General features: G+C 44.7%; 1 protein-coding gene across 6 annotated transcripts; it reads left to right on the plus strand.

Moving 5' to 3' along the window:
• The first annotated feature begins 3,261 nt into the window (after positions 1-3,261).
• Positions 3,262-55,852, plus strand: HNRNPR (heterogeneous nuclear ribonucleoprotein R). 6 transcript variants are annotated; one of them, XM_073317794.2, is made up of 11 exons: positions 3,264-3,442; positions 11,498-11,666; positions 14,004-14,122; positions 14,547-14,654; positions 17,343-17,456; positions 26,310-26,486; positions 33,800-33,935; positions 37,025-37,245; positions 44,126-44,275; positions 51,419-51,540; positions 51,720-55,852. In XM_073317794.2, the coding sequence occupies exons 1-11, from the start codon at positions 3,287-3,289 to the stop codon at positions 52,327-52,329; spliced, it is 2,082 nt and encodes a 693-aa protein (XP_073173895.1). In that variant the 5' UTR covers positions 3,264-3,286; the 3' UTR covers positions 52,330-55,852. The 6 variants fall into 6 exon arrangements, with proteins under 6 accessions (XP_073173900.1, XP_073173895.1, XP_073173897.1 ...); XM_073317796.2 differs by having other exon boundaries at positions 3,267-3,442; positions 37,040-37,245; XM_073317797.2 differs by having other exon boundaries at positions 3,269-3,442; positions 11,501-11,666; positions 37,040-37,245.
• Positions 55,853-144,179: the final 88,327 nt, after the last annotated feature.

Below are 144,179 nucleotides of genomic sequence, written 5' to 3' on the forward strand. Positions count from 1 at the left end.
AAATAGGTCTCCTCTTGCTTACATAACCCAATGTTTCAGTGTTTGTGTAACCCACACACCTGGTTACTTTGCATTTTGCATCCCCTCTAATGGCTGGTTAAAGAGAACAGCCGCCACTGCTTCTGCAAGCTAATGTAATGAGTCCTTTAGCTCAAGCAGTAGAGGCTTATGCTATAGTGGTAAAGGCGTAATCCTACCGTTGACCTATATGTGAGAAGTTGTTACAGTTGCACATGATAAAATGGGTTTTTCTTTAAAAATGAAGAAAAACCTAGAAAGTTACATATAAATTCCACTTGCATCCGACGAAGTGGGTATTCACCCACGAAAGCTTATACTCCAATACGTCTGTTAGTCTATAATGTGCCACAGGGCCCTTTGCCAATTATATTGAGAACTTTTAAAAATTGCAAAAGTCAAATACTCAGTAGTTAAAAATACTAGAATTAAGGTTTCCCATCCAATCCTAAATTTACACCCTTTGTATCTGTTATATAATCTTTAATTATTTGATAGTCCCCCACTGTGATGTCTATAAGGAGATAGCTTTCAGGTCTGAGTCACAGCCATGAACGATATAGAGAAACTAGTCACCTATGGTTATGGCAATACAAATTATCAACATGGGTTGAGACTGTTAATTGTTATAAAAACGTATTCATTGACTATTTGAAAAAAACACATTGATTAAGTTCTGCTTTTAAGAACCGGATTGGTTTTTAGTGTCCTAAAAACCCAAGAGGCTGGTCGGTGCTCACCTTGATTACTCTCAAGCCTCCCCAGGAAAGGGGGTGAAGGGACTTGGGGGGATATTTTGGGGAAACAGGAACTCCAAGTGGTCCTTTTCCTAAATCTTTGTCTAACTTACTTGGTGGGGGCAGCGATACCGTTCCAAGGACAAGGAAGAATTTGTGCTTTGGGGAAGTTTTTAAACTAAGCTGATGGAGATAAGCTTAGGGGGTCTTTCATGTGGGTCCCCACATCTGTACCCTAGAGCTCAGAGTGGGGAGGGAACCCTGACAGAGGTGGGTTAACTTCTGCAGAGGTGACCTCTTCACTAACTGCTGCAGCATTGCCCTGTAAGTGTAGCCAAGCCCTTAAAGTTCTTCCACAGACTTCAAAGCAGTTCTTAAATACTTGCTGCCCCTTTGCAGCCCAGCCAGATCAGCACCCAGTACAAGATGAACCTGACTTCTTCACAACTGCAGGCCAAAGGGCACTGCTAGTGACAAGCAAATATCTGAATGCGTCCCATGAAGTGAGCCATAGCTCACGAAACCTTAGGCTCAAATAAAAGGAGTACTTGTGGCACCTTAGAGACTAACCAATTTATTTGAGCATGAGCTTTCGTGAGCTACAGCTCACTTCATCGGATGCATACCGTGGAAACTGCAGCAGACTTTATATACACACAGAGATCATGAAACAATACCTCCTCCCACCCCACTGTCCTGCTGGTAATAGCTTATCTAAAGTGATCATCAAGTTGGGCCATTTCCAGCACAAATCCAGGTTTTCTCACCCTCCACCCCCCCACACAAATTCACTCTCCTGCTGGTGATAGCCCATCCAAAGTGACAACTCTCTACACAATGTGCATGATAATCAAGTTGGGCCATTTCCTGCACAAATCCAGGTTCTCTCACCCCCCTCCCAAAAACCACACACACAAACTCACTATCCTGCTGGTAATAGCTCATCCAAAGCGACCACTCTCCCTACAATGTGCATGATAATCAAGGTGGGCCATTTCCAGCACAAATCCAGGTTTTCTCAATTTTCCCACCTTGATTATCATGCACATTGTAGGGAGAGTGGTCGCTTTGGATGAGCTATTACCAGCAGGATAGTGAGTTTGTGTGTGTGGTTTTTGGGAGGGGGGTGAGAGAACCTGGATTTGTGCAGGAAATGGCCCAACTTGATTATCATGCACATTGTGTAGAGAGTTGTCACTTTGGATGGGCTATCACCAGCAGGAGAGTGAATTTGTGTGGGGGGGTGGAGGGTGAGAAAACCTGGATTTGTGCTGGAAATGGCCCAACTTGATGATCACTTTAGATAAGCTATTACCAGCAGGACAGTGGGGTGGGAGGAGGTATTGTTTCATGATCTCTGTGTGTATATAAAGTCTGCTGCAGTTTCCACGGTATGCATCCGATGAAGTGAGCTGTAGCTCACGAAAGCTCATGCTCAAATAAATTGGTTAGTCTCTAAGGTGCCACAAGTACTCCTTTTCTTTTTGTGAATACAGACTAACACGGCTGTTACTCTGAAACCTGTCACTAGGCTCAAATGAATGGGTTGGTCTCTAAGGCGCCACAAGTCCTCCTGTTCTTTCTGCGAATACAGACTAACACGGCGGCTCCTCTGAAGCAAATATCTGTTCGATATCCTCATCAATGATTGAGATAATGGCATAGAGAGTGCACACACAAAGTTTGTGGATGAGACCAAGCTGGGAGGATTGCAAGTGTTTTGGAGGATAGGATTAAAATACAAAATGATCTGGACAAACGGGAGAAATGGTTTGAAGTACACAGGACGCCATTCAATCCAGACAAATGCGACGTACTCCACTTCGGAAGCTGCTCGCAGACAGACTGGGCGTGCCTGCCTGGGACAGGGGGCTGTGGGAAGGGACCTGGGGGGTCATAGTGGCTCTCCAGCTAAACAGGAGTCAATCGGGCCCGGCTGTTGCCAAGGAGGCGCCCGTGACCCCGGGCCGCGTTAGCCGGCGTTTTGTTAGCAAGCCCGAGGCGCAAGTCTCCCGCGCGGACTAGGCCCCAGCGGCGCCCGGCTCCCCGCTGCAGGAAGGAGGTGGCGGAACTGGAGAAACCCAGCGAGGGGCAACGCAGGAGCGGGCAGCCCTGGAGACCCGACCGGCGGGCGAGGCTGGGGCCCGGGTGCGCTCAGCCGGGGGAACCGCCTGAGCAGGGCCAGGCCGCCCGGCCGCGAGGAGCGGGGCGCTAGCGCCTCCTCGGTGAGCCCGGAGCGCCGGGCGGGGAAAGGCCCCTCGGGGCGGCCTCGCCGGACCCCGGGCGGCCCCGCCCAGCTCTGGAGGCCGCCCGGCTCGCGGGGGCGGGGCGGGGCCCGGCTCGCGGGGGCGGGGCGGGGCCCGGCTCGCCTCCCTTTGTTTGGCCCGGCAGCGGGGGACCGCAGCTGCCGCGTTAAATCCCGCAGCTCTGCGCGGCAGGTCTGGCCGTTTCCTCCAATTGGCCGGAGGGAATACCGGTGTCCCGCCTCCCACCTCTCATAGGTTTCGAACGGTGCTCGTCTGACGCCCAATATGCTGATTGGCGAATGCCGGGATCCCTGGAAGCAGTTCCGGGAAACCCCGCGTGTTGCCGGGGTCGCGCCGCCGTCCATGAGGAGAGAGGAAGTGCGCGGGCGCCATTTGCAGTCGCTGCTCAGGCCTCAGCCGCGCCGCGCAGGCCGCGCTCCGGTGAGTGCCGGGGGGAGGCCGCCGCCGCGCGGGGGGAGAGCCGGGCTGCCGCGCTCTGAGGCGGCGAGTCCGCGGACGGGCCTGCGCCCCGCATCGGGAGCCCGGCGCGGTAGCGAGGCCCGGCGCGAGAGGAGGCGGGCCCAGGGCGACCGGGGCCTTGTGGAAGGCGGGGGCCGCAGGCCGCGCTCGCAGAGGCGCCTCCGGGCGCCTGGCCGGGAAGGGGGCGGCTGGGGAGGCCAGCCGCGCACGCGGCGTCGGCTTCGCTGGCGGGGCGCGGGGCCCGCCGTGGCGGGAGGGCGGCCGCTTCCCGGCGGCGTGGGGGGGCGGGGGGCGCTTTGCGTGGGGTCGGGCCTGGCGGCGCGGGTGGCGGGAGACTGGCCCGCTCCGCTCCACCACGTGGACTGGCTGCCGCCTGCGGGCGCCGAGAGGCGGGCGCTGGCTCCTGCTCCGTGCGAGGCTTCGCGCCGGCCGCGTTGCGTTCCAGCCGCTGTGGGCGAGGCGCAGCTGGCTCCCGGCGCAGCCCGGGCCGCTCGGGGAAGCTGCCTGCAGGCAGAGCCCCGTGGCTGCTGGCCCCGGGAGACCCCTGCCCTGCCCCGTGTGCGTGGGTTGGCTAGGAAACCTCTTGCCTAAATGCGGATTGATCTGTATTGCCATGAGGGTGGCGACGAGGACACATCTGTTCTCTGTAAAACCACCCGTAGGAAGTATTCTGCTAGTGTGGGTTTTAGTAAGCTAAATTTCACATTAAACCTATTTAAAATAATTCAAGTTACCACTTACCTATTTCCTTCTAGATGGTAAATCTTAGTGTGAGAGAGAGCTAAAATTCTCTAGGACCTGATCACTATGAAACTGCATTTTCTTTTGTAAACTTTACCAAACTTCTGTTCAGTACAATTTTGAATAAAAATACAGGGTTTTAAAGTGGATTTAGTTACTGTATGTTAGTGGCCTGGTTATCCATTACTCTGTGAATGTAGCCAGTTACCCTACTTGGCGTATGGTTCAACATAGGTTTATTTAGAGGAAGTTGCTTAGACTTTTCTTTGTATCTTTTTTTGTCTTCTCTCCCACTACTGAGCAAGAAGATTCCAGCAGCTTTGATACTTTTGTGCTGTGGAGAGCATTGTGAGGGCCACATAAACATTTTGGAGTCCTATTTGTGATGTATTACAGAACAATTACTGGTGTCATACACAGTATATTTTGTAGGAGTAAAAACGCTTCTGTAATTTTGAACTACAGTGCTTTTTTAATCCTTTCTGTGAAGTGACTGGCTTTTCTGTGTAAATTATAGGGTTTGCAGACTAGCAAAAATTCTACTTAACCTTTTTATTCTAAAAGCTGTGTTTCCTAAGAGTATTTAACATCCCTACTCAAGTGTCTGTCTAGGTAGTTATGATGTGAATCACAGTAATACTGGATTTATTCTGGCAGTATCACTGTGTGGTAGGTAAATGATTATTACCTCTGTTTTACAGATCGAGAACTGAAGTGTCCTTTTGGAAGATAAATTCATGGATGTTAGGGCATGTCTTCACTGCAGAGTTAATTTGAGTGATAACTCAAGTATTGTCCCTAACTTTAGTCCCATCCACACCCAAACCCTTAACTTGGTGTGCTCCTGTTTGTAACTTGAGTTGGCTGACCCTTTTGTGGGATGGAGTTGGGGGTTAGCACAATTTGTCAGCTGCTAGTACAATCACCGAAGCCTGATATATACTAGGAAATTAGGTCGGTATAACTGTCGCTCAGAGGTGTAAAAAAGTCCATACCCCTGAGCAATGTGATTAAACTGACCTAACCCCCAGTGCAAGGTCACTGGTAGAAACCCTCCAATTGACATAAGTAGTGTCTTGCAACTGGAGAGGTGTTAGGCTAATTTGACAGGGAGTTGACTCAAATGTAGATAATGTAATATGAGTTAATTCTGCAGTGAAGTTACAGCCTTCGGCATTCATACCATGATGACAGGTATTCATCTATATAGATACTCTTGAGCATAGCCTCTCAACCTGGGGTTGTAATGACCTCCCTCTAGATGTGGGGGAGGTGTCCCTATGCTTTCCCATATCATGAGGTCATTTTATGGGAAAGGTTAAGAATAGCTGGTCTGGAGGGGTGGATGTGTTAAATACTCACTGTAACAATTGTGTTTACTGTACTAGAAGTTAGACTTTAGGACCTTGGTAATCTGCAAAGCTCTTAATTTGCATGAAGGCAGTAACTTCAGAGCAAAAATGTAGTCCTGTAGCTTGTTCACTACTTTTACGCTAATTAATGTTTTGTAGTATATCTTATATAATTGAAACTGTCATAAATAACTACTCATTTGTATCACAAGTATTGCTTAAGGCAGTGGTTTTCAACCTTATTTTCATTTTGTGGACCCCCTACATTTCAGTTGAAGGTGTTGACCCATTTGGAAATCTTAGACATAATCTGCGGGCCCCTTGGGTCCTGGACCAAGGTTGAAAACCACTGACTTAAGGTAAACTGATGCATTATAGTTAGGTTTTTTTTGGTGTGTGTGGAACTTGCAAAACTTTCTTCTGGATTGCCAGTCGGAAGTGTGGGCTAGTGAGGTTCTTCAGTAATTCAAGTCACTGTTCAACTTCCATTATAAACCCTTGCATTCCCTCACATCTTTCTTAAATTCTTCTTTTGGATTTGAACTGTCCATGAGCTTAGAAAGAACAGGAGTACTTGTGGCACCTTAGAGACTAACAAATTTATTAGAGCATAAGCTTTTGTGGGCTACAGCCCACTTCATCAGATGCATAGAATGGAACATATAGTAAGAAAATATATATAATACACATACATACAGAGAAGGTGGAAGTTGCCATACAAACTGTAAGAGGTTAATTAATTAAGATGAGCTATTTTCAGCAGGAGGAAAAAATCTTTTGTAGTGAGAATCAGGATGGCCCATTTAGACAGTTGACAAGAAGGTGTGAGGATACTTAACATGGGGTAATAGATTCAATATGTGTAATGACCCAGCCACTGAGTGGCTGGGTCATTACACATATTGAATCTATTCACATATTGAATCTATTTCTCCTGCTGATAATAGCTCATCTTAATTAATTAGCCTCTTACCTTCTCTGTATGTGAATATATTATATATATCTTCTTACTACATGTTCCATTCTATGCATCCGATGAAGTGGGCTGTAGCCCACAAAAGCTTATGTTCTAATAAATTTGTTAGTCTGTATCCGCAAAAAGAACAGGAGTGTTTGTGGCACCTTAGAGATTAACACGGCTGCTACTCTGAAACATGATCTTAGACTGAAGGTAACTTTTTTTTGGGTGAAGGGAGGGATAAATCTGTTCTGCTGTGCTTCAGTAAAGCTACTGGGGTAGCACATAATTTTTCAGTTTCAGAAAAACCCTTTTTTGATACATTGAACATTTTGAAGTTCAGCCATTTTGATTTATCAATGTAATGTTTTTAAACCTCCAGTGAGGCACTAGTTGTCTAGTAGGTGGTGATGGCGGGGGGTGGGGAGATTAAAGTAAGTAATTTAGGGCAGGTCTACATTATGGGGCTAAATCAACCTAAATTATGCAACTCCAGCTTTGTGAATAACATAGCTGGAATCGACGTATCTTAGATCGACTTACTGTGGTGTCTACACCATGCTGGGTCGATGGGAGTTTCTCCCGTCGACTTACCTTATGCTTCTCATCCTGGTGGAGAACCAGAATCGACAGGACAGTGATCGGCAGTTGATTTAGTGGGTCTTCCCTAGACTCAATAAATCGATCCCTGGATTGAGCGCCACAGCATCGGTCCACCAGTAAGTGGAGACAAGCCCTTTGAAATGGCTTTGGTGCAGGCTCAGTGTAGAATATCCATAAGGTTTTTAGTTATGCCTGCTGTACTTTAAAGTTGATTATGTACAGCTTTGCTGCTTCATGGTAGCATAACTGTTGTAGCAAGCTGAATAGCAGTCCGGAACAAGTCCATGTTCTCAGCAGCTGTATCATCTTGTAGTGGGATTTATACTAAAAGAGAACTATTTTGGTGGGGAAAGTGCAGGTTTGACTACTTGAATTACTTGCGCATAACTCCTCCCCCACATCAGGTAACTAAATAACACCCAGAGTTCCAACTTTGCATGTGGCTAGACCTCAATGAGGATTAATTACTTTGACTTTGAGATATGGGTGGGCAAGTAACTCAACAAAAATTATACAGTGCTGTCGTTAGTTGCACAGTTGGCAGTGCCAATATGGAGTCTTTTACGTAAAACACCATTCTGCAACTTCAAAATGGTGCAGTTAGGTAATGGCCTGGACACCAATATGGATTCTACACAAAACATCCACACTTACAATCTGCAGTTGCTCCCAAACTTTATATACTGCTGCTTGCTTAATAGGCACATCTTTATACGTATGCACATCCTGAAGTCCACCTGTCTTTGCACATTCTACATATTTCACGCATAGCAAAGTAAATGATCCTTCTGGAAGTGTATCTATAATCTTTGCATACATCTGGGTTAAAGAATCTCCCTGTCCTCCCGAAACTTGGGTTGTACAATTTCTGTATGTGTACCTAATCAGGTTTATATGTGCATTTTGTGCTTTCACGTATGGCTCAAACTACCAACCAGCCATGTCATGGGCATGATCCATGTGCAAACTCCAACATCTCTACTCCTTTTTCAAACTTGCTTCACTTCAAAGTTCTTTTCTAGTCTGAATAATGAAAGTAAACATGTTACCTTCTTAATCAACTGATCTTATAGCATATTCAAGTAACTTTCTTTGGTGACAAAAATTGAACTGGTGTTTACTTCTGGTGTCTTTGCATAGCTGACACAGCTAAGAGGAAGAGAGCTGGATTACCTTCCTCTTTGTGCATCAGTATGACTCTTGAATTCCAGTTATACCTGTGCAGCCCCATTGAAGGCAATGGGGTCATAAGGGGTGTTGCAGGGGATATGATTTGGCTTGTGTGTTGGTGAAGCAAGGAGGAAAAATCACCATTTAACACTCAGATTCTGATCTGAGTTTGCAAAACTAGCTGATGGGGGGGAAAAAAAATCTCTGCTTGTGATTGGAATGGTGTGCATGTTCATCTGGAAATCACTGAGACACATTACTCCTACCGTAATACCTTCATGTTTCAGAGTAGAACCACACTTAAAGAAGAGTTTGCAGTTAGACACATGACAGGAAATGCATAGTTAAGGATGAATAATCTTAACTTAGCTGGTTTGTGCACATGCATTACAGTAGCCCTAAATTATGTGATCTCATACTAATTCTCAAGTTCTTTTTACAAAGATAAACATGTATAGCATGAAGAATACACTTGACTTACATGAAGTGAAGTAAAATAGGCTTAAAATTCATACTAAAAGTGCATTCTGCATTGGAGTAATACTGTAGCAAAAACTTACTGGATTGTACACTCCTATATAAATACTAAGCTGACAGTGACACTAAATATTTTGTACCATTAGGTTACAAAAGTAATACTTCATAGCTTATGAGAAGCTTTAGCTGTGGAACTGCAAATTCATTAAGTTTGCAGCTAAAAGTGTACAACCAATAATTCTCAGCACAAGTTTTAGGTAAGCTTGAGAACATGACTAAAGTCTTAACATCTTCCATCAGGAGAGAGTTGAATACTGTGTGAAAATGACATTTGAAGTGTTAATCCAGCTTTAAAAAAAGCCTCTTAAAGGGACATCAATTTAAACTACTCACTTAGGAACATTTTTACTGTTAGAGGTAAAACAATTACTGTAGTTGAGGCTATTTGTCTATTTCACTTTTTTACTTTGTGTAATCAGTTTCACACTTTCCCTGTATTTTCTTGTGCAAAACCCTACAAGTGAGAGAAAGTAAAGTAAAATGATTGTCAAGCTACAAAAACTGGCAAAGGAGTTGGGGTGATGGGGGAGAAGAGACAAGACTCAAAGGCTGATATGGTACCTGAAACAATTTTTTAAAACTATTTCAAGGTATGGGGGGGGGGGTGGCTTCTAAAGATACCTAAGGAGCAAATTTCTAGCCTTAATTTAGCATTTATTGACTTTTATGTAATTCACTGCACAAACTTAACATTGCAGTAATGTTTTGGGATTTAATATAATGTGAGTTTGGTGAATATTGTGTGTAGAGGTGAATAAGCATGGTTCTGTTGACATGTTTTGTACAGTAATACTGTCACTTTAAATCAGAGTGGATAAACAACTGTTTTAAAAAACCAGAAATCTGATTTTTTTAATTTAAATCAGATTTTTTTATGAAATGCTTTTAGAGGGAAAAAAACCTATCTAAAGAGAGTTTTAATTAAGACACATTATAGCTCATCATGGAATAGGGATTATAAATTCTAATTCTATAGTATGAGACAATATATTCATGAAATTTTTAAGAAACATTTTGTAAATGAGCTCCAGTAGTTCATGGATTTAGGGACCCAATCTTATAGGTTTCCAGGGGCTTCTGTATAGATTATTTAGGTTAATCTTTCTATCTACCCAATGGGACTCGGTCTAGAAGATAAAATCAGAGATGCTTAGTTGTGCAGTTCTCAAACTGTGGATTTGTGTCTCCAGAGATAACATGCTTGTTAATAGCAAAAATAATAATGGCATAATAGCAAAGTTAATAGCAACTTCTAAGTGCATACATGTATATCATGCAGCTGCAGAAGTTGGCTTCGTTATATAGCTTGCATGAGGGACTGTCACTTGAGTCTTGTCCCCTCCCAGTCACCACAGTTCTCTCAATCCATTGCAGAATCTCTTGTCTGTCTAATAAGAATGATTTGGCTCAAGCCAGCAAATTTGCCCTGGTGCATTTTCAGAGCAGTGCATAGGCTTTAGTTTAGAAGCTTTGGATATGTTGCTTGTCTGTCTTGGGTGAAGTTATTTAAGAGATTTGTTCTGTGGTAGCTGACTAGATATCTTGAGGCTTAAACATTAGAAAAGGTTTATTCTTGAACCATCTTCAAATCATGTATTCCAGTACATATTGCATTGCTCCTGTCATGTTGCATATGTCTGTGTAGTTACCGTTCCATCACTGATACATGCATCATCAACTTTTCTTTCATGTCTTATAAGGCCCAGCACTATTTGCATCTCTGCTGATCTTATACAGTTGACAATCCTAATTAAGTAGTTGGTTGCAATCTCAGCCATGAAAGCTGAGGTGAAAACATCTATTGGCCGGCTAATAGAGAAATTGAGACAAATTGTACAGTGAATTAGGCAAAGCCCATTAGAGTGGTCTAAGACAGTAGCTGTGCCTCTTTGAATGTACATCCTTGCGATCTCTATTGATTGTTGCATCAAGTCTTTTACTTACGAGAAATTCAGGATGCTGCAGTCATGGCTGCGTTTGAAACTAGTAAAATTCAAAATACCTTGTGCTACAATTTGCAGAATCTAAAACATTCTACCTGAAGTGGTTTTTCACTTTCAGATTTGTACCACTATGGATTGAAATTGGTAATATGTCGTAGTATGGCACTTTCCATGTTTGAGTTCTGAAGCATGCTGAGCAAAAGAGTATGGCCTCTCATGTAACATTAAGTTGGGTTTGAAAGAAGGCATGACAGCAAGCCAGGAAACTATGTGAAAGTTGGCAAACGTATTGACATTGATATGTTAAGATACCCTGCATAAGAAATAATCATTTTAAGATTAGAGGAATGGGAGATGAAAATAGCAGTAGTTTTGATGTGGCTTATGGTTCACCAATTGAAGGGTGTTATGTAATACACCAGTACACTCCAGCTGCTATGGTAACCAGATACCTTACTGACAATCAAAGTTGAGTTTAGATCTGATGTACATGAAGTACTTTAAAAATGTAAATTCTTCCATGTACATGTTCCACAATGTTACAGAACTGTACTTATTGAAACTTAAATCAGCTGCATCCCAAAAGCATTAAATACGATTTTGATACAGGTCGTTTGCAGCATGTATACCAATTAGTTTAGATAAATCATGCATTGTCCTACAAACTAGTTATTTCTGGCTTAATGTAATATAGCTCCTGAATTTTTTCCAGCAGCATAATAAAATGGCTAATCAGGTGAATGGTAATGCGGTACAGTTAAAAGAAGAGGAAGAACCAATGGATACTTCCAGTGTAACTCACACAGAACACTACAAGACACTGATAGAGGCAGGCCTCCCACAGAAGGTGGCAGAGAGACTTGATGAAATATTTCAGACAGGTATAATATACATTTCTTGTTTCTGATTGGTTATGAAAGTGAGGGCATACCATTTTCAAATTTTATAGATTAAGGTTTAAAAATTCTCACTGTGTTTGATCTGTGTAGCTCTGAATGTATTGCTACTTCCACTTCCCTGAAGGCAAATTGGGTTTGACACTGACTCTTTTTAATTATTGGAATCATCCTTAGTGTTGAATGACATCCTAGTTCCTTCAGGAGACAGTGCATCAGTTTGTCTTAGACTTTCACAAGTAAAGATGTATGTTCCAGCATACTAAACTGCACATTTTTCTTAATCCAAATAGTCATCACTTCGCTTTTACTTTTCTACTGTCAACTCCTCACAGTGACTCTTAGAACACTTAAGGGCTGAGTAGATGGCTCAGTAGGGAAAGCAACTAGCTTGTCTTGACTGGGACAACATTTGAACTCCAGTCTGCCTATGGATTTTATGTTCTGTCTAGTTCCAGCTGAACAGTTGAATCCATGTCAGTCATTACACTGAAGTTTTCACTCTAACTGCATTTTAACACAGTCCAGGAGTAAGCTATTCAGCAAATTGAATAATATAGTCTCTGGAAATCCTAGCAAGAACGGGTCCCTTTGCAGGAAGAGGGTTTTTTTTTTTTTTTTTTTTTGGGAGGATAATTTCCCTCCATTATTTTGGTCTTATAAATGGAAACTTCCTCTTCCTCTTTAGAGTGTTCTTTGAACAGATTTAGAGACATAAATGGAACTGCTTCATGCACTTACCTGAATATCTCAGTGACAGGATGCCAGTTTCTCCTTTTAAACAGTCTAAAAATTCCACAAACCAAGTGAAGGCAGTTCAAAATAATACCTTATCCATCTTCAGTATGTTGATATTCTGGCTTGTGTGGGCGATCTCTTTTGGAAGTCAGTCCAGTGAGTTTCTACCAGCTTTTATTTGCTTAGAGATGCCTTTCTCTAAGTGTGGGTTATGATAATATCCACATCATGGCTTGAGGATAGATGTAAATGGCTGGGCAAGGGACTTGTAGGACTCGAGTCTAGAAGGTGTTGCAATTGTGTTGTGAGGAGTTCTCAAGTAAGAGTATTTTAACCCAGAAATTGACTAGCTAGTATGACTTCATTGCATGGGTAACTTTTGAAAACACATTTGTTCAAATTTCCTTAATGCCAACTGAAGATGTTCTACACTATGCAGGGTTTTATCAGCTCTATTAGTTTCTTTTGATGCCACAGCCAAATTTGGGGATGTACTTTGGGATTTTTTTAATCTGCTCAGTCTTTTCACTTGTGAATGATACAGGTGCCTTCCAATATGCAGGATCATTTCTGAAATGCAGTCTTTGTGCTCTGTACTATTGTGTTTTTGAACTCCAGTGGAGATTAAGGAGTGTGCAGTAATTTAAATTCCAGAATGTTCAGTGTTGTGAGGAGTTCTCTATGTGGATTCACACTGAAGTCTGTTAAATATCAGCAGGTTTCTTGGAAAATGTAATCTTTGTCTGTAACTGGCAGCACTCCACAGCTTCCATAAAACCACTGATATTCCAAAGAGAGGAAAAACTTCCAAATAATTTGAAAATAACATGCGATTCAGAACTGGTCCACTGTCTTTGGGTCTGTACCTGTACAGCTGCTAATAGTGTACTTGGGGTACATAGCAGGGCTCGAAATGTCTTTCTGGATACTAAAAACTGTGGGTGGGTCAAAATGTTTTTTGTACTTTCCCAAGTGGAAAATCCACTGTAATCTCCACTCTTCCCACCTACTTCAAGAAGTCAACAAATTGTTCTATCTCTAATGCTTTTTGAGGTGAGGCGGGAGGTGGCTATAAGTGGCTCAGGTCCTCAGTCAGTTGGCTCCCTTTTCATTATGGATAGGGTACAGGCAAGTGAGTAAGATATAGGCAATGCTTCCCTGTCAGTGTATTTTAGAATGGCTCCATTCAAAGAAAGGAAACTTAAAGCTTTGGGTTCACAGATCTGTTGGAAATATGAGCCAGAGTTTTAATTATTTCAAACCCTGGTATGTAGCATTGTTTTTTTGCAGCAGATTGGATTTCCAAAGCTTCTGAAACTATTACTCTTGGTTTAATATTGCACTTAGTTTACTGTAGTGCCTAGGTATATACATTTTAATTTCTTAACTTTTTCATTCGTATACCCATATCCTTTCATATACTTGTGTAGGAGTATGTAGTTAATATTAAATAATGCATAATTCTATTTACTAATATGCAGTATAACTGTTGCTTGTTTTAAAAGCAAATAGCTTAGTTGTTAGCCATCTTGCTTTTGTATAATTAAACAGAAATCTGTAACTTTTCTATCTTTAACTTTTTAGGGTTGGTAGCTTATGTCGATCTTGATGAGAGAGCAATTGATGCTCTTAGGGAATTTAATGAAGAAGGCGCCCTCTCTGTATTACAGCAGTTTAAAGAAAGTGACCTGTCGCATGTACAGGTAAGGTGAGAGCTCCAGAAGTGTGAGCAGATAAGTGTAATGGTGTTTTGGCACTTCTGAGTTCCCGTAAAGCAAATACTTGATGTTGCAGTGTTCTAATGTTTCAAACCCAAATTGGAAGTTTGGCATATATCTTTGATATTTGTATTTTGAGTGCAAGGCAAAAGCCTCTAATGCTGGAATGAGCACTATATATTGAGTGAATGTGTGACCTGTTAGTGCTAGCTGGAGCCTTATTGTCTTTAGCAATCATCAGTTTGTTCTGATAATTTACATCAGCTGGGATGTTCTTAAGGATTCCTTTGGCATTTTGGTTATTACATTAACATGACACATTGGCTTTTGTGATGTGTAAGATCCAGTGGCTTTAGATGGCTTTTTATAATACGCTTCAATTGAATTACTTTATAAATTGTGTCTACAGAACAAAAGTGCATTTTTATGTGGAGTTATGAAGACCTACAGGCAGAGAGAGAAACAAGGAAGCAAAGTACAAGAGTCAACAAAGGGACCAGATGAAGCAAAGATTAAGGTAATGTATTTAGATACAAAAATTAAGCTGTAATGGAGGAGCAGGTATATTTGTCTCTAGAAAGAGACTGGGTAAATATGAGTGTGCTCATAAATCCTCCTCAATACACCGAAGTAGCATACAACACTGTTTGGAAGCTTTCCACTCTGATACGGTCAGGAAATGCACATTAGACAAATACTTAAGAGGCATGCTTCCACTAGTAAGCTAGCAGGTGTTTTAAATTAAATACTTGATTTGAAACTTTGGTTGCTGTACGTATGTAAATTTGAATGACTAGACTGAGGCCTGTCTGAAGAGAGCATGCCTGAGTGACTTTTTTCCATCAGATTTTGTGGTAATATAGATATTTTTTTTGGAAACTTGGAAATAAACATAGCACACATCTTAAGCAACTATTATGAATAGGGGTCTACTTAAATTGTGGAAAAATCACACTTTTTGCAGGTTGAGCAGGACGTAAAGCGCAAATTTTGTGGATATGTTCATACAGTTGTAAGTTCTATGCCATCTTTACTTCTGCGCTGCTGCTGATGGCGGCACCACCTTCAGAGCTGGGCAGTGGGAGAGTGGCAGCTGCTGGCAGAAGTAAGGGTGGCATGCAATATGCAACTATATTTGTTGTGCAAAAGTCAGCATGGTTTCTGTAAAGAGAGATCATGTCTTACTAATCTATTAGAGTTCTTCGAGGGGGTCAACAAACATGTGGACAAGAGGGATCCAGTGGACATAGTGTACTTAGATTTCCAGGAAGCCTTTGACAAGGTCCCTCACCAAAGGCTCTTACGTAAATTAAGTTGTCATGGGATAAGAGGGAAGATCCTTTCATGGATTGACAACTGGTTAAAAGACAGGGAACAAAGGGTAGGAATAAATTGTAAATTTTCAAAATGGAGAGGGGTAACTATTGGTGTTCCCCAAGGTTCAATCCTAGGATCAATCCTATTCAACTTTTTCATAAATGATCTGGAGAAAGGGGTAAACAGTGAGGTGCCAAAGTTTGCAGACGATACTAAACTGCTCAAGATAGTTAAGACCAAAGCAGACTGTGAAGAGCTTCAAAAAGATCTCACAAAACTAAGTGATTGGGCAACAAAATGGCAAATAAAATTTAATGTGGACAAATGTAAAGTAATGCACATTGGAAAAAATAACCCCGACTATACATACAATATGATGAGGCTAATTTAGCTACAACTAATCAGGAAAGAGAGCTTAGCGTCATCGTGGATAGTTCTCTGAAGACATCCACGCAGTGTGCAGCGGCAGTCAGAAAAGCAAACTGGATGTTAGGAATCATTAAAAAGGGGATGGAGAATAACTTATTGCCCTTATATAAATCCATGGTACACCCAAATCTTGAATACTGCATGCAGATGTGGTCTCATCTCAAAAAAGATATGCCCGCATTAGAAAAGATTCAGAGAAGGGGAACTAAAACGGTTAGGGGTTTGGAATGAGTCCTATATGAGGAAAGATTAAAGAGGCTAGGACTTTTCAGCTTGGAAAAGAGGAGACTAAAGGGGGATATGATGGAGGTCTATAAAATCATGAGTGGTGTGGAGAAAGTGAATAAGGAAAAGTTACTTACTTGTTCCTATAATATAAGAACTAGGGGCCACCAAATGAAATTAATGGGCAGCAGGTTTAAAACAAATAAAAGGAAGTTCTTCACTCAGTGCACAGTCAACCTGTAGAACTCCTTGCCTGAGGAGGTTGTGAAGGCTAGGACTATAACAGGGTTTAAAAAAGAACTGGATAAGTTCATGGAGGTTAAGTCCATGAATGGCTATTAGCCAGGATGGGTAAGGAATGGTGTCCCTAGTCTCTGTTTGTCAGAGGGTGGAGATGGATGGCAGGAGAGAGATCTCTTAATCATTACCTGTTAGATTCACTCCCTCTGGGGCACCTGGCATTGGCCACTGTCGGTAGACAGGATACTGGGCTGGATGGACCTTTGGACCCAGTATTGCCGTTCTTATGAACACAACTGTGAAATTTGCTCTTTATGCCCTGACCAACTTGTGAAAAAGTGTGGATCCACCCACACTCCCCCCCCCCCCCCATTTTAAGTAGACTTGTACGCATAACTGTTGCTTAAGATGTGCTCAGTGTTTTATCCCAGGTTTCCAGAAGTATCTATATTACCACAGAATTTTGATGGAAAAGAGTCATGCCAGGCATGGCCCTATAGTATAGGGTAAAAGTAAACAAAAGACAAGATTTCACGGTCCATGATGTGTTTTTTTCACAGCCATGAATTTGATAGACGACATCCCCCTCCCCCCCCCGGGGGGGCAAACTAGGCACCCAAAATTAAAAAAAAAAAAAAATGCAATCAACTTTTGGGAGGAATATGTAGTATGCTGTTCAATATGTCATACAGAATGCACTAAATACTGGAAATATGTTGCATGTTGCTTCTGGGACACCATGTCAGTGTGTTTGCTTAAAACAGAAGTGTGTTCAGGCTTCCTTTTCTGAAAAGCAAGCTGAACAGTTTTTTGCTGTAAACTTTTCTATATAACGTAACACTTCTGTGCCCACTGACAGTGGTCTGCACAGCCTCTTAAGGAGGCCTATAGCTTGCTGTATGGTACTGGCAAAGTGCAAATTAGGAAATGTCAATCCCAATTAACTGTCATATCATTATAACTATCTAATGTAACAACTTTTTACAATTTTCAGGCTTTGCTAGAGAGGACTGGTTATACTCTGGATGTGACCACTGGACAGAGGAAATATGGGGGCCCTCCTCCAGACACTGTCTATTCAGGCATTCAGCCTGGTATTGGAACAGAGGTTAGTATGTGCAGATTATTCTACTAGGCCTTTTTGTTATGCTTTTACTAAGAAATTCAGGAAATTAGAAGTAAACAATACAACAAGTAAAAGCTTAGAGTCTTGCAGATAAGGACACACTTCAGTATCCTATTGGCTTTCCGCAGTTACGTTCTGCTTCTGCAGAAGATAACCACAGATGGCAGAAGAAGCAGAGATGGTGTAGAGAATAAAACTAGTTGAACAAGCTTTTAAAATAGGATAAGATGACCAAACTGTCAGATGACTTACAAGTCTAGCCAAACAGATCTGATTGAAAAGAAACCATTTGACCTTTTTCTTGTACAATGTGACTGTAACTTGAGGGACACTAATTGGTTTTGTTAGAGACTACATGCAAAAAATGGGTTTTAGAGTAACAGCCGTGTTAGTCTGTATTCGCAAAAAGAAAAGGAGTATTTGTGGCCCAAAAAATGGGAAGATGCTTGCAAATGTAAGTAAAGTGTTCAGGTAGAGAGCTCTGAAGTGTATACTAAATGAGTATTTGTGGATGGGTTGCCTACATTTTGTGGATCGTTCACATACATTTTGTTTCAGTTACACAAGGATCCTGGAAACTTTCAGAGGACTACTATCAAAACTTCAGTTCTGTCAGTGAAATCTATTAACAAAATTATTGAAAAGGCAAATTTAATTAATTGAAGTACTTTTCGTTCAAATAGTCTTGAATCTACTGTAAACATATTGGCATCAGTAGCTGCCCCACAGCATCTTAATAGAATCTTCCTGTAAATTGCTGTAGGGAACCCATTGGTGTTATCTCTCTTCCAACGAGCTAAAACATTAGTTTTAAGGTGGTTGTCATTTCCTTTTAATATTAACCAAAATGACTGAAATATGTAAATAAACGTTGATTAGTTGAGTCCACTATCACTTGTCCACATCCAGCTGTTCTGCAATAAATTTGATATTTTGCTGCAAGTGAAAATAAGTCACTCTCAATTAAATGTGTATATATATAAAAAATAAATAAGAGGCAAGAGGACACAACACTTAGTAAAGGAAACTTTTATATATCTGTGTGAAAGGACCTCTTAATTATCCTGCATTGTGTGGCTCAGTCTGGTGTAGGTCCCCAGCTTTTAAGAGCCCTAAATTCACCCTGCAGTTGCAGTTCAACAAAGGAAAACTGAATGAAGTTGGATATTTTAGGGTTGGAGTGGCTTTGGTTTTTGTTCTGTCGATGCATTTATGATTGCTGTTACCAAATTCCCCCATCCTCCTCACAAACGTAAAATTTAACTGAATTTTACATCCACATCACACTCTGGTTAACAGTTTGTATGCCAAATTTTAGCCTAGATTGACATTGTTTGCCTAAATTGAAGACCCTGTGCAATGTGGATGTACAGCTGAAACTGCTAAACTGCTCCTATAGCTATTTACAGAAATAGAGTTTATGTATCCATTTTATGACACTTAATTTCAAATTGTATATGTTGGTATGTAAATCAGGAGCCTATTATTATCCTTTACATTGAGAAGCTATTGATGTTATATAAGTGGTGGTCTGGCTGCTCACCTCCTTTTCTTAGCTCCTCCATAGTAGCCATATACAATGGCTGGTATTGCAGACTTCCTTTCTACCTAGTGTAGCAGAATGGTTGGGAGTAGTACAGTGATTGGTAACCCCTGTGAATCTACATTGTATAGTTGAGAGGGTTTAAGAACAGGCAACCTGATGGGCACTAATTTCCATCTTTTATATACATGGAGAGGAACTCTTTTATCTCCTTCTCCGGGGATGGAGTTTGAATTAGGCATTAACACAACTGACTTGTATACTAAATGCATGAAATGGCACTGTGAAACAAAAGTCAAGAAACACTAAAGTTAAGATTGAACTCACAATCTTATGCATATGCAAAAGGATACAACTTGGGTCTTGAATTCCATATAATCAGGCCTCAATGATTTGTGTATAGAAATAGTAATATTCATAATGGTAAATTGCCTAGAAATGGAAAGGAGATGGTTATTTTTAAGGCTGGATCGTCCATCTTTTCAGTATTTATAGGTATTATAGTGATGCTAAAACTTATACTGAGATTGGGGCCCTGTTGTGTTAGGCATTGTACACTCACTTAAACAGGCAAGGCAAAGCATGGGAGGGGAAATGGAAGCACAGAGGTGAATGAGTTCATTGTGTGGTGCTGCTGATGTGATTACATGACATAGTATGAATGACAAATATCCATTTATTCCTTAGGACAGCATAGAGTAGTGTTAAATAGCAGTATTGTGACTCCTACCTGAAGGCACTCAGTTGGAGTCCCCCAAGACTCAATCACCCTTGTTCATGAATCCACTAGGGACACAATGTCATGTTGGTGTAATCAGCTCTGTCTTTCTGTTGCTGTTTACCTCTTCTGATACCTTCTGTATATTGGGGCCTGGATGAAAACCAACTTGTTGAGGCTCCTTTAAAATAAGGAGATAATGCTGATTTGAAGACTTTGCAAAATCTACAGTCAGTTAGTCTGGAGGTCTTGTTAAATTTGTTTTTAGACCCCCAGATTGCTTTTTTTGGCCAGAAATACCCTTTTTGTCAATGGATGCTGACAGTTACATCCCCTTGCCTCCTGCAATCCCCTTTTCTCCGTTTACAGTTTTCTATAGTTTTGTTACCTTTTAGTCTTGACTGTTGGGATGGACTATACATCAGGCCTAATGAGAGTTCATCAGAAGCTCCACCTTCTGAATAGGGTAGGCTGGCAAGAACATATTGAGCTTGATTGCTTCTAGAGATACAAGACAAATATCTAGTGTAAGCTTTACACTGCATGAAATGCTAAATTCTTAGCCGACAGCCAAACTTCTGGCTGTAGGGCAGAGGTGGGCAAACTACAGCCCCTGGGCCACATCTGGCCCATGAGATTGTCCTGCCCAGTCCCTGAGCTCCAGCTGGGAAGGCTTGCCCCCGGCCCCTCTCCCGCAGCCTGAGCGCACTGTGCCACCAGCGCTCTGGCCCGCTGCTCTTGCCAGATAGCGTGGTGGCGTGGCTGGCTCCAGCATAAGGGGGTGGGGAGCAGGGGGTCCTGGGTCAGCAGTCAGGGGACAGGGAGCAGGAGGTGGTTGGATGGGTTCGGGGGGAGGGGAGGGCAGCAGGGGGCAGTTGGATGGGTCAGGGGTTCTGGCCGGGGTGGGGGGGGGGAGACAGGGAGCAGGGAGTGTTTGGATGGGTCAGGGGTTCGGGGAGGGGGGTCAGGGGATGCAGATCAGGGGGGTTGGATAGGGCGTGGGAGTCCCAGGGGGCCTGTCAGGTGTGTGGATAGGGGTTGGGGCAGTCAGGGGACAGGGAGAAGGGGGGGGTTGGATGGGGGTGGGGTCCCAGGAGGGGGCGGTCAGGGGACAGGGAGAAGGGGGGGTTGGATGGGTCAGGGATTCTGAGGGGGCAGTCGGGGTGGGAAGTGGGAGGGAGCAGTTGGCGGTGGGGGCCAGGCTGTTTGGGGAGGCACAGCCTTCCCTACCCGACCCTCCATATAGTTTTGCAACCCCGATATGGCCCTCGGGCCAAAAAGTTTGCCCACCCCTGCAGTAGGGGGAGTGTGGTATATCTACTCCTATTGGGAAATTGATCTTACAGTAGCCTATGACACAATTTCACAGACTGGTGTGCACTACACAAAGTCAAGAATTCTTCATAGATTGTACTGGTAGCTAGCTGGGGCTGTGAGGTAGATGTTTAAGTGGCTCTGTAACTGGTGATTCTAGAAAAACAGACTTCTGCAAGGCACAGTGCTGATACCAATTTTATTTAATGTAGTCACCAGTGACCTACTGAATACTTCAAGGCAGTTCATGTACACCAGTATTTGTTTGTCCACAAGGGACTGACTTCAAAAGACTGAAGAGAACCTGAACAGTGAGATGGCTGCAATAGGTGACTATTGACTGAAATCAAGAATATTACTTAATTTGCCAATAAGTTCTCACTTTATATTAATGCTCTTATGGGCTTTCCTCTACATCTTAAAATATGAACACATAGAAAACTTGTAATTGCTAGTTCTAAAACATTGGATGCTTGGCATCTAAGCCTATGATTGCAAAGTCTATGATGTTGTTTGCACAAGGGGCAGCTAAAGATGTACATCAACCTTTAACTCTTGCATTTCCTAACTTCTTAGTGCTTATTGTGAAGCCTTTTGGATTTTTTTTGGTTTAATTTCCTAGGTATATCTAAAGGAAAAGTGCCCAGTTCTATGTCAGTCACAAATTCACTTGTGTAAAATAGTTTTAGGCTAAGTGTGCAGCTAATATCTCACTGTATTATTTGGATTGAGGATATAACATCTGCCATTGCCCTGTTGTGCTGATTGTGCAAAACTCTTGCACTGTGTGCAGCTAGCACCACAACCATGTGCACCTAACAAGCTGACAAGTTCTGTTGACAAAGCTTTCTTCATAGCCAATCAACTTGTCCTGCTTCTGAAGCTCATTAGGAAGATGGAGCTTAGTTAACTACTGCGCACACATGTATACCGTATACATAAGTGTTTAACTAGTGGCTTAATGGAATTGTCTACTGAACGTGTTTAGTTCTACACTTTCAAACTCTGCATGAAATTTAAGCCGAACTTCATTAAACTTGGCAAAGCACTTACTGCTCCTCAAATCCTGTTTATAAGTCCAGTTTGACATTACATAATGAAGATGTTTGTGTTATCCCTGAGTGGGAAAAGTGGCAGCTGCTTTATGATGAGGAAAATGCTTTTTATGCTCTCAATTCTAAAAGAAAGGGGTTCTGCTGAAACTTTTAAAAAATCATCTTTTGGCAGAGGCCAAACATAGAGCAGTGCTTGAGAATAGAGCTTGTAGTGGAAACTTGTTAAATATACTAATCTGCTATTAAGTGACTGCTATATCTCTCTTCCAAATGGGAAGAACTCTTAAAACTTAAGTCTGGATTTTTAAAGATACATGTGAAAACTACTGTTTTACCTATTAAGTAACTCAGATAAAGTGTGAAGAACATTTGGTATGTTTAACTTGGTTTTCTTCCGAGTTACCAAACCCCATGTTTTGTTTGTGTGCCATTAAGTGCATGATACTCTTAAACTGTGTTGGAACCCAACTTCAGGTGTTGCTTGTGGGTCCTGTGGCTCAGAATTAGGGTACTTGGTATCATGTCCAGCTCTGTTTGGATGGAAATTTAAATTCAATTAAAAATGCACAAACATTTTATTTTTTTATTAAATAAAACTACCTTAAGTGCACTGGATAACTTTTTTTTTTAATGTGTCAAAACATGTTTGCATTTAAACCTGATTTTAAGAACGTTTATCTGTAATTTATGTATTGAACTGTTTCTGGCCACCACGTCCTTCAATATTTTACAACTAGTAGGTCTTATAATTTAACACCTAATTTCCATTCATACATTGGATGCAAAAAAACAAACATTCCTGCTTTTTCAGATCCAGGGTTTCTTAACTTTGAATGAACTAATTAAATAAACTGAAATGGAAAAAATATTCTCCCTGCATCTTCAGAATAGGCCACTGCTGTCAAAGCTCTTTTAGCACTTCAGTAAACCCTGGTTGAAGGCGCTTAGCCAGTGACTTCCACCAGTTCGTTGGGTTGACTGTCTTTTTTTTTTTTTTTTTAAAGTTGGCTGCAAACTTAATACTTTTTGTATTTCATTTAAATTATTTTAATATATTAGTGAGTTTAGGCTGTAGACCCCTGCAGGTCCCCAGCTGCCCTGCAGCTCCCGGTGGCTGCAGAGGGACCCTGAAGCTGCTCAGTGGCTGTGGGGGGAGGAGAGTGCCGGACCCTCCTCCCTCCCCATTTTGTCAGGGATGGTTTTTAGTAAAAGTCATAGACTTCTGTGACTTCTTTTTTTATTGCCCATGATCTGTTCCTAACTTTTACTAAAAATATCCATGAGTCCTGTATTTTCAGGAACATGGGCCAGTACAGAAAGCTGCAAGTGGGGACTTTCTTTCCAGACCAGAAGATTAAAGTGGGGGATGTTGAAATGCCCTTAATGATCCTGGGAGTCGCGGCATGCTACTTAATGCCATGGCTCAGTAAGTGCTTCAAAAATCCCTAAGCCGGACCCCACCAACAGTAGGGTCGGCCCTCCCTTGCTGCGTACGCACCGTCCTCTCCAGCGCTCTAAATATTAGTGGGTTTAGTACCCTGAGCATGCGTGTTGGGGAAAATGCTTTCTCAAATTAACTTAAATAACCTCTGTGCTCTTTTAACACATTCTCCTAGGTACTGATGAACTGGCTAGTGCCACAGCTGATCAGGGCTTTGCATAAGAAGCAGTATTCAAATCACACTATCTCTAATACATCGTGGTAAAAAATTTTGTTACTCTCTCTATGGCAGAGGAGTATTTTAATCATCCTGGGGCTCCTTCTTGTTTGAGAGTATTAAGCAAATAATTGTTGTCTTGGTTTTGTTAAAGGGAAGTGGTCTGCTTGAAAATCGCCTATTGAATCTTCTACCTTCTGTTGAAAGAATCCCCCCTGAACCCGAAAGCTGAGGGAGATTAGAGGAAACCGTTCTCTTCTTTCACAGTCTAGTAGATTTCACAGTCTTGTTAGTCATTCACTTTTTATCCTAGCATATGTCTAGCCAACAGCTAGGAGGTGTGATTGCTAGTGCAGGTAGATGTGCACGTACTAGCTCTGCTTAATCCAGAGCAGGGATTCTCACGGCAAATTTTTTGGTGGTTTCAGATCTTGCTGGTGGCCTTGCTGACAATTTTTCCTAAAATACTTAACTTTCGGAAAAACAAATATGCACATATACATGTCCAAATCATTGTAATTTATGTAGGATTTTTTCACTCAGTAACAAATAATTGTCTGTCCTTTACTGTACCGAAGCAGAATAGAAACACACACAAATAAGGTGCTTTGCATGTTCTTGTCTTTGTTGTATCTTTGCTTTTTTGGTTTCACTTTTTTTCTCCCTAAGACTTGCTAGCTGATAAGTCTTCTGCTGTGAAAAGAGATACTTGTATGATTACGGGGGCGGGGGGGGGGGGGGGCGGGCGGCTGCCAGCCCACCCTAGTTCCAAGCCCCCACCAGCTAGCTCTGTCCACTGACAAAGCAGGTGGCTGCCAAATAACATTCTAAGGGAGTATTGTGTAACTTTAAATGAGCATGTTCCCTAATTGATCAGCAATGTAACAACGAAACAATGTTAACCAGGACGACTGTAGTGGTATGGTCACTGCAGCAATGCTGCTATAGTCAAGATGGTAACTCTGGCAGAGCTAGTGTGCATATGTCTACCTGGGCTGGGAATCACCTCCCTGCTGTGGTGTAGACGTACCCTGGGATAAAACATATAACGTTAGCTAGCTCATTCTGACTAACAAAGTTTAATGTAGACAAGGTGCGCGCTGCCTCTAATGTGCTGAGATGATAGAGTTTAAGCCTTGCCTTTAATTACATGGACTTAGTATGTGTTTAATTGTACACTGCCTTGGCTAACAGCAGGTTGTCCACCCTAGACTTAACGTGATGCAGGATATCTTTTTTTAATCTTGGTCTAGATAAAGGCCATGAGAATATGTATACCTGTGATGAGAGTATTTGGTGTTCTTGAGTCTGCTCATAAACCCTTGTACTTCTTTTAAAACTGCTTTAAAAAAATTCAAGACATGAGACTTTGCTTTCTTAGAAAACTGCATTATTTAAAAAAAAAAAATAAATTGTTTGAAAAAGAAATTGGGTGGACACGTGTCTGTAAATTGGTGGTAAAATCTCGATACCTCTCCGCTTAGGCATACATTGTGTGCATCTTCAAAACTGTTCTTATAATACTTGTGTTCGGATGCTCAGAGCTCTCAATAACATTCAACTGTGAGTACTGAATTTCTGTTTGATATGCGTCCAAAAGTGACTCTGAGAAATTCGACCAATTTTTGAAAACTGACTTAATTTTTCTTCTTCCTAAACTAAGTTTTAAAATTAAGGGTGTCTACCATTCACTACATTTAGCAAAAATTTGCCAAGTTAGTTTCCATCCTGCACCATTTAAACGTACTATTTAGAAAACATCATGAGTATATCTTTACAACTTGACTTAACAACAACAAAAAATCCACCAACCAACAAGTACAGCAAGGGTGAGAACTTGTTTCTTTTTGACAGAAGTTACTACAGTTTAGACTCGGGGAAATGGAGAAGTTCAGACGTGAATAGCTATATCACCTCAGTTGTGTTTAATATATTAAACCTCTAGTGTTTTCTGCTCTTCCTTATTAATTACGTATTTAAATCTGTCTGTTTTTGTGTGATACATTTTTAGGTTTGGAATGGGCATGTTACTTATGAATGGCAAAGCCAGACAGACCAAAAATAGAATATCTTGAATGAATGGCTGGGAAAACTTAAGGATAGGTCCACTCTAAAAAGTTAAGGTGACCCAGCTATGTCTTTCATTGGTGTGAAAAATCCATACCCCTGGTTGCCATAGTTAAGTTGACCTGTCCCCCAGTGTAGACGGTGCTAGGTCGACGGAAGAATTTCTTCCATCAACCTAGCTACCCTCTCTAGGAGAGGTGGATTAACTGCATTACTACAGGGATGGGAGAACTGCTTCAGTTTAGCCACTCACTACAGCTGCAGCTGTGCCGCTGCAGTGGTTTAAGTGTAGACATATCCTAATTGTGAAATGAGTCTATAATGGATAGATAGTATTACAGCCGTAACTAGGGGTTTCTTCTATAGTTGTTCATAAATTTATTGTTCATGCAGTTTTTGTTCCCAGAGAACTTCATTTAAAGTGCCAATTCCAGGTCAGAATCTGCAAAGGCTTTTAAAGAGGTTTTGTTTTCTCTCCAGGTTTTTGTTGGCAAGATTCCCAGAGACTTGTATGAGGATGAATTGGTGCCACTCTTTGAGAAGGCTGGTCCAATTTGGGATCTGCGCCTCATGATGGATCCTCTGTCTGGTCAGAACAGAGGTTATGCTTTTATTACCTTCTGTGGCAAAGACTCAGCACAAGAAGCAGTCAAACTGGTGAGTTAATTCATTCTAGACACAGCAGGTTAATAGTATTACTCCACCAAGTTTAACATACCTTCTTCAAAATCCCTCCTCAAAGCTCAGCTCTGCTATAGTTCATGCAGTGAATTGCCATGTGACTGTGGCTGTGTGGTTGATCTGTGATTATTGCTGCTGATTGGTTTCAAATTGTGTGCACCTCCAGTCTGTGGTAAAACATACTGTGTTACTCCTTCTGCAGCCCCAACACCTTATGTACAGATGCAAACATGCTTTTTCTTCCACCTGTTATATCTTTGGTTTGGGGCTCTGCACCTAGGGACAGTCCTGGTACAGTGAGGCTTCAGCCTGCTTGGGCCTCTAAATTGAATCACAATATAAGAGTTGTAGGAAAAATAAAGTATGACGTACTAGGTTTCACCTGTGAGCAGTGACTTTCACTACCTGTTATGTCAGCACAGTTCCCCACAGTACAAAGAATCCAAACTCTTACTGTGGTTTTTTTAAGGAAGTATTAGCTCAGATTTTCTCCCTGGACTTGGCCGTTTCTAGGGTTCTACTGTTAAGGCTGCTAAGCCCCAATCTAGACCGGTAGTGTTAAGAAAACTTCAGTTTGATTCTGTATTAAAAAATGAACTTAGTTCTGGGGTGCAGGCAACAGCCAGAACAGAGTAAGAGAACTGAGACCTCAGGAGAAATGGCAGACTCAGTGCCCCAATCTCCCTTTCTTCTGGAAGCTGGAGAAGGTGTCATCTAATCCTCCTCAGTCTATGGCCATCTGAAGAGACAACCTCATAAGATCACAGGGCAACTTCATGTGACATCGCTGCTGTTTTGCAATCAAGTTTCACTATGACATTGAAATATTTGAATCTGCCTTCTCACTACAGAGGGGCGGATGGGAACACTGTGTCTCCTACTGCTTCCTTTGCAGTCCCAGGAGAGCTCTACTCAGCTGCTTTACCTTTTCCTGCTGAGGTACAGCAGCTCTTCCTCTAGATTCCTGACATCAGGGAGAGCAGGATAGATACTTGATAGGCTCAGGCTGAGTCAAGAGGAACTCCTAGTAAGGGATTACTCCCTTCCCTCACAAAAACATGAGGGATAGCCCAAGAGAGGGAAAGGGTGAAGACTGCTAGTTGACAGCTGTCCCCAAAAGACCATATGCCAGCTGTGGAGAACTAGAATGGAAGCTGTACACTTACGTATGACCTGTCCCTCCACAGCCCAATAATATCCTCTGTGCTGGGGCTGCAGGATGAGAATCACAGGAACTGAATACTTTGGTTCTATTCGCTCTTGGGTAAATCCTTAACAGGTGACTTGCAGGTGCCTTCTGTTCTCCTTGTATTGCCTAAGTAGTCCAAATGGAGCAGAGCGGGCCAGAGAATTCATCCCACTTGGCGGGGCGGGGTGGGGAGTGATTGGCTCTCAGGCTGAAAAGGTGGAATACTACTGCTGCTATGTAGCCTCTCTCCAGGTTCATCGAAACCCACTTAACCCTTTCCTGGTAGGATCAACACCTGTTAACAGGGTGAGGTTTCAAGCAAACACTTGCCGCCTATTAGCCTCACTGGAAAGAACTCAGCAGTCATCATCTAAGAACTTTGAACAAACATATGATTGTATAAGATTATCTTGGGCTCTTCCAGGACTCAAATTCCTAGCAGGACATGCATAATTCATCTTTTCCAATAATATGGAGCTGAAATTCATAGCCCTAAGAGGTCATGAAAAGTCAAGCTTTGAAGTTAACACTTCCAAAAACCATTGTAAGATACTGGAAAAAATCAGTCTTAGAGCTTGGTGTTCATTATTTTTAGCAAAGATTTGAGTTTCCATTCAGTTTGAATTAAGATCATTGCACTTCAAGTAGTATGGGACAATGTTGAATTGTGTAGGCTTCACTCATAGGGTATGATTCTGCTTTTGTTAACATCAGTGACAAAATCTTTAATGACTTAAATGGGAGTGGGATCAGGTTTGATTAAAAAAAAACAAACAAAAAAACCACAAAAAACCATAATCAACACTTTGTTGAAAAGCAGATTCTGAGTTCACTTACAATAGTTAATAGAAAATTAGAAGTTTATTATGAATCACTCTATTTGTATTGAAAGCAAATTTTCAAATGAATTTGGATCAGATATTAATCTGTCCCTTCAATAAACTGCTCTTTGAGTGCTTGCTCATTGTGATTCCATTCTAGGTGTGCGCGTGCCCATGTGCGCGGTCGTCAGAGATTTTTGCCTTAGTGGCATCTGGAAGGCTGTCTGTGGCACCCCCTTGAGTTCCGCATCCATGCGTGGATATATCGGGCGCCGCCGGCCTTGTGCCCTCTTGGTTCCTTCTTACTGCCCGTGGTGGTCAATCAGAGCGCCTTTCCTTGCTTGACAAGGACGAGCGGTTTTTCTCCCTTTGACTTTGTGCCTTAAGGCCTTGTATGTAGTTAAGTACCCATTAATACCTTAATTGTTAAGGTTCCAGCAGGTTCCCCTGGTGGGGCATGCCCCGGTCTCTGGGTTTCAAGCCCTGAACAGACTGTAACAGGCCTATACCTGTTAGTGACCCTCACGGCAGTTGTCCCAAGTACTGTATCTGTAAGAACTTTTGGCCCCCCACACAAAAAGAGTGGGACATTCAGCTCCAGGCTCTCCTGATGGAGTCCATCTGCAATCCAGGTCTCCTCGGCATGAGTCACCAAGCACCTCAGCATCGATAAAAAGTACACCGGCACTGGGCTCCTCCCGGCACCGCTCTCTGTTACCAGTACAGAAAAAGAAGGCGTGGAAGCACAGCTCCTCAGCATCAGTGAAGAAAAGCAAGGGGACAGCAGTGAAAGGACCATGCACTCACCCTAGAGCCCCGCCGTCAGCTTTCTCCAGCTGTTAGCCCAGCAAAAGGTCCTCCCCTGACTACTGCGAGCAGTACTAGACTATCTTCCTTGCCGGCACCAATGCCAACACATGCTCCCACGCATTGAAAGAGCACAGGTTTCTGCCCGCACAGCTAGCGCAGCAGGTGCTGCAAGCTTTGGCGAAGGCTCCCCAAGAGGGCAAGTGAGTGTTGGAGCGCCACAGATCCCCCGAGATGATGGTGTGCTCTCCACCACTGTGCCAATGCACGTCAGAGCCTCTGTCCAGGCTGCCAGATGCTTGCCGTTGGTCGCTGGCACTGTGGCCTCTGTCACCTTCACCCAAACAGTTTCCCAAGAGGAACTTGCTGGTCCCCCTACTACTGGCACCAATTGCCATCATGCAGGTTGTTGTCTTGTTGCCGATCACTGATGCCGTGGCAACGTTCTCCTTCCTGTCTCTGGTCCCCCTGGCACCGACACGGGTCTCCATGGTGTGGGTACTGGCCCCCCTATGCAGGGCACTGGTCACCATTATCAGTGAGCTCAAGGCAGACTCTGGCATCTACAGCCCCTCTGTAGTCTCTGGAAGGAGGTTCCTCTGGAACCGAGGGTCGCTTCAACTTGTCACATGGACTCCCAGAGGCGGGACTGTGTTACTGAGCCGGCATAGACAGTATAGGGGCAATGGCGGCAGGGACAGTGGCCGGTGCAGTGGCCTTGTTGAAACGCATGGGTTGTTCCAGTCATGGCTATGACCCTTCATTGGTAGCTCCCTCGGAGTGATAACCACCAGCACCAATGGCACTGAGCCTGGAACCAGAGACACCCAGAAGCTGAGACTTGGTAGGTGGTCCCCACCACTAAACCACCCTCCCCGATGGAGGAGGACGACAACCAGGGTCCCCCTCTGGTGGGACAGTTGACATTTGCATCCCTGGATGAGGCAGTTGCAGGACCCTTCACAGCCAGCATGCCCAATGATTTTTTTTATTATAGCCCACCAGGCCTTGGGTGGCCAAGAACTTGGGCCTCAAGGTGAAGGAGATGGCTGAACAGACGGACACTTTATTCAGTGTCCTGTCGGCCTCCACCCTGATTTTTGTGGTGCATGCAGAGGTCTTCAAAATTGCCAGGGCCATCTGGCAAACACTCTTCTCCATCCCCCCTTACCTCAAAACAGGCCGAAAATAAGTACTTAGTCCTGCCCAAAAGTGTTTGAGTATCTTTATACCCACCTTCCCCTTGGCTCGCTAGTGCTCTCCTTGACCAATGAAAAGGAAAAGCAGGGGCTGTTACCTTTCTTTAACCGCCTCCTCCCCTACGTGCGGCCTAGCTGTGGGTCACATTGGACTGCTGGGTTCTTGACGTAATATCTTGGGGCTATCCCCTGCAGTTTTTGGCTACCTCTCTTTCCCCTCCCCAACAAGGTTTCTCCTCCCTGTACTTCCTAATGCCGGAGGCAAAAGGGGGCCTCAGACCCATCCTGGACCTGTGTCACTTCTTCAAGTCTCTCAAGAAGCTGAAGTTTCACATGGTTTCCCTGACCTCCATCATACCTCCCTGGATCCAGGAGACTGGTAGGCTGCTCTCAACTTAAAGGACACTTACTTCCACATTTCTGCATTCCTGGGCCACAGGTGTTTCTTCCAGTTTATGGCAGGAGGGTGCCATTTCCAGTTCACTGCACTACCCTTTGGCCCTGAGGGTGTTCACAAAACGTGTGGCGCCAGAAGCAGCTTACCTCAGACGTTGAGGAATCTATCTGTTTCAATACTCAATGACTGGCTTATCAAGGGCAGGTCTCCAGAATAGGTACGGAGAAGCCTCGACCTAGTGCGTTCTACCTCCTGCAACCTGGGCCTGTTGATAAACACGGAAAAGTCCACTTTTAATGCCTGTCAAACGCATTAAGTTCATCAGAGTAGTTCTTGACTCCAGGCGAGCCAGGGCCTTCCTTCTGGAAGAATGCTTTCAGGCCTTGTCAGAATTGATCTGTCTGAGGGACCACCCACTCACTACAGCCCACATCTGCCTATGCCTGATGGGTCACATGGCCGCTTGCACATATGCAGTTCCCCACACTTGGCTAGACCTATAGCCTCTCCAAGCGTGGCTGGCCTTGGTCTTTACCCCAAGCAAACACGCTCTGGACCGGGTGGTCATGGTACCGAACCAAGTCCTACTATCTCTGCGCTGGTGGTTGGATCCCCGGTCGATGCTCCAAGGGGTCCCCTTCGCAACTCTGTCCCTATCTCTAACCCTGATCTCTGATGTGTTGGATCTGGGCTCAGGCGCTCACCTGGGCAAGCTTTGGACATAGGGCTGTGGGCTGAAGGACAACTTAGCCCACCATATTAATGCAAGGGAGCTCAGGGCAGTCCTCCACCTGGCCTGCCAGGCATTCTTTCCCCACCTGAGAGGCAAGATGGTGCAGGTCCTGACTGACAATACAACTGTGATGTAATATAGCAACAGGCAGGGAGGTGCCAGGTCCTTGACCCTTTGTCAGGAGGTGCTCAGCCTTTGGGACTTCTGCGCATGGCATGCTGTCCGTCTGTTCGTGGCCCACCTACCTGGCTCCAGCAACGTCCTGGCAGATCATAGAATATCAAGGTTGGAAGGGACCTCAGGAGGTCATCTAGTCCAACCCCCTGCTCAAAGCAGGACCAATCCCCAATTTTTGCCCCAGATCCCTAAATGGCCCCCTCAAGGATTGAACTCTCAACCCTGGGTTTAGCAAGCCAATGCTCAAACTACTGAGCTATCCCTCCCCCTGTAGGAATTTCTCAATTGTGACAGCTCACTCAACTAGGGCAAAGGCGCTGTCAGCAGCCTTCTTGACACAGTGCTATTCCAGGAAATCTGTCAGGCTACGACCTGGTTGTCCGTCCACAGGTTCACATCGCATAATGTGCTGACCCAGGAAGCTCAAGATAATGTTGGCTTTGGCAGAGCAGTGCTTCAGACTGCAAGATGGTAAACTCCAAGCCTACCTCTGAGGATTTTGCTTGAGTCACCTAGAATGGAATAGACATGAGCAAGCACTCGAAGAAAAAATGGTTACCCACCTTTTGTAACTGTTTTTCGAGGTGTTGCTTCTGTCCATTCTATTACCTGCCCTCCTCCTACTCTGTCGGAGTTGTTGGCAAGAAGCAACTGAAAGGGTGTGAGGGCGGCGGCACTTGATATTCCAACACATGGGCGCGGCACTCAAGGGGGTGCCACAGCTAGCCCTATGGATACAGCTAAGGCAAAAATCTCTGACTGTGCATGTGGGCAAATGCACACCTAGAATGGAATGGACATGAGCAACACATCTCGAAGAACACCAATTACAAAAAGGTGGGTAACTGGTTTTTTTTCCATTTGAAGAATTACACTACTGGTGAATAAAGAGAGAAACCTTTCTTTTGAACTTCTCTGAGTAACCTACTTCTTATTATGAGGGCATTTTATCAAACATCTGTTTTCCTGAGCTGCTGTTAGTATCTTAAAGTAGGTAAACTGCTTTGAAAATTCCAATTTAAGGAAGTTGGATGGGATTTCTGCCTGAAGATGTTTTTGAAAGTCCTACCTGCTAAGTTTTTATTTTTTGTTTAGGATCCTCTGAAAATCCTAGACTAAAGTCATAAAGGAATTCTGGATAAACTGAGGAGAATTGCAAAAAGAGGAAGAAGGCTCTTTCCTATAAATGTTTCATCATCTTGCCACCATCACCCGTAGAGTAATCTGGCTTTGACTAAAACTGGGACTAATGTGGGTTAGCTGATAGGAACTAAAAAACCAAACAAAACATTTCCTAGAAAGCTTTAAAATGTTAAGTGAGTTTTTAACTAGAAAAGCTTTGTCTGGCACTTCACAAAAGGAAAAAATATTCTCATCACTCTGGGCCACTATAATGAGCATGAAACTTAAATGAATTGTGAAATTAAGGAAAGTGCTCTTTAGGGAAATGAGGAAATACAAATGAGGATTCATAGATACCATGTTTTGTTAAACTGCTGAGAAAAACCACCAACCTTATGTTGTGATTGCATGTTCAAGAACGTGAGAAATACAAATCAAACTGTTTCATACTTTTAATTGATTTGATTCTGTTTCATATCAGGCTAATAATATCACTGTTTGTATTCTGGTAGCAGCCACAATATTCAGGATACTCTTCAGATGCAGGAAGAATTTTCTTTTGGCCTAAGAAGAAAAGCAGCATATGAAGGGTGGCAAGAGAGAGAAGCTATCAAAATGTGTTTTTTGTTGTCTATATTATGTGGCTTTTGAGAAAGCTAAAAATCAACAATCTCTAATTCTGGCCAGTATAGCATGATTTCTATTACAGTATATAATCTTTACTATATATATCTAAATTCACATCTCTATTAGGAATTTTAATTTTTTTACTATCCTTTTGATCCATATTGAATTAAGGAGTTAAAACTGAAATATACTAGTGGCATCTCTTAATATTCCCTAGTGTGACAACTATGAAATCCGTCCTGGGAAACACCTTGGAGTGTGCATCTCTGTGGCGAACAACAGACTGTTTGTTGGATCAATTCCAAAGAACAAGACCAAGGAAAACATATTGGAAGAGTTCAGTAAAGTCACAGGTAAAGAGCTTCCGCTTAACAAAGAGTTTGTATGGTAAAAGATTAGTGCCAGGAATTAACTCATAGCAAGGTAGCAACTGATAGTAAATTTTAAATGCCAGTTGTAATGAAAGATTATTTCCAAATGGGAGTTCCAGGTTCATTGCTGGTGGGAAGTACCATAAGCTGTATGAATTTCCAGATTGATAGCCCGTATAAAAGATTCATGTTTCTTTTGCATTCACACACGTGAATTATATATGTGACTGCTAACAAAACTTTTTATATGGGGGAAACTGAGCATCAGAAACTAACTTTTAAAAGGCTGATCTCACTTTCTTGAACTTTTTTGTTTTAAAAAGAAGAAAAAAGTGGGTGGGGAGGAGCAAGGTTGGTTAGAGTTGATCTACCATTAAATGAAACTTATTTTTATTCTGGGTGGCTTTGAGTGGTTAAACTCGGATCTTCTAATAGAGGGAGAGGCTCTGGAGCAGCCTCTAAATATAGACCATCTGGTGAAGAATGTCATGGAAGCAGCACCTAGAGCCAATTGAGAGGTTGGAGGGAATGATCAACTTTTGGCCCAAAAAATATGGAGTTGATGATGAAGGGTGGGAGGAGCCAGATCAGGTACCAGTGCAGACCCTGTTTTGTTTTCTTCCCCCTCCTCCCCCCATCATAAGCAGTGGGTGTGAGGAAAAGATTCAGGGAGAGTTGGTGCAGAATTATTGATCTCTTATGCAATTCTCCTACAGGAAGGGAATGTCCCATTGCTTCCTTAATAGGGTAGCAAGTTATAAGAACTGCATGGAGCAGAGAGGAAAAGAGTTGGTCTGCCCCGTCCATCCTCTGTCCTTTTCAGAGGGATATGGTGAAAGGATCCCTTGAATTCTGTTCTAGGATAGACGGGATTGAAGTGTTAAATATTCTTCAGAAATGAAGAAAGTATAAAACAAAAGGTATAAACTAAAATTGATATTGTATTAGGAGTGTTTCATGTGTGTTTGGTGCACCTTGGATTGATACACAGAATACGTAGGCTTCAGAAGTAGCATGATTAAGTATTTTGAGAGAGGCTTCTGCACAATACTATTTAGTGTAGGGGAAGCCTCCTTGACCTGGAAACCATGAACCTCTATCAGCTGCTGTTTTGTATTTCTATGCATGTCCCCACCCTTGTTACTGACCTGAATTGAGACCCAAACCGTATCAGCCAGTCAAATATGTACCCTATCACGCTCTAATGCAGTGGTGGGCAAGCTGCGGCGCATCAAGGTATTCCACTGGCAGGCTGTGAGACAGTTCCTTTATGTTGACCGTTTGCAGGCACGGCTGCCTGCAGCTCCCAGTGGCCGCGGTTTGCTGTTCCCAGCTGATGGAAGCTGCAGGCGGCCGTGCCTGCGGATGGTCAATGTAAACAAACTGTCTCTGGCCTGCCAGCGGATTACGCTGACGGACTGCAGGTTGCCCACCCCTGCTCTAATGCAAAACCTTAATGGTGACCGTAGTAGTAATAAGGCAATTAACAGACTGCATAGATGTGGTGTCGTACTCGTGCATCAACATAATTCTGTGTTAGAATACAGGTTAGAAGCTGGGATATACGTTGTTTTTCAGTATCTGCTGGGGAATGGAAATGAAAGTCCTGTGGACTCCTGGATTGTCTGACCAACTGTGCTGTAACACAGCATGGAAGTGTCAAGGAATTCAGTAGACTCTTCCTTTAAGGCTGAGTGGGTTAGATGTGTCATGTTGCAACCTTAACTGTCACTAAATGTTTTGGTTAATAATTTCTAAGTCAGTGCTGAAATGGAATAGGCTGTACATCACATGCCCCATCCTCCTATGCACTTATGACAATTAATAGGTCTGGTGTGCAGAATTCAGGAAGGTGGATCTGGGGTAGGGGAATGGTGGGGTTTTTTTTGTTGGAGAGTTCCAATTCCTGAGAACCTGGCTCTTTTTGGGGGTGGGGGGTCCTCTGGGGGGGGTAAATTGTGTGCGTGTGTCTGACGGAGGTACTTGGATGCACTTAGTTCAGTGTTCAGCTTCTGAGTCTGCAGAGACTGGATGGAAGCATGTTGAGAGGTGGCTTGTTCACTTTACGGGTACTTAATCACGGAAAAGATATGTGATACTGTAGAGCTTTTTAATGTTGTGGATGGAGGCATACTATGATCACATGCCTGGAATATGAACATGCACAAATTCAACCCTGAAATGCTGTGTTTCCTAGTAGTTTCCTAGTAGTCCAGGTGACCAAATAGTGGATCAGTTTACCCAATAAGGTGGTGGACCCTTAATGTGTGCAGGTTTTGAGATTAGACAAGATTAGAGAATTTCTTGAAATACATGTTCTAATCCAGTTTATGGGAGAGGTTTTGTGGCCTGTGTGCTGGAGTTGGGCTGGATAGGCATGGTGGTTTTACCTGACTGTGGAATCTCTGAATCTATTAATTGCTCTCTTCATCCCCTCTCCTTGTGGGTTTTGGTAGAGAATGAGACTGGCTGCATTTCCCTCAAAATCCTCATAACTGTTGTAGCTCTGTATTCTGGTGTCTGTATAAGCTGATCTCATGTCTCAGCTGGCTGCCTGCAGAGGTCAGGAAGGATTTTTTTTTATCCCCCAATACACAGTTGTAATACGGATTTTTCTCTCCTTCTGAAGCATCAGATCTGCCATGGGTAGAGATGGGCGGGGTGGGCCTGTGCTCTTGAGATATAGAAAATCCTGTCTTAGATGCTTGTTTGGTGTCTTGCTTCCATGGTCAGGATCTAATTGATTGCCAGTTTTTTGGTTGGGAAGGAATATTGGTGGGTTTTTTTGTCTTCCCCTGAAGCATGGATCTTCTGCTAGGATTACTTTCGCATACCTCACCTAATAAACTCCCTGTCATTGCAGGAGGCTCAAGCATTGGTCGCCCCTCAGTTTCTCCTGTTTTATACCTGTGGCACATGCCAATTTAGTATCCCAAGGAATAAAATGCTTTGGTTTTAACTGAAGTTGCTGGGCTTAGTGTAGGTGTATTTGGGTGGAATTTGTCTGAAATATACAAGAGGTCAGACCTAGATGTTCCTTCTGGCCTTAAATTTTATGAAACTATGTCCAGCTGTTGGTTTTACAGAGGGTTTGGTGGATGTAATCCTTTATCATCAACCTGATGATAAGAAAAAGAACCGGGGATTCTGCTTCCTGGAATATGAAGATCACAAGTCTGCAGCACAAGCTCGACGTCGGTTGATGAGTGGGAAAGTAAAAGTCTGGGGAAATGTTGTGACTGTGGAATGGGCTGACCCTGTAGAGGAACCTGATCCAGAAGTCATGGCAAAGGTAGGGATGGCAGAACTACTCTGCATTCTGTGGTGATTTTATTTACACCTTGGTGGCAGCAGGTTTGGTGCTGCCTCTAAATGATGTCACTCTTCAGTTGGTTGGGGAGTTAGATGGACTAATGTCTCTGAGTTCAGTGCACTTTCTCCCAATACTCCCGCCCCTAGAGTGGAAATAACTAGCACTAGAAATCAAACTTGCCTGTCCAGTATGGCAGTACAGGGCACTTCTACTAGAGAGGCCATTCCCATTAGTTTAGAGTTAGATAGGATTGTCATGCTGCATTGGACTAATGGTCTATCTCTTTTAGCATTCTGCCTCTGGCAGTGCCAGATACTGGATGCTTTAGAGGAAGATGAATCCACCCATAACTCATTGACCCCAGGGCATGTGGCTTATGTCAGCACTATAAACTCTGTAGTGTTCTATTGCTTAATAAAAAAAAAACCTTCCACAGATATTGAGGGCTGGATTTTCTGCTTTATGCAGTTTCCTCTGGGCACATTGAATATGAGGGAGATGTGATTTGGACCACAGTTTTGAGAATCTCACTCCAGCCGTCCCCCCTCCCCGTACTGGAGGGAGCAAGCATAAGAGCCAGCTCTGTTCCATTGGCAATCTCTAGCAAGGGATTTGAGACAAGTTTTCCTTCGAGTGCTTGCTCATGTCCATTCCATTGAAGGTGTATGTGCTTGCCACATGCACCGGTGCCAGAAGTTTTTCCCTCAGTGGTATCCATAGTGAAAGAGCTCTGGCGCCCTCTGAAGGGGTGTGCATATGCCCCAGTATAAGGGGTGCTGCCGGCTCCCCCCCACCCTCAGTTCCCTCTTACCATCGGTGATGGTGCTGGAACATCTCCTTGCCTCAGAAAGCTTACTCTTCACAACTAGGCACATTTGAGAACTTCCTGTATATAGTTGTTAGAAATTTGTTAGTTTTATAGTTCCCTTAGTGTAGACTAGGTGTTAATTTGTTAGTCCCGAATAGGATGTAGCCCAGGTCCCTGGGCGTCAAATCTTGACTGTTGCAAGAAACCCATGCCAGTCCGAGATCCCCAGAGAAGCTGTTTGAAGTGCTTAAGGGAAACCCATGTTAGCCACAAGTGTCACATTTGCAAGAGCTTCAGACTGTGGACCAAAAAGGAGCGGGACAGTCGTCTCAGAGCACTCCTTATGGCGTTGTCCCTTATACTTTCCTCAGAGCCGACCAGATCGGACTCTGCTCCCAGCCAGTGCTGCTTCAGTGCAGAGTGAGCTGCCATCACCGGTACCGATCCCCATCCCTGGTACCAGCTAAAAAGCAAAGAGAGGCTGGGAGGGGATGTTCTCCTACATCCCGTAAAGGGGAGGAGAGGGCCAGAGGAGAGCAAAGATCTGTGAGGCACAGCTCTTCCCCCTCCGGATGGAGGTCAGGCTCTGACCCCCACTGAGCACTCGAGCCCACTCCAAAACCCACCTGCCACCCTGGGGAATGGCAGAGGCATTCAGCACCTGGTGGTGCTGTCGACACTGGAGGCTTTTCAGGCCACAAGGAACATTCTGTCCCTGTTGGTGCTGCCCACGCTGGTCACGGAGGTGCCCCGTTTGAGGAGTAAACTTGCCTTGGGATCCTTTCAGTGGTCCCCATCAGTGCCACACTGCTTCTCACTTCAGGGGGTGCCCCGTCAGCGCTCACTTGAGCTGTGCCACCAGCCACCGGAAGTGGGTCGGCTTGCCTGCCAGAGTTCCCGGCATCTGTCCCCAGACTCCAGGCCGCACTCCTCAGGCTCAAGGTGGTGATCACTAGAAGGCTAGCACAGACCTGTAGAGGCGCGGCACCTGTCCCCAGAGCCCTGGTGCTGGGAGCTATGGAGAGTCAAGACGTTAGTCCCTGGAACCCCGTCACCGATCACTGGACTGCTGGTGTGGTTCACTGCAAGCGCATTGACGGTCTCCAACACGCTGGTCTACTCATTCACATTTCCCCTTGACGGAGTGGCATTGCTTGCTAACCATAAGGCGTCGATCGCTGGGTACCATTGCCGATCCGTCGAATGTCGTCGCTGGGATCATGGCACCAAGAGCCATCGCCCTCGTAAGGTCCTCAGCGGAGGGCCAGAGCCAACGGGATCGGTGTAGACAGGCAGTCACAGCACAGTCGTGCCCCCCCAGACATGTCCCTTTTCTTGGGCTCTGACAGCGAGAAGGAGATCCTGCCTGCAGGCCAGGGTCACCCATTGAGGGCACTGGCATTCCCTGCTTGGCCACCAGTGGCAGCATGGCCCCAGGGCCAGTGGCCTGCCCCCTGGCAACTCTGAAACTTTTGGGGATTTCCCCAACCATCACAGGGACATAGGTCGGCCTTGGGGGCAACCGACAAATGGTCAGAAACAGTCTCCTGCCCATCCCCTGATTCAGATGCAGAGTCAGAGTAGGCTCTCCAGGATCAGCCAGCCTTGGCTGAGGCTCCCATGGCAGAAGCAACAGAATTGGCAGACTTGCCTGTACCTGCCTCTTCGTCGTCTTTGCCTTATGAGGTGATAGTGGGGGCCCTCTCACCCAGTTTCCCAGAACAGTGCCAAGGCTCACCAGGAGCTCCTGAAGAGGGTTGCCTCAAACCTGGGGCTAGAAGTCAAGGAGCTGGCAGAGCCCTCAGACTCCCTGTTTGATGTACTGAGTGTGGGAGCCCCCACCAAGGTGGCATTGCCGGTGCACAAGGGAGTGGTGAAAAATCACTAGACCCTGTGGTAGACGCCCTCCTCCTGCACCCACATCTCCAAGTGGGCAGAGAGAAAATACTACGTCCCCACTAAGGGGTATGAGTCTCTTTATACCCACCTTGGCCCAAGCTCACTGGTTGTGTCAGCGGCCAATGAGCATGACAGACAAGGCCAACCGGGGAAAAATGCCTAAGAACAAGGATGCAAGGAAGTTAGATCTTTTTGGTAGAAAAATTTATTCTACATCCAATATCCTGCTGAGAGTGGCCAACCATCAGGCCTTGCTTTGCTGTTATGACTTTAATATTTGGCAGTCAATTCTGAGATTTGCTGCCAGAGGAACCCAGGAAGGAATTCCTGGCTATCCTCGATGAGGGCTGGGTTGTGTCCAGGGCAGCCCTCCAAGCGGCCTCAGATACAGCAGACTGTGTGGCCCGAACCATGGCCTCAGCCATTTCAATGAGGTAGGTGTCCTGGTTGCAGTCATCAGGCCTTTCGATGGAGGTTCAACAGTCTATCCAGGACCTCACGTTCGATGGCCTGGCACTGTTTTACAAGCAAATAAACAATAAATTGCACGCCTGAAAGACTCGAGGGCTACCTTGTGCACTTTGGGCCTGTACATGTCGGGGCCGGCAAGGAAGCTGTTTAAGCCGCCACAGACCCATTGGTTCAGGAGCCAACCCTGATCAGAGCCCTTTTGTAAAAAGGGAAAGGGCTATGAGTGCTGGCAAGGCCACCAGCGGGCATCCTCTGCTCACTTGAGCTCCACCTCTAACCAACCGGGTAGGAAGCAGGCATTTTGCAGGTACACTCGAGGGTGACCTTCCAGTCTGTGTCCTGGATCCTGCTTTCCTGTTTTCCAACAGTCTGTCCCCCTTCCTCCCTGCCTGGGCCTCTATAACATCTGACCGATAGGTCCTCAGCACAGTAGCAGGGCAGTATACCCTCCAGTTTATTTCTATATTCTCTTCCCCCCCTCACCCCCGGTCCTCCTTCAGGGACTCTTCTCACAAGCATCTGCTCACTCAGGAGGTGCAGAGCCTTCTGTGGGTGGGAGCCATGGAGAAAGTCCCGCTGCATTTAAGGGGCAAGGGGTTTTACTCCCTTTTTTTTTTAGGCCAAAGGGGGCCTATGCGACCTGCAGAGCCTCAAGAAATTGAAGTTTCATGTGGTCTCCTTGGCCTTCATCATTCCTTCCCTGGATTTGGGAGACTGGTACGCTGCCCTCCATTTGAAAGACACTTACTTTCACATATCAATATTCCATGATCAGATGGTTCCTAAGTTTTGTTTTTGGGACTGCCCACTACCAATTTGCAGTGCTCCGTTTTGGCCTGGCAACAGCGCCAAGAGTGTTTATGAAATGCATGCTGGTGGTGGCGGCCTACCTTGGGCGTCGGGGTATCGAGATTTGTCCGTACCTTGACAACTGGCTCATCAAGGGCTGGTCCAGGTCCAGCGCAGCATTGAGATGGTGCAAGCTGCTTGTTGAGCTCTGGGCCTGCTGATAAACGAACAAAAATCAACATTAATCCCAATCCAATGGATAGAGTTTATTGGAGTGGCACTCGACTCTACCCGAGCCAGAGCATTTCTGCCAGAGGCCAGGTTCAGGGCAATGTCAGATCTGATTGCTAGCAGTCACTGCATATCCGCGCGCCATGGCCTGGGTCTGTCTGACTACGTGAGACTCGGGCTGTGTCCCTTTCAGATGTGGATGCTGTCAGTCTGCTCCCTGGCCAGACATCACCTAAACAAAGTCATCACAATCCCTCCTAGGGTACTTGCCTCTCTGTAGTGGTGGTCCGACCCAAGGTTGGTGTCGGAAGGAGTGCTGTTCGCAAGCTTGCAACCCATGGTCTAGATGTGTCTGACCTTGGCTTGGTGAGCACATCGGTTGGTCTGCTGCAGACTCAAAGATTATGGTCTCGAGAGGAGCTTGCGTTACATATAAATGTCGGGGAGCTCAGGCCAATTCTTCTAGCCTGCGGTGTCTTCTTTCCCTAGCTGTACGGTTGAGTAGTGCAGGTGTTTTGACAGACATGACCTCCATGTTCTATGTCAACAGGCGGGGGGTGTGTGTGTGTTCATCGGCTCTGTGGGACTTCTGTATACACGGTATTCTACAAAGACAAGATCCAGCTGCAGCCCCATCTGGCTTTCCTGCCTAAGATGGTGTCGCATTTCCATGTCAACCAAGATATCTTCCTCACGGTGCTCTGTCTGAATCCTTTCTCTACCAATGAGGAGAGGCGGCTGCATGCTCTGGATGTCCGACACGCCCTGCGTTCTATCTGGAGCACACGAAGCCCTTCTGCAGATCAACCCAGCTCTTTATCGTGACATCTGACAGAATGAAGGGCCTTCCGGTGTCCTCTCAGAGGATTTCAAATTGGATCACCACCTGCGTCCGTACTTGTAATGATTGGCACAGGCTGTGTCTCCACTGATAGTGAAGGCTTACTCGACTAGGGCTCAGGCGTCTTCGGCTGCCTTCCTGGCGCATGTCCCTATCCAGGACATCTGCAGGGCCATAACGTGGTCTTCAGTACACACATTCACGGCACATTACGCCATCACTCAGCAGGCCAGAGATGAAATCGACACATCCATAAACTCCTACACGTCTCCATGGTACTGCTTGGGAGTCACCTACAAGTGCTTGCTCATGTCCATTCCGTTGAAGGAAAAAAAGACTCTTATCGTTTGTAACTGTTCTTCGAGATGTATTGCTCATGTCTGTTCCGTGACCCGCCTTCCTTCCCACTGTCTGAGTTTCTAGCAAGAAGGAACTGGGGGTGAGGGGAGCCGGTGGCGCCCCTTATACTGGTGCATATGTACACCACTCCAGGGGGTGCCGGAGCTGGTTCCCTACGGATACCACTGAGAGGGAAAACTTCTGGCATTGGTGCATGTGACGAGCGCACACACCTACAACACAATGGACATGAGCAACATCTTGGAAAAAGAACAGTTATGAAAAAGTAACTGTCTTTTCTCTTGTGCCACCTTAATGTCATCAAAAAAACAATGGAGTGAAGAATGTGCACCCAGACTCTAGAGTTCCCAGTCAGAAACCCTGATGTTGCATGTGACACTGGTTGCCAGCAATGTTCCCTCTAATTTTTTCTATCCGTGTGGAATGAATTTTGTTATGTGCGCCAATATGCACACCAAAATGTGAGATGTGCGCCACCACTGGAAACAAAAAACCTACATATAATATATATTTTTAAAAAGTTACCATAGGGATAATTACTCCAGCCACCAGTACAGGTTGCATCTGATGAAGTGAGCTGTAGCTCCCGAAAGCTCATGCTCAAATAAATAGGTTAGTCTCTAAGGTGCCACAAGTCCTCCTTTTCTTTTTGCCAGTACAGGTTAGGCATTTTAGAAGTCGTTACTCAAGGAATTAAATTTTAAGCATAAGAGAGCAATAAAATTATGAAATGCGTAGACCAGTCAAAAAACTAAAATAACAGCACTTTGAAAGAATAAAGTTACAGAGAATATACATGCATTGCAGGAAGTACTAAAGTAACAACACAAGTATTTGTTGGGAGGTGAGTGTGACGAGACTGTGGGGGGAGGGTGTGCATGCACGCGCACACTGACTGCTGGGGAAGTATGAGACACTGCGCTGTCTCTTTAAGCAGAGAGGCACTCTCAAGCAGTTCTGTCCCACTCCTGAACTGCCCTATTCCCCTTCTCCCTCTCTGTAAAGATGGGGTACATGGGTGGGGGCCACCCCAGCTCTGCATAGCAAGCAGGAGGGGCCTGGGAGCAGCTGGCCACAAGCTCCAAGGCAGAGGGCAGGAGCAATGCAGCTGCAGAGCAGCAGGGGAGAGGATTGCCCTAACACAAGTCACTGGATGTGTGTGGCTCTACTAATCAAGTGCCCAGTACTTGGTTAACTCTTGGGCAGCCGTGCAACTTAGAAGGAAAACTGCCAGCAAGCAAAACAACTAAACTAAACTGAAAACCCCAAAGGATATGACCTGCTTTCTTTGAAAATAGTGACTGATTTTTCAAGACTCAACTGAAATATGTCATTAGGAAGTAGAGCATAATAGAGGAATGGGGTTTGTTTGCAGGAAGTCAGCTAATACTTTTGTTCCCTCTGATGTCTGATTAGTTCTGGAATTACTTACATCTTTGTCTGATACTTTTTTTCACTAGGTGAAAGTTTTGTTTGTGAGGAACTTAGCCACTACAGTGACAGAAGAAATCCTAGAAAAATCCTTTTCAGAGTTTGGAAAGCTGGAAAGAGTGAAGAAATTGAAGGATTATGCTTTTGTTCACTTTGAGGATAGAGGTGCGGCAGTAAAGGTAGGATTGTGGTTTTTATTTTTGTATGGCTAAACACTAACTGTAGCCTTTGGTGAAAAATATATAGAAAGTGTATGTTGGTAAGAGATTATTTTTCTCAACTTCATGGTACATTACGGTGTACATTTAATTCTATATAGTGTAGGGTCTGTTTGATATTGCTTCTGCTTCAGGAAAACTCCAGTGATTTATTCTAATCACTTTCTGTTGCAGAAATTCCTTTTTAAAAAGCATTTTTTACTCCTGGGGGAATTTTGCACCAAAAAATTAAAAAATCTGCACACAATATGTAAAAATTCTGCATATTTTGTTTGTCAAAATAACAATAGAATCACTCCAGTTTACATTATTTTGGTCATTTATTTCAAAACATCTGTCAACAAATATGTCCATGATACAAATGGGGGGTTGGGGGAGAAAATATTCCCCCAGAAGTAGAAAGGGAGAGAGACCTTTATGATGACCGAGTTCCAGTTGTGGGGCACCCCCTAAGCCCAGGCACTTGCACCCCATCCCTCCCAGAACCTTTACCTCCCCTCAGGTTTTTCACTGTCCCACCGGGAGATGTGGTGCAGTGCAGCCCTGCCCTTCCTCACTCTTTGCCAGAGCTGGGCCTCCCAGTCTGTCTTCCATCCCTGAGTGGATGAGGATCAAGCCAGAGCATGCAGAGCCTCTATCCCCACAGGGCTGGGTGTTCCGTGAGCTAGAGAGCTGGGCTCTGCAGAGTACAATGGTCCCTAATGGCTGCCAGCAGCTTTGCTACCCCAATTCTGCAAGGGAAACAGGAAATTTTGCACAGAACATTAATTCTGTGAAAATTTTGTATTGCGCAGGGGCGCAGAATTCCCCCAGAAGTAATTTTCTGGCTCTTGTTTGCTGCATGCTGTCCCATTGATGGGAGGTCGGAAGAAGCTTGCTGACTTATCCACTTGAGCCCTTGCTCTGCTTCCAATGTCTGGAGCAATGTGCATGGTGGCTGCAGATTCATTTCCTCATAAGTAGCTTTTGGCAATAGCCTGCTGAACAGGCACTCAGCTTTTTACTATTGAGCCAATGCCTGGGGATGAGGATACAGTGGAGTCGCATCTTACGCAGGGGTTAGGTTCTAAAAGTGAAAATGACGTATAGTCAAAATTACCCTTGAAAATCCCTTAAATCACCCATAAAGTACAGTATACTGTACATGGTTTTGTGTATACAACCCTGTACAATAATATGTATAAATGTATGTGTACAGTATGTAATAAAGCGTATATATGCCAAATATAATTTTACAGTACTGTATTTTTTTAATTACGGGGGTAATTACAGGGGGTTGTCAGGGCTTGATGTCGATCCAGGAGACAGAGGTGATGGAGAGCTTGGGTGACGGAGAGAGTTGTAGATGAAGTGGTTGGCTCTGGTTCAGCTCGAAGTTGATTGCGTAGGCTCATCTGCTGCTGGTTGTTTTTCCTTGAAAAACATGGTGATCGGCAACTGTCGCTATTGTCTCTTGAGCTGCTCAAACATTTCTTGATACGGTCTCAAATAGTCCGTAATACTACATGTGATTTTGAGGCTTTGTTCCATAGAGGGATCATATTCAGAAATTAAATCATTCAAGTGTTTCGCTGCTTGGAACGCTTGAGTAAATTTATGAAGATTCCAACTTGCTGGCTCTTCTTGTTCGTTGTTGTCATCTTCTGTAGACAATTTCATCGTTCCTCTAACTCTTCATTAGTCAGTTTTTCTCTATGGCTCTCAATTCTTCAGTTTTTCCTCAAGGATGTCGACGAAGCCATCACCACCCACTTGCCTGGCCACCTGAACAATGCGTTTCGCTTCTTTGTCAATGGTCGGGAAACCCTTAAAATCATCCACACGTTCTTTCCATAGGTTTCGCCAACATGCATTGACTGTTTCAGGCTTGATTGCGATCCATTGCCTGTTTAATATAAGTGAGGCAATTGGCAATGTTGAAGGACTTCCAGCACTCCATCACATTAAGGTTGGGATCAGCATCCATAGCACTACATATCCGTGAGAACGTAAACCTCATGTACGTGGCCTTGAAACAGCGAATCACACTTTGGTCGAGAGGATGGAGGTGGTATTGGTAGGGAGAAAGATGACTTCAACATCGTTATGCGCAAACCGGAGTGCTGCAGGGTGGCCAGGAACATTGTCTACGATCAGCAACACTTTAAAGTCTAGTCCTTTCTCTTCGAGGTACTGCTTGACCTCCAGAATGAAACACTCTGGAACCAATCCAGAAATAATGCTTCCGTCACCTAAGCCTTTTTATTTGATTGCAAGAATGCAGGCAGGAGATTTTTGTTCTTGCCTTCTATTGCACAGGGAATTGCAGTCCTGTAGAGCAAGTCCAGCTTTATTAAATGCCCAGCCACGTTGCTACAAAACAACACAGTCACATGGTGTTTAGCTGCTTTGAAGCCAGGGACTTGTCTTTCTGATTTCAAAATGTAAGTGCAATTGGGCATTTTTTTCCAGAAGAGCCCAGTCTCATCAGCATTAAAAACTTGTTCCGGAAGATAGCCCTCTTCTTCTATGATTTTTTTTAATTGTTCAGGGTAGGCTTTTGCTGCCTCTTCATTGGCAGATACAGCTTCACCAGTAGTCTGCATGTTTTTGAGGTTGAAGCGGTTCCTAAAACTGTTAAGCCAACCTTGGCTGGCTTTGAATTCCTTCTCATCAGAAGCCTGTCCCTCTTCGGCAGGAGGTTTGAACAGCGCATAGAAGCTAAGATCCTTTTCTCGCAACGTGTTGCCATCAATAGGCACACGTTTACGGTTCATGTCTTCCAGCCATAAGTTTAATGCCTTTTCAGTCTTCACTAAAGTCTTATCATGCACCTGGCTCGTCACCTTAGTAGTTATTGGAGCACTTGATGCCATGGCTTGACGAATTTCTCTTCGAATCTTGATGGCACGGATGCTAGATTCGTTGCAGCCATATTTACGTGCCATGTTGGAGACTGACATATGGTCTCTCAGTAAGTCCAACACAGTCAGTTTTTCCTCCAGCGTTGGAACAGATCGCTGTTTCTTCAGTTGAGCACCAGATGAAGTAGTTGGCTTGCATTTAGGGGCCATGTTGTATGAAAAATATGTATCTTTAAACACTAGAATCACACTCAGCGCGGCGGGATGCTCACACTATGAGAAGCATGTGGAAACTGAGACCGACTGAGGGAACAGCAGATTCACGTCTCCCCATCTCACGCTCACTCCAGGGCATACGCTCATTGAGTGGAATGGTGGGCGGAATCGCCCGCACTATTTACAGGTATCTTTTTTTTTTTTCTTTTGCAGAGCGTGTATAGTTGAATTCGCGTAAGTTAAATGCGCGTATGATGCGGCTCACCTGTACAGCTCCTTTCCATCAAAGCTCAGCATTTCTTAAATGTGGCCACTGTGGCTGCATGCCACCACCAGGGGTTTTTCCTTGAGGCCACAACAGCCTCCTGGGCATGAATGGGGGAGGGGGCAAAGCAGTGGCTCCTTGCCACAGCGCCCAGGGTCTCTGGAGAGGGCTTCAGCTCCCCTCCCCCGATTTCAGCTAGAGGCGGGCTTCTGGGCCCCCACCGCCCGGCTTCAGCTGTGGGACTCTGGGGAGGGGGCTTCAGTAGGGCCAGCCTTACCGGGTTCCCTGGCCAAGTGGCAAGGAGTGGGCTGAACGTGGGGTGCGAGGCTGTGGAAGGGAGCTCAGGACAATGGGGGAGGGAGGAGAGGAGCGGGGCCTGATGGGATGGTTTTATTATTGATTCTGGGAAAAAAAAAATCCCCATCACAAATAAATTACAATTAGGACATGTATATGTGCATATTTATTTGCTTTCTCTAAAGTTAATTAAGTATTTTAGGAAAATTTGTCAGAGCAGTCACCAGTGAGAGTTGGTGGCTGCACTCTGAGTCCACCAAAAATTTTGTTGTGAGAACACCTGTTTACCTCTATCCTGTAGTTGCTTATACATTAAGAGAGTCTGTTTTAATTAAGCAAAAGGGAGCTGTGTTTTATAGAAATTACTGCCCAGGAGAACTAGTCAAATGACATTAAATCAAGAATACAGTTTGAGCAAATGAGAACAGAAGAAATATTTAGTCAGATTTCAGTTGTTTTTTTATATGTCTACTTCAATTACTGAGATTTTCTTTCTCCAAAATGTTGGATTCCTCTTTCAAGTAAGGTTTAAGAGATCACAATAAACACTGTCCAAGATCCCCTTAAGTCCTCCCTTTCACAGGGATCCTTTTCCCACCCTCCAGCCACAACCCTGTGTGACTTCTGGAGGTTACAACTGGCTCACTTTTCTTTTTGGCTGTGGAGCATCCCTGACGGATTCCATGGGCAGCATTTGCCTGGGGATCTCTTAGCACAGGGGTGGCCAACCTGAGCCTGAGAAGGAGCCAGAATTTACCAGTGTACATTGCCAAAGAGCAACAGTAATATGTCAGCAGCCCACCATCAGCTCCCCCATTCCCAGCACCTCCCACCCACCGGCAGTCCCACCAATCAGCACCTCCCAGTCAGCTGTTTTGTGGTGTGCAGGAGGCTCTGGGGGGGATGGGGGAGGAGCAAGGGCATGGCAATCTTGGGGGAGGAGGTGGGAAGGGGTGGAGTGGGGGAAGGGCCTCTGGCAGAGCCAGGGGTTGAGCAGTGAGTATCCCCCGGCACATTAGAAAGTTGGCACCTGTAGCTCCATCCCCAGAGTCGATGCCCATACAAGGAGCTGCACGTTAACTTCTGAAGAGCCGCATGTGGCTCCAGACCCACGGGTTGGCCATTCCTGTCTTAGCAGAATGGCCTTCTGCTCGTCTTTTACCCTATACTTTTCAGAGAGAGGACCGATCTTTTAAGTGTAGTCAGTGTGCACATGTCTGGTAAAGCTGAAGACTACCTTTCTGTGTACAGATGCCTGATGTGGATGCAAATCAGGTTTTCATAGGTGTTTGTGGTTTTTTTGGTGGGCATGCTGTTCATATCTGTAGTCGAGAACTTGCTTCTGTGCATCTATCTGAAATATGAACAGGAGGACTTGTGGCACCTTAGAGACTAGCAAATTTATTTGAGCACAAGCTTTCGTGGGCTAAAACCCACTTCATCGAATGCATGCAGTGGAAAATACAGTAGGAAGAGACACACACAGAACATGAAACAGTGCGTGTTGTCATACACACTATAACGAGAGTGATCAGTTAAGGTGAGCTATTACCAGCAGGAGAGAGAAAAAACATTTTGCAGTGATGAACAAGATGGGCCATTTCTAGCAGTTGACAAGAACGTGTGAGGAACAGTAGGGGGGAAAAACAAGCGTGGGGAAATAGTTTTACTTTGTGTAATGACACATCCACTCCCAGTCTTTATTCAAGCCTAATTTAATGGTGTCCAGTTTGCAAATTAATTCCAATTCAACAGTCTCTTGCTGGAGTCTGTTTTTGAAGTTTTTTTGTTGTAATATTGCGACTTTTAGGTCTGTAATCAAGTGACCAGAGAGATTGCAGTGTTCTCCGACTGGGATTTGAATGTTATAATTCTTGACGTCTGATTTGTGTCCATTTATTCTTTTACGTAGAGACTGTCCGGTTTGGCCAATGTACATGGCAGAGGGGCATTGCTGGCACATGATGGCATATATCACATTGGTAAATGTGCAGGTGAATGAGCCTCTAATAGTGTGGCTGATGTGATTAGCCCCTATGATGGTGTCCCCTGAATAGATATGTGGACACAGTTGGCAACGGGCTTTGTTGCAAGGATAGATTCATGGGTTAGTGTTTTTGTGGCGTGTGGTTACTGGTGAGTATTTGCTTCAGGTTGGGGGGGCTGTCTGTAAGCAAGGACTGGCCTGTCTCCCAAGATCTGTGAGAGTGATGGGTCATCCTTCAGGATAGGTTGTAAATCCTTGATGATGCACTGGAGAGGTTTTAGTTCGGGGCTGAAGGTGATGACTAGTGGCGTTTTGTTACTTTTTGTTGGGCTTGTCCTGTAGTAGGTGACTTCCGGGTACTCTTCTAGCTCTGTCAGTCTGTTTCTTCACTTCAGCAGGTGGGTATTGTAGTTGCAAGAATGCTTGATAGAGATCTTGTAGATGTTTGTCTCTGTCGGAGGGTTGGAGCAAATGCACAATATTACAACTAAAAGTCACAATATTACAACAAAAGAACTTCAAAAACAGACTCCAGCAAGAGACTGTTGAATTGGAATTAATTTGCAAACTGGACACCATTAAATTAGGCTTGAATAAAGACTGGGAGTAGGTGTGTCGTTACAGGAAGTAAAACTATTTCCCCGTGTTTATTCCTCCCCCCCCCCCCCCCCCCCCGGTTCATCACACGTTTCTGCTCAGCTGCTGGAAATGGCCCATCTTTTTTATCACTACAAAAGGTTTTTTTTTCCTCTTCTGCTGGTAATAGCTCACCTTAACTGATCACTCTTGTTACAGTGTACACTCATTGTTTCATGGGGGGGTGGGTATATCTTCCTACTGTATTTTCCACTGCATGCATCCGATGAAATGGGTTTTAGCCCACGAAACCTTAGGCTCAAATAAATTTGTTAGTCTCTGGGGTACCACAAGTACTCCTGTTCTTTTTGTGGATACAGACTAACACGGCTGCTACTCTGACACCAATCTGAAATGTTTTTTTAAGGAAAATAGGAGTATTGTGTCTATGCAACGTACAGTTCAGTTGCTTCTCACTTTTTAGTAAGTTCTAGACTGCGCAAAGATCAGGTTTCTTATTGAGGGGCTCTTAAATTTCATTTTGTTTTTCACTTTATCATACAAAGACAAGGAGAGCAAAACAAATGTTTCAGTGTTAATGATAGAAAAATTTAGAATGGTATTGACATGTCATCCTTATAACTAGTGTAAGAGTGGAGTGTTGAAGGAAGTTTTTAACTTCTGGTGGCTCAAATAACCTAACAATTCATAATAGATGTAGAAGTTAACATTTGGGGTGACAGTTCTGTTAATTTGTTCAACGTATCCTGCAATGTGAAATCTCTGAAAGGATTTATTATATTTCCTCTTCAATTTCAATTGCATCTTTTTTGGAACACTAGTGAACATTTTTAGAAAGACTTAAATTTTTTCTGATGACTGGAAGTAAACTCAAATGTGTTTTTCTGACTTTCATACAGGCCATGAATGAAATGAATGGAAAAGAGATAGAGGGGGAAGAAATTGAAATAGTGTTAGCTAAACCACCAGATAAGAAAAGGAAAGAACGCCAGGCTGCCAGACAAGCCTCCAGAAGCACTGCGTAAGTCTTCACTTCTGCAGTATTGTAATGTACAAATAGCAGAACTTCATGCTGCTACAGAACATAAGCTAACAGAGGCAGTCCTTCCCCAGCCCATATATTGTCAAACTTAAGCAGAAAGTAACGGTGGTTTAGGAGACTTACAAGACAAATTTAATGCATGTTTCTTTTTTTATTAGGTATGAAGACTATTATTACTACCCTCCACCTCGTATGCCACCTCCTATTAGAGGCAGAGGTCGTGGAGGGAGAGGTGGATATGGCTATCCCCCAGATTACTATGGCTATGAAGATTATTATGATGATTATTATGGTTACGACTATCATGACTACCGTGGTGGCTATGAAGATCCCTATTATGGCTATGATGATGGCTATGCTATAAGAGGAAGAGGAGGAGGAAGGGGTGGGAGAGGTGCTCCACCACCACCTAGGGGGCGGGGAGCACCACCACCAAGAGGTAGAGCTGGCTATTCACAGAGGGGGGCACCCATGGGACCACCAAGAGGAGCCAGGGGTGGGAGAGGGGGTCCTGCACAGCAGCAGAGAGGACGTGGTGCTCGTGGAGCCAGGGGCAACCGTGGGGGCAACGTAGGAGGCAAGAGAAAGGCAGATGGGTACAACCAACCTGATTCCAAGCGCCGCCAGACCAACAACCAGCAGAACTGGGGCTCCCAACCCATCGCTCAGCAGCCGCTCCAGCAAGGTGGTGACTATGCCGGTAACTATGGTTACAATAATGACAACCAGGAATTTTATCAGGATACTTATGGGCAACAGTGGAAGTAGACAAGTGAGGAGGGCTTGAGAATGATATTGGCAACATAGAATTGGCTATAGCTCTACATCCTTTAAAAAAAAAATTGGCTTAATGTTTCATCTTTCAGTAGCAATTGGCTGCCATTTGTATTGGGCTGAAGAATCACTCTATTGTGTATATATTCGAGTCTTTTATTTTCCTTTTTCATAAACGCACTTGGACATTATTGGGCTTGCAGAATTCCCAAACTCCATTTGGGGTTTCAGTGCTTTTATTGTTTTAGGCTTCATTTTAGCAGTTTAAAAGCAGGATGGGCACACTGTTCAATCATGATTTTGCAGAACCTCTGGTTTTGGACAGTTTCCTTTTTCGGATTTTGGGTAGACTACAATAGGAGTATGCTGTACATAAAAGTAAAAGCTAGTGCTTTGTCTTAGTAGTTTTAAGAAATTAAAACAAAAAAAATTAAGATTTCTTGTATTGAAAATAACATGATTGTATGTTTTGCATTCCTAGAAGTAGGTTAACTGTGTTTTTAAATTGTTATAACTTCACACCTTTTTGAAAATCTGCCCTACAAAATTTGTTTGGCTTAAACGTCAAAGCCGTGGCAATTTGTTCCTTGATGTGATTGTATTTCCAATTTCTTGTTCATGTAAGATTTCAATAAAACTCAAAAATCTATTCAAAACATTACCTATTTCAAATTCAATTGTGTCCTAAAACATTATTTCATTGGTAATTCTTGGAAGAAACATTGTTTTCAAAGTATAACTGCCTATGTGAGTGATCAAATTCATTCAAATTTCTTGTGCTTTCCAACATATAGCATTGTGGACATCAGACTGAAAGCTAGGCGAAATTACAAATAGTCCAAAGGGGGGCACTGTTATTTAATTGGTGTTCTATAACCTAATCACATCTAGTTCTGATACTTACTACTTTGCTTTTTGAAAGGGTTCAAATGCATCTGAATGTTCTTGCAGAGCTTAACAGTTATTAATTTTAATTATCTCATATGGAGAAGGAATTTGGAGACTGCAATTTTTTTAGCCCCTGTTCCTTTTTGTTACTATTATGTATTGTGGGGGCCTCTAGCAGCCCCGAAATAGGTATCTGTCCTTTTTGTACTATATGGTATACAAACATGTAGGAAGACAGTCTGTCCCAATAGTCTTAGTTTAGGTGAAATGGTTAAATTTGTTTGTGCTAATGTTTATGACAAGGTCGAGACTTGTAAGTTAAAGTGCTGTGGCAATATAGACTGAGTTTGCTACAGACAACACAAACATGTTCTCTACATTCTGCTTAATTCCGTCGCTGGCATTTCAGTGATCTGCCATTGTGAACAGTTTGCATTAGAATTTTCATACCTTTTAATAAAGGGTTAAATTTAAAAAAATGCTAGTCACCATCTTTCTGGGTGATTACTAGCTATGTTTTTTTGGAGTATTCTGTATCTGTTGGGCTGTGCTGTTACCCCAGTGAGCACTTCTTTTTCAAGAAAGAAAAACAAAAGGATTAAAACTTCTGTTACCAAAAAAAAAAAAATCATTCCCGGACCTTCGGAATGTCCAAATTAACACTCTCCCTCAGATATGTTGATCAAACTATATTACACAAATTGTTGGGGACATTAAACTTCAGTGGGCACACGTTCCCTTTGCCTCTCGGTGCTGTTTGGTGTCTTTCATAACAATTGTATTAGATCAGAATATAGAGACTATTTCTTCCCTCACATACCGTTTTTGTTTTTTGTGAGTCTCGTAGACATTTGCATGGGTTTTATGGCTTCTGACCTGACTGAACTGGAGTGAGAAAATGTATACCTGCTTCTCAAAATGAGTTTGCCCTTTGTGTCAATGTACTAACTTAAAGGGTACAGATCCAATGAAAACATCAGCCATGCAACAGTCCATAAAGCATTTTTTAACTTTCATTCTAGTCATGGTATGCCAGTTTAAAAAAACCCAAAACCATACAAACCTGCCTTAAATCATTGGGCCATATCCTGTAGTCCTTATTCAAGCAGTGAAGTCAGTGGGAGTATGGCCTATGTAAGGGTTGCAGGTTTTTGCTTGTGGTGACTATCTGTCTTTGTAATTCTATTAATACATGAGCATACATCGTAACCTCTTCTATCAGAGTCTGGCTTCATAGTAGTTAAAGGTTTCAGAGTAGCAGCCGTGTTAATCTGTATTCGCAAAAGGAAAAGGAGTACTTGTGGCACCTTAAACTAAAAAAGTAGTTAAAGTAATTGTCATGAAAAGATGTATCTCTTTGTGGTAACCAAACAAAATCCCACATCCCCAAATAGTATTTTCATTTTAGTAAATTATAAAGATGGGGGGGGGGGGGGGGAGGAAATCTGGTATAGATTAAACTAAACTGGAATCAAATTAAAGTACTGCCTTCCCTCCCTGGAAGGAACAGAACTTTTACTTAATGGTCAGTTCAGACTGCTTAGAGACCCTTGACAGAGGGAAAGTGTCAAAATGTTTGTTTTTGGGGACAAAGGCTAAAGTTACTCTAATATAATCTGTTACAAAAAATAGCAAGGAACAGAAATAACATTAAAACTGTTTGCCTGAACTACAAAGCTGCATCTTTGGATACCTTTACACCAAAATACAAGTTATTCTAATGCTTTGATAGACATTGGAAGTGAAGTAATCTGTTTTACACAAATTGAAAATGAAATTGTTAATTTTGATACTTGCAAGATTTACAAGCTGCATTGATTTCTTTATGCAACTTGTAGATGCCCAAATGCACCAGTTAAACCTTGCAAAAACTCTCTAAATAAAACCCGTATTTTTTAGAAGACTCTTCCCCATAGTTTAGCGCATCAGTGGTATTATACATTGAAGTTAGAGAACTGCACCAAAAGATACTGCCATAAATATACCATAATAAAATGGAAGAACATAACATGTTCAGTGACAGACACAAAGGAAGAATTTTATACCACCTTTCCAGTACCATTTTGACAGAACCAAATAGTAAATAAAATAAAATTAAAAAAAAAAATTACTCTTGCACATCTGTGTCTTGACCTTTCCTTCTGCATAATTTGTTAGAAAATAATGTATGGCAGGATTTTTCATCTTGAAAATGGGTTTCACCTCACACACCCATGTTTAAATTCAATCGTGCAAGTGTCCTTCTGGGGTTGGTGGGGGAGCCATGAAATGGGATTCTTATAATTATTTGATCACTCATTTATAGCAGTTGCTTAAATGTCTGCATTGATATGAAGGTGTTTGACTTTAAAAAAAAAAAAAAATTAGGTTGCCAGATTTCTAGTAATTCCAAAACTTTTTGAGCAAAAATGTTAACGCAGTTATGTTCTGGTAGACTTAATTTCGCATCGAAAAGGTTAAATTCTTAATTTTTTTTTTAACAATTCATTAAGGTTAGTCTTCATTTACAAAGAGCTAAATGTCTTTTCTAGTACTGTAATTTATTCTAGCAGGACTCAATTTCATTATTATATATTGATACAAGATGACAATCTTTCAGCAAGCATACTGTTTAAGCATTTTTTCAAAATTCTTAATCCAAAAGATCTAGGAGATAGCCACAATAATGCGATTTTGTATTTATAAACACCTGGTTATATTTTTGCCCCCTCTGCATTTGGACCCCATTATCTAAGCCCATTTGTTGTATTTGAATAATAAAAAATACAGTAAACACTCTTGCTATAAGGCTAGTAATAAAACAAATGCAAAGTATCGTGAGGGAACGTTACACCTTAGTATAGAAGTAGTACTACACTAAGCACCCAATCCTGGAGTCCTAATGCAAACTAAACCTCCTATCATTTCAACAGGAGTTGTTGCTTGGTGAAGTACTACAAGGTTGGGTTCTTACTGTTTCCTATATATAGGTCAAATCCTGAAAATTTCCTATCTGTAATCTCGGCTCACCCATTGATTTAAATAGAACAATTTTGTGTGAGTAAGGCTACTTACATGACTACAGCTTACAAAATTGGGCTCTCAATCACTCGAGTGAACTATTTGTGAGAGTGGCCAAGAGCCTTATAGAAAGAGTGCACTGGGTGATGCGTGTTTTCCTGTTTCTCTTTATATAAAAAAAAAAAAAAAGGGAGCTTCTGTTAACTTAAGACTTGTGTGAAGCTGCTTTGTGTGTAACAAATTGGCTTACTTAATCTGTCTGGACAAAGTCCACAGTGACAAACTGGTATATTTTAATTTAGCATCTAAAATCTATTGGGTAGAAAAGAGTATCTTAATCTTTAAAATGAAAATCTTGATCGTAGTATTTTTTTTTTTAATTTTTTTTTTCAAAGCAAAAGATTACATGGGCAAGGTGTATCTGTCAAATAACTGAGTATCGGTCAGGAACCTGTGAAATTTTAAAGTAGTTGAGCCCCTCTGGAGAAATATTTTAACATCTTGTTTGGAGGTTACCAGAAGCTCTGAGTGACAAGTCAGAATATATTGCATCATATTTTCTGATGTTATCCAGAAACCTGTAAGTGTCACTTTCCTGTTTTAACTCCTTCCTTTTATTACCTGACTATCAGGGAAGCGTGGTTGAGGCTGCCCTGACCTGACATGTCATGATGTCGACTTGCTAGGTGGGGTTCGCAGGGGACATTAACCATTGGAGTTGTCGGTAAGAGAACTTTCTTTCTAATTTTCTTCAGTAAGATGAAAGGGCTTTTGGGGGTGGAGGGAGGAGCCAGGCTCTTCTGCCTTATTATAAGCATTTGTCGAGAGCCAGCATTTCAACGGAGAGTTTCCAAATGTAAAGGTAATGCTTAAAGTTAAATCCATCATGTCTATATCCAAGAGGTGAGCGTGACTTCTTAGCTAAATGATCTTTTTTCTCTTCCAAATTATTTGGTATTGTGTAATATTTGAAAACAAACTATTCTATAGATGTTAGAGACATAGGAGGCTCTAGGTACTTCAAAAGTGTATCCAGAATTAAAACAAGCTTATTTTGGGTACATCAGGAACAAGCTAAGGAAGCATATGAAATGGTTCTTCACCAGTCTCAGAAAGCTGATTAATAATTTTTCCCACTAGGCCTTTTAAACTCAAAACCATAGTTTTGAGAGACCTTACTAAAATAGAGGTGGCATGAGCATAGTGCACGTCCCTGTTGAACCTAGACACCTGAAAATGAGTTGAAGTCTCAACTAGGGACTGTCCTGGTAACATTTAACCACTTAGCGAAACCAGCGTGCAGTCTAGAACAGATGGGCATTGTTCGTGGAAAGCCTGCGACTATACAGTGTTGTGACACAGTTGAGGTATGTTGGCAAAACTTTGAGGAAACGAGTTATAGAAGGTGCTGCATGTCAAGATAGAAGTTCATTGACAAGATTGAGGTGGGAATCCTGTACAGTACCTGTTAGTACTGTGCTTGGCTTGTGCAATACCTGTTTCCCTGCATAACATAAGAATGGGCATACTAGGTCAGACCAATGGTCCATCTAGCCCAGTATCCTGTCTTCTGACAATGGCTAATATCAGATGCCTCAGAGGGAATGTACAGAACAGGGCAATTGAGTGATCCACTCCCAGCATCTAGCAGTCAGAGGCCATGGGACACCCATGTATCTCTGACCATCTTGGTTAATGGCCGTTGGTGGATCTATCCTCCATGAACTTATCTAATTCTTTTTTGAATACAGTTATAGTTTTGGCCTTCAACATCCTCTGGCAACAAGTTTCACAAGTTGACTGTACATTTTGTGACGTGCTTCCTTTTGTTTGTTTTAAACCTCCTGATCCCAAGATTGCTTAGTTTGCTTAAGAGCTTTTGGTGTGGGACCATGTCAAAGGCTTTCTGAAAGTCCATGTATGAGAGATTCACTGGATCAGCTTTGTGTACATTTGTTGCCACCCTCAAAGGATTCTAATAGATGGGTGAGGCATGATTTCCCTTTACAAAAGCCGTGTGGACTCTTCCCCAATGAACTGTATTCATCTTTGTGTCTGATCATTCTATTCTTTACTATAGGTTCAACCAATTTACCTGGTACTGAAGTTAGGCTTACTGGCCTGTAATTGCCGGGATTGCCTCTGGAGCCTTTTTTGAAAATCTGCTTTAATTAGCTATCTTCTAGTCATCTAGTACAGAAACTGATTTAAGTGTAAGTTACAGTTCTGTAGTTTTATGTGTGAGTTCCTGCAGAATGCTTGGATGAATACCATCTGATCCTGGTGACATAATACTGTTTAATTTATCAGTTTGTTCCAAAACCACCTCTATTGACACTTCAGTCAGGCACTTTTAAGAACATAAGAATGGCCATATTGGGTCAGACCGAAGGTCCATCTAGTCCAGTATCCTGTCGTCTGACAGTGGCCAATGCCAGGTGCTCCAGAGAGAATGAAGAGAACAGGTAATCATCAAGTGATCCATCCCCTGTCACCCATTCCCAGCTTCTGGCAAACAGAGGTTAGGGACACCATCCCTGTCCATTCTGTCTATAGCCATTGATGGACCTATCCTCCATGAATTTATCTAGTTCTTTTTTGAACCCTGTTATAGTCTTGGCCTTCACAACATCCTCTGTCAAGAGTTCCACAGGTTGACTGTGTTGTGTGAAGAAATACTTCCTTTTCTTTTAAACCTGCTGGCTATTAATTTCATTTGGTGACCCCTAGTTCTTGTTATGAGAGGGAGTAAATAACACTTATTTACTTTCCCACACCAGTCATGATTTTATAGTTCTCTGTAGACTGTTCCTCAGATTTGTCATGTAAAAATGTCTCAGGTGTGGGAATCTCCCTTGCATCCTCTGCAGTGAAGACCAATGCAAATAATCCATTTAGCTTTTCTGCAATGACCTTGTCTTGAGTGCTCCTTTAGCAGTGTGATCATCCAGTGGCCCCACTGAGTGTTTGCCAGGCTTCTGGCTTCTAACGTCCTTTAAAAAATTTTTGCTGTTAGTTTTTTGAGACCTTTGCTACCACACTTGACTTGCCAGAGTTTATTCTCCTATCTATTTTCCTCAGTAGGGTTTGACTTCCAATTTTTAAACAATGCCTTTTTGCCTCTAACCATTTCTTTTACTTTGATTAGCCTTGGTGGCAGACTCTCAGACTTTAAGGCCAGAAGGAACCCACTGTGGTGATCTACTGTGACCTCCTGCACTTAGCAGGCCACAAAGCCTCGCCCACCCATTCCTGTAATAGACCCATTACCTTTGGCTGAATTACTGAAGTTCTCAAATCAAGATTTAAAGACTTCAAGTTACAGAGAATCCATCATTTACTCTAGTTTAAACCTGCAGGTGACCACCTCCACGTTGCAGAGGAAGGTGAAAAATCTCCAGGTGCTCTGCCAATCTCACCTGGGGGAAAATTCCTTCTTGACACCAAATATGGTAATCCGTTGGACCCTGAGCATCTTGGCAAGACCCACCAGACAGACACCTGGAAAAGAGTTCTGTAGTAGACTCATAGAATATCAGGGTTGGAAGGGACCCCAGAAGGTCATCTAGTCCAACCCCCTGCTCGAAACAGGACCAATTCCCAGTTAAATCATCCCAGCCACGGCTTTGTCAAGCCTGACCTTAAAAACCTCTAAGGAAGGAGATTCTACCACCTCCCTAGGTAACGCATTCCAGTGTTTCACCACCCTCCTAGTGAAAAAGTTTTTCCTAATATCCAATCTAAACCTCCCCCACTGCAACTTGAGACCATTACTCCTCGTTCTGTCATCTGCTACCATTGAGAACAGTCTAGAGCCATCCTCTTTGGAACCCCCTTTCAGGTAGTTGAAAGCAGCTATCAAATCCCCCCTCATTTTTCTCTTCTGCAGACTAAACAATCCCAGCTCCCTCAGCCTCTCCTCATAAGTCATGTGTTCTAGACCCCTAATCATTTTTGTTGCCCTTCGCTGGACTCTCTCCAATTTATCCACATCCTTCTTGTAGTGTGGGGCCCAAAACTGGACACAGTGCTCCAGATGAGGCCTCACCAATGTCGAATAGAGGGGAACGATCACGTCCCTCGATCTGCTCGCTATGCCCCTACTTATACATCCCAAAATGCCATTGACCTTCTTGTCAACAAGGGCACACTGCTGACTTATATCCAGCTTCTCATCCACTGTCACCCCTAGGTCCTTTTCCGCAGAACTGCTGCCTAGCCATTCGGCCCCTAGTCTGTAGCGGTGCATTGGATTCTTCCATCCTAAGTGCAGGACCCTGCACTTATCCTTATTGAACCTCATCAGATTTCTTTTGGCCCAATCCTCCAATTTGTCTAGGTCCTTCTGTATCCTATCCCTCCCCTCCAGCGTATCTACCACTCCTCCCAGTTTAGTATCATCCGCAAATTTGCTGAGAGTGCAATCCACACTATCCTCCAGATCATTTATGAAGATATTGAACAAAACCGGCCCCAGGACCTACCCCTGGGGCACTCCACTTGACACCGGCTGCCAACTAGACATGGAGCCATTGATCACTACCCGTTGAGCCCGACAATCTAGCCAGCTTTCTCCCCACCTTATAGTGCATTCATCCAGCTCATACTTCCTTAAATTGCTGACAAGAATACTGTGGGAGGCTGTGTCAAAAGCTTTGCTAAAGTCAAGAAACAATACATCCACTGCTTTCCCTTCATCCACAGAACCAGTTATCTCATCATAGAAGGCGATTAGATTAGTCAGGCATGACTTGCCTTTGGAGAATCCATGCTGACTGTTCCTGACCACTTTCCTCTCCTCTAAGTGCTTCAGAATTGATTCCTTGAGGACCTGCTCCATGATTTTTCCAGGGACTGAGGTGAGGCTGACTGGCCTATAGTTCCCAGGATCATCCTCCTTCCCTTTTTTAAAGATTGGCACTACATTAGCCTTTTTCCAGTCATCTGGGACTTCCCCGGTTCGCCACGAGTTTTCAAAGATAATGGCCAATGGCTCTGCAATCACAGCCGCCAATTCCTTCAGCACTCTCGGATGCAACTCGTCCGGCCCCATGGACTTGTGCACGTCCAGCTTTTCTAAATAGTCCCTAACCACCTCTATCTGCACAGAGGGCTGGCCATCTCTTCCCCATTTTGTGATGCCCAGCGCATCAATCGTCTGTGACAGATCCCAGGGGACAATCTGGAATTGTGGGACCGCTGTAGTCTCTTGACTTTCCAGCCTGGGCGCTCTCTCATGATGGTTTTGCTAGGGTCAAGCAGTAAACCCTTCAAGGTGCTGTGATCACGTAGTCAACAACATGCTGCTGGGACACGCCCAGCTAAATTGCATGAATGCTCTCTAATCCACTCATGAACCCCACACAGAAAAATACAAGCAAATACCCCCAGCGTTGCACCCTAGAAATGTACCATCTTACACTGCCGAAAACCTTCTACTGAACAATTATAAAGTCATTAATTCATTCACTGCTTCATCAAAAGATAGTGGACAAGCACCAGCCTTTGTCATCCGAACAGATTCCTCAAGCACTTTAGACAAAGTCACTGGTAAAGATAGGCCATTAAAGTAAGTTTTATTAACCACAGAAAGATAGATTTTAAGTGTTATGCATAGAGGTCATAGTTTGTTACATAAGAAATAATAGGTAAAATCCCAGTCTATATTCTGAATGGTATCAGACCAACCAAGATTGAATCAAGCAGTTTTTCTCACCCTACTGGATGTTGCAGGAAGAATTCTATTCACAGTTCATACTAACTAGAAAGCATTCTAGCTAGGACCATCCCTCCTCAGTTCGCTGAGGCTTCTCTTTGTTTTCCAAAAGATCTTGGTTTCCAGTTGTTGAGATGGAGGCGGAGAGTGGTGGACTCATGATGCCACTGTCCCTTATTTTATTTTATACTCTTCATGTGCCTGGAAAAATAACAAGCTCAAACATGGAGTCAAGCATCAGGTGTCTGGATGGGCCTTGCTGAGTCAGAGAGTTAAGCTATCCCTATTGTGTGGAGCTTGAGTAATTCTGTTGAATTGTAAATCTGTTTACTATGCCCTGCTGGTCAATGGCTGGTGAGGGTCTCTTAACATCTAAGTATGTGCCACCTCCCTTGTTGCAACTGGGGAGCTAGCTGTGGGCATCTCTGAGACTCAGCATATTTCAATAACCACCATATAGCAAAATCTCATAATTCCATATGCAATGTTGATATATGCATTTTGACAGAACAATGAGTTTCAGCAATCATGACTTTTCATATGGTGCCTTGCAAAGCATTCTTTGTACAAAATATCATAAACATTTAAGTGATGAAGATGTGGGTATAGGGTGCTATTGAGGTACAGTATGTCACACCTTCCCTGTCTAATGCCCAATCTCTGGCTGTTAAGGATATTTTGCTTCTAGCAGGTGTAGATAGACTACATATTTTAGGCAGTCTCATCGTATCATCCTCTCCATAAATTTATCCGGCTGGATCTTGAAGTCAGTTAGGTTTTTTGCCCCTGCTGCTCTCCATGGAAGGCTGTTCCAGAACTTCACTCCTCTGATGGTTTGAAACCTTGATCTAACTGAAAGCCTAAACTTGTCGATGGCCGGTTTGTATTTGTTTGTTCTTGTGGCAACTTGGGTGCTTAACTAAAATAACTCCTCTCCCTCCCTGGTATTTATCCCTCTGATATATTTAGAGAAAGCAATCATGTCTCCCATCAGCTTTTGTTTGGTTAAGCTAAGTTTGCAAAGCTCTGAGTCTCCCCCCATAAGGTAGGTTTTCAGTTCCTCTGATGATCATCCTAACACTTCTCTGAACCTGTTCCAGTTTGAATTTATCTTTCTTAAACGTGGGAGACGAGAAATGCACACAGATGAGGTCTCACCATGTCATATTATGGTACTAAGGCTTTCCTAATCCCATTAGCCTTTTTCACAGCCACATCAAGTTGGCAGCTCATAGTCATCCTGTGATCAACCAGTGCACCCAGGTCTTTTTCCTCCCATGTCTCTTCCAACTAATAAGTACTCTTATTTGGTCCTCTTACTATTCTTTTTAATTTGGGGTATACAATTAATTTGCACCTCTATGGTGGTTTCAAAATTTCCATACAGCTTGCTGGCATTTCACTCTTTTGACTGTTCCTTCTAAGTTCTATTTAACTAGCTTCATTTTTGTGTAGTTCCCCTTCCTGAAGTTAAATACTACTGTGGTGGGCTTCTTCAGTATTTTTCCCCCCAACAAGGATGTTCAACTACTGAGTGGTTCAGCTATATTCACCTCTTGGACCAGACCCCGTGCTCCATCTAGAACTGAATCAAAAATTGCCCCTCTTTGGGTTCTAGGACAAGCTGATCCAAGAAGCAGTCATTTATGGTGTCAAGAAACTTTATCTTTGCATCCCGTCCTGTAGTGACATGTATGCAGTAAATATGGGGATATTTGAAATCTTGCATTATTATTGAGTGTTCTGTTTTTATAGCCTTTCTCATTTACCTGAGCATTTCACCATCCTGGTCAGGTGGTCAGTGTTCATACTGCTATACTCTTCTTATTCAAGCATGGAATTTATTATATAGAGAGATTCTATGTCATAGTTCGATTTTTACTATATTTGACTTTCTTTCACATACGCTAGTAGGTGGTTGGCACACCATCATTCCTGTATAATTTGTACCTGGTATTAGTGTCCCATTGATTGTCATCATTCCACCAAGTTTCTGTGTTACTATCTCCATATCCTCATTTAATATCTGGCACACGAGTTCACCCATCTTAGTATTTAGACTTCTAGCATTTGTATACATGCAGTTACAAAATTGGTCAATATTTGTGTCCCTTAATGTGATGTAATTGAATGAGACTCTTTTTTTCATTTGACTGTTTCTGTTCAGTTTGTACCTCTACTTTATCAACTTCTGTCCTCTCCTCTTTACTAGGGTATAGAGAATCCCTGTTAATATATCCTCCTCTATTGGATGTCTGTCTAAACCATGTGCTTCTCTGCACCTTTCCCCTAGCCCTTTTAAAAAACAAAACAAAACAAACAAACAAAAAAACCACTCCTCCTACCACTGTTTTTATTTTGAATGCCAGTAATCTAGTTCCGTTTTGGTTTAGGTGGAACCCATCCTTCCTATATAGGTTTCTCCTTTCCCCAAAGGTTTCCCAGTTCCTAATAGTATTGGGAGAAGGGATACAAGTTTGTTATCTCAGACGTGCATTGGGCCCCTGCAGTTCTGCCTGTCTTTCTCACTATGCCGGTGGAACTGGAAGCATTTCAGAGAATGCCACCGTGGAGGTCCTGGACTTTTAATCTCTTATTTTGCAGCCTAAAATTGGCCTCCAGGACCCCTCTCTCCTACCTTTTCCTATGTCAGTGGTACCTATGTTTACCATGGCCACTAGCTCATCCCCAGCACTGCACATACATCTGTCTAGATGTTTTGAGAGTTCCACAACCAGTGCCCGGCAGGCAATGCACCATGCAGTTCTCCCAATCAACACAAATCCAACTACCTGTATTTCTAATGATCAAATCCCCTGTTACTATTGCCTGTCTCTTCCTGATAAATGGGATTCCATTCGCAAGATGGGTATCCTCAATGTGAGAGGATACCAAAACATCATCTGGAAGGAGTATCCCAACAATGGGATCATTTCCCTCCACTCCAGTTTGAGGATCTTCTACCTGAAGACTTTCATCCTCAGCAGCACAGAGGCTGTCAGACTGGGGGTGGAACTCCTCCACTGTGTCCCTGAAAGTTTCCTCTCTACCTCTCTAACTCCTTTTGTTCAGTTTAGTCACTTTTAGTCTCTAGAGCCTGTACTCTGTCTCAGAGGGTCATGAGCTTCTTGCACTGAATGCATATATAAGGCATGTAATCATACTTGCCACATTCAGTGCAATAAACTGGATAGCCTCCACTCTGGACTTCTGCCTGCATTCTTTTCACTCCTGCAGTTTTTTTTGTTTTTCTTGGTTGGTGTTTATTGGCCTAAGTGTGGAGAATGTTAGGTGTCCCTTATTGTCTTACTCCCTCTCTGAACTCCCTTGCACAAATCCCCTGTTTGGTAGCTCCTCTGATCACTTAGGAGCTGGCTTTTTAAACCCCTGTTTTCTTACTGAGTAGCCCTGCCCCTGATTAACAGTTAATGCATACTAAATGGATTAGGGATCAAAGCCTCATTAAGAAGCTCTCAGCTTTGTCTAGCAGGCCGGTAGGCTCAGCACACAGCCTCTCCAAACAGACCACAATATATACTACACTCAAGTAGCAAGCACACAACATGCAGATAATAAACTCCCCTTGTCTTAAAGTTGTATGCATTTAGAGATTAATAGTTCTAATAGCCTACAGCAGAAATGTAGTATGATCAAATTCTACATCGTTGAAGTCTGTGCCAATTTTTACAGCTATCGTAGTAAAACAATGTCAAAAACCACAAGTGGTGGCTGGTTGTATTCCTTGGAGCTACAGATTTGAAGCAATACTCCAACTCCAAATGCAAACATAGACTGGAGATGTCACTTTACAAGCAGTTACTAGTGTATTTATACTTCAGCGTGGTTTTTTGCAGCATGAGTGGTGCTGTTTTCATGATGATGATGATCACAGTGGTCTCTTTTGGCCTTGGAATCCAAATCATTTTACTAAAATACTTTTCCTTTATCAAGTTAACACAACTGCAAGTTTTTGTTTTTGTTTTCAAACATGGCACCCCAAATAGGCTGTGTAGAGCTGGGAATAAAAGGTTATGGGACCTGTTAAGTGTAGTCTTGTAGGACAATCTTTTGGAGACAAAGCAAGTCAAAGGATCATGTGTAATCACGGGAACGGTCAAAATGGTGGGTTAGTAGCTCCCATACCTGACACGTGGAGGACATAGTTACAGCAAGCCACAATGGAAATAACTACAGGAGCCACACATGGTTTCTGAGAAATAATACCAGCAGTCTCTGTCAGTGAGCGCATTCTGAGTTAATACTCAAAAAGAAAAGGAGTACTTGTGGCACCTTAGAGACTAACCAATTTATTAGAGCATAAGCTTTCGTGAGCTACAGCTCACTTCATCAGATGCATATCGTGGAAACTGCAGCAGACTTTATATATACAGAGAGAATATGAACCAATACCTCCTCCCACCCCACTGTCCTGCTGGTAATAGCTTATCTAAAGTGATCATCAGGTGGGCCATTTCCAGCACAAATCCAGGTTTTCTCACCCTCCCCCCCCCCCCCCCACAAATTCACTCTCCTGCTGGTGATAGCCCATCCAAAGTGAGAACTCTTTACACAATGTGCATGACAATCAAGTTGGGCTATTTCCTGCACAAATCCAGGTTTTCTCACCCCCCCCCCACCCCCATACACACACAAACTCACTCTCCTGCTAGTAATAGCTCATCCAAACTGAAGACTCCTGCTAGTTTCCGTGAATGCGTAGTTACTCAGTACTTTTCATGCTCCTCTTTCCATGTGCGGCTCTAGGCCTTATTTTCTGCACACCACCCAAACCCCCTGCACTAAAATACAAAGTCTGTAACTTTTTCATGAATGTTTCTATGCTGCTAACTCTAGTATAAGTTTCAGAGTTGTAGCGGTGTTGGTCTGTATCAGCAAAAACAACGAGGAGTCCTTGTGGCACCTTAGAGACTAACAAATTTATTTGGGCATAAGCTTTCGTGGGCTAAAACCCACTTCATCAGATTCATGGAGTGAAAGCTTATGCCCAAATAAATTTGTTAATCTCTAAAGTGCCCCTAGTATAAGCGTTGCACATGTTTTAGTGAATTTATCTTCACAACAGCCTTCTGAAACTGGTGGTCATATTCCCATTTTACAGATGGGGAACTGACGCATAGAGATTAAAGTCAGCACTGTCAAGTGTCCACTGATTTTTAATGTCCAACTTAAGGCATCTAAGGCCTGATTATTTTCAGAATAGTTGGCATTTTTCTAGCACTTCATATGCTCAAAGCACAGATCCCATTGCGGTAGTTTGTAGTTGGGAATGGTTGGCACTTCTGCAAATGTGGGCCTAGGCATTTCTCATTGGGAACATGCACTTAGCAACCGTTTGTGAAAAGTTTGGTTTGAGTGACATGCTGGAGATTTATTCAGAACTCTCTGGCAGGGACAGGGTAAAATCCAGTTCCCCAAGGCAGCATTCAACAGCCATAGCTATTCCATCCTTTTATTCCCACTATCTATTGCTTCATCTGCTGTGCACCTTCCAGTTTCTGAGACAAGTGAGGCAGGAGTCCTGGAGTCCTAATGCATTTCCATAGCAGAAGTCATGCCATAGACTGGATAAGGCTGGAGGCCTGTGGCAAAAAGTGTTGTATCATATAATTCAAGATGTACCATAATGCATATGCACAACGGGGCTGAATTAAAGTTGCACAGGCAATCTTAATTTGGGCATTCTAACTTTTGAGTGCTTGACTTTGCAACCATAACATTCTTTTAATGTAGTTTTTTGGATGGAATTTCCTTACTTTTACAGAAGCAGACTGAAAAAAACCATATTCCATCACATGGAGCCATATTGATTCCCAACTTGGGTCAACAGCACAAACATAGAATCATAGAATATCAGGGTTGGAAGGGACCTCAGGAGGTCATCTAGTCCAACCCCCTGCTCAAAGCAGGACCAATCCCCAACTAAATCATCCCAGCCAGGGCTTTGTCAAGCCTGACCTTAAAAACTTATAAGAAAGGAGATTCTACCACCTCCCTAGGTAACGCATTCCGGTGTTTCACCACCCTCCTAGTGAAAATTTTTTTCCTAATATCCAACCTAATCCTCCCCCACTGCAACTTGAGACCATTACTCCTTGTCCTGTCCTCTTTTACCACTGAGAATAGTCTAGAACCATCCTCTCTGGAACCACCTCTCAGGTAGTTGAAAGCAGCTATCAAATCCCCCCTCATTCTTCTCTTCTGCAGACTAAACAATCCCAGTTCCCTCAGCCTCTCCTCGTAAGTCATGTGTTCCAGACCCCTAATCATTTTTGTTGCCCTTCGCAAAAAAAAAACTTCTGTTGCTTGAGCTAATGCTGTAATTAGTAGCATTAGTAGTCCATTATCGTCTGTGAATCTGAATAGGATGAGACCCCGCATTTCTGCCGATAGAGACTTGGGACTTGTCAGTTCAGTTCCAGGTTCTGGAGGAGGGTGTGTTCTAGTGCTTATTCTGTCCTTGTACCCCTTCACTAGCTTTTGTCCCTTTTCCCATTTCTCATCCCTCTTCGTTCTCGTTAGGGTGTTTCCTCCTTACATAAGAATGGCCATGCTGGGTTAGACCAAAGGTCCAACTAGCCCAGTATCCTGTCTTCCGACAGTGGCCAATGCTAGGTGCCCCAGAGGGAATGAACAGAACAGGTAATCAAGTGATCCATTCCTTGTCACCCACTCCCAGTTTTTGTCAAACAGAGGCTAGGTACACCATCCATGCCCATCCTGGCTAATAGCCATTGGGGGGAAAGAATTTTTTTTACCTCCCATTCTGGGTGGAGGGTTTTTTGTGTGTGTGTAAAGAGGTACCTTAACTTGTTCTCCACCCCTCTCTGCGGGACTCTGCATACACCTTTGTTCATACTACCGGGATGCCAGTGGTGGGGGGGAGCGTTGAGACCACAGCTGAGTCGTCTTGCTCTTAGTTCTGTGCCCAGCATCACCGCAGCCAGAAAGCACAGTTGCAGGGAAAATTCTGCTCAGCCCTGCAGCTCCCATGTTGGAGTGTTCTCAGTGCAGGTTTCAGAGTAGCAGCCGTGTTAAACTATATCCGCAAAAAGAAAAGGAGGACTTGTGGCACCTTAGAGACTAACAAATTTATTTGAGCATAAGCTTTCCTGAGCTACAGCTCACTTCATCGGATGCATGCAGTGGAAAATAAAGTAAAGTAAAATAAAGTCTCTACGTAAAAGAATAAATGGACACAAATCAGATGTCAAGAATTAGAACATTCAAAAACCAGTTGGAGAACACTTCAGTCTCTTTGGTCATTCGATTACAGACCTAAAAGTGGCAACTCTTCAACACAAAAACTTCAAAAACAGACTCCAACGAGAGACTGCTGAATTGAAATTAATTTGCAAACTGGATATAGTTAAGTTAGGCTTGAATAAAGAACTGGGAGTGGACGTGTCATGGATTGCCATGGAGGCTATCTTTCTCTCCCACTCAAAGGGTTGGGAGGCACTAGCTTACTTGCAAACTTGCATCAGTGTAAATTAGAGAGTTATATTTAAAATTTTAGTTAAACCACTGCAAGCACTAGTGTGGATGTTCTTAAATGGGTTTTAAATACCTTATATCAGCTGAGTGTAATGTGGTAATAGGCAGCACTCCCATTTAAGCAAGCTTTAAATCCATTTAAGACCTCCTACATAGGGGTTTTAGGAACCAGTCTAAGTTGTTTTTAAACATATTTTAATTAAGCACTAAGTTGCTCCTATTTAGAAAAGGCCTTAATGTCTCCAGGAGAGTCAGACTCCCAAGTGAGCATCAGACCACACAAGGATTGTCCCTTAAGACTGATTTCTTAGTAACAACTGAATCATAGACTATCACGGTTGGAAGGGACCTCAGGAGGTCATGAACTCCAACACCCTGCTCAAATCAGGAACAATCGCAACTAAATCATCCCAGCCAGGGCTTTGTCAAGCCTGGCCTTAAAAACCTCTAAGGATGGAGATTCCACCACCTCCCTAGGTAACCCATTCCAGTGCTTCACCACCCTCGTAGTGAAATAGTTTTTCCTATTATCCAACCTAAACCTCCCCCACTGCAACATGAGACCATTACTCCTTGTTCTGTCATCTGGTACCACTGAGAACAGTCTAGATCCATCCTCTTTGGAACCCCCTTTCAGGTAGTTGCAAGCAGCTATCAAATTTTCCCCTCATTTTTTCTCTTCTGCAGGCTAAATAAACTGCACTTTGGGAGGGCATAAGACATGCTCTTTTATGACTCATTTGAAAATAAAACTGGAACTTTAAAAGGAGCTCATGGCAACAGCCAAGGCTAACAATAATACTCCTGGAATATATTTCCTCTGGCAGGTCTTAAATCCTTGATAATGGTGGGTATATATTTTCTCCGTTCTAGAAATGGGGAAATAGACAACATTTTTTAGTGTGTTGCCCAGTATGCTGTGGACCATTGTCAACTTGATATAGAATCTGGGTTTCATAATTCCCAATACTCTGCTCTGACTCACTTATTTACTGCCTTTTATACTGGATAATTCAATGTAGAAGACATCACACTGGGAAACAGGGAATACAGATAATATGTAGGGTTTTAATTAGGGCTGTCAAGCAATTTAAAAAAATTAATCGTGAGATTAAAAAAATTAATTGCAGTTTTAATCACACTATTAAACAATAATAGAATACCATTTATTTAAATATTTATTTAAATACTTGGGGTGTGGGGCTCCAGCCTGGCGCTTCAGCCCATCTGCTGCTTCCAGAGCTGTGGGCTGGGGCTTCAGCCCCTCTGCTGCTGATGCCTCCCTCTCCCTGCTCAGAGGTCTGAGATTCATGTGTTTAAAAAAATTAAATACAGTGGTATTGTAGCTGGGAAGAAACTCTCAATAAGCTGTAAAGGGGACACCTGTTACTTTGGGACAGTTTAGAACAGCCGCTTGAAATAGTTCTTGTCCATCATAGCCGTCTTTCTACCTCTCTTGTGATGGTCACTCCATCTCCAAAGTCTGGATCCAAATCAGGTTCTTTTGTTAATCAGTCACCAGAGGACCCTCTCCCATCCATCAGCATCACATTGAGAATATAGAATCTCCTCATAGATAGGAGAAACTTGGGCCACATTCCCCTTGGACAAGTAGGTACTAGCACTCATGAGGAGGTACAGAATATAGAGTTCTTAATTATCACAAAATTAATATGCTTTTCTCTAGTGTCAAAGGATCCCCAACGAGAATGTTCTAACCAGAATAACTCTCCGTTCTCCAGAAAAACTTGGGTGGTATTGTTTGTTACCAAGATCCTCTCAACACGAAGTGGAGATGTTGTTGTAATAGGCAGCACTCCCATGTGGAGCTAGTGACGTGGGCATGTGCTGGTGTCAGTGACCCCAAGAGACTCTGAATTTGAGGACATTCCGGTTTACCCAGGCACATCATCCATAAGTTAATACAAGGGCCCAGGCTTTTCTGTTCATGCTATTAGAATACTGCTAATTGGCTTAAAGATAGAACAGCTGCAAGCTCTACAAACCGAGGGAGCACATTTAGTGTCTGGGAGCAGTTCTTCTACCTATCCAACCCGTGGCTGAGTGACTGGAGCGACTTACTGTACTTGTGGATGAGGAAGCAGAGGGCAGTCAGCCTACTTGAGCCACTCTGGGAGATCCTTCAGACATAAGTCTGTCTCACTTGTGGAGCAAGTAGTTGATGGAAAATGCAGCAGCTCTGAACACAGATACAGCTGTCCTCGCCAAGAATGGAGCATAAGGCAAGGATGATGATAGTAAAACCTCAGTTTGTGTCTTTTGATATGCTCTTGCTTAAAGTGTTCCCTGAGTCTTCCTGCATGCAAAATATGTGACCTGTGAACCCCTTCCTGAAAATCCCATTTCCTGATTTTCCACAAGGGAAGTCATTATTCAGGCCATCTTATGCTTATTTCTTTTCTCTTCAGTCTCTACTGACTTCCTGTCCTGAGCCCAGATATGAAGAGAATAGTCTGGGCTGCTCATGGGAGCACCAGGAACTCACTGGTCTAATACAGCTTTAAAAACCTAGATCAGAAATTTCATCACCGAGGCCTACCTAGAGTGACTTAGAGGACTAAGAAGTCATTTTGTGGTGCTCAGTTCTACAGTGATATACACTATAGAAATGCTTGTATATAATACAGATATTTCTACTCCCATCATGCTGCCCATCCGTACTAGTGGTATTCCAGAGTTGTCTTTTCTCCATGTTCTTACCATTACAAATTAGACACTGAATCCTCACCGGATGTGACTTTAGAGTGCAGTTAGGAGTGTATGTTCCCTCAAATCTTTTGCTTTCCCTCTTTTCCCATTTGCTTTAGGATTTTATTTAAGGATTGCTACAAAGATCCACTTGGTTCTGAGGTAATCCCCTGAAGATACAGAAACAGAAGCATCTACCTACCTTTATGATTGGATTTCTGTTTCTCTTTTCCCTAATTCAAGAGATTTTTCCTTAAATTCAGATGGCTGTAATTTCCTAGGACACTTAAGCTTTTTAGACTTCCAGGAAAGAATTTAACGTAAGCTTTTCTGTGGAATTACCATTAGAGAACATAGCATTTCCTTATCTGAGAGCTTAGTTAAAGTTAAAGATGCAATCATAACTGCCCCCTTGTGGCTATGCGTGTAATTATGAGGCCAATTAATATTTTTTTTCCCCTCAGTACGGATTCAGACTGAAACTGCCACATCTAGGGTGCTTGCACAAGGAAGAGGTTGAAATGCTGGTGTGATGTTCATTGCTCCTACTCCTGCTGGTTTGTCCTGAAGTGATAACTTGAGGCCACTGGGAAATAAAGATATTTGTTCCTGCATTGTGGCTTTGGTTGTTAGGTGCTGCAGGTTCCTCTTTTCGCCTCTCCTTTTTAGCTGGACACTGCCACCCACTATTACCTATCTTAGTCCAGTTCTGGACACAATTAGCTGTGATGGCTGATATTTTAAAGGAATTCGGGGTGCCTGGGGAAGGATGGTAGAAGCTTGCACGCTAAACCTTGATGTTTGCAGGTGAGAGGGGGAACCACAAATGAATGGCTAGTCAGTGAGCTTCAGATTTGCTAAAACTGACCCTACTGTTTCTCAAACGATAGTGTATCTTACAATGTTTTTCTACAATCTTAAGAACATAATGTTGTATCTTACAATACTTCTTAATTTTTGCTTAAATTAATTTTCTTCTTATAAAGGTCCAGTTTCTTTGTTACCGTGCACTTTTTATAGGATAAGCAAGAAGGTTGATATTTGAATAATTTGGTTATCGCTGTACTAGCCATTTCTTTTCAAACAGCAGTGTGCAGGCTTTTTTTAGGTGCAGTTAACTTTGAAGCTAAACTGGCCTGTTTATGATAGTAAGTGTTCACTGTTCTGTGTACTGAATGTGCACTCTATGCTAGTACAATGTAAAATGTTTTTCATATTAGCAACTCTCATAAACATAAAGTAGTTCACAAGACTGTAGGATACTGCATGCATGTATCTAAACAACAGTCCTCTCTAACTCCTATGCATCTTACAAGGCCCTGAGGAACTGAACATTTGGCTCAGCCTACTCTGATTTTCTGTCCCATTTTCACTATGTTGGCCTCTTTGAAACGCAGCCTTCCTTAGCTGTACACTTTATGAACTTGATCAAAGATCTCTGCAAAGGGTGCACCGTGTATGACATTCAAAGGGTCATAAATTAGGCAAATCAAAACTAATTTCACTGTTCCAGTCCAGGGTGCTTGCAGTGAAGACTCTCTGCCAAATTTCAGCTTAAGAAATGTTCCGGGGAAGAAAAGGGTTGCAAGACTCTTTGATAATGTAACGTGGTTTTTTTCATTTTCTTTCACCAAACCTGAAAATATTCCAAAAGATGAAAGTTTCCAAAAGTTATGAGTAACAGATCGCGAGGGGTTAAAACTGAAACTCTTAAGGAATTTCAGCACTCCAGCTATAGCATTGGCTGCTGCTGCTTTTTTCTTTTTTTTCTTTTTTGCACCTTCTGTTTGAGGATCTCAGGTAATTTTATAACATGTTCATTGAGCCCAGCTCACAGGATGTTGTATTATCCATTTTCTACAGACAAGGAAACTAAATCAGGTATTTTGTCCCGTTATGAATCGGGGACAGTGCTGGAATACAAATTAGGACTTCAGCTTGCATTTCCCTGCTCTTACTACTTGACTAAATTTCCTCTCTTTTTGAAGACAGCTCGACTAGAAAGTCAGTTGCAGAATTCATTATGAAACCATTTAATTAGTTATGTTAATTGAGATGTATTATAGAATCACTTGCAACTGGTGAAGGAAACCCCCAGAGGACACCGGAGACTTTAATTCCTCCAATTGGTTGAGTTTGCTGCCTGTCAAGAGCAAGATCAACCCGTCAGGAATGTGTGTGCTGGGACCCAGTTAACAGGTAAACGTTCCCATCTTGGAGTTTTGTTTCCATAAGCAGGATGTGGCAATAGAGGAGAGGTGCAGAGTGTCAGACCAACTTTAAACAACATAGTTCTTGCTATTCCTGTTTAAATCCTATAACTTGGACTGCCATAAAATTGACATGCCTGATTAGTAGCTACTTGACATGGTTCTGCTGGAAAAGCAGAATTTAGAATGCTGTCCTCGAGGAGGGGGAATTATCACTACCCTGGAGTTTCCCATTCTCTAGCCATCTAGTTAATGTGAGTGGAGTACCGTGAGTGCTCTGGGGACATGATATAATGAGTTGCCCTCTCTAAATATACTCTACTTCATATGCTCCTAGTGACCTGATCTGTGAACGACTGATCTGCTTCCAGTAGGTTTGGCTGGAGGTGGATGGCAAGAATAACTGAAACTGTATATCCATAAAAAAATACTTTCAGCACTGTCCACTTTGTATAGAGTAATTCAGTCTTCACTTCTGGACTTCCTTATTATGTTTGTAAATGAAGGGAGGGTCGGGGCTCAAGTGAGTTAAGAAATGAAACTGGGTTTCTATTAAATATTTTAATAGAAAAGTGTGTTTTTAAAAAAAAAGAGGGGGGACAAGGAGTGATCTTAATATATACTAGTTAGTTGACAGCAAAACAGATTCGCTGTTTTTTAGTGACAGACTTATTTGTGAATTGACTGCATCTTCACTGTCCCAATCTCTAACAGTGAGCCAGCAGGTGTTCTGACTGAGAGGAATCATGATTGTTCCACCCCAGAGTTGGCTAAAACAAATCTCTTCTATTCCTCAGTTCATAGTGAATGTAGATAGTATCAGTGAGTGGAATTGTACTTGAATAAAACTACCTTTAGTTTGCATAGCTTCTTAAACTTCCATATAGAGATGCGCTTCTTGCTATACAAGAACTGGCCGTTATACTTGAAAATAAGATTTTAATTGAATAGGCGTTTCTGGACTTCCTTTTGGCAGCCCTACTACTTGCACGTTGATCTCATTTGGGAATCTGCTTTCATAATGATTCAGTATAAAATCAGTAGGGCTGTCAAGTGATTAAAAATATGAATAGCGATTAATCACGCTGTTAATAATATAATACCATTTATTTTAATATTTTTGGATGTTTACATTTTAAAATATATTGATTTCAATTTCAACACAGAACACAAAGTGTACAGTGCTCACTTTATTTTTATTACAGATGCTTATAAAAACACAAGAAATTATTTTTCAGTTCACCTATTACAAGTATCGTAGTGCAATCTCTTTATCATGGAAGTTGAACTTACAAATCTAGAATTATGTACAAAAAAAACTGCATTCAAAAATAAAACTATGTAGGACTTCAAAGCCTACAAGTCCATTCAGTACTACTACTTCAGCCAATTGCTCAGACAAATTTGTTTACATTTGCAGGAGATAATGCTGCCTGCTTCTGGTTTACAGTGTCACCTGAAACTGAGAACATTGCACTGTTGTGGCCGGCGTCGCAAGATATTTACATGCCAGATGTGTTAAAGATTCATATGTCCCTTCATGCTTCAGCCACCATTCAAGGGGACATGTGTCCATGTTGATGACGGGTTCTGCTCAATAACGTTCCAAAGCAGTGTGGACTGACGCATGTTCATTTTCATCATCTTGAGTCAGATGCCATCAGCAGAAGGTTGATTTTTCTGTTTTGGTGGTTTGGATTCTGTAGTTTCCGCATCGGAGTGTTGCTCTTTTTAAGGTTTCTGAAACCATGCTCCACACCTTATCCCTCTGATTTTGGAAGGCACTTCAGATTCATAAACCTTGGGTTGAGTGCTATAGCTATCTTTAGAAATTTCACATTGGTATCTTTTTTGCATTTTGTCAAATCTGCAGTGAAAGTGTTCTGTAGTGAGGTGGTGTGGCCTCCCTCTGAGCCAGAAAGGGAGGAACTACCCTCTGTACCCAAGTGGGTGGAGCAAGGTCTGCCTCTCCCTCCCACTGGAATTGGATAACAGGGAAAGGAAGTATAAAGGGTGGGGCCTCCAGCTCAGTTGGAGCTGAGACACGGAAGGAAGCAACGAATCCTGCTAGCTCCTGGCTGCTGACTCTGCTGCTGAACCCAGTGGTGCCCTGCCTGCCAGAGAACTTGCATCTGCCATGGACCAGCCGGGACTGCCATTGGCCACCTCCCCAGAAGAGACTGAGGATGCCCCGCTGATCCAGGTATACCCCGAGGGGAGGAAGAGGCCCAGGGACAGCCAACCTCAGTCAGGCTGTAGCTCTGCCTGAGGCACGGTCACCATGTTGCAGCTGGAATCTCCGTTGACCCAATGGCGGACCACTCAACCACTGTTAGGTCCTGGGGTCAAGGTCTGGTGAAGTAGGGTGGGTGGGCCCTGACCCCACCTGTCACCTCACCCCTGGGGTGGCAGCCTCTCCTCGCCAGATCCAGACGCCTTTGTTTGTCGGTTGTCTGCCGGAGCTAGGACGTTTGACCCCTGAGGCTTTTACTCTGGCTCTGCATCAAAAGCCCAGAGCTAATTGACTACTGGGTTTGCTCTGTGCCTGACTAAGAACCCAGAGCTTTATTGACTCCTGGATGTTCGCTCTGCCTCTGCATCCAGAGCTCAGAGCTAATTGACTGCTGGGTTTGCTGTGCTCCTGCTTAAAGCGCCCAGAACCCATATACTACTGGGTTTGCTTGGCCCCTGTTTCAAGGGCCCAGGGGCTAAAGACTGTTGGCTGCTCTGCCCTGGGCTAAGGGCCAGAGCATATGGACTCCTGGGAGGCCCTGTCTGTACCTAAGGGCTGGAGCCCGTTGACTATTGGGGATTTAGCCCCGTCTGGGATGCTAACACCTATTTGTCAGCTCCCAGACTGCTGCGCTGGGCATCACAAAATGCGGAAGAGATGGCCAGCCCTCTGTGGAGATAGAGGCGGTTAGGGACTATTTAGAAAAGCTGGACGTGCACAAGTCCATGGGGCCGGACGAGTTGCATCCGAGAGTGCTGAAGGAATTGGCGGCTGTGATTGCAGAGCCATTGGCCATTATCTTTGAAAACTCGTGGCGAACCGGGGAAGTCCCGGATGACTGGAAAAAGGCTAATGTAGTGCCAATCTTTAAAAAAGGGAAGAAGGAAGATCCTGGGAACTACAGGCCAGTCAGCCTCACCTCAGTCCCTGGAAAAATCATGGAGCAGGTCCTCAAAGAATCAATCCTGAAGCACTTGCATGAGAGGAAAGTGATCAGGAACAGCCAGCATGGATTCACCAAGGGAAGGTCATGCCTGACTAATCTAATCGCCTTTTATGATGAGATTACTGGTTCTGTGGATGAAGGGAAAGCAGTGGATGTATTGTTTCTTGACTTTAGCAAAGCTTTTGACACGGTCTCCCATAGTATTCTTGTCAGCAAGTTAAGGAAGTATGGGCTGGATGAATGCACTATAAGGTGGGTAGAAAGCTGGCTAAATTGTCGGGCTCAACGGGTAGTGATCAATGGCTCCATGTCTAGTTGGCAGCCGGTATCAAGTGGAGTGCCCCAAGGGTCGGTCCTGGGGCCGGTTTTATTCAATATCTTCATAAATGATCTGGAGGATGGTGTGGATTGCACTCTCAGCAAATTTGCGGATGATACTAAACTGGGAGGAGTGGTAGATACGCTGGAGGGGAGGGATAGGATACAGAAGGACCTAGACAAATTGGAAGATTGGGCCAAAAGGAATCTGATGAGGTTCAATAAGGATAAGTGCAGGGTCCTGCACTTAGGACGGAAGAACCCAATGCACAGCTACAGACTAGGGACCGAATGGCTAGGCAGCAGTTCTGCAGAAAAGGACCTAGGGGTGACAGTGGACGAGAAGCTGGATATGAGTCAGCAGTGTGCCCTTGTTGCCAAGAAGGCCAATGGCATTTTGGGATGTATAAGTAGGGGCATAGCGAGCAGATCGAGGGACGTGATCGTTCCCCTCTATTCGACATTGGTGAGGCCTCATCTGGAGTACTGTGTCCAGTTTTGGGCCCCACACTTCAAGAAGGATGTGGATAAATTGGAGAGAGTCCAGCGAAGGGCAACAAAAATGATTAGGGGACTGGAACACATGAGTTATGAGGAGAGGCTGAGGGAGCTGGGATTGTTTAGCCTGCAGAAGAGAAGAATGAGGGGGGATTTGATAGCTGCTTTCAACTACCTGAAAGGGGGTTCCAAAGAGGATGGCTCTAGACTGTTCTCAATGGTAGCAGATGACAGAACGAGGAGTAATGGTCTCAAGTTGCAGTGGGGGAGGTTTAGATTGGATATTAGGAAAAACTTTTTCACTAAGAGGGTGGTGAAACACTGGAATGCGTTACCTAGGGAGGTGGTAGAATCTCCTTCCTTAGAGGTTTTTAAGGTCAGGCTTGACAAAGCCCTGGCTGGGATGATTTAACTGGGAATTGGTCCTGCTTTGAGCAGGGGGTTGGACTAGATGACCTTCTGGGGTCCCTTCCAACCCTGATATTCTATGATTCTATGATTTGCTAGTTTTCCCCCAGATACCAGGTGGTGATCCCAATGGCATAGTGAGGCAGCATGGCCTTCCTTTGACCCAGAGGGGGAGGGACGACCACTACAGTTCTTAAAACGAACAATGTGCTGGGTCATCATCTGAGATTGCTATAACATGAAATAAATGCAGGTAAAACACAGAACAGGAGACATACAATTCTCCTCCAATGAGTTCAATCACAATTTTCATTAATGTATTGTTTTTTAAACGAGCATCATGAGCATGGAAGCATGTCCTCTGGAATGGTGGCCAAAGCATAAAGGAGCATACGAATGTTTAGCACATCTGGCACGTAAATACTTTGTGACACTGGCTACAAAAGTGCCATGTGAACACCTGGTCTCACTTTCAGGTGACATTATAAATAAGAAGCTGGCAACATTGTTTACATTTACAGGAGATAAACTTGTTGGTCTTAGCAATTGGCTGAACTAGAAGTAGGACTGAGTGGACTTGGTAGGCTCTAAATGTTTACATTTTGTTTTTGAGTGTAGTTATGAAATGAAATTAAATTTGTAAGATGCACTTTCATGATAGAGATCGCACTACTGTATTTGTGTGAGGTGAATTGAAAAATGATATTTTTGTTTATCATTTTTATAGTGCAAATATTTGTAATCAGAAATAATATAAAGTGAACACTATACACTTTGTATTCTGTGTTGTAACTGAAATCCGTATATTTGAAAATGTAGCAAAACATCCAAAATATTTAATACATTTCAATTGGTATTCTATTTGTTTGACAATGCAATTAAAACTGCAGTTAATTCTGATTAATTTTTTTTGAGTTAAATTGTGTGAGTAACTGTAATCAACAGCCCTAAAAATCAGCTTATTTACAAAAGTATTTTTTTTAAACCTTAAACCAGCAAGTCACTTTCCATCTCTGCCCTAGTTTCCCACATGTGAAATAGAGGTAATGATACTTATGCTCATTTCTAAAGTGCCTTGAGCTCCACTGATGAAAACACTATATAAAAGCAGGAGTGTTGATGTTGATATTACAGCAGCATGGAATTTTTGACACTGGATCCCATTTGATAACATACATCCTCCCGCAATAGATGATGGCTGCCAGCAGCAATACCCCTGAGGTTTGTTCCAAAGGGACTCCAGTTCTGGTGCATTTTTTCTTAGTGCTATGCTCTTGATCATGTGCAGCCCATACGTGCCATGTTGGGTGTTCGTTATACAGGTGCTGATTTAGCAAATCACAGGCTTGACTTCAGGCATGTGGTTAACCTCATCCATGTTCAGCAAAACACTTAAGCATGTGTCAAGTGAGTCCAGCGCAATGTTGAATCTGATTGCATTGCATTTTGCTTAGCAACTTCTTTAATACTGTTGTCAGAGCCACTAGAGTGCAACAGAAAACTAATGGAGTATGCTAGAGGTGATATATAAAGCATCCCTTATTTTCAAAGTAAAGCCACTACTAGAAGCTTGTTAGGATCATTTTAAAAGGGTCTAAGTAAAATTGCATTTCCTATCTACAGCACAGTGTCCCCTAACAATCTGTTCATCCACCTATCTCCTGGCAAGGAATCCCTCAAGTAAGCAGAGGTTGCTTGCTAACCCCATGTACAGAGGTCATTTCCCACCCTCATAGGCCCAATGTTTTCTGGGTCTTAATGTGTCTAGACTTCGAGGGGTATATATTTAATATCAAACTACTCACATCAGCAGCTTAACTCTACAGAACAGAGCCAGCACAGCTCCCAGAGGTCCTTTATCAGTGATCCCTGTTTAAAATAGTTACCAGATAGAATGAATTGAATAACAACCAATGAGTATTAGAAAACAGGCAAAATGGGGGGATGGTGTGGTAGAAAGGGGGATGTGTAGTCTGCAGCCAAGTCATGCAGTTCCTAAAGTGGTAAGATTAAAGACTTCTGTGAACTCCATTCCCATATACTTGGACTTCTTCTGGTACGTACCTTTTGAGTGCAGTCCTGAAGGAGGAAATGTAGCAACAAATTGGAGGATTCTAGGGTATAGTCCCAACTGAATCACTGTTTCATGATGTATGTGACCATGGCCAGATGATCGCTTTCTCGTAACTCAACATGTCCAGGTGGACATTAGGGAAACACAGCATATTGTTTCACAGAGGATCCTGCTTATCTGACCTGAGCTTCCCTGGAATGGCCTCCAGGAAGACAGTGAAAGTATGCAACTCTGGATTTCCTGATGCTGTGTTAAAGCAGAATGCGTTGATACCCCACCCCAAGAGTTTAGGTACAATAAACCACAGTAACAGGCCTGACTAGAAAGTTTGATACTTTCACTTTATAAATGTCTAAATCAGGCTAATAAAATCTTCTAAAATGACTTGTTTGAATAAAAACGAAAGTTTGAAATGGAATAGCTGGTCCCCAAGTATCACTGGTATCCGTAGTAGGTTCCAGGAGTTTTTTGGGAGGAAAGAAAGAGAGCATGGTGGTATCAGAGTGAAGTATCGCTGGTGTAAATTAAAATCTTTGTTTCCTCTCCTCTTGTGAAAGTTTGCCTCTGATAGCTGCTGAGACCCATGCCCGTCTTCCCTGCGCCTCAACCTCCTTGAATGCAGGTGTGGAGGGACGTTTGGAGGACGAGGTGACAGTAGTGATCTATTGGTGGGGGGACGCAAGGCATGGCTGGGATCCCACATTAGATTTTAAGAAATTAACTGAGTTGGGTTGTTCACATAAACTATTAAAGTGCGGATAGTCTCATATCAACCCTGCCCTCTTACATTGGTCCTATACCTACATGTCTTATTTGCATTAGTTTGTCCCATTGGAATGAATGGAACTACTTGTAAATAAAGATCACAGGTCAGGTTGCTAAGGGGGTCTACAAATATGGCAAAAATCTGTTGGCTAATAAAAATATCCTGTTTTCTGGCTGAAATCTGACCTTTCAAAAGTATGACACAAACTGCTTGTCTGCATGGCAACCAACAGAGTGGTAGTATATAAATGATGTATCTGTATACTTACTGCTTTAGTTTAATCTGATGTCTTAATTCCTTCTTCACCTGCCAACCATGAGGCATTTTACCGGCTTGAAGTGTGTGTACTGTCATCTTTTTGCCATCTCGGATCTCTAACCAAGCATCTGACAATGAATAAATTTAAGTATTGAGAGAGCAAAAAGTCATTTTGTATGACTTCATATTAAAATTGTGTGATATCCTACAATAAACTAGACACAGAAAACTGAATAAGGCAATAGATCCATCCCTGAGTTCTGATGATGGGAGCTTTGCTCTTTCTGACAGAGTGGTTGTCAGAATTACCAGTGGGGGTTGTGTCTGTGTAGTAATTCTGAATTAGGAATCATTGCAGATGGCATTACTCAAAAGGACACTTCAAGTCAATGATGCTTGGTAACTTACTGAAGGCTTCAGGGCACTATATCAAGAGTCCAGAGGCAAGCAACCCTATAAAATTTACATAATTTCTGCATAAGCACATCAGGAGAGTCATGCCTCATTCAAAATGTAGATGTTAATTCACAATAAACATATAGCCAGTAACAATTACAAATGGTCTTGATTAACAAGTCTCTACTAGAGTTGTGTTAAAACCAGGAGAGTATAACAAAAGTTAGAGATATTAACAAACAAACCAAAAAAAAAAAAACCTACTAGATCATCCGGTTCCTCTCCCTCGGGCTAGCGAAGGGTTGCTCTGTAGGACATACTGTATATCAGAGAAAACTGTGAGGCTACTAATATTAAAGATTTAACCCCTATTCCCTTCAGAGTAAATTGCATTAATGGTTTAGTGGGTGGCCTTTCCTTCAGAGGAAGGAGACCAGACAGTCTGAATATAGTCGATCCACTGGGAATGTGGAACAACCATACAGCATTTCTAATGTCCCACTTCTGCTTCAATATCCTAAACCAGTTCTGTCTTTCACACCCAGAGGTGTGTTGGTACAATCACAGCAGCCAGTGGGGAATGAATAGGGTAGGGTAAGGAATAAGAATACACGGTCCATAATAGCAAAGAAAAAAATGCCTTTTTCCTTCTGGATAAATCAGCTGAAGCCAGGTAATACTGACTGGTAGCAATGAGGGATAAAGGGGAGAGCTCTCAATGCTCTCAAATGGAGATGCAGTCTATTAGGGGATAGGGTCAAACTTCAGATTGGTTTTACTTGTGACTATTACAGTTTCTAAGGGGCACATCTTAGTAGAATCTCCTTCCTTAGAGGTTTTTAAGGTCAGGCTTGACAAAGCCCTGGCTGGGATGATTTAAATGGGAATTGGTCCTGCTTCGAGCAGGGGGTTGGACTAGATGACCTTCAGGGGTCCCTTCCAACCCTGATATTCTATGATTCTATGATCTTTTCTACAGCATGGAGTATCCTGCTGGCAGTGGATTCAGTGTTCCATTGTTGCGGTGGTTTGAAATGGATTCCTAGTGTCTTTGCATGGGATGATATGTACCATGGAGTACTGCTCTATGCAGGATTCTGAGACACCAAAGGAGACTCAGGCCAGGGATGGGGTCTGGATCTGCAGTTACATGGATCTACTGGCCATTTCCTCATCGAACAGGGTATGCATGTATTCCAGCTATAGATGTGCTGACTGATGGGGAAGCGACTGTATTCCATCCCCCTTGCAGGGACCTTCTTGCACCAAGTCTGTTTGCTGTGGCTTAGTGCAGGCAGGACACTTTGCCTTGAAAGCATAGAGCCTTTGATAGTATTGGTCACGCAGAGAGCTCTTTGGAAAAAAGGACTGAGATTTTTAGCTCCAAATTATAATAAGGGACTGAACTGTAGTGCCAAAGGCATCTGGATACTTTGGACTACATTTCAGTTGTGATGTACTGGACAATGACATCTTCATAAATATCTGCAAAGTGGTGTGATACCAGTGTATGGTCCTTCTACTTCCCTGTGATATTAAATTATGTCCTAATCACTGCTCAGTCAATGAGCTGAATGCTGTTTTGCTCCTTTCTGGAAGAATGCAGAGGCTGGTGTAAGGAAAGGAGAAGTGAAAACCTTTTTGTTGTCTATGTCCTAATATAAAATAACTTTCCATGACGAGAGGGGGTGGCCATGTTAATGACCTATTAAATGAGCAGATGATTTGGAAATGGTTAACTATCTCCCGATTCGTTGAGGAACACCAGTCAGAAATCTTCAAACTGCGTCCAGATTTTTAATTTATTCATGACATTTTAGTAGTGTCTGTTTTTAAATGGTCTTCTCTCCCATGTTTACTAATACATTTTAGCCTCCCTCCCCTTAGGATATTCATCAGATGCTACAAATCTAGATGTATGGTAAGTAATGTTAGTTTTTCATTCTCATGTTTCCGAAGAGCAAACTGGACTCAAATTACAATGTAGTTTTATGTTTTGTTTGTATTTTCTCCCCATTACTGTTTTTAGGCATTCTTGAACCATCTCATCCAAATAATTGTTCTGTTCATCTCCATGTCAATACATTCACCATTTGAAATCAGGCTAGATCAGTTAAATTGCATCTTGGATAAGCTTTGAATTTATATTGAAAAACTTCTAAAATATTTTACAATTAGAATTTGCATGTTTCATTTGAATAATGTAACATCATTCTGGGAGGAACATTGAGATGCAGAGGTGGAAATGTGATTGGTAATATCACAAACAATTTAAGCAGGCTTCCAAAATGGGTATAGTTTTCGTCTGCTTTATGCTGCACTAAATTGCTTCCCAAAATATGTGGCATGACATTTATAAGCTACTCTCTTGGGTGTGGGGTGTGTGTGTGTGTTTAGTAAAGCACAAATGTTTAAATTTTATTTAGTGTTGTGTTCTGCAGTACATTCAACGAGAACAATTCAATAACAGGGAAGCAGCCGCAGTGAATCTCTGCTTACACCAGTCTTAACTTTGGTCCAGTAGCTCTTTATTTAAAATAGCCTGAGGTGGAAGGTTTAACTTGTGATAATGAATTTGATATATTTTGTCTTAATTTCTCTAGTTTTGTGTAACAATTGAGCTTTGTTACACATTAATTTAGGAAAGCATGATGTTCCAATGCTATGTTGTAGTAGCAAATTGACAGAATGTGCTGTTTGGCTGAATGCCTTCTGCCACCCAACAAGTCCACCAAATAGCAGACTGTTTTTCACTCTTGAGTGGCTAATTGCTATTAGAACATGACTCACAATATTTGTTTAAACAGTTTTACTTTTTGGTGGGTGAGAAGGTTTATGCAATATATCCTTCCACTTTGAAAACTAATTCCTAGTGGAAGGATAAATGCAAGGTAGAGGAAGTTGTATGTATCTTCCATTTAGTATTTTGAATGTTACATTCATTTAAAAATCTTTCTCCTTTTTAACTTTCTAGGTTGCCTGAATTCTATTATCTAGGAGCCTAACCATAGATTGTGGCCCACAGTCCTTGCTTTGTCAGAAAAATTTAAGCTCCCCCATTTACTAATATTAAAACTAATTCTGTTTGCAAATGTAGAAAATTAATTTTCTTGCACACAGAAGCATCTTCAGCATCTAGCTAATCTTTTTTTTTAAAGAGTTCACACTGTTAGTTCTTTAGTTGTGTAGGGTTCAGCCTTAAACAACTTTCTGTGGCAGGAAACTGGGGAACTATTTCTGCTATTGTAGATTATTTTTGCTTAATTCCCTTCATTGGAATGGTAATGACTGGGAACTTCAGCGTGCACTTATAATGTATCACTGGGGAGCTCACTCTCTAGCAATAATACTGCAGTACTAGTGCAAGTGACTTATGCCATGCGGGAGGGGATAGAAGGAAGGAGAAGGCAAAGTAGAGTGAAAACCCCACCACCCTCCTCAGCGAAGTACAGGGTTCAGCGACTGAGGAAGGCTCAGCTTCCTTACTGTGTGTCTGATTAGGATTGTGAGAGGGAAAGCAGTGCCAGAGTCATTCCTGATGTCTCTTTGTTCATGACCACTTCCCTGAGACTTCCATGCTTGAAGTAAAGCATCCTGCCTGTGCAACACTCTGGCTTTGAACTTCCCGAATAGTGAAGATACTATTGCATGGGCGCTGACCCTTGGAAGGAGAGAGTAGGTGAGATCTTAGTGCTACTTTCCTCTTTGGCATGAACATCCATTAAAAGGGCAGGTGTTTTGCCTCTTTGGGCTCTGTTGGCTTGATGTTAAAGCAGCTTTCCAGGTGGAGGTCTAATAAACTGTTCGACAGATCAAGTGTACTGACCCGTATCAACCAAACCTTACCTACACGGTGAAGGGAGTGGGTAGAGTTCTACTGGAACTTCAGAACAAAGTGTTTCCTATGATTCCCTTTGTTTTTCTCTCCAGATCTAACGTGGTTCTGACAGTATGCGTATTTGGATCTTCCTGTGTGTGTTGATCTTTAGCCCCTCTCTCTTTTTTGCATTTTTGAGGCCCATATTTTCTGGTTTAAACCTCTGCTCATGTTCTGTTTTTCAGTTTGACCTAAGTTTTTTCTATACAAAGTGGCTACAAATATGTTCTGCTTCCAAAACCATTACTAAATGACCCCCATTTGTTTGTAACCTGCTCTCTTATGCTTTGTAAAGCAAACTAAAGGCCTGCGGTTCTGAGGAACTTACTTTCTGATAGTGATAGGAACTTCCTTTGCAACGGGCACTGAGCAAAAATACTGAAATAAGCATAGAAATGGAGGAGGATAAAAACCATCAAGGTGCACAGGTGACCCACCCTTTCATTTTAGGGAATACATCTACCTGTTTCTGAGGCATGATCCATGCTCCAAGAGAAGATAAACCTCTCCCCTCAGGCCCCTGCCACTCTATCTTGCAGGAAGCATCTTCCTCATTCCAGAATTGTAAGATTTTCATGGTGGTACTTACTCATGACTACATAGTTAGGCATCTGGTTCCATTTATATCCAGAGATACTATTGGCTTCCAAGGAATTCTTTTTCCTAGAACCATGATAAGGTGGATTTTGTCAGAAAAATTCCAAATTGAATCTTGTTTTTAATTTCTAGGGGATCCACATGTTTTGCTGCTTGCATTTAATTCACATTTAATTAATTTGAACCTCTATCAGGGATATAGGTAGTACTTCTACTAAGCAAGAAAAATCCCCCTGTCCTCCTCTGTAGCTTCCTGTCACCAAAATAAGGTCATTTAGAAGACCTTCTCCAAATATGTATACATCTCTGTGGAGACCACACAGCACTTAGATACTAAATAAATAACTTTCTTTGTTTATAATACTCCCTCTGTTCCTCTTTTTTTCTCCAGTTAATCAATGAACCATCACACACTCCGCTGACATTAGTAAAGTGAACTCAAAATCCTTATCCCTGTCAGTATATTTCATAAACAGGTTGCTTCACAACTGTTAGATCCACAGTATTGGATTGCTCCCCTACATTGCTCAGGTGTTACACAGCTTTGTGTGGGGGCAGGGCTGTTTGCAAATTCTGGAACCCTTGTTCAGTCTGGATTACATCTTTGCTCTGCATTGTGTAGCGATGGGAGGACTGAGGCAGCACTGGTGGGTCTGTGACTCTGCAAATCCATCAGCCATTGCTTTTTCCCAGAGGGAGGAGCACAGCAGATGCAGAGTGTCTTAGTGGGAGGGGATTGTGTGACTTGGCAAGCTCATACTTCCCCAAAATTCCACACACTGAAGTTTTCTCTGGTTGTCTTCATCTTGCAGAGAAACGGCCCCATGTTGTGAATCACAGCTGCCAAGTAGTTCTTGAGGAATCATAAAATTAATAATTTCTGCAGAATTGGTGATCGTTCGGCCTATTCACCCCTTGTGATTATCCTGACTAGCTACAAGATGTTCTGTCAGTAAAGGCAGTAAATTATGTTGTCTGCTATCTTTAATTTTAGTGTCATGGATTGTGCTTGTCACTGAAAATCCATTCCACGGTATTGAGTAATTCTCTTCAGCTCAGGTGCCCCCTCAGCCTCCTGTGGTTCCACCGGGCTCAATTGGAACTTTAAGGCCTTATGGACAATAGGGGATTTAGCTAAAATTTTTTACTGTTCAGTGTTTATTAGTCCAACTGTAGTAGAGTCCGATGCCACCAAACCCCAGTCTACAGTAGGGCTCCCATCAGTGCAGCTTGATAAAATTCCTTGTGCATACAAGGCCTGTGAGAAGTGTTGTGGAATACCATTCATTCTGTCTTCAGAAGTGTTAGGAAAGACGCTACTTACTGAGTCCAAGATTGTTAGATTGCCTTTTATTGGTATTGCCATAGTGCTTAGTGGTCCTACTCATGGCCCCGGACCCCACTTGGCTGGGTGCTGTACAAACACAGAACAAAAAATGATCCCTGCCACAAAGAGCTTGCTGTCGAAGTAGAAGACAGCAAATGGGTACGGACAGATTGATGGGGGTACAAGGACACAGTGAGACAGTAAGTGACAGTAACCAAAGTAACAAATCTGTTCTATAACTGATCTTTTAGTGGTCTCACATGAGATTTCCAGTGTACAGCAGGAAGAACACAAGCAGTAAATAGTCTTTACACCATTCCCAGACCTCTCCCTTTCTGATTTCTACTTGAAAAGTGGGTTGGTTGGTTGGTTTTTTTAAGCACACATGCCTTAGTGTCTAGCTCAGAATAAAGTGTTCGGTGTTTTTCCTAGTTCTTCATACTACACCATTTCAAGATAATGCCTAATTAATCAGATAAAAAACAAACATTTTATCTGTTCAGCTACAATTTTGGCTTATTTGTACAATGCAAAGACCCCACATACATAAGGTCTGCCAGTTTGTTGTACAGTAGAACCTCAGTTACAAATACCTTGGAAATTGAGGTTGTTTGTAACTCTTAAATATTCGTAACTCTGAACAAAACATTGTGGTTTTGTCAAATGTTTAGGGCTGAACAGTGACTTAATCCAGCTTTGATACAGAAGAAAATGCAGAAGAAAAATGTTGCTTTCCCTTTGTTTTAGTCGTTTATGTTTAACATAGTACTGTATCACCCCCCACCCCCGGCTGCTGCTTGATTGTGTACTTCCGGTTCCAAGTGAAGTGTGTGGTTGACTGGCTGGTTCATAACTCTGGTGTTTGTAACTCTCTGAGGTTCTACTGTACATTTACGTTGCTTTTTACCTGACAGTTGTTTGCCAGATATTTCCTTTGGGAGATCAGTATTTTCATTACTAATACCTAATAAAATCTGCTGTGGAAGGGAGGCATTGGCTACAGAATGTCGTATTCACATCTTTAGAGGAACAAAGTGGTTTCCTGGCCAAACTTGGCTGTGAGGCTTAATCCATCCATGTTATTTACTGACAGTTGTATATCAGACTGTATCTACTCATTCAGCACCAGCCTCCTTTGCCTTGATGCAGCATGGGCCTTCACAGATTTTTCGGTCTGGGATGGTCTTCCTTTATCACTCTCCTTTAGAGCTGCCTTATCTGTTATGAATAGAATCTAAAACATCTCTTCTTCCTTGTGTGTCCTTTTTATAATTGCTGTATCCTTCTGCTATTTAGTTTTAGAATTTAATTATTTCCAATTCATTGTTTTGATAGCTTGGTTTAGCAACACTACAAATAATTGGAATCTACACTAAAAGTGGAAGCCAATATTGTGAATGTTAATGGTAATTAATCAAATTTAAAACCTCTGTAATGTACTAACATGAGAAGACTTGGATGCGAAGTGCATCTTTTGCTTGGCTAATATCTTTTCTCTATTGTTTGGTTGTTTTGCTATATATTTTCAAAATCTTAATAGAAATGTGTTTTTTAAGAAGTAATGAAACAACATTGTTGAGGTGCAAGCTGATAACAGAGAATGGTAAGTAAGCAGTAAAAAGCCTTTCCCTAACATTGTCTCATCTTAAATTCCCAGAACAGTGTGTGAAGTGTATGGGAAGCAGCTGAAATCAGGATAAGATATAAAGAACAACGCAAGGAGAGCTAGGAACACATTTTTAGCTGTCTAGAGGGTGTATGGTCTGGACCAATGAACACTGTTTGGAATTAAGGACTTGGTCTACCACTGACCTGCTCTGTGGCCTTTGACAAGTCACTTCACTTCTGTGCCTCAGTTTCACCATCTGTAGAATGTGAATAGTGCATATCCACTTATCTCACATGGAAAGCACTGTATAGGTACCAATTTTTTTTCCAGGCAGTTTGCGCACATGTTCAAATTAGGTATCACTGCCTGCCTTGTGGTGAGAGAATGCAGCTTTCTACCACTGATAGGTGGTTAAGGACAGGTAATTAAGTTCATTGAAGTTTTAAGATAGTGTTTGCTGTGATTGCTGTGAAGGCTAATGAAAAGTGACTCTGGCAAATATGTCAAGATTCTCTAATGTTTATACAAGATTTGCATAGACTGCTCATTTGTAGGGGACTTCCGTTTAAATTTCTGAATTGCTGCCCTCATACCTATGAAAGTGATAGGTCTTGTTGATACCCTGACTATATAAACGCTTGTTTAGAAGCTGAAATGTTTCATGAGGAATAATGAGCCATAAGAATTTGAGAGCAGGAAAATAAGATATCATTGGTACAATCCCATATTTCTTTTTACTAGATCTTGTATTTTTATTTGCTGTTCTAAATCAGTCATGAGAATTCAGACTACAAAGGAAGAGATTCAGGAGAATATTGTGGATACCTTGATGCAGGTTAAGCAGAGTTGCTACAAGAATTCTCAAGTTAAGAATTAACTGCTAGAACAATGTATTCAATCTATATTTTGGAAGAAAAAGGCCTTTTTGTCTTGGAATACGTTGGTACTATTAAAAAGGGACAAATGACAGCTAGTAAAATGATGCAAAAATAGCATTGTTTAGACTGCTGTCCTCTTCGAGGAACTCCTGTACCTGCTGATCAGACAGTATGTGATCCAAGAAATGAACTACATGTGTATCAAAATATCAGGTGGGTGTTGTAAGTGTATTTTACAGTCTTCTCTTTTGTAGTTTGTAGTGTATTGAAAGCTATGCATGTGTATTGTATGTTTTTATTGGTCCTTCTTGTAATTGCCAGTTTCCTCTAATAAACATCTCTCTGAAGTCAGTATTTTGTGGCTGTTTTCCAAAGGTCTGGGTGTTTTTCATGTCACCTGTTCTCAATGCAGCACCCTTTCCCTGCTAAACCAAGAGAAGAGGACTCCTCTGTCATAACCATTCATTTTGGGTTGGAACTCTGTATACAAGCGCTCAGCTTTCAACTAAAATACTTTCCACCCTAATTTTCAAAAATCATGTAGCTGGTTTAGATGTTCTGAAGATGTATTGGCTCAATTCAATTGTGACAATATCAGTAAAATTGAAGTTTATCAAGTGATTCCTGTGGAGCATGGTTCAGTAACTTTGGCTATTTTGGGGATGGGAGGGGGAGAATCCCAAAAACAAATCAAAACAATTAAATTCAGATCATCTTGGTTGAGATCTTGTCTCTTTGCCCCAATTAAGGGCCATGTCCTGATTGGAATTACCATAGTGGAAAAAAAGTCAGTTACTTTGAACTTACACTAGTGACTGAAAGAGGAATTTAGTATCCACTTGGTTTTACTGTCAGCTGCAGTGGTGCACTAATAATAATAATAATAAAAAGTTAATCAAAATACCTGCCGGAATGCAGATATCCACAACTGCAACACTCGCTGCTTGTGCCAAAAGCATGTGCTGAACTGACTTCAGGCATTGAGTGTTAGGTACCAAAAATGTGGAGGAAGGGAATTGACATGCAAAATGTAGGCACAGATGCAGTTTATAGTCCCTCTCACCTGTGGGAGCTGTTCTGGTCAGTCATGACAAGCAGCTGGGCTTTGTTTTTAATTCTGAATACACACCTTACCAGAGACAGAAGCGGATTCCTTTTCCTTTACTGTCTTCTCATTGCAGTTTACCAACATGCCAATATAGCAGTATCCACAGAGATACAGGTTTCAGAGTAACAGCCGTGTTAGTCTGTATTCGCAAAAAGAAAAGGAGTACTTGTGGCACCTTAGAGACTAACCAATTTATTAGAGCATAAGCTTTCGTGAGCTACAGCTCACTTCCTCAGATGCATATCGTGGAAACTGCAGCAGGCTTTATATATACACAGAGAATATGAACCAATACCTCCTCCCACCCCACTGTCCTGCTGGTAATAGCTTATCTAAAGTGATCGTCAGGTGGGCCTTTTCCAGCACAAATCCAGGTTTTCTCACCCTCCACCCCCCCACACAAATTCACTCTCCTGCTGGTGATAGCCCATCCAAAGTGACAACTCTTTACACAATGTGCATGACAATCAAGTTGGGCTATTTCCTGCACAAATCCAGGTTTTCTGGGCTATTTCCTGCACAAATCAGGATACAAAAATCAGTCAACCCTACTGTGACCTTCCCCTCTGGTGTTATCTGGACCAGTTATCTGTTTGGTCACTCCAGTCCTTGACCCGAGCCTTACCCTGCTCGGCTGTGAGAACCCCCACTCCTGGGTTGTTCACACACAGCCTCTGGCATGTAAGCTGCTTGGATTGTGCAATCGAATGACACTAGCCAATATCTCCGGCCCCAGACACAACACTAGGAACCTCTGTCTTGCAGTGTCCAGTTATGCCCACTGGATGTTGCAAGCTTGTATGAGTTTGTCAATTTAACAAAGAAATTGATATATACCAGACTTGTTATCCCAAGGGGAGTCTCTGACACGCTTCAAACCAAATGCACTGTTTCAGGTAGAATAAACAAATTTATTAACTACAAAGATAAATTTTAAGTGATAAGTCAAAGCACAAGTCAAATTTGGTCAAATGAAATAAAAGCAAAACATATTCTAAGCTGATCAATGCCCATACAAACTTAGATGCGTCTCACCAGAGGCTGGCTGGTTGCCCTTCAGCCAGGCTCTCCCCTTTGATTAGTGCTTCAGTCGCTTGGTGGTGATGTCTGCAGATGGAAGTGGAAGAGAGAGGAAGAGCATGGCAAATGTCTTTCCCTTTTATCATGTTTCTTCCCTCTTGGCTTGGTCAGGTGAACATTACTTCATCGTAGTCCCAAACTGACCAAAGGAAGGGGGGTGACTCGAGTCCAACAGATCCTTTGTTGCTGACTAGGCCAGTGTCCTTTGTTCCTGTGAGGCTGGACTGGGTTTGTCCCATACATGCCCTGATGAGGTGTGAACTGCCTGTCTGCTCTTGGAGAGTGTTTTGACTGGGCTTGTTTTAAACCAGGAGGACACATTTTCAGCCTCATAACTATATACATGAAATTACAAGCTATAACATTACTATAACAGTGGTCAGTGCCTCATGAGCCTTCTGAAGGCACCGCACATGACAAACTTTGCATTGGATACCACACAATTGTATAAGGATGAACATGGGGTGTCGGGTGTTCTGTCGAGGTATCAACAGAAATGAAAGTTCAAGATCTGTGACAAGATGTTGAGGATGGCATGTTTACTGGTAGCTCTGTGGGAAAATGATGAATTAAAGGAACAGAGTATCTGACCCTGCAGGGCCCTTCTCATTAGCACTGGGCTGCTTGATCTGGGAAATTCTTGACTTATAACCCTCTTAAAACTGACTAGGTAGTGATTGGCACTGAGATCTGCTGTAGATGGGCTTTATTCTGGGTCACATGTACAAATCTTACTGAAGAATGCTTATGTGCAGGCCTTTTAACATTGAGCAAATGACAGTACTCCTGGGTTTCCTAGGTATGTAAACGGTGCTGTCGTCTTAGTCACCCCTTCCTCCCATTCAAGGACAGTATTGTGAAATCTGTCAAGTTTTCTTAAAGCTCCAACTGTTCATCACTTGATGCTTGTTTCACCATTGGGTTTGCTTAGTAGCATGAGAGCTGTGCAGTGTGTGTTCTATGGAAATTATTTTAGTGACTAATGATGGGTTAAGCACGGCAATTTAGGATGAGAACAATGTGGGTGAGCATCACAAAGCAAGCTTTTCTCCACAGCCCAATTACTCTGCCTCCCTGTGTCTGCTGAAGATCCTGTTGGGAGCAGAACTGACTTAACTATTGTTTGGGAAGATTATCTACCACTGACTTGGGTACATCCTTAACTGTAGGCCTAGATGTGAAAGGCTGTGTCATCTTGTACTAAATATCTACCAATCCTGTCTCTGCATTTGGATTCCACTGGAACCTAAAGAAACACATCTTTAGTATTTGGGCTTGATTGTGTGAATTGCTGAAGTCAGTGGAAACTGAGTGTGTGCTGCAGATAAAGAGTGGGTCCTATGTCTCAGGGTTTTTTTTCTTGGTGAGGCAGGAACAGTTTAGAAGTGAGGCTCTATAGTTAGCTGTACCTAAAATCCTGCAGCAACGTTCTTGGAGTCTGCAATACTGGATGCAGCAGACTGAAAATTGTGTGGCAGCTTCATTTAAATAAACACTGATGCTTGACATCAATTAAATTTGAAAATTAGTACCAGTTGGTTTTGTGATCCCAATAGGGAAGCAACATCAACATATTAGGTATCAGCTATATTTTGAGTTATACTTACGCTGTATAGTTGTCAGCTAAACTTTAATCAGCACTGAAATAGTTAAGTGACACTTAAAATATTCTTCAGTTTCAGAGATGTCAGGCAGTTCTCAGAGCTGCCTATAGGCTGGCTGGCTGGCTGGCTTTGTCTACAGAGGAATGGAGGACTAGTGGCACCTTAGAAACTAACAGATTTATTTGAGCATAAGCTTTCGTGAGCTACAGCTATGCTCAAATAAATTGGTTAGTCTCTAAGGTGCCACTAGTACTCCTTTTTACGAATACAGACTAACACGGCTGCTACTCTGAAACCTTTCATTACACAGAGGAATGTTACACCAGTATAATCTAAGGGGTCAATTTAAACAAATACAGTTAAATTGGTTTGAGTGGCTTTTTAAAGTTTAGCTTAAGGTACAGGCTTCATGAAGAACTTTGAGTTATACTTATGCAAGTATAATCCCTCCATGTGAACACTCTCCTTTTGGTAGTTTTTTTTCCCCTTCAGTTTAGCTTAGACCCCTTTCCAAGAAATATAAACTAACCTCCAAAAGCACTCTTATCAAAATAAGTGTCCACACAGTGTTGTACCAGTATAATTATATTGGGTTAAATTCACATCTTAGGTTATAGTGGAAAAATTTGCCCATGTAGGTCAAGCCTAAGGCAGTTGGCAACAGGCCTAAATTAAACTGAAATAAAATGAAGCAAGATCATCACACAGGTTTGTTTAAGGGCAACTTTCCCTATGTTGATAAGGCTGCAAGGAAGAAAACCTTTCATGTAGGAAGAGAATGTAAACCAAAGCGGCCTCCTGTCTTTGCAAGAGAGGCTAAAAGTACTTATTAAAAATGAAAACTAAGGCTCAGCAGGCTGCTGTACAGGGGCCTCTGCTTACTGCAAATTTTACAGGATTTTCTTTTGTCTCCTGTGACTGAAGTTAAAACCTGCCTTCATATTTATTTTAACCAAAGCAGCGGGTCCCTTAACAATTTTTTTTAAAAGAATTAAACTTGTATGCGAGTTTAACATTAATATAAACATTCGAGGGCTTGCCCACACTGCCATGTGCAGCTGGAATTGAAAATAGAAAAAGTTCAAATTTCTTTTTAGCCTTCAGACACTCTCATATCCCAAGTACGTACAATAGAGAAGACAGATGGGTATGAAAGCAGCTGTGCTCTATTTTATTTATGCTCTTATGGATATATTAACTAATAAGAACACACACATTCTGCCTTTGAGGAGCTTCCAAAAGTTTTAAAAAATCTCCAGACACAAGGCCACCATATTCAATATATTTTAATAGAATTAAGTGTTCTGGAGACTTGTGCAAATAATAGACCTTAAACAGTCTTGAATCAGCATTCCCTCTCTTCCGCTGCGCCCCCCGGCCTCCGACTGTTATCTGTGGGATGTGAACAAAAAAAGTGAGGAAAACAGTGGGGACCTACAGGGCACAACTCCTATATACACAAGGTATTGTAGATTTAAGAAATGCGGTCTTCCTTGACATTCTACTCTACCAGTGATGCTCTGAACAGTCTTCTCGTGGCATGTTCCAGCAGCCTGCTGTCCCACAAGAAGTGCATGAACCTCTCAAAGAATGAAAAAACTCAATAATGGGGATTTCAGCTGTCCCCCTATTGATTGGGTACATGTCACCTCAGGACGGGATGCAGAGAGAGAGTTTTTTGACACCTTTAAATGACTGCTTCTTGGAACAGCTAGTTCCAAATGACTGCTTCTTGGAACCCACAAGAGGAGAGGCAATTCTTGATTCAGTCCTAAGTGGAGCACAGGAGGTACGTTTGGTAATAGTGACCATAATATAATTAAATTTAACATCCCTATGGTAGGGAAAACACCACAGCAGCCCAACACCGTAGAATTTAATTTCATAAAGGGGAAACTGCACAGAAGTGAGGCAGTTAGTGAAACCAATTAAAAGGTACAGTGCCAAAAGTGAAATCCCTGCAAGCTGCATGGAAACTTTTTAAAGACCTCATAATAGAGGCTCAACTTAAATGTGTACCCCAAATTAAAAAAAAATAGTAAACAAAAAAAAGTGACACCATTGCTAAACAAAGTAAATGAAGCAGTTAGAGGCAAAAATATGTCCTGTAAAAAGTGGAAGTTAAATCCTAGTGTGGAAAATAGAAAGGAGCATAAACTCTGGCAAATGAAGTGTAAAAATATAATTAGGAAGGCCAAAAAGAATTTAAAGACCAGTTAGCTAAAGACTCAAAAAGTAATAGTAATTTTTTTTTTTAAAGTACATCAGAAGCAGGAAGCCTGCTAAACAGCCAGTGGGGCCACTGGACAATCGAGATGATAAAGGAGTGCTCAAGGACGATAAGGCTGTTGCAGAGAACCTAAATTCTTCACTGCTGAGGATGTGAGGGACATTCCCAAAGCTGAACCATACTATTTAGTTGACAAATCTGAGGAACTGTCTCAGATTGAGGTGGCATTAGAGGAGGTTTTGGAACAAATTGATAAGTCACTAGGACCAGATGGTTTTCAACCAAGAGTACTGAAGGAACAAAAATGAGAAATTGCAGAACTACTAATTCTAGTCTGTACCTATCATTTAAATCAGCTTCTGTACAAAATTGCTGGAGCATAACTAATTTGACACCAATTTTTAAAAAGGGCTCCAGAAGTGATCCTGGCAATTACAGGACTGTAAGCCTGACTTCAGTACCGGGCAAACTGGTTGAAACTATAGTAAAGAACAAAATTGTCAAACACACAGATGAACATAATTTGTTGGGAAAGAGTCAACATGGTTTTTGTAAAGAGAAATCATGCCTCACCAATCTACTAGAGTTCTTTGAGGGGTCACCGAGCATGTAGACAAGGGGGATCCAGTGGATATAGTGTACTTAGATTTTTCAGAAAATCTTTGATTACCTGTTCTGTTCATTCCCTCTGGGGCACCTGGCATTGGTTGCTGTTGGAAGACAGGATACTTAGCTAATTGGACCTTTGGTCTGATCCAGTATGGCCGCTCTTATGAAAACCTACCTGTGAAGAGTTTCACAGTTGTGTGTTGAAGACCCCCTACTACCTCCTCCCTTCTTGGTAAATACCAAGGCTGAAATGTCCTTGGTGGTTTGGATCAGGTTATTTATCGTAAACTATGAGAATGGGGTAAGGGAATGGTGTGGAGTAAAGCAGCATCTCAAGGAAGGTAAGGGCTGTGTCATCGCTGTAGAGTCGGGCAGATCAGTCCCATCTCTTAACAGCTGGGAGGAGTCATCAGTGGATTTATTAGACAATGGATCTGCAAGTAGCACCACCAAACCATTAACTGAGCCCAGGCATGAAACTTACCACGAAGGGTTGATTTTAGAAGCATTGGCTGAAAATGAAGTTAAACTGCCGTGTTAAAACACATGCCCGCATTCCTGGATCTAGTTCAATGGTTTGTGATAGACTCTAGTTCAATCTTAGAAACACCCAGTGGCTTCCAAGATTCTGAGATTAGAGAACTTGGCCCATCCCTTCTAGTGGTTTATTACACTTAAAAAAAAAAAAAATCTTGAACATTGCTGACTTGAACTCTGTTGTTGCATCTTGTTATTCCTTTGTCTACTAGATTAAAATAAAGTTCCGGGATTGGTTATTTTCTCCCTGTGAAGGTGCTTAGAGACTGTGATTAAGTTGCCTCTTAACCTTCTCTGTAGTAGCCTAAATTGACTGAGCTCCTTCAGTCTCAACCCAGTTATTCATAGCTAGGAAAGGTAATTTTTAATGGATGTCTACAGCTGCTCTCCTGCTATCTGAGAGTTTTATACACATTTGGATATTGAATTGCAGCTGCCACAAGGCTATGGGGTAGCAACGAAGCACTGCGTCTTTGTGAATGCCAGAAGTTGTTCTGTTTCCCATTAGCTGCTCCGCTTCCCCTCCTCCTCCTCCCCCCAATCCACCACAGCATGTTCCTTCTCCCAGTTGCCCTCCAGCAGTGAAAGTGGCCATAGTTTTGAGACTGGGACAGTGTGTGTAGGTGCAGCTAATCCTCCCCCTTGCAGAGGACTCTGTTAGATCTGAACATCATCCCCCCGCAACAGGGTCCCATGTGCCTTTCTATACACAAAACACACAGTTGGCAGGCACTGGGGAATGCTGGGGGTCAGCTGGGCCTGGTACCCAGTTTTTCTGTGCTGGAGAGGGAAGAGCTGAGTTGGGCCTGCCAAGATTTGATGCTGTGTATGGCAGGTGTGACCAGTTCCCCCCCTAGGGTGTAACCTGGAACTGGGGTACCACTGAGCCCTCTGACTCACTAGCCTGGGTTGCCTCTCACCCTGTGCTGCTGTGACAAGCTACAGACCGTTTGCTCCTGGTCCTACACTCCCACCAGCATTCACACAGGCAGGGATACACCCAACTGCAGTTACATGCAGGCTCTGGCCAGCCACTGCATGAACCAACAATAGAGTCTACAGCCAAATTATCCTCAGTTCCCCAGCCTAGGACCCAGAGCTGTACTGCCCTGTCCTGGTCAAAAACCCAACCAGTATGAATTTATTACTCCTCCCTCCATGTGGAGAGGAATATGCACAACGCCTTTGTTAAGTGGGCAGAGATTTTCCCAAATACTCAAAAACACCTTGGTTAAGATAAAACATAAAACAAGTTTATTAACTACAGAAAGATAGATTTTAAGTGATTGAAGCAGATTACCTAGCAAATAAACAAAACTGCAGTCTAAGCCTAATATATTAGATAGGACTTGAATCAGCAATATCTCACCCTGACTGATGATACAAGCAGTCCACCAAGCTTCCACACGCAGGCTAGAAATCCCTTTAGTCTGGGACCCAGTTCAGTCTTTGTTCCTCAGGTGTTCTCTTGTATGGGGAGTGAGGCCCCAAAATAATGTCACTGCCCATCTTTTATAGTCTCTCCATATAGCGGGAACCCCTTTTGTTCTAAGTCAAGTTCCCAGCCCTTTTGTGGAAAAATACAGGTACCAAGATGGGAGTTCTGTGTCATGTGGTCTGGTCACATGCCCTTGCATGGCTTGCTGAGTCATAGCAGCCATTATCCATAGGCTGTCTGAAGCGTCCGCAGGTGAGGATACACTTTTTCATGGTTCTTTCTTTGTTCATGGGCCATTAGCACTGTCTAGCTTCTTCATTGTTGTGTCTGAAAGGCTAGGTGTGGGTGTTTCCAACTTCACAACATCTTTCAGTAACACATGCATAGCAAAACTTTACAATGTCACATACAATGACAGCACATGCAATCCCACAAGATATTAATTTTCAGCAGATCAAGATGTTTAGAACGATTACTCACAAGGCACACTTTGTACAAAACGTAATTCTATGACAGTCTTGAATATGAGGGTACCAGGGTGTCACAGCAGGAGTCGGGGAGTGTCAAACCTATTGCCAGCCTGAGCCTAGTCCCTGTAGCTGAGCGCCACCGCCTCTCTGGAGAAATGGAAAGGAAAGTCCACTTAGCAGTGACAAATCTCAGAACAAAATGAGGTGGCTGCTTCCTAGCAGCTGTATCACTAGCTACAGCAGAGCCAATTGAATGCCCCTTAGCAACAGGCAAAGCTAGAGATTCCTTGAATTAAAGTGGTCCTTAATGGTGACCTACAATGGGAAATACATTGAGTGCTTGTCTGCTTTAGCTTAAACTGTTCTTCTGGAATAAGTGTTCCCATGGAGCTAGGCAGGAAGAGCTCCAGGGATAGACAAGCTCTTATTTAAATAAGTTTTAAAAACCAAAGAGTCTGAATAAAAAAGTTAATCAGGTTTCATTTTCTTGGTTGAGGGATGTCCTAGTCCTACTTGTGCTCCAGTCAGCCACACCACGCTAAACAAGTAATCTGTAGCCACCAGTCTAGGAAAGAACGTAAGCACCTGCATAACTTTATTTATATTATCATAGCACCCAGAAGATCACATCATGGACAAGGATCCCATGGTACTAAGCACTACACAAACCCTTATGACGAATCCCACTGACTTCAACTGACAAAACAAAAAGTCAGTGGCAGAAGGTTCCATATTGGCACTGCTAAGGGGGTGGGGGAAGGAGTAAAATGGTGAAATCTACGGAGAACACAAAATAACTTAGGTCAGTCATGACCAAAGAGGACTATGAGGAACCAGAGAAAGACCTAATTCAGCCAGTTGAATGGGCAGTTTGATGGTAGAAGAAATTAAATGCTGATAAATGCAAAGGCTATGAATAACGGAGTGAAGAGTATACTTATAAAATTTGCTGGTGACATCAAGCTAGGAGGGGTTGCAGGCACTTTGCAGGACAGGATTAGAATTCAAAATGATCTTCATAAATGGGAGAATAAGATAAAATAAGATGAAATTCAATAAAGATGTGCAAAATATTACATTAGGAAGGAAAAATGAAATGCACAACTATAAAATGGGGAAAAACTCGAGGCAGGCAGCAATGCTGATGAAAAGGATCTGGGTGTTAAAATGAATATGAGTCAATGAGTAGTGAAAAGGGCTAATATTCTGAGGGTGCATCAGCAGGAGTGTCATATGTAAACAGGAGCTAATTGTTACATTCTAGTAAGTATGGATGAGGTCTCAGCTGTGGTATAGCGTCCAGATTTGGGTGCCACTCTTTAAGAACGATGTGGACAAATTGGAGAGAATCCAGAGGAGAGCAACAGTAATGATAAAAGGTTTAGAAAACCTGACCTATGGTGAAAGATTTTTTTTTAAAATGGTTATGTTTTGTCTTGAGAAAAGAAGATGGGGGGGGGGGAGGGGGAGATAAGGGGAGAACCTGATAGCCTCCAAATGTGTTAAGAGCTGTTACAAAGAGGGTGGTGATCAATTGTTCTTTTTCGAGTAGTGTCTCTATGGGTGTTCCACTGTAAGTGTATCTGTGCCCTTCCGCCTCTAATGGGAGATTTTTAGGAGCAGTGTCCATTGAACCTGCACATGCGCCCTCCCTCCCTCGAGGGCAGCCTCGAGGCTATCTAGCACTGTGCAGACAAACCCCCCTATGACATTCTGCACCTCAAAGCACCCAATGTTTACCATGGTGATATGATCATGATATGTTCTGTACAAAATATGCCTTGTGAGGTATCATTCTAAAAGTCTTGATCTGCTAAACATTAAAATCTTGTGGGATTGCATGTGCTGTCATTGTATGTGAAGTTATGAAGCTTTGTTATGTATGTGTTACTGAAAGATGTTGTGAAGTTGGAAACACTCACAACTAGCCTTTCAGACATAACAATGAAAAAGCTAAACAGTGCTAATGGCCCAACAAGAAATACAATGGATCATGGAAAAGGCTTGTCCTTACCTGGGAACTCTTCAGCCAGCCTATGAATAATAGCTGCTCAGGAAGGCTTGCAAGAGCATGTGACCAGCCCACATGATACTGAACTCCATTTTGGTACCTGTACCTTTCCACAAACTGGGCTGGGAACTTGGCTTGGAACAAAGGGGTTCCTGCCATATAGGAAAACTTTATAAGAAAGAAGTGACATCAAGACTAGGACTCACTCCCCTACAAGACAACACCTGGAATCACCAGAGGAGCAAAGACTGAACTGGGGAAGGGGATCCCAGGAGAGAAAGAAGAAAGCCCTGCCTGTTTAAGGAAGCTAAAACCTTGTATCATCAGTCAGGGTGAGATATTTCAACTACCTGAAAGGGGGTTCCAAAGAGGATGGATCTAGACTGTTCTCAGTGGTAGCTGATGACAGAACAAGGAGTAATGGTCTCAAGTTGCAATGGGGGAGGTTTAGGTTGGATATTAGGAAAAAAGTTTTTCACTAGGAGGGTGGTGAAGCACTGGAATGGGTTACCTAGGGAGGTGGTGGAATCTCCTTTTTGGGGTATGGGGGGAGGGATAGCTCAGTTGTTTGAGCATTGGCCTGCTAAACCCAGAGTTGTGGGCCTCTTTCTTGAGGAGGCCATTTAGGGATCTGGGGCAAAAATTGGGGATTGGTCCTGCTTTGAGCAGGGGGTTGGACTAGATGACCTCTTGAGGTCCCTTCCAATCCTGATATTCTATGATTCTATATATGATTCTCCCTGTGGAAGGAAAAGGCCTGGGTAGAGACCGTCGAATTGTGGAAGTCAACGAATGGCTACGCAGGTGGTGTCGGAGAGAAGGCTTTGGATTCTTTGACCACGGGATGGTGTTCCAAGAAGGAGGAGTGCTAGGCAGAGACGGTCTCCACCTAATGAAGAGAGGGAAGAGCATCTTCGGAAGCAGGCTGGCTAACCTAGTGAGGAGGGCTTTAAACTAGATTCACTGGGGGAAGGAGACCAAAGCCCCGAGGGAGGTGGGGAAGTGGGATACCGGGAGGAAGCACAAGCAGGAACGCACAAGAGGGGAGGGCTCCTGCCTCATCCTGAGAAAGTGGGACAATCAGTGAGTTATCTTGAATGTCTAGACACAAATGCAAGAAGCCTGGGAAACAAGCAGGGAGAACTGGAAGTCCTGGCATAGTCAAGGAATTATGATGTGATTGGAATAACAGAGACTTGGTGGGATAACTCACATGACTGGAGTACTGTCATGGATGGATATAAACTGTTCAGGAAGGACAGGCAGGGCAGAAAAGGTGGGGGAGTTGCATTGTATGTAAGGGAGCAGTATGACTGCTCAGAGCTCCGGTATGAAACTGCAGGAAAAACTTGAGTGTCTCTGGATTAAGTTTAGAAGTGTGAGCAACAAGGGTGATGTGGTGGGAGTCTGCTATAGACCACCGGACCAAGGGAATCAGGTGGATGAGGCTTTCTTCCGGCAACTCATGGAAGTTACTAGATCGCGGGCCCTGGTTCTCATGGGAGACTTCAGTCACCCTGATATCTCCTGGAAGAGCAATACAGCAGTGCACAGACAATCCAGGAGGTTTTTGGAAAGTGTACAGGACAATTTCCTGGTGCAAGTGCAATCAACTAGGGGCAGAGCTCTTCTTCACCTGCCGCTCACAAAGCGGGAAGAATTAGTAGGGGAAGCTAAAGTGGATGGGAACCTGGGAGGCAGTGACCATGAGATGGTCAAGTTCAGGATCCTGACACAGGGAAGAAAGAAGAGCAGTAGAATATGGACCCTGGACTTCAGAAAAGCAAACTTTGACTCCCTCAGGGAACTGATGGGCAGGATCCCCTGGGAGAATAACATGAGGGGGAAAGAAGTCCAGGAAAGCTGGCTGTATTTTAAGGAATCCTTATTGAGGTTACAGGAACAAACCATCCCGATGTGTAGAAGGAATAGTAAATATGGCAGGCGACCAGCTTGGCTTCACGAGTGAAATCCTTGCTGATCTTAAACACAAAAAAGAAGCTTACAAGAAGTGGAAGATTGGACAAATGACCAGGGAAGAGTATAAAAATATTGCTTGGGGATGCAGGAGTGAAATCAGGAAGGCCAAATCACACCTGGAGTTGCAGCTAGCAAGAGATGTTAAGAGTAACAAGAAGGGTTTCTTCAGGTATGTTGGCAACAAGAAGAAAGTCAAGGAAAGCCTGGGCCCCTTACTGAATGAGGGAGGCAACCTCGTGACAGAGGATGTGGAAAAAGCTAATGTACTCAATGCTTTTTTTGCCTCTGTCTTCACGAACAAGGTCAGCTGCCAGACTTCTGCACTGGGCAGCACAGCATGGGGAGGAGGTGACCAGCCCTCTGTGGAGAAAGAAGTCGTTCAGGACTATTTAGAAAAGCTGGACGAGCACAAGTCCATGGGGCTGGATGCGCTGCATCCAAGAGTGCTAAAGGAGTTGGCAGATGTGATTGCAGAGCCATTGGCCATTATCTTTGAAAACTCATGGCGATCAGGGGAAGTCCCAGACAACTGGAAAAAGGCTAATGTAGTGCCCATCTTTAAAAAAGGGAAGGTGGAGAATCCTGGGAACTACAGGCCAGTCAGCCTCACCTCAGTCCCTGGAAAAATCATGGAGCAGGTCCTCAAGGAATCAATTCTGAAGCACTTACAGGAGAGGAAAGTGGTCAGGAACAGTCAGCATGGATTCTCCAAGGGCAAGTCATGCCTGACTAATCTAATTGCCTTCTATGATGAGATAACTGGTTCTGTGGATGAAGGGAAAGCAGTGGACGTGTTGTTCCTTGACTTTAGCAAAGCTTTTGACACTGTCTCCCACAGTATTCTTGCCAGGAAGTTAAAGAAGTATGGGCTGGATGAATGGACTATAAGGTGGATAGAAAGCTGGCTAGATTGTCCGGCACAACAGGTAGTGATCAATGGCTCCATGTCTAGTTGGCAGCCGGTATCAAGTGGAGTGCCCCAAGGGTCGGTCCTGGGGCCGGTTTTGTTCAATATCTTCATTAAAGATCTGGAGGATGGCATGCATAGCACCCTCAGCAAGTCTGCAGATGACACTAAACTGTGTGGAGAGGTAGATACGCTGGAGGGTAGGGATTGGATACAGAGGGACCTAGACAAATTGGAGGATTGGGCCAAAAGAAATCTGATGAGGTTCAACAAGGACAAGTGCAGAGTCCTGCACTTAGGATGGAAGAATCCCATGCACCGCTACAGACTAGGGACCGAATGGCTCGGCAGCAGTTCTGCAGAAAAGGACCTAGGGGTTACAGTGGACGAGAAGCTGGATATGAGTCAACAGTGTGCCCTTGTTGCCATGAAGGCCAATGGCATTTTGGGCTGTATAAGTAGGGGCATTGCCAGCAGATCGAGGGACGTGATCATTCCCCTCTATTCGACATTGGTGAGGCCTCATCTGGAGTACTGTGTCCAGTTTTGGGCCCCACACTACAAGAAGGATGTCGAAAAATTGGAAAGAGTCCAGCGGAGGGCAACAAAAATGATTAGGGGAGTGGAACACATGATTTATGAGGAGAGGCTGAGGGAACTGGGGATGTTTAGTCTACGGAAGAGAAGAATGAGGGGGGATTTGATAGCTGCTTTTAACTACCTGAAAGGTGGATCCAAAGAGGTTGGATCTAGACTATTCTCGGTGATAGCAGATGACAGAACAAGGAGTAATGGTCTCAAGTTGCAATGGGGGAAATTTAGGTTGGATATTAGGAAAAACTTTTTCACTAGGAGGGTGGTGAAACACTGGAATGCGTTACCTAGGGAGGTGGTGGAATCTCCTTCGTTAGAAGTTTTTAAGGTCAGGCTTGACAAAGCCCTGGCTGGGATGATTTAATTGGGGATCGGTCCTGCTTTGAGCAGGGGGTTGGACTAGATGACCTCCTGAGGTCCCTTCCAACCCTGATATTCTATGATTCTGTATTGCTGATCCAAATCCTATCTAGTTGATATGAGACTTAGATTGCGGTTTTGTTTGATTTCCTAGGTAACCTGCATTGATCTATTTGTTATCACTTATAATCTCTTAAAATCTTCCTGTAGTTAATAAATCTGTTTTATGTTTTATCTTAACCAGTGTGTTTTGAGTGAAGCATTTGGAAATCTTAGCTCTGGTCACAAGGGCTGTTGCATATCTTTCCCACATCGAGGGGAGAGTAGACTAATTTAATGAGCTTGCACCATACAGACCCCTGTGCAGTGCAAGACCGTATAATTCTAGGTTTATACTCCTGTAGGGGTTCCAGACTGGGGAGCTGGGAAATTGGCTGGTGCCTTTATTGTTGGTCCATAAGTGATTTAGGTAAAGCACTCAGGTGACTCAGTTGGGTGTGTGTTGCCATCTGCTGTCATGTTGGGTGATAACAGGGGCTGGCTGGGTATCACCAACAGAGCAGTGTGGGAGGTCAACCTAGCTGAATAGTTGGGGGCACAATGGTTCCAATAGCTTCCAGGTTGCACCCTGGGGGTACATCTCGTTATACACCCCTTGGTCCCTCTCAACTGCCTTTGGCCGCAAACAGAGGAAGCAGTTGTCCCTTCCTTATCTGTGTCAGTAGCATAAGTAGTAGTTTTTGTTTCTTTTGATCTCCTTAATAGTGTTTCCTTTTTACTCCATTAGGATTAAAGAAAAAAAAAGAACTTTAGTTTACATTTTCTGGCCTGTCTGTGGGGATTCCCCGCCCCCTTTCCCCCCCTCCCCCGGATGTTTAGAAGACCCTAAACTTTTTCAAATTAAAAAAAAAAGGAAAAGAAGAAGAGGAGAAAAGAAGATGTTTCTTCTGCATTCCTCACTGATGCAGGGTGATAGCCCCCCTCCCCCAGGGGCATGCCCAGCTTGACCGGCTCCAAGAGGTGCCTCTCCTGCAAGGAGTTGATTCCTGCAATGGCCACACACTCTGACTGTGTCTGGTGTCTGGGAGACTCCCATATCCCTCAGATGTGCTTCCTCTGCCACCAGCTAAAGCTGCAGTCTTGCAGGAACTGGGAGCTGAAGTTAAAACACTTCCTCCTCCAGTCTTCAGGGGACTCCAGTGCTGACCCCAGATCATCCCCAGAGCCTTTAACTTCAAAGGGGGTACAGTCATGAAAAAAAACAGCAGAATCCCCTTGAAAAGCATGGGCTCCAAGTAGTTGGCCAGCCAGGGGTTCCCCCGTGCTGCCACCTCAGTACCGACAACACCAGCAGGTCTGAAGCACAGTACCCAGAATGGGGCCTCTGCTATGAGTTCTGCTGCACTGCCTGGATAAGCCAGGGGCTCAGGCTCTGAGGCAGTGGTACCAACCCATAAGGAGAAAGACAATTACTGTACCATCTCTGAAAGAGCGGCACAGAGAAAATTTTCAGTACCGGGTGTGACAAAACTCCCATCTAGGGAGTGCTCTGCACCTTCTCAATGACAATGTACCACGGACACTCCTCTGCAGTGCCGAGTGAGCCCACAGTAGCACATAAACTGCAGTACCCTGGAAATCTGATTGTTGGGGAAGAACCGCAGTCCCCAGTACTTGGTACCGGGGCCCCAGTATTGAGCACATCCTGGCACCCAGAATCACTCTCAGCACCGGGCTGTGTACCACCAGTACCCTAGTCAATGCCACCCTTACCCAGTGACGAGTTTAACAGTGGCCAAGAGGAGGTCATTTCCCTGGCCTCACATCGTGGCCCACCATCACAATGCAAGGGTCCTCCTCAATTCCATCGAGCTGACCCATGATCATGGTACGGGCCCCCTGGAGTAACCCCACCGCCCATACCATCCTCCCCCCATGGCTGTACTGTGATCCTTGGGTGACCACATCCCACATGTTGTGGCTGTCCAGTGTCTCTTGGAGAGTCCACCAGATGGTCTCCTACAGCCTAGCTGTCCAGAGCTCCTGAGCCAGGAGAGGAGAAAGCTTTTTCAGAACAGGAAGAAGGGCTCAAAGGGGAAGCTACCCCACCAGCAAACTTTGTCTCATCTCCACCAGATGAGGCTGTAAAGCCTCCCCCACATCACTAGGTGATGATTTTAAAAACTTTCTGGATCTTCCCAAGAGGGTGGCAGATGAGCTCAGATTCCCGTACAGGAATTGGCAGATACACATCATAAGTTGGTGGAAACTACATCTCTCCCAAAGAAGCAGACTTCCTGTTTCAACATTTGCAACCCAACTCCATCATAGTGGCTGTGGTTAATGCATGACGCAAGCAACATCATGCCAAGTCGACCCCATATGATCAGGCTTGGGAGGACTACCTATTCGTCAGCAACATTACAGTATAGAGTCGCGACTTACCAAGTTGTCATGGCCAAATATGATTTTATTAATTATGGGAAACTCAATGTGTTTCTGGAACATTTACTAGAGACAAAAAAGGAACAGTTTCAGTCCACTCTCAGAGAGGGTCAGTTAATAGCCAGACTGGTGGTAGCAACAGCACTGGATGTAGCCAGTACAGCGGCCTACCTGGTGTCCATGACAGTGGTCATGAGGCGGGCTTCTTGGTTACACCTTTCTGCCCAAAGAGCTGCAGAAGACCTCCAGTATGAAGGGCCCAACCTGTTCTCAGAGAGGACAGATTCTTCTCTCCACATCCTGAAGGATTTCCAGGCTACATTACGCTCCCTAGGAATCTACACTGCGGGACAGAAGAGAAGATATAGCTCTCAGCCAAGCACAGGTCACAACCTCCTCAATACCCACCATCTCAGTACTGTTATGAGCCACAGCGTAAGAGGACTAGAGCTCAAAAGTGGAAGCAGCCCGCATCCCAGTCTGCGACCTCTCAGACTGCCTCTTCTAAGCACTTCTGATGGGTTGCTCAAGGGCCCGAACAGTTATATCTTGCAGCATCAGCTGTCATCTACACACCTGTCATGCCCCTTCAGAAGTTGCCCGGCCCTCTTTCACAGCAGCTGGGAGACTATCACCTTTGACAGAAGGGTCCTGGAGATTATTTCAGAGGCTTACACCATTCAATTCATGTCCCTCCCTCATCCTAGTTCTCCTTCCCTATCCCTCTTCGGGGACCCTTCTCATGAGAACCTACTTCATTAGGAAATACGTCATTTGAATATGAATCATAGAATCATAGAATATCAGGGTTGGAAGGGACCTCAGGAGGTCATCTAGTCCAACCCTCTGCTCAAGCAGAACCAATCCCCAATTAAATCATCCCAGCCAGGGCTTTGTCAAGCCTGACCTTAAAAACTTCTAAGGAAGGAGATTCTACCACCTCCCTAGGTAACGCATTCCAGTGTTTCACCACCCTCCAAGTGAAAAAGTTTTTCCTAATATCCAACCTAAACCTCCCCCACTGCAACTTGAGACCATTGCTCCTTGTTCTGTCATCTGCCACCACTGAGAACAGTCTAGATCCATTCTCTTTGGAACCCCCTTTCAGGTAGTTGAAAGCAGCTATCAAATCCCCCCTCATTCTTCTCTTCTGCAGACTAAACAATCCCAGTTCCCTCAACCTCTCCTCATAAGTCATGTGTTCCAGACCCCTAATAATTTTTGTTGCCCTTCGCTGGACTCTCTCCAATTTATCCACATCCTTCTTGTAGTGTGGGGCCCAAAACTGGACACAGTACTCCAGATGAGGCCTCACCAATGTCGAATAGAGGGGGACGATCACGTGTCTCGATCTGCTGGCTATGCCCCTACTTATACATCCCAAAATGCCATTGGCCTTCTTGGCAACAATGGCACACTGCTGACTCATATCCAGCTTCTCGTTCACTGTCACCCCTAGGTCCTTTTCCGCAGAACTGCTGCCTAGCCATTCGGTCGCTAGTCTGTAGCTGTGCAATCCCAGTGCAACTCAGGAGCAAGGGGTTTACTCCCATGATTTCCTGATGCCTAAGACAAAAGGAGGTTGGAGGCCCATTCTAGATCTAAGGGCATTAAACAAATACGGGAAGGTACAGACGTTCAAGATGGTCATGCTAGCAGACATTAGTCCAGCTCCAGAGCAAGGAGATTGATTTGCAGCCTGCGACCTACAAGATGTCTACTTCAATATCTCAATACAACCAACCGTACCATCCTTTTGGGCAGGACCAATATCAGTACAGACTGCTCCATCCAGGGATTCTCCAAGGCTCTCTATATTGTAGCAGCCCACTAAGCCCGGTGTGGAAGTATAACATTGTATAAGTATAACGTTGTATAAGGGGACATGCTGGATACATTGTATATAAGAGGGCATGCCAAAACATGTTACAAAGTATCTGAGGGAGCACACGTAGGGACAGTTAGCTTTTGAATGGAGAAGCAATTAAGATAGAGCCAGCACGTCTAAGAAGCAGGCATCAGAATGGAAGGTGAGAAGGGCAATTAGTTAAGTTAACTGGAAGCTGTTAAAGGAGATTGTTAAGGGTGGCAGGTAATTGAAGATACGTGACTGGTCTCAGGGATCTCGAAGGGTGGTGACTAAAATCTTTCTTCTTTTGTCTGTAACTTCTCTGTAACTTGTTCTCCAAAAAACTGTATAAATTAAAAGACACAAGCCCCACTCAGGGGGCTCACTTCTAAATGTATTAGCAGAGCAGCTTTGCTAATAAAACAGAGTGGTCTGATAAATTGTGAGTCTGAGTCAAACTTTGACAATTTGGAGGTCCCACCGAGATGGCAAGCGGCTTCACTGAGGCTGTGTGATCCCTGACTGCCTTGCAGGACAATCGTGGCAGCCGGCACCTGGACGCTTAGTCCAAGCGATCCTCCACAAGACAGAAAGGTACACAGCAGCAGCGCAGTCTACGCCATTGAACTTGTTGGTTCCCACTCTGTTCGGGTAGGGGTCTTTGGATCCAGCTTCTGGAATCAGACGTCTCAGGTAATTATTATTTTTGTGTTTTAACCGGTTTGAGGACTGTCTTGTCTTTGTGTCTATCCGTCTTCCCCGTGGTGTGTGTGTGAATCTGGGAGCCATCTCTGTTCGGAGACTGGCTGACCAAGGGGTCCCCGTCCCCACGGTCTGAATAAGTGGAATCTGCACAGCTGCAGCCACACCACGCCTTGGGTACAACCCCTGGTGTGAAAGCAAGGGCAGTTGAGGCAGTAGCCTGTGGGCTCCTTTCTGTGTGTTGCACCAGGTACCGCTCTGCTGAGCCCGAATTTCCTTCTTGTGTGAGTGCTGTGTGAAGTCCTCCTGGATGTGTAATCAGAAGTCTAAGGTAGAACAGTTCCCTAAGAGAACTCCAGCTTATTTTATGTATTTTAGGAGGGGTCCGGACTCTTGTAGGTTTCTTGAAAAATGGTTCAAATTAGCTCTAGAGAACCCCAAATTACAGTGGCCACTGTTAGGTTCTTGGGACAAGGATCGAGTGGACGCTTTAAAAAGCAAACTCGTCCTCCCAAAAACCAAATTGGAGAGAGGAGAAGTAGACTGCTTCATGCAGTGGTGGGAAGAGGCAAATCGTAGATGGACTGAGTCAAAACTCACCTTTCTTAAAAATTCTATCAAAAAACTAACAGTTCAATTGGATGCAGTCTCTCCCACCCCTAGTCCGAGCGCTCCCCTTTGCCCAGTCCTGTGCAATGATCTGGATCAAATCCGACCCCCACCATACTCCTGTGCAAATAAGAAATCAGAAAAGGAAAAATCTTCAGTGACTACAGATAATGAAAGTGAAGAAGATACCCTCATTGGCCTCACAGCTCTGCAAAATATTATGAAGAAGAAATCCAAAGCAGACTGCAAAGATTCTCTTGACATCTCTTCTTGAAAAAGAGAACCTGATGGGAGGTTAATGAGAGACTCTGATCAAACTGTTGTGGCACCCTTACGAGCCCTTAAGATGGGAGAAAGTGAGTCCATATGGGATTATAAGCCCTGGACTCATACGGAACTTTTATCTATAGTTAAGTTTTCCCAAACCACAGGAAAACTCTGTCAAATTTGCTGAGGAGTTTCTGTTAATCTGTGAAACCTATGAACTCTCTGAGACAGATCTCCTCCAACTGTGTAAATTGTTAGCTCCTGCCAGTTATTATGAAAAATGGTTGGCTGCCGCAGACTGGCCAGCTGAGGCACGCCACTCAACCATAAAAAGTACTGGCCCAGATTTGGCATACAGAGACCGGTGTATGGCTCTTTGGAAGTGCCTGCATCAAGCCATTCCCAAAGTGTGGTCTCCTAAAACAAACTGGACAGCAATACATTGCTGTAAGCAAGGGCAAGGAGAAAGCCCAGGCGACTATAGGTCCCGGCTAACTGATATTTTCCTACAACATTCAGGAATACAAGAGCCCGATGTAAATGGGCAGGGGGCCTTGGCACATGCATTTGTTGATGGTCTTCTCCCTGCCACAGGCAGCATGTTAAAACGAATAAGTATGGGATGGGAGACTGAAACCATGGACAAATTGCTGGCAGTAGCAGAGCATTGCCACCGCACTTTAAAAGGAAAGGAGGAACAGTCCTCCCAAAAGTTAATGGCTCTGCAGATACAGCATTATTCAGGACTAAGCAGACCACACAGGGGACAGGGACGGGGTTGCGGAAGGGGGCGGGGGGCTGGATTAACTGGGGTTTGTAACTACTGTAAACAGCCTGGACACTGGAAAAAAGAGTGTCCAAGATGACCTAATAATTGTATGGGAAATCAAGTGAACCCCCCGCTGGTTCCTCCAGCTGATCCCCAACCCTATTTTTCACCCCAACAATGACGGGATGCTGGGGAACCTCACAAAGTTTTAGCTCCCTTATTACCTCTGTCCCCTACTGGAGAATGTGTCCTGACTGTAAATGATCTCTCTCTCCCTTTCCTTGTTGATACTGGAGCTTCTCTTTCTTACAATCCGCACCACTGACTTGCCTGAGGTTCCACGATCTGGAAAATCTGTGTCTGCTGTTGGCATTACAGGGATCCCTACCTCTTTTCCCCTCTCAAAACCTTTGTCTGTTCAGGTCGGTCCCCTCTCTGAGGAGCATGCATTCCTCCTCTCTGATTCCACCCCTGCAAACCTTCTGGGACGGGACTTGCTATGCAAACTTGGCTGTTCTATTTACTGCTCCCCAGATGGTGTCTATCTGCAAATCCCTCAGTCTTCCTTATGTGATTCTGTAGCCTCCCTGCTGTCTGAAACTTCCCTCTCCACTCCGGTCCCTTGCTGTCCCTTAACTCCGTCCCTAGAGCACCTAATCTCTCAGGTTCCTTCCTCCCTATGGCCATCTCACCCATCTGAAGTGGGCCGATTAAATACTGACCCAGTTCGGATTACTGTAGACAATTCCAAACCTCTGCCTCGCCTGTCTCAGTATCCTTTGAATCCTGAGGCAGAGGCTGGGATTGCTCCAGTTATATCTGCATTAAAAGAACAAGGAATTATTGTCCCTTGTTCCAGCCCCTGTAACACCCCTATCCTCCCAGTTCAAAAGGCTGATGGCAAATCGTGGCGATTTGTTCAAGACCTTTGAGCTATTAACCGTATTGTCATACCTTCTTTTCCAGTGGTTCCTAACCCTGCTACAATACTAGCGTCTATTCCTCCAAATGCAACCCACTTTACTGTTGTAGATTTGTGCTCCGCTTTCTTCTCTGTCCCAGTTCACTCTGAATCCCAGTATCTCTTTGCCTTCTCCTACAAGGGTCAGCAATATACATGGACTACCCTTCCCCAGGGGTATACAGAGAGTCCATCCTATTTTTCTCAAGCCCTAGCCCGGGATCTTGCTGATCTGGTTTTCCCATCAGGATCCACACTGATCCAATATGTGGACGACTTACTCCTGTGCTCCCCCTCTCTGTCTGCCTCAGAAACTGATTCACTAACACTTCTCACAGCTTTAGCAAACAAGGGTCATAAGGCTTCTCGCACAAAATTGCAGCTCTGCCAAACCTCTGTCACATACCTAGGCTTCCTTCTCTCCCAGGGCTCCCGTACACTTTATCCAGCCATCCTTAGCTTTCCGCAGCCTTGCTCTCCACGCCAGGTCAGAAAATTCTTAGGCATGACAGGGTTCTGTAGGCAATGGATTCCCCAATATGCTTCTCTGGCTAAACCACTCCAAGAACTCACTCGATCCTCTGTACCTAACCCCATGCCATGACCACTTGAAGCAAATGCTGCTTTCATCTCCCTTAAGCAGAATTTAGCCTCTGCCCCTGCCTTAGGGTTACCTAACTATGACAAGCCTTTTACCCTTTTCTGTCACGAACAATCTGCTTGTGCCCTCGGGGTTCTTACTCAGGAGCATGGTGACAGAAATCGCCCGGTGGCTTATTTTTCTGCAACCTTGGACCCTGTAGCCCAGGGTTTACCCCCTTGCCTACGCGCTGTAGCTGCTGCAGCATGCCTGGTCGAGATGTCTGAGTCCCTTGTCCTCCGCTCTCCTCTCACTCTCATGGTTCCCCATTCTGTGGAAACTCTCCTTCTGCAACGCAACACTGCTCACCTCTCCTCTGCTCGCCTCACTAGGTATGAACTTTTGCTGCTTTCAGCCTCACATATCACTATTAAGCGCTGCTCCCAGTTAAACCCTGCTACCCTCCTTCCTTTACCTAGTGATGGTGAACCCCATGACTGCCTTGCAACTGTCTCCGCTATCACTGTCCCACACCCTGACCTTTCAGATGTACCTCTCCCTAACTCTGACCTGGTATTATTCACTGATGGGTCCTGTTATAGAAATGACCAAGGCCACCTTCTTGCAGGGTACGCTGTGGTCTCTCTCTCTGAGACCATAGAAGCTGCGCCCTTACCCTCTGTGACCTCTGCCCAGGTGGCTGAACTGATTGCTCTAACCCATGCCTGCTTTCTAGCCGAGGGGCTCTCTGCCACTATTTTTACTGATTCTCTGTATGCCTTTGGGGTTGTGCATGACTTTGGCACCCTCTGGCAGGCTCGAGGTTTTCTTACCTCTACTGGTACCCCTATCAAGAATGGCCCCTACATTGCTGCCCTCCTGTATGCAGTTTTACTACCGTCTGCCTTGGCAATTGTTAAGTGTACTGGCCACTCAGCAGCAGACACCGAGGTGGCAAAAGGTAATGCACTTGCTGATGCTGATGCAAAACATGCCACCACTATAAAACCTTCACCAGAAGCGTTTCTTGGTCCCCTCTCTGTCTCTGTAACGCCACCATCCCTGTCTCATCTCGCTCAGCTCCAGGATTCTGCCCCAGAAACAGAGAGAGACTCCTGGAGTGCTTTGGGTTGCTCTTTGCATTCTGATTCCCTTTGGCGATCGCCCACCGGTACCTTTGTAGCCCCCCTCTCACTCTACCCATCCCTAGCCGCCCTGCTACATGGTGTTTCGCATGTCGGCAAGGAGGGGATGGTCTCTGCTATGAGTAAGGCGGGGTGGTGGGCTCCCCATTTCAGCTCCTTTGCAACCCGCCACTGTGCCACTTGTGTTGTTTGTCAAAGCCACAATGTAGGCAAATCTGTAAAAGTAACACAAGGGTTCCGGGGTTTGCCTCAAGCACCTTTCCTACACTGGCAACTTGATTTTGTACAAATGCCAAAGTGTCAGAAATATGAATTCATTTTAGTTATAATATGTCTGTTTTTGGGTTGGATTGAAGCCTTTCCCTGTCGCAAAGCTGATTCATTGTCCATTGCAAAATGTCTGTTAAACCACATTATCCCTACCAAGGGAATTCCTGCCACTTTGTCTAGTGATCGGGGAACACATTTTACTGGAAAAATTGTTCAACATCTAAACCAGGTATTACGTGTCACCCACCTGTTGCACTGCCTTTACCATCCACAGAGTGCAGGGGCAGTTGAAAGGCGAAATGGTGTGCTTAAAAATAAGCTGGCAAAAATCTGTAGTTCCACAGGGTTAAACTGGCCAGCTGCTTTACCACTGGCCCTTATGGAAATTCGGTCATCCCCATCCCAGAGACACAAATTGAGTCCATTTGAAATCATCAGGGGATGCCCTATGCGAACAATGACTACTATTACCCCAGCTCCAGACCTAAACCTAACTCACAGCACGCTCCTCCAGTACTGCAAAGAGTTAATGCAAGCTGTGAGCTCCTTCCATTCGCAGGTGTGAGCAGCTTGGCCGAGGGAACCCACCTCTGCTGCCTGTCACACTCTTGAGCCTGGTGATTGGGTCTACCTGCGGCACCACCTTCGGAAGCACGCCTTGGAACCCCGGTGGAAGGGTCCATACCAGGTACTGCTCACCACCCAGACAGCAGTGAAATTATCCGGCATCGCTGCATGGATCCACGCCTCACAGTGTAAGCCAGCGCCACCTAAAGGGGACCAAGCACCTCTGCAAGACTACGCAGAACCAGCTTCAACCCCAGAAGACAAAGAGGAACAGCCTGCAATACCTTACAATCTGTGCTCTCGTAAGGGTTGCCAGAAGCAGAGGGTAAGCAGACAGCAGGACCCAACAAACAAGAAGCAGTAGTGAGCCTAGCACCTGCTGCCTGGTGGACGTAAAACCGTGACTGCGGTTCCCTCAAAAGGGGTTGTCAGAACCAGAAAGGGTCCTGCTTCCAACATGTGTCCTTTGAGAAGCTTAATCCTCAGCTACTGTGTCCTGAGGGTCTGGGGAATCCAGAGTGACAGTGACAATTCTTTCATCCAACAACAGGTGCAGATAGCCCAGATCCTGAATATTTCTAATTGCTGGGTCTGCAGCCAGATCCCAGCTCACTCACAAGCTAGTATCTCCACCATGGCAATCCCTTTGAATTCCTCAGAGCTTGCTGGAGAACCCTATCCACTTAAAAGGACATGGAAGGAAAATGACACTTGGGGGCTGGGAAAAACATATGTTCCTAAACTTATAAGTGTGGTGAAAGGAAAGGGCCACTATTGCTAGATGTGTAATGGGACAGGGTTGAATCTAGGGAGGAGCAGCTGTCTCCAATACATCGTGTCCCATGGTGTATGGGACTATTCAAACAAGGTTGGAGAATGGCAAACCGGGTATGGAAAGATAAACTTCCTCTCAACCTGGGATCAAACCAAAGATTCAATCTCTTGCTCCCCCTACAGCTTCCCTGAGAAAAACAGCACCATCTACAAATGTCATGTGAATGCTACCTCTTCTCCCAGTGAAAATCATCCTGTGCCCTTTGGGGGATACTATTCCTCCTTCGTAAATTCTTACATGTCAAAGGGTTGCAGTCAACCCTTCCCAGCTTTAATGGGACATCATTGGGTTTGTGGGGAAAATGCTTACACTGTGTTACCGGCAAATTGGTCAGGTATCTGTTATCCTGCTCAGCTTTTCCCACAATTCCGGGTGCTTCAATCCCTCCCACGAAATCGCCTCCGTAATTTCAGGCGAAAAAGGAGGGACTTGCCAGATGCTAAATGGTATGTGGATAACATAAGCCCCCTAACTTGGGAAGAAGCTATTGGCATTTCTTTAGTCCCAGTAGGGGGGGTAATCCACCTTGCAAAAAGGCTTTTAAGGTTACAAGCGGTGGTTGAGATTATGGCCAATGAAACAGGAGAGCGCTTAAAAGCTCTAGCCAAAGAAGCAGGAGCGGTCTGACAAGTGGCCCTCCAAAACCGTCGGGCATTAGATATAATACTGGCAGCCAAAGGAGGGACCTGTGCTCTAATTGGAACAGAATGCTGTGTATACATACCTGATAATACTAATGAGGTAATAAATCGTGCTAGCCATCTGGAGCAAATTGCATACCTTCCCCACGAAGAACCAAGTTCCTTGTGGAAATGGATAAGTAACTTATTCAATTTCTCTAGTCTGGGAAACTGGTTGTTTCAAGGAATCCTGACTATCCTATTTGGAATTCTAATAATCATAGAATCATAGAATATCAGGGTTGGAAGGGACCTCAGGAGGTCATCTAGTCCAAACCCCTGCTCAAAAGCAGGACCCATCCCCAATTAAATCATCCCAGCCAGGGCTTTGTCAAGCCTGACCTTAAAAACTTCTAAGGAAGGAGATTCCACCACCTCCCTAGGCAATGCATTCCAGTGTTTCACCACCCTCCTAGTGAAAAAGTTTTTCCTAATATCCAACCTAAACCTCCCCCACTGCAACTTGAGACCATTACTCCTTGTCCTGTCCTCTTCTACCACTGAGAATAGTCTAGAACCATCCTCTCTGGAACCACCTCTCAGGTAGTTGAAAGCAGCTATCAAATCCCCCCTCATTCTTCTCTTCTGCAGACTAAACAATCCCAGTTCCCTCAGCCTCTCCTCATAAGTCATGTGTTCCAGACCCCTAATCATTTTTGTTGCCCTTCGCTGGACTCTTTCCAATTTATCCACATCCTTCTTGTAGTGTGGGGCCCAAAACTGGACACAGTACTCCAGATGAGGCCTCACCAATGTCGAATAGAGGGGGACGATCACGTCCCTCGATCTGCTGGCAATGCCCCTACTTATACATCCCAAAATGCCATTGGCCTTCTTGGCAACAAGGGCACACTGTTGACTCATATCCAGCTTCTCGTCCACTGTCACCCCTAGGTCCTTTTCCGCAGAACTGCTGCCGAGCCATTCGGTCCCTAGTCTGTAGCTGTGCATTGAGTTCTTCCGTCCTAAGTGCAGGACCCTGCACTTATCCTTATTGAACCTCATCAGATTTCTTTTGGCCCAATCCTCCAATTTGTCTAGGTCCCTCTGTATCCTATCCCTGCCCTCCAGTGTATCTACCACTCCTCCCAGTTTAGTATCATCCGCAAATTTGCTGAGAGTGCAATCCACATCCTCCTCCTGATCATTTATGAAGATATTGAACAAAACCGGCCCCAGGACCAACCCCTGGGGCACTCCACTTGACACCGGCTGCCAACTAGACATGGAGCCATTGATCACTACCCGTTGAGCCCGACAATCTAGCCAGCTTTCTACCCACCTTATAGTGCATTCATCCAGCCCGTACTTCTTTAACTTGCTGACAAGAATACTGTGGGAGACAGTGTCAAAAGCTTTGCTAAAGTCAAGAAACAATACATCCACTGCTTTGTGTGTTTTCAATTGATTTCTTGTTGTATCCAAAACTGCACAAGACACACCATCCATCAGGTTACCCCTAACCAGAGTGCTAATCTAATGTTGTTAAATGTCACCAGTGAAAGTAATGAAAAAGAACGATTGATGTATGGAATCCAGTAAGTCACTGGTCATGGGTGTAGCCTTGACCAAAAGGGGGGATTGTGGAAATATAAGATTGTATAAGTATAACGTTGTATAAGGGGACATGCTGGATACATTGTATATGAGAGGGCATGCCAAAACATGTTACAAAGTATCTGAGGGAGCACATGTAGGGACAGTTAGCTTTTCAATGGAGAAGCAAGATAGAGCCAGCACGTCTAAGAAGCAGGCATCCAAATGGAAGGTGTGAAGGGCAATTAGTTAAGTTAACTGGAAGCTGTTAAAGGAGATTGTTAAGGGTGGCAGGTAATTGAAGATACGTGACTGGTCTCAGGGATCTCGAAGGGTGGTGACTAAAATCTTTTTCTTCTTTTGTCTGTAACTTCTCTGTAACTTGTTCTCCAAAAAACTGTATAAATTAAAAGACACAAGCCCCACTCGGGGGGCTCACTTCTAAATGTATTAGCAGAGCAGCTTTGCTAATAAAACAGAGTGGTCTGATAGATTGTGAGTCTGAGTCAAACTCTGACACCGGTATGGTGACTGGAGTTTATCAGTGCCAACCTTGATGCAGTACAAGTGAGAGCTCGCCTCCCGCTACAAAGATCCACCACCCTGGGACAGATGCCCTCCTTAATAGGCTGGGGAGCTCACATACACAACCACAAGGTTCAGAGCAGAATCAGAATATCAAGTTTGGAAGGGACCTCAGAAGGTCATCTAGTCCAACCCCCTGCTCAAAGCAGGACCAACCCCAACTAAATCATCCCAGCCAGGGCTTTGCAAGCCTGACCTTAAAAACCTCTAAGGAAGGAGATTCCACCACCTCCCTAGGTAACCCATTCCAGAACTGACCCTCCATATCAATCTTGTGGAGCTAAGGGCTGTCAGGAATGCATGTGCATGCTTTTTGCATTTCATGAAGAACATCCACACAAAAGTTGTTGTTGCCAAGAAGGCCAATGGCATTTTGGATGTATAAGTAGGGGCATAGCGAGCAGATCGAGGGACATGATCGTCCCCCTCTATTTGACATTGGTGAGGCCTCCTCTGGAGTACTGTGTCCAGTTTTGGGCCCCACACTACAAGAAGGATGTGGATAAATTGGAAAGAGTCCAGCGAAGGGCAACAAAAATGATTAGGGGTCTGGAACACATGACTTATGAGGAGAGGCTGAGGGAACTGGGATTGTTTAGTCTGCAGAAGAGAAGAATGAGGGGGGATTTGATAGCTGCTTTCAACTACCTGAGAGGTGGTTCCAGAGAGGATGGTTCTAGACTATTCTCAGTGGTAGAAGAGGACAGGACAAGGAGTAATGGTCTCAAGTTGCAGTGGGGGAGGTTTAGGTTGGATATTAGGAAAAACTTTTTCACTAGGAGGGTGGTGAAACACTGGAATGCATTGCCTAGGGAGGTGGTGGAATCTCCTTCCTTAGAAGTTTTTAAGGTCAGGCTTGACAAAGCCCTGGCTGGGATGATTTAATTGGGGATGGGTCCTGCTTTTGAGCAGGGGGTTGGACTAGATGACCTCCTGAGGTCCCTTCCAACCCTGATATTCTATGATTCTATGAAAGTCATGAAGGACAAAACAACCTATATGTTTTACATAAATCGTCAAGGAGGTGCCAGGTCTCCCTCCCTCTGCACGGAAGCACTCAAACTTTGGAATTGGTGCATCCATCACAATGTGCTCATCTCAGCTGTCTGTGTACCCAGGACACAGAACATGACAATTGACAGTCTCAGTTGGAATTTTTGTCATGACTACGAATGGGAACTGAACTCAGAGGTGCTTCAAGTTATTTTCACCCACTGGGGAACCCTGACTACAGATCTCTTTGCTACTTACCGGAACAAGAAATGTCCTCGTTACTGCTCCAGAGCTGGCCTGGTGAAACATTCACTGGGAGATGCCCTCCTCCTCCCATGGGACGGGGACCTCTTGTATGCCTTTTTCCAGTTTCCTCTTCTATCCAAGGTCCTGTTGAAAATTCAACGAGACAAAGTGAGAATTATTCTGATTGCCCCTTATGGCCAGGCCAAGATGAGTCTGGTTCCCTTACCTGACACAGATGGCAGTATGTCCTCCGGTTCCTCTTTGGCCCATTCCTCACCTGCTCTCTCAAAACACCGCAACCTGCGGGACCTCCACCTCCAGGCGTGGCTCCTTCTTGGTTCCAAGGCTTAGAGGCAGAATGCTCTGACAAAGTGAACGACATATTGCTCCACAGCCAAAAGTTGAGCACTCAATGTATTTACCTACATTCCAAGTTTGCGGGTGCTCCACAAACCGCCCTTCTCTCGTCTACTTCTGAGCTCTCCTGAGTTCTCCATAGGGCTCTGTGGTAGAGAAGGAACTGAGCGGGGGCAGTTTTCCCGTGCAGCACAGTTAGCCTCAAAGCAGACCATGAGGGAAGGAGAGCGCATGTGCGGTCTCAATGGACACTGCTACCAAAAATCCCTGATTAGAGGTGCAGGGGCACAGATACTCTTACAGGGGAGCACCCACAGGGGGACACACCTTGAAGAACCATTGCTATTGCACAAAGTGAGTAATTTCCTCTTTTCCATGTACACTGAAGGTAGGACAAGAAGTAATTGGCTTAATCTGCAGCAAGAGAGAATAAGACACAATTGCTGAGGAGGATTTCAAGAACCCTCTGTGCATCTGACTAGCGAAACAATGGGTGACATTGCTTGCAGTCCTGGTGGGAAAGAGGATCCTGCTCCAACTGTGAGCACTCTGAACAACTAACCTAACAGCAGAGAGCTGACATGGCAGCTATTCTGGACATATGACATATACAGGCCTTCGAGAGTGCCATGGAGGCTGGAGCAGTATTTTGAAGTAAATGAGATTCCCTAGAAAAACATGTAGCAGCTTTACTGAGTGGGATGGGGAAAAACCTACAGTTTAGTTCGCAGTCTGATCACCCCAAACAAGCCAGCCAGCCAACCCTTAAGACATCGTGCAGATTGTTCAAGAGCACTTGTTATCCAAGACCCTGATTATAGCAGAAAGTTTCAGGTTTCATAAGCAGAATCAGCTTGAAGGTGAATCTGTTTCCTGTTTTGCAACAGCATTAAAAAGATTATCAGAACACTGTGCTTTTAAGGATGGGCTTAACGAGGCCCTAAGAGACAAATTTGTGTATGGACTGTTTAATGAAAGCATACAGAAGAGGCTCTCAACTGAGGAAAATCTTACCTTTAAAAGGGCAGTAGAAATTGGAGTAGCAATGAAAACTGTGGAAAGAGATGCAATAGATTTGCATACCAGCACTAAAACAGAAGTAGGAACTCATAAACTCTCTGGAACCCAAAGCAAGAGCCGGTCCGCTCGGCAGACATGCGGAAAAGGGTTCCACGCTTCTTTTGATTGCCAATTCAAAGATGCAAATTGTAGCAGCTGTAAGAAAAAAAAAAAGCCAAATCGAAGTAGTTTGTCGCACTAAGCCCTGGTCTACACTAGGAGTTTAGGTCGAATTTAGCAGGGTTAAATCGATGTAAACCTGCACCCGTCCACATGATGAAGCCCTTTTTTTCGACTTAAAGGGCTCTTAAAATTGATTTCCTTAATCGACCTCTGAGAAGTGGATTAGCACTTAAATCGGCCTTGCCGGGTTGAATTTGGGGTACTGTGGACACAATTAGATGGTATTGGCCTCCTAGAGCTATCCCAGAGTGCTCTGTTGTGACCACTCTGGACAGCACTCGCAACTTAGATGCACTGGCCAGGTAGACAGGAAAAGGCCCGCGAACTTTTGAATTTCAATTTCCTGTTTGCATGGTCACCTGCAGCTTGCCACGCTGGCCAGAGCTCATCAGCAGAGGTGACCATGCAGAGCTCATCAGCACAGGTGACCATGATGGAGTCCCAGAATTGCAAAAGAGCTCCAGCATGGACCGAACGGGAGGTACGGGATCTGATCGCTGTATGGGGAGAGGAATCCATGCTATCAGAACTCGGTTCCAGTTTTCGAAATGCCAAAACATTTGTCAAAATCTCCCAGGGGATGAAGGACAGAGGCTATAACAGGGACCCGAAGCAATGCCGTGTGAAACTTAAGGAGTTGAGGCAAGCCTACCAGAGAGGCAAACGGCCGCTCCGGGTCAGAGCCCCCAACATGCCGCTTCTATGATGAGCTGCGTGCCATTTTAGGGGGTTCAGCCACCACGACCCCAGCCGTGTTGTTTGACTCCTTCAGTGGAGATGGAGGCAACACAGAAGCAGGTTTTGGGGACGAGGAAGATGATAGCTCACAGCAAGCAAGCAGAGAAACTGGTTTACCTGACAGCCAGGAACTGTTTCTCACCCTGGACCTGGAGGCAGTCCGTCCCGGACCCACCCAAGGCTGCCTCCCGGACCCGCCAGGTGGAGAAGGTACCTCTGGTGAGTGAACCTTTTAAAATACTATACATGGTTTAAAAGCAAGCATGTTTAATGATTAATTTGCCCTGGCATTTGCAGCTCTCCTAGATGTATTCCCAAAGCGTTTGCAAAAGGTTTCTGGGGAGGGCAGCCTTATTCCACCCACCATGGTAGGACACTTTACCACACCAGGCCAGTAGCACGTACTCTGGAATCATTGTAGAACAAAGCATTTCAGTGTATGTTTGCTGGCATTCAAACAACATCTGTTCTGTATCTCTCTGTGTTATCCTCAGGAGAGTGATATCATTCATGGTCACCTGGTTGAAATAAGGTGTTTTTCTTAAGGGGACATGCAGAGGTGCCCGTTCCTGCTGGGCTGTTTGCCTGTGGCTGAACAGAAATTTTCCCCGCTGTTAGCCGGGGGAGGAGGGGTGAGGGGCTAGCCACGGGGTGGGGGGAGGCAAAATGCAACCTTGGAATGAATGCACATGTGCTGTGTATGTAATGTTAACAGCAAGGTTTACCGTGAAAGAGTGTAGCCATTGTTCTAGAAAATGTGTCTTTTTAAATACTACTGCCTCTTTTTTTTTCTCCACCAGCTGCATGTGTTTCAATAATCACAGGATCTTCTCCTTCCCAGAGACTAGTGAAGATTAGAAGGCAAAAAAAACACACTCGTGATGAAACGTTCTATGAGCTCATGGTGTCCTCCCATACTGACATAGCACAGACGACTGCGTGGAGGCAGACAATGTCAGAGTGCAGGAAAGCACAATATGACCGGGAGGAGAGGTGGCGGGCTGAAGAGAGTAATTGGAGGGCTGAAGAGAGAGCTGAAGCTCAAATGTGGTGGCAGCGTGATGAGAGGAGGCAGGATTCAATGCTGAGGCTGCTGGAGGATCAAACCAATATGCTCCAGCCTATGGTTGAGCTGCAGGAAAGGCAGCAGGAGCACAGACTGCCGCTACAGCCCCTGTGTAACCAACCACCCTCCTCCCCAAGTTCCATAGCCTCCTCACCCAGATGCCCAAGAACGCGGTGAGGGGGCCTCCGGCCACTCCACCCCAGAGGATTGCCCAAGCAACAGAAGGCTGGCATTCAATAAGTTTTAAAGTTTTAAACTTTTAAAGTGCTGTGTGGCCTTGTCCTTGCCTCCTCCACCACCCCTCCTGGTGCTTCTCTCCTCCACCACCCCTCCCGGGCTACCTTGGTAGTTATCCCCCTATTTGTGTGATGAATGAATAAAGAATGCATGAATGTGAAGCAACAATGACTTTATTGCCTCTGACAGCGGTGATCGAAGGGAGGAGGGGAGGGTGGTTAGCTTACAGGGACGTAGAGTGAACCAAGGGGCGGTGGGTTTCATCATGGAGAAACAGAACTTTCACACCGTAGCCTGGCCAGTCATGAAACTGGTTTTCAAAGCTTCTCTGGTGCGCACCGTGCCCTCCTGTGCTCTTCTAACTGCCCTGGTGTCTGGCTGTGCGAAACCAGCAGCCAGGCGATTTGCCTCAACCTCCCACCCCGCCATAAACGTCTCCCCCTTACTCTCACAGATATTATGAACCAGTGGGAATATTTGTTTCGCTGAGGTCTAACTGAGTCAGTAAAGTGCGCCAGCGCGCTTTTAAACGTCCAAATGCACATTCTACCACCATTCTGCACTTGCTCAGCCTGTAGTTGAACAGCTCCTGACTACTGTCCAGGCTGCCTGTGTACGGCTTCATAAGCCATGGCATTAAGGGGTAGGCTGGGTCCCCAAGGATACATATAGGCATTTCAACGTCCCCAACGGTTATTTTCTAGTCTGGGAATAAAGTCCCTTCTTACAGCTTTTGAAACAGACCAGAGTTCCTGAAGATGTGAGCGTCATGTACCTTTCCCGCCATCCCACGTTGATGTTGGTGAAACATCCCTTGTGATCCACCAGTGCTTGCAGCACTATTGAAAAGTACCCCTTGCAGTTTATGTACTCACCGGCTTGGTGCTCTGGTGCCAAGATAGGGATATGGGTTCCGTCTATGGCCCCACCACAGTTAGGGAATCCCATTGCAGCAAAGCCATCCACTATGACCTGCACATTTCCCAGGGTCACTACCCTTGATATCAGCAGATCTTTGATTGCATTGGCTACTTGCATCACAACAGCCCCCACAGTACTGGGGGGTACTGACTCATATCCAGCTTCTCGTACCCAAGAGTACACTGCTGGGTACTTCAATTTCCCATCAACCAGTGGTAATGATCCCCGGTTTTCTAGTGCTCAAAGAGGACTCCTCGGGCATGGGCAGATTCCAGTTCTGGTCACTGACCTTCCAGCTCCAGTGAAATTGTTCAGTGAAAAGTGATTCCACTGCAGAAGCTCGAGCATGCACTTGAATCTCCCACAGAACACATGGGGCTCAACATAAATCCACCCCCTCTCCGCAGTGAGAGCAGCTCCAGGAAGGGATTAAACCAGCAGGCAGAAAATAGGCCAAATCATGGACTTTGGAGACTGAGCCCTGCCCTGTCTCAGGGAGGCAGGAGGATCTGCTGGTTCAAACACAGGAGACCCAGTGGCCTGATCCTCACTGCTCTGCACCTTCCTTGTGCCAACGAGGTTAAGACTAGAAGGGAGCATTGTGATCATCCAGTCTCACCTCTGGCACAGGCCAGAGACCCTCCCTGGGATTGCCGCGTCCAGCTGGTTTGTCATTTCCACCAGTGCAAAGTGATCAGTGATAGTCCACATAGGACTATCATAGAATCATAGAATATCAGGGTAATAGGTAATAGATTCAAACCTCCACCCTCTCACTTTTCACAGGCCCCTATCTTCCTGAATTCATTTTTAGGCTGCAACATCCAAGCATGGTCTTTGGGGTAGAGATAGGATACAGAGGCATACAGAGGGACCTAGACAAATTAGAGGATTGGGCCAAAAGAAATCTGATGAGGTTCAACAAGGACAAGTGCAGAGTCCTACACTTAGGACAGAAGAATGCCATGCACCGCTACAGACTAGGGACTGAATGGCTAGGCAGCAGTTCTGCAGAAAAGGACCTAAGGGTGACAGTGGACGAGAAGCTGGATATGAGTCAACAGTGTGCCCTTGTTGCCAAGAAGGCCAATGGCATTTTGGGGTGTATAAGTAGGGGCATTGCCAGCAGATCGAGGGACGTGATCATTCCCCTCTATTAGACATTGGTGAGGCCTCATCTGGAGTACGGTGTCCAGTTTTGAGCCCTACACTACAAGAAGGATGTGAAAAAAATTGGAAAGAGTCCAGCGGAGGGCAACAAAAATGATGAGGGAACTGGAACACATGAGTTATGAGGAGAGGCTGAGGGAACTGGGATTGTTTAGTCTGCGGAAGAGAAGAATGAGGGGGGATTTGATAGCTGCTTTCAACTACCTGAAAGGGGGTTCCAAAGAGGATGGATCTAGACTGTTCTCAGTGGTGGCAGATGACAGAACAAGGAGCAATGGTCTCAAGTTGCAGTGGGGGAGGTTTAGGTTGGATATTAGGAAAAACTTTTTCATTAGGAGGGTGGTGAAGCTCTGGAATGCATTACCTAGGGAGGTGGTGGAATCTCCTTCCCTAGAAGTTTTTAAGGTCAGGCTTGACAAAGCCCTGGCTGGGATGATTTAGGTGGGGATTGGTCCTGCTTTGAGCAGGGGGTTGGACTAGATGACCTCCTGAGGTCCCTTCAAACCCTGATATTCTATGATTCTATGATTCTATGATCTGGGGCTCGATTGTTTGGTTGTGAGCAAAGTTATCTTGTTTTGGGGGCTTTTTGAGGGAGGGTGTTGCATGAGAGGAGTGAAGGCTTTCCTTATTAAAACAAGATTTGGGGGCTGTGCTGAACAGCGCCCCCGTGGGGAGATCCTGGGGAAGTGCACCACTGTCTGGTTTGGAACTCAGCTTCCTTGGGGAACCCTGCAAGCCTGTTCCAGAAGGGTGACAGAGTTCTGCCTGCACAATGGATTTTGCTAAGCTCACATGCTTCTTGCCTAAGGAAGGCATTGCCAAAGGGGGCCTCTAAAATTGGTGTGCCCCTGGGGGAATTCACCTCTGCAGCTGAGCTGAGCCCAGCTCAGGCACTAAAGGGGAGGGCCATGTGTTGCCCCTGAAGACAACAGGTGCTAAATTCAAATCTTTTGTCACATAACACACAGTTAGACTGTGGAACTCTCTGCCACAGGATAACACTGAGACCAAGAGCTCAGCAGAACTCAGAAAGTGATCAGACATTTATATAGAGAAGAACAATATGTGACATAAACAGTAAATATTAAAGACAACCGAGGCTCTGGAATGGTCAGAGACCCTCATGCTTCAGGGCAGGAAGTAACCTCTAGCGAGTGGGGTCAGGAGGAAACTTTTCTTGGGGGTAGGGGTAAATACTAGACTAAATAACCCCAGTTCCCTCAGCCTCTCCTCATAAGTCATGTGTTCCAGACCCCTAATCATTTTTGTTGCCCTTCGCTGGACTCTTCCCAATTTGTCCACATCCTTCTGTGGTGGGGTGGCCAAAACTGGACACAATACTCCAGGTGCGGCCTCACCAGTGCTGAATAGAGGGGAATGATCACTTCCCACAATCTGCTGGCAATGCTCCTACTAATACAGCCCAATATGTTGTTTGCCTTCTTGGCAACAAGGGCACACTGTTGACTCATATCCAGCTTCTCGTCCACTGTAACCCCAGGTCCTTTTTGGCAGAACTGCTGCTTATAGATTCATAGATTCATAGATATTTAGGTCAGAAGGGACCATTATGATCATCTAGTCTGACCTCCTGCACAATGCAGGCCACAGAATTTCACCCACCACTCCTAAAAAAGACCTCACACCTATATCTGTGCTATTGAAGTCCTCAAATTGTAGTTTGAAGACCTCAAGGAGCAGAGAATCCTCCAGCAAGTGACCCGTGCCCCATGCTACAGAGGAAGGCGAAAAACCTCCAGGGCCTTCCAATCTGCCCTGGAGGAAAATTCCTTCCCGACCCCAAATATGGCGATCAGCTAAACCCTGAGCATATGGGCAAGATTCATCAGCCAGATACTACAGAAAATTCTTTCCCGGGTAACTTGGATCTTACCCCATCTAAAAACCCATCACAGGCCATTGGGCCTATTTACCATGAATATTTAATTACCAAAACCATGTTATCCCATCATACCATCTCCTCCATAAACTTATCGAGTTTAATCTTAAAGCAAGATAGATCTTTTGCCCCCACTACTTCCCTCGGAAGGCTATTCCAAAACTTCACTCCTCTGATGGTTAGAAACCTTCGTCTAATTTCTAATCTAAATTTCCTAGTGGCCAGTTTATATCCATTTGTTCTTGTGTCCACATTGGTATTGAGTTTAAATAATTCCTCTCCCTCTCTGGTATTTATCCCTCTGATATATTTATAGAGAGCAATCATATCTCCCCTCAACCTTCTTTTAGTTAGGCTAAACAAGCCAAGCTCCCTGAGTCTCCTTTCATAAGACAAGTTTTCCATTCCTCGGATCATCCTAGTAGCCCTTCTCTGTACCTGTTCCAGTTTGAATTCATCCTTCTTAAACATGGGAGACCAGAACTGCACACAGTATTCCAGGTGAGGTCTCACCAGTGCCTTATATAACGGTACTAAAACCTCCTTATCCCTACTGGAAATACCTCTCCTGATGCATCCCAAGACGACATTAGCTTTTTTCACAGCCATATCACATTGGCAGCTCATAGTCAACCTATGATCAACCAATACTCCAAGGTCCTTTCCCTCCTCCGTTACTTCTAGTTGATGCGTCCCTAGCTTATAACTAAAATTCTTGTTATTAATCCCTAAATGCATGACCTTACACTTCTCACTATTAAATTTCATCCTATTCCTATTACTCCAGTTTACAAGGTCATCCAGATCCTCCTGTAGGGTATCCCTGTCCTTCTCTAAATTAGCAATACCTCCCAGCTTTGTATCATCTGCAAACTTTATTAGCACACTCCCACTTTTTGTGCCCAGGTCAGTAATAAAAACTGCTTAGCCAGTTGGTCCCCAGACTCTGCACTTGTCCTTGTTGAACCTCATCAGATTTCTTTTGGCCCTGTCCTCCAATTTGTCTACGTCACTCAGGATCCTATCCCTACCCTCCAGCGTATCTACCTCTCCCCCCAGCTTAGTGTCATCTGCAAACTTGCTGAGGGTGCAATTCACACCATCCTCCAGATCATTTATGAAGATATTGAACAAACCCGGCCCCAGGACTGACCCTTGGGGCACTCCGCTTGATACCGGCTGCCAACTAGACATGGAGCCATTGGTCACTACCCGATGAGCCCAACGATGAAGCCAGCTTTCTATCCACATTATAGTCCAGTTCGGAGGGCTTTGAGTTGGCTATTCTGGCTCCATGCCTGCCAGGGAAGCCCACTCCACCATGGGTATCCCCCAGGGGCCTTACAACTTCTCCCGGGCTGTTTTGTCTCAGAGGAGCAGGCGCTGATGAGTGGAGCTGGCTGAAATTTTTCACCAGACAATGCCATCTCAGTCGACCCAAAACCATTCACAAATTTATCCCATTACTTTTGGCCAGGAAGAAATGATTTCCAGGCCAGCAAAGCAAGGCACTCTCCCTTTGTGGTCTTTAGTCCAGAGCTTAGGGCCTTGAGCCTCATCTGGGAGACTGGTGGTTGAATCCAAACTCTGGCGCCGGGGCTTGAACTCTGCTCACTGCCCCTCCTCAGGCGAGTAGCCCAGCCCCAAGGCTCAAGGCTGGTCTGTGCTCCAGCTCTCCTGTTGTAGCTGTATATTTCGCATAAATCCATCGACATTCATTGGGCCCAAGAGAGCACGTGGGGGCAGGAATGGCTCTATAACCCGGTGCTTAAGGCACTCACTCGAGAGGGGGAAGCTGTGAACTGAAATCATTTCGCTGCCTGAGTTGGAGGAGGGATTTTGTATGTGAATTTTCCCCCCAGTTTTTTCCAGCCCAAACTATTTCTGAATGTGACCCTAATTCACAATCAGTTTCAGTGCCCTGAAAAATGTAGTTTTTGGCAGATGTACTATTTGCCAATAGAGTTCCCTTAGTGGGTTCCTTTGTGGCTCTCGTCCTTGGAACTGTTGGGCGGATGCCCACGTCCTTCTGGGCCTGCTCAAGCCCCTGTGGCAGAGTCCCAGGAAAAAGCACAGTACCCTCCTTCAGAGGTGGCAGGACTCTGGGCTGTGCTCTTGTCCGAGGTCATGCCCGTAACCAGCGCACGGTGCTCACCCACATTGTCCTGGTGAGCGGTGCAGGGAGAGCCTGCAGCAGCGAGAGCTTTGGCATTGGCTACACCAGCGGGGCACTCCCACTAATCTCAAACATGCTCACAATGCAGCCTGGTGTATTTCACCTTGCTGTGCTGACTCTAATCAGCTCACAGAAAGCTGGCAGAGAAAGGCAATAACCGAGAAGCATTATCTCTGATTTTCTGCACCGGAGGAATCAATGGATGGTTGCAGGCAGGAAAACTTCTGCCGCTTACTCTGCAAGCCTCATTGAATCTGCTTTAGGCAGAGGGTGGGAGTTGTCTACGGTGCATAGTGCCAGTTTGATAGCCCATGGGATTTGTGCTAAAGCACTTGGGCAATTTGAAAGTCCCATCCAGAGTCTTAATCTGAAGACAGGGAAGCTGCATGGTTTCCTTGGGCTGCTGCCTTCCATTTAGCACAGAGGTTTTCAAACTGTGGGGTGTGTCTCACTAGGGGGATACACCCCACAGTTTGAAAACTGTCATCTCCTGCCTGGAGCTGGCAGATCAGAAGCTGATGCTGCTGAGGGGATGCTGCATTCGGGCTCCCACTCCCCTGTGCCATTCCCCTATCCCATGCTCTTCCCCATCCCATCCTCCTTCCCCACTGTTCCCTGCCCCATCCTACTTCCCCCACTCCCCCATTCCCCTCCCCCATTCCCTTTTCTTCCCCCTGCCCTATCCCATCCTCCTTCCTTCCCCACTGCCTCTTCCCCGCACTTCACCCCTCTCCCCCATACCTCCACCCCCATGGGCACTCATCGTTGTACAGAAAACAGGATACATCGCTGGCCATGCAGGGCGCCCAGCATGCTAAGGGGAAGGGACCGGCACCAAGACCCTGGCTGCAGCGTCTAGCTGCCGACTAGACACTGAGCATCCGGAGCACCTCCTATGCTCCTGCCGGGCCTTTATTTGGGGGACAGTGCCCCGCGGCGCCTCCCCAAACCACGCCCATGGACGTCCGCCGACACCCCTGGGCCTGCTCCTGCGGGGCCGGGGGGCGGATGCCACTGGGCCTGATCCTGCACTGCCCTAGCTTTGCGCCGGCGGCGGCTCGGCAGCTGCCCCACTTGCCTGGCCTCGTTACACCCTGGGGTCAGGCAGGCCCTGGGGCCTCTGGCAGCAGCCTTGGGGCAGGGTTCAGGGGAGGAAGATTTGGCAGGGAGGGGAGGAAGCCCTCATGGGCCGGTCGTGTTTCGGGCTGGCTTAGTTAATCCTGGCCAGGCCCAACCGAAGGGGACCCTTCCGGGTGATTCTGGGGGCTGTCGGGGGGAAGCCAGGCCCGCAGTGCCCAAGCTGCTCTGGTACCGCAGGCTCCTGTCTCCCGACCCAGCCCTGGGAGATGCCACCCTGAGAGGACCCACATGCCGAGCAGATACTCCCCCAACCCCAGGAAAGCCAGACTCCCTGCAGCTCGGCAATGCTGGCTTCGGGCCAACGGTTTGGATCACTCCGCGTGAGCTGGAAGGGCTCCAGGGTCACGAAGGCACCGTTTGCCTGGAATGGAAGTAAATTTTTAAAACGTTTGAGTTATGGAACCAGTCCCTGATTGCTTTCTATCCCACAGCAATCTGTCCACTGCCCTGGCTATTAGACTCTTGTTTTCTGGAGTGCTCCCTGCCATGGGTATTTTTATGCGTTTTTCCTGTCAACAGTTACAGTTATTTGCAATTGACATCAGAGTTAGATCTGCAAAAGGGGTTCTTACCATAACTGCCGGAGCTGTGTAAGTGTCTCAGCAAGAATGTGTCTTGCTGCCTTATTGGAACTGCTGACAGGCTAATTGGGTGTCAGTCATTCCACTTCCATGCTGCACCGTAGAGCTGCGGCGTGAAATGTGTCTGCTACCGCGGAAGGCTGCTGCTGGGAGACATTGCACCAACTTAGGGGAGTCCATTACCAGGTTGTGTTGTTTTGGGGTGACCACACATCTCATTTTGGCAAGGACAGTCCCCTTTTTAAGCCCTGTCCTGGCTGTCCTGTCTTTTTTGGCAAAAGTGGGCATTTGTCCCATTTCCTCTTGCCAACTTCCATCAGTTGACCAGCTGGCAAGAGCAAGTGGGACAAATGCCTACAACTGTCAAAACCCGGGGGTGCAGAAGACAATGCGGAGGGGGTGTGTGAGTGGAGATGCCAGCCGCATGCAGGGGGACAGGCAGGGCTCAGGTGAGCAGCGACCACTAGCCCCGTGTGGGGAAGGAGGGCAGGACTTGAGTGAGTGGCTTGGGTCAGCCCCCGTGCAGGAGGGGGACTCGGGTCAGCCCCGCGTGGGAAGTGGGGCTCAGGCAAGCAGCTAGAGCCAGCCCCATGCAGTGCTCCGTTTTCTCTTTGGGAAATATGGTCACCCTCGTGGTTTCCCCACTGAACACTCACAGGGGCCTTGCTTTGTAGCTCTGGGACACAGGGGATTGGCTGTCTTTGTGAGGGTAGGCAAGATGCTGTGGCGTCCTGGATTCCTCGTGCCATCCCAGCAGGGCAGAGTGAAGGGTGTCTGGCTGTCTTTGCAGAGTGCCCCTCCCCGTGCTGTTACCATTCTCTGTAACCTGCATCTTCCAGTTTCCCAGTGTTGAACACGATGACCCCAGGGCACAGTCCTATGGCCACGACTCTCGCTCTGCCTCAACACAGTTCCCACTTGGTGAAGCTCCATATTTCCTTAAGCAGTGATGAGATGAATCTGGGGAGCCAAGGGTGGGGGGATTGGCTCCCCACTTTCTTCTGGACTCCTCTGCTTCTGGCAGCCCCTGTAGCTCCTGGGAAGACATCCACTTCCCCATGTCCTCCTGCATCCCCACACTCTTCTGGGGACTGCCACCTCCCATGAAGGGGGGCCAGCACCTGCCAGCTCAGCATACAAGGCAGGCCTTGGTTCCTCCCAGGGGGGATGGGGTGGCTGTTCCCCAAAGATTTCTCTACCTGCCCTTGGGTCAGCGTGGCAGCTCCCCACAGATGGAAGGGGGTGGCCAAGCTGGGCAGTCTCAGAAGATGATGGGGGAGTGGAAGGGGAAACAGCCATCAGCGCCCTTCTGAAGACGCCAAGGGCCTGTGGGGGAAGTGTGGGTCAGGGGCTAGGGCATGGGGGGCACAGTGAGAGGGAAGCTGTGGAGCTGCAGTTACTGAGCTATGAAGATGGTTGGGGGATGGGAGAGCTTGAGCAGCTGGGGATTTGGGGCTGGAGTTGTGCAGGATGGAAGTGTGGGGTGGAGAGGTCACAAACCTTTGCTGAGGGGAGCAGGAAAGGTGGAGTTTGGTGGCAGCAGGTGGAAACATGGGGCTGCCCTGGCCAGCCTCAGAAGTGCCTGGAACCCAAGCATTTCCTTTGGGGTCATGCTGTCCATTCATGCCATGTGGCCAACTCAGAAACAACACACTGGCCCTGCAGGGAGAGAGAGACCATCCCCCTCAGTTCTTGAACTGCGAGCTAGGAGTCTGTGTGTTCCAGCTCTTTTACTGTCTGTGCCCTTTGCACCCCCTGTTATAACCCAATGCCTCATACTGCCCTGGGGGGAGGTAGCGCATCCCCTCATTTCACAGGCAGGGGAATTGAGAGCTTGCACAAGGGGCACGTCAGGCAGAGCTGAAAATAGAACCCAGCCCTCTAATACGTACTCCTGGGGGAATTCTGCACCACTGTGCGCATGCAGAGTTCATGTCCTGTTCAGAGTTCTTTGCTCTCTGCTGAAAAATTACTTTCTGATGGGGCAACAAAGGGAACCTGCAAGAGCAACCATGCGCTTCTTCCTAGCAGCACAGACGTGTTGTTTTGGGTGCCAGGAGCAGCTGGTGGAGAGGTAAATCACTGCGTGGCGGGGGGGAGAGCAGGGCTGGGTATGCTCTGGTTGGTGCTGGGTCAGACCCACCTGGTCAGATGTCCACCCAACCCCTGTGCATCCAGATCTCCCCCATACCCTCTCCTCCTGCACCCAGAATCCCCCACAAAGCCCCCTGCATCCAAACTCCCACCCCGCTAACCCTCACTCCCTGCATTTGGAGCCTCCTGCATCCAGACCCCCCTCTCTGAGCCCCAGCCCCCGCATCCAGAGTTGGGAGTTCTCCCACACCCAGACCCCCGCCAAGCCCCACCCTCCACACCTGGCCCGCCCCAGCCCCACCCCAGCTGGGTGGGGCTCAGTTGCTAATCCTGGCTGGGCTGGGGGAGGAGCGCACTTCCCCTGCATCGAGGGCCCAGGTCAGGGTCAGATCCACCCCAAGAAACCTCCCCTGGCTCTGCACTCCTGCTCCCTGCCTACATTGTTCTCCAGCCACAGGGGGAGGGTCACTGTACGGAGAGCTGCTCCCCCATCCGCCCAACCCCCGTGCATCCAGACCCTCCCATAATCTAGACCCCACACCAAGCCGCACCCCCTGCATCTAGACCCTCACCCTTGCACCCAGACCACCCCCATTGAGCTCCCCACACTTGAACTTCCACCCTGGTGAGCCTCACCCCCTATGCAGCTGGACCACCCCATGAGCCCCCCCGCCACTCCACTGAGCCCCAACAAGCTGCACCGAGACCCACACCCCACAGGACCCGTTCCCCAGCACCCAGACCCCAGCATTGCGTCCCCCAGGGTCCCTCTCCACACCCACACACCCAGACGCTCCTGGCTGAGCCACAACCACTTTCACCAGGACTTCCTCCTGCACAGCTCCATTTCCCCTGCACCCAGAACCCCTCTGAGCCCTTGTGCATCCAGATCCCCCCCAGCCCTTGGCAGGTGGAGTGTCGCTGCCGAGTCCATGTGCTGGGGGGGGGCGGGGTTGGACACTGGACCAAGGCCCCCGGTGCGACACTGGACCGAGGCCCCTAAGGGCCCCCCTGTAGAGTGCTCAGCCAAGGTCCCCATCCTGCCTGGAGCGGCGCTGGAGTGAGGGCCCCCCCGTGGAGCTGGAGTAAGCCCTTCTCCTTCCCTCCCCCCACATGGCACGGAGTTCACCCAAGCCCTTTCTCCCTTTCCCCCTCCCCCGTGTGGCACTGAGCTCCCTTGAGCGGCTCTCCTTCCCCACCCCCCCACAGAGCTGGCCCTCTCCCCTCCCCCACTCAGGGCTGGCCCAAGCCCCACCACTCACCTCCCCCCTCCCCCCCCCGAGCCCTACTGTTCACTCCTCCGCTCCTTTTTGGCAAAACTTGGCATTTGTCCCATTTGCCCTTGCCAATCAGTTGACAAGAACAAATGGGACAAATGTCCAGTTTTGCCAAAAAAGTCCGGTCGTCGGGCCAAAATGGACGTATGGTCATCCTAGGCCAGGGATCAGGGCCGTCCTTAGGATTTCTGGGGCCTATGCAGTATTATTAAACTGGTGCCCCATGCCCGACCGCAGCCCGGGCTCGCGGCCGGAGGCGGGTAGGGGGTACAGCAGAGGATACCGAGGTGCCCGGCCCTCCTCACGGTGGCGGAGACTCACAGCCCCCCGCGGAGACCCCCAGACCCTCTCCCTCACGCAGCATGCATGCCGCTGGTGCATTCGGCTCTGTGAATACGCCCCTGCTAAGGAGACTGCCGCGCGTGGGGTGTGCGGGAGCCGACGCTCTTACCTGCTGTCATGGGCGGGGGGTGAAGCTACCGCCTGGGGAGGCCAGCCCCCAGCCCACCTCTTCTGCCTGTGGCCTCGCCCACACGCCTCCTTGCTCCGCCCCACTCCACCCAGGCCCTGCCCTCTCCCCACTGTCTCCCTCCCCACCCTGCTCACCCCCTTCCAGCCAAATCCCTGAACCAAACGAAGCAAATGACATTTGAAAAAACTGCTCCGCTGCCATTTCTTTCTAATGAAAATGGAGCATGCTCCCCACTGCACGCCAGACGGTGAAGACTGGACGTGCAGAAGGTACCTAATTAAAAGCACTAAATTTGGGAATAAAAAACGTCAGTATCATAAATATAAAGGGAAGGGTAAACCCCTTTGAAATCCCTCCTGGCCAGGGGAGAGCTCCTCTCACCTGTAAAGGGTTAAGAAGCTAAAGGTAACCTCACTGGCACCTGACCAAAATGACCAATGAGGAGACAAGATACTTTCAAAAGCTGGGAGGAGGGAGAGAAACAAAGGGTCTGTGTGTCTGTCTATAGTCTGTCTTTGTCGGGGATAGACCAGGAATGGAGTCTTAGAACTTTTAGTAAGTAATCTAGCTAGGTACGTGTTAGATTATGATTTCTTTAAATGGCTGAGAAAAGAACTGTGCTGAATAGAATAACTATTTCTGTCTGTGTATCTTTTTTGTAACTTAAGGTTTTGCCTAGAGGGGTTCTCTATGTTTGTGAATCTAATTACCCTGTAAGGTATCTACCATCCTGATTTTACAGGGGGGATTTCTTTATTTCTATTTACTTCTATTTTTATTAAAAGTCTTCTTGTAAGAAAACTGAATGCTTTTTCATTGTTCTCAGATCCAAGGGTTTGGGTCTGTGGTCACCTATGCAAATTGGTGAGGCTTTTTATCCAACATTTCCCAGGAAAGGGGCGGTGCAAGTGTTGGGAGGATTGTTCATTGTTCTTAAGATCCAAGGGTCTGGGTCTGTAGTCACCTAGGCAAATTGGTGAGGCTTTTTACCAAACCTTGTCCAGGAAGTGGGGTGCAAGGTTTTGGGAAGTATTTTGGGGGGAAAGACGCGTCCAAACAGCTCTTCCCCAGTAACCAGTATTAGTTTGGTGGTGGTAGCGGCCAATCCAAGGACAAAGGCTGGAATATTTTGTACCTTGGGGAAGTTTTGACCTAAGCTGGTAAAGATAAGCTTAGGAGGTTTTTCATGCAGGTCCCCACATCTGTACCCTAGAGTTCAGCGTGGGGGAGGAACCTTGACAGTGAGTCACAGGGTTTTTTTCATATACCCTGAAATTTATCAGAGATTTATTTGTAAAAGCTTTGTAGTAAGGGCGAGTCAGCTGCCCTGGTGAACACAACATTAAATATCATGGACTGCATGAGGCAGTGCTTCTCTCTTTTACATATTCTTAGTGTTTCTAAGCTGCTTTTATATTTTAAATGTACTCTTAAGCCTTCAAAAAGTAATCATTCCAGATTACTACATATTGAACTCACTGAAACAAAGCCATTATTTTAAATTCATCCATCACAGAGGTTTAGTGTGTTCATAACAATGTTCACTGCTTTTAGAAAAAGGGCACACTCATTTACTTTGATTTCCATAACAACAGACATGTTTATGAAATTTCATCAACTTTAAGAAATATGTTTCCAAAGATTTTAGGCATAACAACGGCTTTTATATTGCACTAAGGTACTGATTTTGCTGGAGGGCTCTCGTAAAATTAGTTACTCAAATAGTCAGAAGAAAGGGAAACTCATTTGTCCAGCTATCTGGAAGGAAAGGGGTGTTGTCCCTTTAAGGGCTCTCTTCAACAGGGTGGTGAAGGGAGAAAGGGATGGACAGAAAGGACAAGAAGACTGTGGAAGCAATTTTTTTGTACTACAGTAATTAAAATTAAAATGTGTATTTTAGAGAAGGGTGGTCTTTTGAAGGATTTATTTAAAAAATTATACGTCTGAAGATCCAAACATTTAAGGCTAAAGATGAATACTCAGATTGTGCATCTAAAACTCTATGCAAAGATTTTTTAGAGATGTGATTTTATAATCTTCACCAACACACTAATGAAATATTTTTAAAGCAAATTTTAAACTAGGGTTCTGTAGACTAACATGTTCTAAGTAAATATTACAGCAATGCACAAGTGTTTTTTGTCAGTAAATTCAGAAACTGACAGTATATACTTGGGGGTTGGCAAATGCCTGTTAAATGGATTCATTACCACTTGAAGAAAAGGAGTACTTGTGGCACCTTAGAGACTAACCAATTTATCTGAGCATAAGCTTTTGTGAGCTACAGCTCACTTCATCGGATGAATACTGTGGAAACTGCAGAAGACATTATATACACAGAGACCATGAAACAATACCTTCTCCCACCCCACTCTCCTGCTGGTAATAGCTTATCTAAAGTGATCACTCTCCTTACAATGTGTATGATAATCAAGTTGGGCCATTTCCAGCACAAATCCAGGTTTTCTCACCCTCCGCCCCCCCCCCCCCCAACACACAAACTCACTCTCCTGCTGGTAATAGCCCATCCAAAGTGACCACTCTCTTTACAATGTGTATGATAATCAAGGTGGGCCATTTCTAGCATAAATCCAAGTTTAACCAGAATGTCTGGGGGTGGGGTGTAGGAAAAAACAAGGGTAAGCATTCTTACAACTACAATACCCACCTGCGGAAGTGAAGAAACAGATTGATAGAGTCAGGAGAGTTCCCAGAAGTCACCTACTACAGGACAGGCCTAACAAAGAAAATAACAGAACGCCACTAGCCGTCACCTTCAGCCCCCATCTAAAACCCCTCCAACGCATTATTAAGGATTTACAACCTATCCTGAAGGATGACCCAACACTTTCACAAATCTTGGGAGACAGGCCAGCCCTTGCCTACAGACAGCCCCCCAACCTGAAGCAAATACTCGCCAACAACCACATACCACACAACAGAACCACTAACCCAGGAACTTATCCTTGCAACAAAGCCCGTTGCCAACTGTGCCCACACATCTATTCAGGGGACACCATCACAGGGCCTAATAACATCAGCCACACTATCAGAGGCTCGTTCAGCTGCACATCCACCAATGTGATATATGCCATCATGTGCCAGCAATGCCCCTCTGCCATGTACATTGGTCAAACTGGACAGTCTCTACGTAAAAGAATAAATGGACACAAATCAGATGTCAAGAATTATAACATTCATAAACCAGTCGGAGAACACTTCAATCTCTCTGGTCACGCAGTTACAGACATGAAGGTCACTATCTTACAACAAAAAAACTTCAAATCCAGACTCCAGCGAGAAACTGCTGAATTGGAATTCATTTGCAAATTGGATACTATTAATTTAGGCTTGAATAGAGACTGGGAGTGGCTATTTCCCCTTGTTTCTTCCTACCCCCCCCCGGACGTTCTGGTTAAACTTGGATTTATGCTGGAAATGGCCCACCTTGATTATCATGCACACTGTAGGGAGAGTGGTCGCTTTGGATGAGCTATTACCAGCAGGAGAGTGAGTTTGTGTGTGTGGTTTTCGGAGGGGGGTGAGGGGGTGAGAAAACCTGGATTTGTGCTGGAAATGGCCCATCTTGATTATCATACACATTTTAAAGAGAGGTTTCAGAGTAACAGCCGTGTTAGTCTGTATTCGCAAAAAGAAAAGGAGTACTTGTGGCACCTTAGAGACTAACCAATTTATTTGAGCATGAGCTTTCGTGAGCTACAGCTCACTTCATCGGATGCATACCGTGGAAACTGCAGCAGACTTTATATACACACAGAGAATATGAAACAATACCTCCTCCCACCCCACTGTCCTGCTGGTAATAGCTTATCTAAAGTGATCATCAGGTTGGGCCATTTCCAGCACAAATCCAGGTTTTCTCACCCTCCACCCCCCCCCACACAAATTCACTCTCCTGCTGGTGATAGCCCATCCAAAGTGACAACTCTTTACACAATGTGCATGATAATCAAGTTGGGCAAAGAGAGTGGTCACTTTGGATGGGCTATTACCAGCAGGAGAGTGAGTCTGTGTGTGTGGGGGTGGAGGGTGAGAACCTGGATTTGTGCTGGCAACGGCCCAACTTGATGAACACTTTAGATAAGCTATTACCAGCAGGACAGTGGGGTGGGAGGAGGTATTGTTTCATATTCTCTGTGTATATATAAAGTCTGCTGCAGTTTCCACAGTATGCATCCGATGAAGTGAGCTGTAGCTCACGAAAGCTCATGCTCAAATAAATTGGTTAGTCTCTAAGGTGCCACAAGTACTCCTTTTCTTTTTGCGAATACAGACTAACACAGCTGTTACTCTGAAACCTGTCAATCCCTTTAGACACTCTCTGAACTGAAACAAGTCCCCACTGGACTTCTCCCCAGACACCACCAGCTGGCAGGACAGCTTCCACAGGGCTTGGCCTGTTTAAGCTGAGATTTACTGATTCCTTCTCTATTGATTGGGTCCAAGGAAAGGGAGGTGCTCGCTTCCTTCCTGTAGAAGACTTGGGTCACTAGCTCTCAGAGGCGTTGGGATATGGGGGGGAGCAACTGTGACTATCAAGGAAGCATCCAACACAGGCTTAGTTTGCTTTGGGTCTGGAATCTAGGCCCTTCTTTCCATGGGCTGTCCCAATCCACTTCCAGTTGTGCTGGCTTGCCCAGTCCCAACCGTGCAGACTGAAGCAGAAGGTGGGGGATGCTTTGGCTGCTCTCCCACAGCTCCGCAATCAGAAGATATTGTCTGCAAAACAGTTGATAGCTGCAGAGGTTTGGGAATTTTTCAACATAATGTTTTTTCATCGAAAATACTGATGTGTCAGGTTCCCCCTGGGTGCCACCTGGAACTGGGGTACCACTGAGCCTGCTGACTCACCAGCCTGGGTTTCCTCTCACACTGTGTGGCTGTGACAAGCTGCAGACCACTCCTAGTCCTACACTCCCACCAGCATTCACACAGGCAGGGACACACCCAGCTGCAGTTGCATGCAGGCTCTGGCCAGCCACTGCATGAACCAACAATAGCGAGGCTACAGCCAAGATAACCCCCAGCTCTCCAGCCTAGGGCCCCCAAGCTGTATCATCCCTGGTCAAAACCCTGACCAGTATGAATTTATTACTCAGTTTGCCCCTCCCTCGATGAGGAGAGGAATATGCAACAAGTCTGTGCTAATCAAGCTGAGCTGTTTCCCCAGACACTTCACTCAAAGACACATTGGTTTAGATAAAGCAAAAAACAAGTTTATTGACTACAAAAGATAGATTTTAAGTTATAGCAAACAGATAAAAGCAGATTACTTAGCAAATAAACAAAATACAAACTAAGCCTAATGTACTAGATAGACTGGATATGAATTAGCAGTATCTCACTCTGGCTGATGATGCAAGCAGTCCACCAGGTTTCCATACACAGGCTAGAAATCCTTTTAGCCTGGGTCCAGCACTTCCTCCAGTTCTGTCTTTGTTCCTCAGGTATTTCCAGGAGTGTCCTTGCATGGGGAGGCCCCTAGATGATGTCACACCCCACCTTATATAGCTTTACTATATGGCGAGAACCCTTTGCTCCAAACTCAGTTCCCAGACCAATTTGTGGAAAAATACAGGTATCATTGTCTTTGCTGATGGGCCATCAGCACTGTCTAGCTTCTTCATTGTTGTACCTGAAAGGCCAACTGTGGGTGTTTTCCACAGTAAGCACATTTGAAATACAGATACATAGTCAATATTCATAACTTCAGATACAAAAATGATACATGCATACAAATAGGATAATCATATTCAGCTAATCATAACTCTCCCATAAACACCTGACAAGACATATTTTGTACAAAATGAATCACAATTATGTCATAATTATATGATAAACACACAACTATGAAGAATATGGGGTGCAGCACTAGGAGCCCCCTGGACAAACCTCTGCCTAGGAGCCGGACATGCTAGCCACTTCCCACCTTCCCAGGAGCCACCTGAGGTAAGCGCCACCCAGAGCCCGCACCCTACATGCCCCCACATGCGCCAACCCCATCACTGAGCCCCCTCCCACACTCCAAATCCCTCGGCCCCAGCCTGGAATCTCCTTCTGCACCCCAAACCTCTCATCCCCAGCCCTACCCCAGAGCCCGCACCCCCAGCCGGAGCCCTTATCCCTTCGTGCACTCCAACCCTCTGCCCCAACCTGGTGAAAGTGAGTGAGGGTGTGGAGAGCGAGGGAGGGAAGGAGAGGGGAATGGAGTGAATGGGGGCGGGACCTTGGGGGAAGGGGCGGAGCAAGGGTGTTTGGTTTTCTGCTATTAGAAAGTTGGCAACCCTAACACTGGTATGTGTGACCTTCCCTGAAGTATTTTTTAACACCCATCTTCCCCTCACAGGCTGCATGCTGCACTCCATCTGGTGTGTGTGTGTGGGGGGGTAAATGGGGGGCCTTGGTAAAAACCTCCTGATCTGTAGGGCACCATCACATGGTTCTGGCAGTGCCTGACCTTCCACAACCGGAGCATTCAGGCCGGGACAGCAGGTGGCTGAGGCCAGTACTGAGTAGCTGCACTAGATGGCAGGTCACACATCACTCCACCATGAAGCACATTTGTCTCCTGAGAGCAGCACGCCAAGGGGAGAGACTCTGTTTCTCTAGAAGCCCTGTTTGCCCCAAAGGACGGAGTGTAGCTCCCAACCTCTTCTACCCACACTTCTAGGAGGAGGGGCAGTTCCTCTGCCACAGCAGCCCCTGGGATGAGAGGGAATCTACAGCACGTCCGGGTGCAGGACATCCCCGCTGGGCTGCAGGGTGGTGCCGTGGGGCTGCCGAACATGTGAGTGTCTCAAGGGATGCTTGAGACTTGGCATCCCTAAATTAATGCAAGTGTGACTGGAACTCGAGCCCACAGTTTTAAAGGCCCATTGTAGAAATGTGCATGCACGTGAGCACGCTGTTGGCATGTGCACAATGCCCAATCTGTGCACACGTTTTGAGGTCACCTGCAGGCATGGATTGAGCATGCACAAATTGATTACTTGCATCCAAAATGTGTGTGCGTACTAACTTTTCCCCAGTCTCTTTTAATGGGTCCAGCATCAAGAGCAGAGTCCCTGGAACTTAAAGGGAGCCTGATTCACCCCGATTTTAGCTGGTCGACGCCACTCAGAAATCCCCGCTCACTCACATGGCTTTGACTTTAATCTGAGAAATGGCTGCTGAGTACTGGGTATGCTCATGCCTATTAGAGCCCAATCTCTCCCCTCACCAGACCTTCCCATTCCCATGCTCCCTCTGACTGTCCCTCATGGGCCAGAAGAGGCAGAATTTTGATGCAATGGACAGAAAAGAGGCTGTTTATTGAGGCTGCTGGACACAGACCTCAAGTGAACCACCCAATGACCACAAAATCCATTAAGGTATGAAGGCACGAGGCCAGGTTTATTGTTGACAAAGCACAGTAATAGCATCTGGCAGACTCTATGAGGATACTAAGACATGTATGCCCGTGACAATAGATGCAGCTCAGTGAATGGCAGGACTTTCCATTCCCCCCTCGGCTGGACCAAGATGCTCCCTCTGAGATACATCTTTATACCCTGATACAAACAAGTTAGTACTGCCTCTGACATAATTAGTTATTGCCCCCTGATGTGGCTAGTTATCACCCATCACCTTGTACAATGTTGGTTTGATTAAAATATTTCTATTATGTACCGTCATCCTGACTTTATCTTTTAGGTGGGGTCAGTGTGTTCCTGTTATCCTTCGGGACTGTTTTTGTACCGTCCTTGATATCCGGATGTTCTGGTACCACTTGATATCGGGATGTGTTTGCATGAGTACTCTGTGCTTAGAACTTTTTAGGAATGTGTATTTCTGCAATATTAGCCCTGTTCTTGCCAAATTCTGTAAGCAGTTTCTGCCTCATACCAGGCCTCTGATACAAGGGCTTATGTCTCAGGTTCTCTTCCTACTATGGTAACAAGCAGTTAATTAAATTTAAATAAGTCTAAGGCAACTAAATTCAAGCTGTGCCAGTTACCCGCACTAACTCTTATTTTGCCCTTTGATACAGTCTCTGAAAGTGACTAAATAGCAAAGCTGTCCCTGAGATGAGAAGAGCAGTACATCTCCAGTAAGATATTTCCTGTTTCTGTCACAAAGGAATACATTACATGGAGATGAAAACATTTTGCATTCACATTTCCACATTTTCAGTTCAGGTGCTCAGGGTCTGATAATATCATAGAATCATAGAATATTAGGGTTGGAAGAGACCTCAGGAGGTCACCTAGTCCAATCCCC

The sequence above is a fragment of the Lepidochelys kempii genome, chromosome 19 (genome assembly GCF_965140285.1).
Source record: "Lepidochelys kempii isolate rLepKem1 chromosome 19, rLepKem1.hap1, whole genome shotgun sequence".
In the NCBI taxonomy this organism is placed as follows: domain Eukaryota; kingdom Metazoa; phylum Chordata; order Testudines; family Cheloniidae; genus Lepidochelys; species Lepidochelys kempii.

Bases quoted from the DNA above. Each gene is read 5' to 3' on its own strand.
- HNRNPR (XM_073317794.2), top strand. From the start codon at position 3,287: ATGCTGATTGGCGAATGCCGGGATCCCTGGAAGCAGTTCCGGGAAACC. The intron at 37,246-44,125 runs GTAGGGATGGCA...TTTTTTCACTAG, and splicing joins ATCCAGAAGTCATGGCAAAG to GTGAAAGTTTTGTTTGTGAG. The intron at 51,541-51,719 runs GTAAGTCTTCAC...TTTTTTTATTAG, and splicing joins CAAGCCTCCAGAAGCACTGC to GTATGAAGACTATTATTACT.